The sequence below is a fragment of the Vitis vinifera genome, chromosome 10, assembly GCF_030704535.1.
Source record: "Vitis vinifera cultivar Pinot Noir 40024 chromosome 10, ASM3070453v1".
Lineage (NCBI taxonomy): Eukaryota > Viridiplantae > Streptophyta > Magnoliopsida > Vitales > Vitaceae > Vitis > Vitis vinifera.
In genome coordinates this window covers 2,290,864-2,424,787 of record NC_081814.1, presented here as the reverse complement: position 1 = coordinate 2,424,787, position 133,924 = coordinate 2,290,864, and the positions used below count along the sequence as shown (strand labels likewise).

The following is a 133,924-nucleotide window of genomic DNA, read 5'->3' as shown; positions in this document are numbered from 1 at the left end:
AAGAAAAAAGGAAGACCAGGCCACTCTTGTAAATCAGTCATATGTCCCACTGCATCAAGATTGGTAGCAATGAAAAGGCATCCTGGATTCTCACGAATGCAAAGTGTTCCATACCTGCAAGTTGAGATCTTGAATATTTTAAAACACACCTCAAAGCAATTAACGAACATAAAAATCTTAAATGCATTTATCCCAAGTGAAGCAATAGTGGTAAGGTTTGTAAAGGTTTTTTTTTTTTATAGATATAGGGAAACCTTTTATATGCAGGAAATTAAATTCTTTATCCCTATTCAGAAGTCCCATCCTCTATTCTCTAGAGCACCTAAGGTGCAGCAGATTTCCATTCATGATAATTCACCTAAGCAAATTCCACCTTTCAAAGGAAATAACCAATAAGAATAAAATAAGTATTGCAGCTAACTTTGTATATCAGGACTCCCAACTGACTGGCTCATCCAAGGTGTCCTCATATTGTTACGATGATTCTTGTGATTTTAAAGGAGAGAATCCAAGGGGATAATTTCAATTATGAGAATAACATCAGATTTTATGACAACGAACATTTGGGTGCTTAAGAAACAATATCTAGGTTCAGAGTGCTGAATCCTGTCCAAACCCCGCATTTCTAGTTGCATGAGACTAGCAAAACCCATGATCAGCTAGCAAGCAAATATTCCCACCTAGTGAGAAAGCTATGGTCATAAAAGTATTTTTTAAGCCAGATTATTAGAAATAGTTGAAATTTTTTTGGATAGTGGTGAAGACTTCTTTGAATGTTATAGGGTCGACAAAATCCACTGATGTTCAAGTGGAACTTGGAAGCCATTTATTGTGAAATCCCAGTCCTCCATTTTGCAGTCCATAGATACAAGATATAGCAAAGTAATGGGAAGAATAATCAAGATTTTCCTTAGCAAGGCGCCCTGTACTAGCCACCACGTTTTCAACTTGGTTCTCCTTGCTCACTAAACATTCAAGTTTATGACATGGAATACTGTATTCCTTAAGGTAACATGGAACAAAAGGGAGCAAGGGATCCAGGTTTCTTACTGAAGCTTGTAGTAGTTAATATATGGGTCTATTCCAACAACGACTGCTCCAACCTGGAGACAAATTGCAACATATTTTAATCAAATGCAAAAGACAAGGTAAAATGCTCAAGAGGAATTATGGGCAAGATGATATCTTACACTCTTATCATGTTCAAAGAAGCAATTTGATTTCAGCTCTACTGTTTTTTTCCCATCCTCCTGCGATAAATTGTTGTTATCAGTTTTTTTGTGGAAAATGCATAAGGAAATGCTTTTATCCCTTCAGAGCATACTAGCGTGTAATTAATAAAGCAACATAGCAAGTATTCTCCAAATTTCCAAGAGTTTAAATTCTATGAAGATTGTAATACCCCATCAGAAAAGTTCACTTCAGAAATACTGTTAAACATTTACGGTATGCCACAGAGAAAAGGAAGGCACAAAAATCTTAAATCTCTTTATAGTTGTCCCTTCCTGAAGCCAAAAATAAACAAACAAACAAACAAACAAAACAAAACAAACTTACTGGACCACCAAGGCCAGTAAAACCTGCAAGCTGCAGCTCTTCCAATATGCCTTCTCCACCTATCACATAAACCTGCAAACAGCACAAAACAGGAGCTCGCCTCAAAAACAGGTAGTGACCACATCCACAACTTTTAACAATGATATGGTTCTAAATTTCTGGATTGCTATTATCATAATTATCATTGCCCACAACAGAGTCCATGACATTGTCGGTTTAAAATTTGGTGTGTTGTGTGAAGTTACAAAATTCCAATTTCATGGGTGATGGGCTGATGCAATCAAACTGAGGTGAAATTCAGGGCTGCAAAATTTATTGGTGCTGCAAATCTCACTTTTTCTATGATGTCATCATTTTCATTATCCAATCAGAGGACAGAACCACTCAAATGTCAAATTTTACAATCATCAAGGGCTTCAGTCACACAGTTGCCTACTCAGAATTCTCTAACCAACTCAGCAACTCTCCATGGAAAATCTTAACAATACAATTTAGTCGAGAGAAACACCAACCTTTTTTTCTTGGGGAAAATCATTCACCTTCAAGAACATAGCAGCAGCAAAAGATGACGAGAATATCTCATCCTGGCAAAAGTTGCATTAGACTTAAAAGGAACTGAAATTGTTTTCTGTTTTCAAGAACATAAAAGATGAAACTAATTCTTTAATACTTGCTTCCAAAAACATTTCGTAAAACCAACTCGTATTTTAGAAGACACTAAATTCGAAAACAATGTTAAAAAGAACAAGCTCAATGTGTTCCTTTTCCAAATCATTTCCGTAAAACCATTTCCATTTCCAAAAAAAACACCATGCTCTAATCATATTTCTTCACTTCTGGTTCTATAATGGATCACACAAACCTCGCTCACTGCAATTCCTAATGAATTGAATTTTTCCGCATATTGCCGTCTAGACTTTGAGGAATTGTTGGTCACGAACACCAGCTTCTTCCCCTGTAACATCACAACAACTTCTTAAGTACAAACTGATTTTTTATTTTTTATTTTATAAAAAGAAGTCAGAAAAATAAAAACCTTGGATCGGAGCAGATCTAATGTCTCCGAAACGCCATCGATGAGCTTATCACCCTTCCAAATAACCCCTGACCACACACACAATCAAAATTAACCATCTAAAACAGCAAAAATAAATAAATAAACAAACAAGTAGAATAATTCGAATCGAATTGAATTGAATTGAAATAGAAATCATGAACAACCATCGCAATCGAAGAGAAAAGCCTCTGTGGAATCCAAAAGAAGCCTAGCGTTCTGAGGAGAGAGAAGCTCAGGGGCTGCTTTCGCTGCTTCGCCATTGGCATTCATCGTTGCAGACCGAGCTAGGGTTTCCAGGTTTCCCTGAGCAGAGAGAGCACGCGGGAATATGCTTTCTCCGGCGAACAAAAAAAAGCGCTCAAAGCAAACGTGGATTTAATTCTCCGTCACATGCTTTAATTTTTGATAAATTAATCAATACATAGCATCTCCAATTTGATTCCCCGATGACGTGGAATAATTTCAAACTCAACGTGGTATCAATCTAACGGCTATTCATAATTGGGATTGAGTGGAGTGGTGCACGGAGGCAATTTGAGGCGGCGGCCCTAACTCGGGTTCTGGACGTGCTCCCGGAGACGTAGCTGCCTTTGCCTCTCTCATGGCAGCGCTCCATTGACTCAAAGTGAACCACATGACGTCCCCGCAATTCGAAGTGCTTCTTTCAAAAATACTTTTTTTATTATATATATCTCAATCTCAAACAAGGGCTTACAACTTGCAAGATGGCTCTCTGTGAATTCTTATTTTAGTTTATATAAAAACTATTTTATATTTAACAAAGTTTTTTTATAATATCATTTAAATTAAAAATAGAAGAAAAGGTCGCTTTTGGGCAACAAGAATGGGCTTTAGGTGTTTTACATTGACCAAGCATTGCTTGAAAATATACCATTAGTTAGTCAACAGAGGAATTATTATCGTATATTCTGGATAGAATAATTATACTAACTTTGGCAGCACGTTTGATGTGTGTATCGAGAGAAAAGAGTAAAAGAAGCAAACTTCTAATTAGATAATTTAGAAAATACATTATAAGCTTTTGGTAAAAAAATAGTTTTTTAAGAATTTATTTATTTTATAATGTTTTGGGTAGTAATTGAAAAAAAGAAAAAGAAAATATTTAACAACTTTATATCATATATAAATGCATAGTATTTTTTTTTAAAAGTAAATAAATAAACTTATTTTATAATAAATTCTTAAATAGATTTGGTTTTTGAAAATAATTAATAATTAATTTTTAGAAAGTATTTTTAAAAATGTTTTCTTTAACTTTAGTTTATAAATTAAATAAAAAATAAAAATTTATCCCAATTTAATGTTAATATCCTTGGGTTTTTTTAAAATGTATTGAAATAAGATTTAAGAAGCCTTTGACACTAAATTAATAATAATTTATCATAACTTTTAATATTCAGGCATTGTTAATATCATCTTATCTACTTAATTAACGTCTTAAACATCTTAACTACCTTCTTAGTTGGTAAATAATTTAATTAAAAATATATAAATTGAATGAAATTAAAAAAAATGAAAATGAGGTGTGAATCCAATGATTTTTTTATTTATTTTCAACGTTCTAGATCGATAAAAATTCATGATCGCAAAGAAACTCTTAAAGATTTTCTGACGGGTGAGAAAGTCTTAAGTCCCAATCGAGAAAATATTTTATGAATTTTGGAGAGTTTGATAATCCAACCAAATCCGGGAAAAAAAGTCAAATGGTCCTAAACTATGTTACTGGCTGTTCCAACTTGTAATGTGGAAAGGGAGAGAGAAAAGTCTCTTTGCTTTCAAGCTCAAAACTCTCTATCCCTCTAGGGTAACGACTGTGTTCTCAAATCCAATTCCCATTTCCCAAATTTCGCTCTGATTACGCCTTTTTCCAATTTTGTCTCCCATTTTTCTGTTCCTTTCTCAGGGATTTTTCTGTTTTTGATACCGTTTTTTCTTTTTGGTTCTAAAATTGGTCGTTGAATCCCTTTTCTTGTCTCGTCAGACGAGGCCCATCTAGGTTTTTTAAGCTCCAATCGAAGGATGGAATTCTGGGTTTCTTAGTCTGGAAGCTGGGTGTTTTGAATTTTTGAAATTCGGCTTCGTTTTTGGCCTCACGTTTGAGTGTCTGCGAAATGTTGTATCATGTATGTTCTTCTTCGTGATTATAACGGATTATTGTCGTCTTTCATCCAATTCTGCAATGGCGTTGCTTTCTATCATAATTGGGAGGTTTTTGTAGCAAGAATATTCTACTTTTGAATGTTGGTTTTTTTATTGTTGAGGGAAACAACAAAACAAAGGGAGTTTTTGGATAACAGCTTCTAAAAATGAAGCTTGTGGTTAGGGTAATTGAAGCAAGAAATCTACCTGCAATGGATCTAAACGGGTTGAGTGATCCATACGTGAGGTTGCAGTTGGGAAGGAACAGGTTCAGGACTAAAGTGGTGAAGAAGAGCTTAAATCCATCATGGGGTGAAGAGTTCAGTTTCTGGGTTGAGGACTTGAGTGAAGATCTTGTTGTGTCTGTTTTGGATGAGGATAAGTACTTTAATGATGATTTCGTTGGCCAATTGAGAGTCCCAGTTTCCCGGGTTTTTGACGCTGAGGTTAAGTCTCTGGGCACTACCTGGTATAGCCTGCATCCCAAGAGTAAGAAGTCCAGGAGCAGGGATTGTGGTATGATATTGTAAATTTTTGAATAATTTAGTGTTACATGTAATTGGGCTGCTTGCATTTTCTGTTTCTCTTGCATTTAATAGATCATTTCTGTCTTATTCTTAAATTGGATTCTTGTGATATGATATTAATAAACATTAATTGTGGTATGCTTGCCTTTTTGATGCTAAGACTTCAGTTTCATGGATTAATGTCAATACCCAGTTGTGATTTTCCTGCCAAAATGAGATTTGCTTCCCTTTTTTGATCTTAGAACTCAAGTTGTATGATGTATTGTCAATCCCCATTTGTGATTGTTGCTCTAAAAATGCTTGAAGTGATTTATATTTTACTGATTGAAGCTTTAACTTTGTTTTTCATAGGTGAAATTCTTCTCAATATATTTTTTTCTCAAAACAGTGGATTCATGCCCTTGCATTCTGATGATGACCATGTACCACCCTTGAGGAAGCATCCAGATGTTACAATTGAATCTCCTTCAAGGTCTTTCAATGGAAGCTCAAGGTCATCTTCTCCAATGCCTTCTGGGATGAGAATGGAAGATATTATTGGCTCCAAGGAAGAGAAGTTAAATGCTCAAAAAACCATTGCAGGTCGAATTGCTCAAATTTTTGTTAAAAATGGGGATCTGGCATCCTGCACCTCTGCTGGAAGCATTGACTCATCAGAGCTATCTGAAACTTCCATACCTGAGGTTTATGAGAACAAGCTGGAGGAGCAATCCTCCTCTTCTTGCAGTTTTGAAGAGTCAATGAAAAGAATGGAATCGACAGATCAAGGAAATGAATGTCTGAGCAATTTACCAGGAGGAGTACTTCTAGACCAGTTGTATGTGGTTGCATCCTCAGAACTTAATTCCTTGCTCTTTGCACCTGATTCGAATTTTCCCAGAGCTTTAGCAGACCTGCAAGGAACAACAGAGCTGCAACAAGGACCTTGGGTATTTGAGAATGGTGGTGATAGCTTGAAAAGAGTGGTTACTTACATTAAGGCTGCAAGTAAATTAATAAAAGCTGTGAAAGCCACAGAGGATCAAACTTATCTAAAAGCTGATGGGAAGGTTTTTGCTGTTTTAGCTAGTGTAAGCACTCCAGATGTTATGTATGGAAGCACTTTTAAGGCGGAGGTGCTATACTGCATAACACCTGGGCCAGAGATGCCATCAGGAGAACAATCTTCGCGGTTGGTAATATCCTGGCGGATGAACTTTAGTCAGAACACTATGATGAAAAGTATGATAGAGGGTGGAGCTAGGCAGGGCCTGAAAGACAGTTATGCTCAGTATGGAAATTTATTAGCTCAGAATGTTAAGCCAGTTGATCCAAACGATGCGGGGTCCAACAAGGAACAGGTTTTGGCTTCATTGCAAGCAGAGCGCCAGTCAGACTGGAAGCTGGCAGTTCAGTATTTTGTGAACATTACTGTGGTTTCCACAATTTTTGCAGTATTATATGTGTCTACCCACATCTGGATTGCCACGCCTAGCCCAATTCAAGGACTTGAGTTTGTTGGGCTAGACTTGCCAGATTCAATTGGTGAAGTGATTGTGTGCATCCTCCTGGTTATTCAAGGTGAGCGAGTGCTGAAGATGATAGCACGGTTCATGCAGGCCAGAGCACAAAAAGGTAATATTCCTAGTTCAATAGTTGCTAGTCTATGACTAACAATGTGGGGAATGAACTGGCTGACTTTCTAAATTTAATTGGTGCTAATCGACACACAATGCCTGTTCTTTTCATGCATCCTGATTTCTGCTGGAAAGGTGCATGCTTTTTCCTTTTTCCTTGGGTGCTTCTGCATTTTATTTTTTTAATGATAGTCTTTTTCTTTAATAGAAGTCACCATGGTTTGAATTGGCTTGCTCTGGATCAACTTCCATAAAAAAAATATTGCCATATTATTTTCTCAAATCTGTTATTTTATTGGTTTTTTCTTCTTGTTGGTTTAAAATTTTGACTCTTTTAATTGTTTTCAATTTTAGGCAGTGATCATGGAGTCAAAGCACAAGGAGATGGGTGGCTGCTAACTGTTGCCTTGATTGAAGGCAGTAATTTAGCAGCTGTTGACTCAAGTGGATTCTCTGATCCATATGTGGTTTTTACTACTAACGGAAAAACTAGAACCAGCTCAATTAAGTTTCAGAAATCTGACCCTCTGTGGAATGGTGAATTTCATCACATTCTATGCTTACTTTATATATTCTCAGTATGTCATTTGGGGCTGCATTTTTATTGGTTTAGAACAGCTAGATAATAAACTTGATAAATTTTATCTTATACATATTGTGAGCATTTTGTTTGATTGATTTTGTTGTTGGAACCGTCTTGGGCTTGCAGAGATATTTGAATTTGATGCAATGGATGAGCCTCCATCTATGCTGGATGTGGAAGTTTTGGATTTTGATGGACCTTTTGATGAAGCTACATCACTGGGCCATGCTGAAATCAACTTTGTGAAAACCAACTTGTCAGATCTAGCTGATGTTTGGATTCCTCTTCAGGGAAAGTTGGCCCAGGCGTGTCAGTCTAAGCTACACTTAAGAATCTTCTTGAACAATACCAGAGGTAACAATGTTGTCAAGGAGTATCTAACTAAGATGGAGAAGGAGGTGGGGAAGAAGGTAAATGACTAGCTTTTATGGTCTTAAATTCACTTTGTGAGGGGACTATGTTTATGTGTTCTGACTTTCTTGTCTGATTTACTTGCTCATTATTTCCTGATGACATTGTATGCAGATAAACTTGAGGTCTCCTCAAACAAATTCGGCATTTCAGAAACTCTTTGGACTTCCACCAGAGGAATTTCTCATCAATGATTTTACTTGTCACTTGAAACGCAAAATGCCCATGCAGGTGTTGTTTCATTTAATGTTATGCTATCTTATATTGGAATGCTCAAAATGGGAGCTTTGCTCTTATTTAACAATTTAATTCTCAATATGATGAAACTTTTAGGATCATTTAATTCTCAAGAAAATGAGGGAAAATGTTAGGTTTATACTAATCCAACCTAAGGTAATCACCCAAAGGGGTGGGGTGGTTTGAATTGGTTGATGGTTACATTTTACAATTGAATTTAGTGATAGTCACTTTTTACAATTTTTACCAGTATGAATGCAAGTGACAATTCAAGCAATAATCCACTCCTCTCTTTAATCCCAAGCTCGAGGTTCCACTATACCAAGGCTTCTAAATCAAGCCTTCAAACTTTACATTTAGATTCTTGGTTGCAAGGGACCTCTAACAATCCTCAAGAGTTACCTCACCTTTTAACAATTCTTCAAGTGATATTCCACACTTGAGAATTCCTATATGATACATCACACTTAGATTCTTTTCTCACAAGAATACAACAAATAAATTTGTTGAATCAAATTCCTAGTTTATACTTTTAGCTTAAGGAATACAAATGAAACTAGGATTAATGGTGCACTAAATGATTATGCAAGATTTTGGCCCAAGTTACACTCAAAAGTACTTTTGCTCTAAATAGTATTTAGTATATGGTCATTCCAAGATCATAAATGAGCTTTAAGAAGCCTTTATATAGGAATTGGAGACAAACTAGCCATTAAAGGCAACTAGCCATTATTGGCAGGTGGAGTTACACAACCAGTCGAAAGCCTCCACAACTCACTACTATGGATCAACTTGGGAAGCACTTGCACCCCATGAGGGCATTATCGGTCGACTGTATGGTTGACTACTGCCCTTGGTCCTTGTTTCCTTTTGCTCTATTTTTCAAGTTTTAGCACAAAGTCTGTAAGATCCTTGATAAAGTTTGTGATTGAAAACCTTATTTAGTTCGGAGAGACTTCAAGAGTGTCCAATTTTCAAAACTTTTGAGATAAATACTTCAAAATGATATTTCTCATGAAAAGTTTGATTAAGTCCATCTAAAATAATATTAGGAGTGCTTAGGAAAAAATTAAATGCCTACATGTCCTCCTATTTAGTGTAACTATAATCTTACATAAAAATATTCTAAAGATAAACTTGGTGAACCTTCTTGAAGCACACCTTGATCCCCTTAATCTTGATTGGTCCTTGTAGCCTTTTTTTATTGTTTTGAGGAAATCTTCTTGCCTATCACATTTAATTTAAACCATTAAGTCCAAACCTTGTTTTGTTATCATCAAAACATGGGATTAACCAAACCTTTTTCTAATAATCTCCTCCTTTTTTATGATGATAAAACCTCCCCCTCGATATATGCTCTTTTTTATTTAAATGATTGTCAAGTCTAAGAACTTTTAGAAGTATATTAAGAGTGTTAAAAAATAATATAATTAGTAAAAACAACATAAAGGGCACTAAGCAATCGAGAAAATATGAAGATGCTTGCATGTGTATGATCATTTTAGTTCATGACATCAACATTGTTATGATTGCTAATATATCATGGTTAAAACACTTCTTTTCCAATATAGCAACCTAATACTCTTCCTTCCCCTTTGTATCATCAACAGAAAGACTCAAGTAAGCATAATGATAAAGGAGACATTACTAGATCCTAAAAAGATGCCATTTAGATAAATTTGAACAATAAATGTTTTATCAATATCACAAGAAAAATATGCAATTTGAAATCATTTTTACTACTTCTCCCTTTTTTTCATTTGAAATCCATTTCCAAGTAATAATTTGCTCAACCTTTTATACTAAGCTCTTGGAGCTTGCTTTAAACTTAGAAATAACATTTTTCAATTTGAGTACATGATCTGAAAAAAATAAAGGAATGGGAGGTTTTCCAACATATTTACTGTCATAAAAATACACTTTTGCATCCATGAGATAAGATATTAAAAAAGTCTTTATTTCATGCAAAAACATGAACCATTTCAATAGTTTCAAGACAATTTTAGAAGCAAGGTTTCCTTCATAGACTATATCTTCTTTTTGATTCAAACGTTGGTCTACTAATCTAGCCTCATTTCTAACATACTATTTCATCAAAATGATTTATCAATTTCTTTATATAGCCACACTTCAAAAATCCTTAATCTTTGCTTGATGAGAAAATAAAATAAATACCAGGATTTAAAAGTGTGCTTCAAGAAGGTTCCTCAAGTTTATCTCTAGGATATTTGTTTGTAAGATTGTGGGTACACTAAATTAGGATGACATGCATGCATTTAAATTTTTCTAAGTTCTCGTAATATTACTTTAGATGACCTAACCAAACTTTTAATGGAAAATATTATTTTAAAGTATCCATCTCAAAAATTTTGAAAACTGGATGGTCTTGACGTTTCTCTCAACTTAAAAAGGTTTTCAAACACAAATTTTATCAAGGGCCTTCAAGACTTGAAAAATAGAGCAAAATGAGTTAAAAACCAAGAGGGGTCAACCATGTGGTCAATCGGACGGTTGAATGGTAGTGCCCTCATGGAATGTTTCTCAAGTTAGTACATGGTAGTGAGTTGTAGAAATTTACCAATTCAATAGGGTGCCCGACCGGTTGTGTAGCTTTGTCTTCCAACGGTCACCTGCAAATGCATTAATTGTATAACGGCTAGCAAGGTGGTTGACTTGGTGGTTGACCGGACCAACAACTAGTTTGCCTCCAATTCCTATATAAAGGCTTCTTAACTCTCATTTATGAGCTTGGAATGACCTTGTGTTAAACATCATATTGTGAGTGTGTTTTAAGTGCACCTTGAGCCAAAATTTTGAAAGACCTTCTCAAATCGCACTTTGATCTCCTTGATCTTGATGATATATTTTTCTTGGTTTCCTCTTTAGCTCCATGTAACTTTTTCTTGATTGCTCCAAGGAAATCCTCTTGTTTATCACGCTTAACCAAAGCTTAGTCTAACAGAAAACATTGTTCTTTCACTTCTTTCTCCCTGAGAACCAAATGGAGGGTTAATGATCATGCAGTTTTTCTTTTACCCATTTTCTTCCTTTAAGCTGTCTTTGGAGAAATTAGATATGGATATTTTTGCCCTCTTACAGGTTTAAATATTGAATGCTCTTTACATTTGACCTCACTTGTTTTCATGCAGGGACGGTTGTTTATGTCTGCAAGAATAATTGGGTTCCATGCAAATTTATTTGGCCATAAAACAAAGTTCTTTTTCCTCTGGGAGGACATAGATGACATTCAATTTGAAACTGCTACGTTGTCATCGATGGGCAGTCCAATCATTGTCATGACACTCCGGAAAGGCAGAGGTATGGATGCAAGGCATGGCGCAAAATCACAGGATGCACAAGGGAGGCTGAAGTTCCATTTCCACTCTTTTGTCTCTTTCAATGTAGCACAAAGGTAATTGACAACATGATAGAATACCATCACCTTTTCCTATTGCATTGAGATTTTCCTGGTTTCTATTAATTCCTTTTATTTTATTTCTTAAAATTATTATTTGAATGGTTAGTCCAAAACAGAAAGCCTGGATAATTCAGTTTTCAAAAATTGCATTTTCAATGGAGAACTGAAACGCTTGAAGAAACAAGTTTGATTGCTTTGTTCAGGTTAACATCATCATTTAGACAAATCCATACTATGGCATCTCCCATTGTTGTCGACTACAGTTCTGGAAAATGAATCATTACTGACCTTCTGAGTATCCGCAATCACCCAAAACCTCACAAACATATTATAAGCAATGTCTATAAAGGATTGGGATATACCCATGTTAAAACATTTATTTTTAGGCCTCTTTCTCTCACATACACAATCACACATGCTGCAATGAATGCCTTAAAAATATTAACTGGTGTCAGAATCATCTTGAAATAATCAAAATAAGTTCAAGTACCAATTGATGCATGCTTAATTGGTAAGAGTAGTGAAATAATAATGGATTGTAATTTGAGGCCCCTATCAGTGAAGGATGCATTAAGTAGAAAGAAAAAGATAAAAATGGTAACAGTACTACTTTTGACCGAACTTGTTATGCATGCTGAACGTAGGACAATTATGGCTTTATGGAAGGCAAGATCCTTGAGTCCTGAGCAGAAGGTGCGGATAGTTGAAGAGTCCGAATCCAAAAGCCTTCAAACTGAAGAGACTGGATCCTTTTTGGGGCTTGAAGACGTCTACATGCCAGAGGTTTATAGTTCTGTTCTTTCTCTTCCTGTGAGTCTCTCTCTCTCTCTCTCTCTCTCTCTCTCTTCCCCCACATGTATATATGTGTGGATTGTATGGCAGACATACATGTGCTTCTGTGAGGATCCGTTGATTCATGGGTCCCATCTATCTAAACTCCTCAGTTGAAGAGATCCACCATTCTCCATCAAACCTTGCATATAGCACTTGTTGATGATGTAACACTTTGGGATGTTTTCCCTCTGTATAGTGGGGATGTTGGCATGCCACACATTCATGTACACAAATTTATATATGTTTGTTTCAGTTTGCATATTATGGAATGCATCTATCAACATCTGACAAAGAGAATTATATTATTGTCCACTTCACTTCAGGCAAATTTCTGCGTGGAGTTATTTGGTGGGGGTGAATTGGAATATAGGGTTATGCAGAAAGCAGGTTGTCTTAACTACTCTTTAACTCCATGGGAGTTGGATAAGGACGGTATATATGTGAGGCAAATTTGCTACAAATTTGATAAGTGTGTTTCCCGTTATAGAGGAGAAGCAGTGAGTACCCAGCAAAGATCTCTCCTTCCTGATAGAAATGGTTGGGTTATTGAAGAAGTCCTGACTCTCCATGGGGTTCCACTTGGTGACCATTTCAATGTATGAGCTCCAACTATAAATACCTGGTATATACTTTTGATTCGAATGCTTTTCTGCTCATAACTCACCAATAACTTTTTCATCATTTCAGCTTCATTTTAGATATCAAATTGAACATGCACCATCAAAAGGTAAGGCATGTCATATCTGCGTATATTTTGGAATTGCATGGCTGAAAAGCACAAGACATCAGAAAAGGATCTCAAAGAACATCCACTCAAATCTGCAAGACCGGCTGAAGTTGATGGTGGGTGAAGTTGAAAAGGAATTTTTAACTGGAAAGTAGATGGTTCTGCTGCATCAGTCTGTCAATTTCACAAACATAGTCGGAGAGAACTGATCTGAGGCTGCCTCACATTATGCAGATATGAGTTACTTCATGACATGATTTTGCCACACCTTCTAACCTCGGGTTTGTATAGTTGTTGTAGCATATAGTTTGTGTCAATCAATTCCAAGTTTCCAACTCAGTCTTCATCTCAGGCCGACGTATCCGCTGGCGGGTCCTCTACTAGGGGCTTTGGAGTCTGGATCCAAACCCATCTCCCATTGATTTGATTCTTTCTATACCACTAGTGAGATCAAAAACCCTTCTCTAGGTGGGTCTAACAATGGTTGCCATTCTACTACTTTGTGGTCAGTTGGTATGCCACTGCCAGAAATCTGTTCAAATGTTTGCTAAAATATATGTATCATGCAACTATTTTATATGTGCCTCGTTACTTCGGGTTCCATTTAGATCTTGATTTGTAGGAAAGAAAACAAAAGAAATAATGGAAGAAAGTAAAGGAGAAGGTAAGAAAAAGAAAAAAAAATGTGGCTATGTTTGGTTGTCTAAAAATTTGAGGAAAAATGCAACGGAAAGAAAATAAAAATAGAGATGAAAAATAGAAAAAATACAAAATAGATTTAAAATTAATAAATTATTTTGATATGTTAATATAAAATAATTTGAAAATGCATAAGTTTTTACTTAAGTTTTATTATATTTGATTTTCTTTTATAGTTTTCATAAGGTAATTAAATATGAGAAAATTATTTTTCTCAAATTATGTTTGATTCATTTAAAGTATTAAAGAAGTAAAAAAAATATGAGAAAATAATTTTTTCATATTTAGTTTTACTATGAAAAATAGCAAAAATAGTTAAATATAATTAAAATTAATAAAAAAATTATACATTTTTAAAGTATTTAACTTTATAAGGAAGAGTTAAAATAAGTGAAACGAGTATGAGGTAGAATATAAAAATAATTTATTAATTTTAAGTATATTTTTTATTTTCTTTTTATTTTTTTTCCCTTTCAAATTTTTCCTCAAACTCCTCGGGAACTAAGCACAACCTTAATGTTTTTTTTTTTTTTTTGGTACTTTTCTAGAACTAAACATAACCTTAAAATTCTCATTCTTTAAGAAGTGAAAGTATTGAAAATGTGTAGGTATTTTTAATTATCTTACTTACAATCATAGCTCAAGTAGGCAATGATCTTAAAAATGTGATTTATATTGAAATTTAAAGTTTATAAAAATTTTAAAACCAACAAAAATCATTATTTTTTATTTTTTTTTGAAGCATAGTTTGCAAACATTGTTAAAAATATAAGTTATTATTAGCACAAAAGTTCTCATAATTATGTTTTGATAGTAACAAAAACATGGTTAAGTGAACTAACATGGAACCTCGAGTTCACCTAAAAGAGGTTCAGAGGATGAGAAGAAATGGAACCTTAAAAAAATAAGTATTATTTCAAAAATTGTGTAAGATGAATCTTTTGAGTGTACTTATGATTAAATTGTTTTACATGCATTCATACATACGTTGTTTTTTTATTTTATAAAAATGACCTTAAATATTCACAATTGAATGAATACAACTCGCGCATCAAAACCCTAGGCTAAATTTTTTCAAAATTAATTTACAAAGGTTTTTAAATTGGTCGCCTAAGGGTTAGGAAGCTTTGGACCAAAAAAAGAGAGGAGTTTTTGGGCTAGTTTTGGCTCAATCGAAGAAGGTCCTCTTCAATGCCCAATGACCCTTCAATTAGTCAAACTAGAGCTTAATTGGTCAAGACATACTTTTGTAAAATAAAGTGTTCGAGATTGTTTTCTATAAAGTAAGAGCTCTTATGCATTTATTAACAAGAGAACATTTGTATCAACTTGCTTACCTATTCATCTCTTTCACTCAAATTTCTTAAATTCAAGTGCATTTACACTTTCACTTGCAAATCAATTGAGAGCATCCCATTGTGTTCATCCTAGCTTTCATTTTGTATTGAGCCATTATTGTGCTAGGTTGAATATTATTAAAAATCCTTTATTGGTGAAAGGTTGAGTGTTTCAAATTGGTATTGAACTTAAAGGGAAGTGTATTGTTCATTGGAACCATTGAATCCAAAGTGTATATGTTTAAGGTTTGGTTTGAAGTCTTGGTTGATGGAGCCTTCACTTGGAAAGGAGATTAAGAAGATTGAGTGTCGGTGGGCTTGCTGAATCACTATAAAAAAATTTGTATCGTTCTTTTCTCCTTACTATTTACTTTTTTATTTATAATTATTGTTTAATTTGAATTGTTTTCGAAAAAGTTTTAATCTTTCGATTCATCTCCCTCTTAGATGTTAATTAATTTAACCTTATTTCATAGTTATTAGTCATACACAATAAAAATATCCATACAAAGTAAAAATAAAAAGAAAAAAAAAATAGGTTTGAAGTTAAATCATTTTTCTTCTTTCTTAAAAGTAAACAATCCATTCATTTAATTTATTTTTCATCGGTAAATAATTAAAAAATATAAAAATTTATAATCAATTTTATTTTTTATTTTTTCATATTTTCCATGATAAATCAAATATGAAAAGATTTATTTTCTTATATTTGATTCTAGAAAAATATAAAACAAATGAAAAATTAAATAAAAGGGTTTTTTTTTCATATTTGATTTATTATATAATAGACAAAAGAAAATCAAATACCATTAAAATTTGTGACAAATATATATTTTCAAATTATTTAATATTTATATGGTAAATAAAAAATAAGTTAAATAAGTTCGAGACAACATATAAATAATTTTTTAACTTTAAATATAATTTTATTTTTTTTATTTTTTTCTTCATATTTTTTATTTGAATTTTTCAAAAACCAAACATAGGATTAACAATTTTTCTATGTTCTTAATAATTTTTTGGAACTAAACCGCCATATCCATATAATTTTTTAATGGTATCTTGAATAATATCTTATTAAAAAAATTAATTACAATTAATCTAATTTTTAAAATATTAAAACTTAATCAAAATTACACTTCACTCATTTCCTCAATCAATTCTAAATCATAAGAAATCTGCCTTTCTATCAATTTCTAATAATATCAAAATTAACAAAATTAATTTATCAGCTGAATTTGAATTTGATTTAAAATCTGATTAGTTGCCATGATTTTGTAAAGAGAAAAAAAAAAAAAAAAAAAAAAAAAACAAAACAAAAAAAGAGCGTATATGAATAAGCAGAGCCCAAATGCATTGGAGGCTTCTCTCTTCTCTGCACTCACCCAAACCCAGTTCGATTTCTATCTCAAACCCTCTTTTTGTCTCAAGGATTTCTTCTTTTGAAGCTAAACCCATATCATTTTCAACTTTCTCAAAGCCCTAATGTTCCATATCTTCACTGGTACGTTTATCCTTCCCCCGCGCCCCCCCCCCTAAATTTCTGGTTTAGGTATTTTTCGTTTTTTTCTCTCTGTTACTTTCTGCTATTAATTTCATCAATCTAATTCTTAAATTCATAGTTATTTTATGGGTTGCGTCAATAATCGCCAATGGTCCCATTATTTCTCTGTTTGGTTGCCAACAAAACGCTGGAAAAAATTGAATATGCCAATATTTTTATTTGACTATTGAGCTCAGTTTAGTTTACTAGGAATTCACTGGGTTCTCCCCGGGTGGGCGTATTGGGATTTCTGATAGAGAAATCAGGTTTCATTGGTTTGTTTTTTTTTTTTTTTTTTCCATTTTCTTTTTAAATTTTCTTATGTGCGATTTGCTAAAGAAGTATCTGGGATTTGGCTATTTTTCTTTTAGTATGTTTGGATTGTTTATGCAATTTTGTTAAGCTTCTATGGTTGAGGGTTCAAGCTACGTTGGTTGATATTTTGCATATTGAATTTAGGGTTTTGGATGGAAGATTTGTATGCAGCATTTACTTGAGGAGTATGGTGGATAGAACAGATGCAGAGATGATATCAGGCCTGGTTACTTATTTGGAGGGAATAAGGCATTGTGGTCCTGTTATCTGTGAACTCTGTTGAATTGCGGGTGTTAGTTTTTTTTGAAGATACAGGAAGGAAAATGTATGGGAGAGCGGGTCTTGATAGATTTAAGAAAGCTCAATCTTTGGAGCCATTTTCAGTTACTGTAAATTCCAAAACTAGCCAACCTGCTGCTCCAACAGCAGTTGCTCATCCCTCTGTTGGATATTCGCACTCGCAACATCAGAAATCCCAGTATCAGCCCCAGAACAATGTGGCTCTGAAACCCATAGGAGCTGATGTGGCACCATCAGCAGTGCCGGCTCAGCAAGTGACTCAGCTGGGAGGGGGCCAATCTACTTGGCTGCCTCCCGACTGGGCCATTGAGCCTCGACCAGGGGTGTATTATCTTGAGGTTTTGAAGGATGGTGAGGTCCTTGATCGGATTAATCTTGACAAGCGGAGGAATATATTTGGGAGGCAGTTTGCTAGTTGTGATTTTGTGCTTGATCATCAGTCTGTTTCACGACAGCATGCTGCTGTCATTCCTCACAAGAATGGAAGGTTAGATCCCTTTCTTGATTGTTATTTAAATATTCTACCATACTTTTGTGACGTGTTATATTGATTTAAATCCAATTATAGTTTTTTTCTTGGTTCAAATATGTTGTGATTGACTTGTTACAAGAAGAAATTATTTAGTATAATATACCGATAGACAAACCTAAAAATACTAAGAAGAAGAAGAATGGTAATAGCTTGCTTGGTTGAGTGATACTTTCTTATGTGCTATATTTAAATTTCTGGTTGTCAAGTTTGCATGTTTATTGCTGGTTGTTCAATGTAAAGTTCTTTACATCAGAGGTAAGAGATCTCAGAAAAAAGAAACAAAGAAAAGAAAAGGTCACAAGGTAAAAAGAGATTTTTTTTTTTCCTTAATAGGAAAATAATGATATGTTTTAATTAATCCCTCCTGAAATAGGCGCCCAACCGCAAGTACACAGGAAGAATAAAAAGGGCACCAAAGAAAAGGAAAACGATAGAAATAGCTAAAGCATTTAAGAAAGATACACCATCAAGCCTAATCCACAACTCAAGCATTAAGGAAACCTAAGAAATATACACAATCAAGCCCAATGGTTCTTGAGACTAAGCAAATAAAGATTTTAGGAAAATGTGTTTTACCTCCAAATGCAGAATGTTCCCCACCTTCAAAGAAATTCCTCTCTTTTCAGAAAACTGAAAACAAGCATTAACGGGCTAGTTTCCTGGCTCTCAAGCATGTCTGACCCCAAACTAAACCTTTCAATCAAGCAGTGTCTCATTTAACTCAATAGTGCAAAACCGAAATAATCCTGAATAAAGCAATTGCAGAGTAACACAACTGGAACTCCTTTCTCTAATGAATGAGGATGGGGTTTCTCCAACTCCCACTTTTGTGCAACCAACACCAATTTACAGGGGCCAACCGCACCTTTTAAGCTGTGAGCTGTCTGACACGAGTCATGAATGTCTTTTAGAATATGTAGCATGATGTTCAGAGTGTTACACATTTGAGGCTTAACCTAACAAGGATGAGTGGGTGTTTGATGCTTGGGAGGAGGGCGGGGAGGTGGGTAGGTGGAATCCTCTGTTTTCAAGACACTTTAATGATCGGGAAATGAAAGAGGTGGAGGGCTTGTTCTGGAAATTGCATCATTTGGTTTTGAATAGAGATGTGGAAGATGTCTTGAGCTGGAAGAATAGCAAGAATGGCTCCTTTTCTATTAGATCACTCTACGGCTCCTTCTCAAGAGCCTCCAGTGACCCTTTTCCTTGGAGTATGATTTGGAGGTCTTGGGCTCTAATGAGGGTAAGCTTTTTCACTTGGGAAGCATCTTGGAACAGAATCTTGACCATTGATCAGCTCAAAAGAAGGGGCTGGAATATGCCGAATAGGTGTTACTTGTGTAAAGTGGAAGAGGAAACCAGTGACCACTTGATCTTATTTTGTAAGAAGGCTACAATGCTATGGAGCTTGCTTTTCTCCTTATTTGATGTGCAGTGGGTCCTGCACTCCTCAATCAAAAGGAATTTGATTGGTTGGCATGGTGCTTTTGTGAGTAAGAGAAAGGACAAGGCTTGGAGGGCTGCCCCCTTTTGTTTAATGTGAACCTTATGGAAGGAAAGAAATGAGAGAGTGTTCAATGACATGGAACCACCCGACCAAGCTTTAAAACTTTTTTTTTTTTTTTTTTTTTTACATTTTTGTGAATTGGGGTAGGGTGTATTTAGAGGATCATTCTTTGTCCGTGATTGATTTTATAAAGTGGCTTTTGTCTAGCTGGGTGAAAGGTTTTTGTCTTTCTTTTTGCCTAGCTCTTGGGCGTTGTTTGTATACTTCGTGTGTACTTTTTTCGTCGCTTCTAGGCATTACTAATACAAACTCATATTTACCTATAAAAAAAGAAAAATATTTGAGGCTTAACCTGGTTCAGAATTATGGTCAATGATGGTGATCTACGTACAAATTGATCAGGATTTTGAGGGGCTTTAGGGGTGAACTAAGCTCACTGTTTTCTACAATGCATATTCCCATATGTTTTTTCTACTTGCAAAGGCATAAAGATGATTTCCATTCATTTTTGTTTTGCTTTCCAAAGTTAAAATGGTTCTTCTGCAAACCATCGTAGTATTTACAAAGTTTTCTCCCTTTTACAGCATATATGTAATTGATTTGGGTTCTGCACATGGAACATTTGTTGCCAATGAGCGGTTGACCAAAGAAACACCTGTTGAGCTTGAGGTGGGACAATCTCTGCGGTTTGCTGCGTCCACAAGGAGTTATATATTGAGAAAGAATAATGAAGCTCTTTTCCCTCCACCTCCATTACCCTCAGAAGTTAATCTACCGCCACCTCCTGATCCTTCTGATGAAGAAGCTGTTTTGGCTTATAACACAACTCTAAATCGTTATGGTTTGAGCAAATCAGATTTACTGCCAAAATCCATTGAGTCGAGTTGCTCATCAGGTGGAAAAGATGACATCTCTCTGTCAGAGAGAGCAGCTAAGCGAATTAAGAAAGCAAGAGTGGCCTTCAGGGATCAAGTTGGGGGAGAGCTGGTTGAAGTTGTTGGGGTTTCAGATGGTGTAGATGTAGAAACTGAACCTGGTCCAGTAGGTGTGAAAGAAGGAAGTCTTGTTGGGAAATACGAATCCCTTGTACAGATCACTGTGATACCCAAAGGGAAAGAACAGCCGTCTGTGAGGGAAGACAATGTTTCACAAAAAGGTGTGACTGATAAACTACAAGAAGTCTTGAACAAGGTGAAAACTGCTCCAAAGAGTGGCATCTATGATGATCTTTATGGAGAATCATTTTCTGGCAAGTTGGGTTCCTCATGGGCATATTCATCCTCCAGTTCAGATGGTAAACAAATTTCCAATGACTTTGAAGGCAAGGCTCTTAGTGCATCAAGTGGGAGATCTGGTGCTAATTCAAGCTCTGTTGATGATGATGATGATGATGATGTTGATGATGATTTATTTGGCGACTAGTTGAACTAAGCAGCAAAGTTCATCGGTTTCTTGTATTATTCCCCTTTTGTGAGTTTGACAATATGATTGAAAGTTGAAAAGCTTCATTCTATGGACTTCAACAGATATTGTTTCCGTTGCAAATGGGAAGATTTTTGCTGTAAATCATCATCAATTTTTCTGTCTTTGGGATTCACTGCATGAGGGTATGAACCTCCAATTCAGTTACAACTTGAGACCATGGTGTTAGACCTTTGCTGCCTTTGAGGATATGCAACTTAAGTGTATAATAGTAGTGGCAGTCATTTAGCTGGTTAGTTTATTTTTTTAATGTTGTGATCTCATCACCTGTTTCTGCTGCTCTTAATAACCAGGAAATTCAGGGTCACTAGCTCCATATGCATATGTTTTCTTGGGGTTGGATAACAGCTTTTAATTTCAAAATCTCTTCTACTATTTTTCTGTGGTTTCCTCCCCTCTCTTGTTGAATGGCTGGTGCAACTCAACGAGTAGAAAGGTTACAATTCTAGTTTGAGAAATGATTCTCCCTCTTCTCTTCTCATATGTTTTGGTTATGTGGATGTTTTGGTTGGCCCAGAACTATGTTAAGGAGTTTTCACCTACTTCAACATTTGCTTTCACCCCTCTGTGTGGCCCTGAACATTCATGTAATTTCATTTAATACTGGAGTTGCAGGTGGCTGGTTTTCTGATTGCAGTTGGTGTGACCTGATCTTTGGAATCCATGAAGTCACTCACTGGTAATATAATTGTTTTGCTACCTTCTTGCAATTCCAGCTGAATACTAGCTTGGCCTCACTGTTCTCCCTGTTACCAATCCTTGGAAAGCATATCAATCTGCTTGGGGATGGTTTTAAAAACTGTCATTACTTGGAATTATCACTAGACAAAAATCTTATTCATGTCTATACTTTTTCTTCTTGGGGATGTTTTTTTTTTTAGAACTGTCATTATTTGGAATTATCACTAGACAAAAATCTTATTCATGTCTACTTTTTCTTCTTTCATATTTAATTTTTGTCATTGAGTATTGCATGAGATCTATACAGGTCCAGAGATTGTCCTCTGCTGCCAGTTTCAGCCAAATTTACCTGTGGATTACTTTTCAAGAACCACAGAAAGTGAAACAAGTAAACAAATCAGTTCTTGGGTTTGAGGTTTTCTAAGGAAAATAATTATGAATAAAGGAAGGCTTACTAATCAAAGAGCCATTAGATAAGACTTTGAGTCTTTTCATTTGAAATAAAGGGTCACTTTGTCCCATAGGATTAGCCACAAAATCTCTTGCGGATTTGAGTGATCCACTTGTTTAGCAGCATTCCCCTTTTCTTTTTCTCATAAAGAGAAAAGGGTAATGATGTTTTGACCAGAAGGCAAAGGGAAAGGAAACATAATTAATTACCTGCAACAACTTCTGAAATTCATTCTCATTCTCTTGTGAAAGTCATGAACTTATGACTGCAGCTGGTGGGTATGAGCCTAATAAAAGATAAATTAACACAAGAAAGATTATTAGTATGATGATTAGAAATGATGTGTAATGTTCTGAGCTGACTCAACTCCTAAAAAAATATTGCTAGTTATGGGTGGATCTGTTACCAACTCAGGTCTGTGACGAGGATTCAACAGCTCCTAGAGAGTTGATTTCATCATTGGAGGATGTCTCTATGATATTTGGCACAGAGGTATCTGAGAGTATGGCTTTAAATTCTCTGAACTCTCATAAATTTCTGACTGCTGATAGTTGGATGTGTGTTTCTGGTGGAAGACTCAGCGCCCAAAGGACTATGGCCATGAAAGCCAAAAATTGCTTTGAATTGCAGAAAAGGATGGATGGTTTACCTGCTTGTTGGCAAAGGATTGGGCAGCAGAGACTCTGTTCTTTAGCTTCTGCTGTTCCCTTTTGAAAGCAGCATCTGCAGTTTCATTTAATACCTTAATCTGCTTCTTCTCCGGGGAGCCTCGTCCAAGAAATCCTCTCCCATTTACCACCTCCACCATACTTTATTTCCATCACAGTTTGAATATCATTACCATTGTTTCCTATGACCTACCGTCCTTCTGGCTGTGCCTTTCCCTTTATTATCATTTGGGTGTCTTGATTTCCTTCTTTAAAATCCCAATCCAGAGATCTTCCACATCCATGGAATCAATGGAGAATGGAGTAAAAAAATGTGCTTTCAAATTCATCAAAATCTTGTATAACTTCAGCAAAACAATGCTCTGTCAACAGTCGAAGTCCCATATTATCTTCTTTAAAACAGGATGAATCCATGGTTTTGAGCTCTAAATCCAAGTAAAACCTGGTTTTGGACGTGAGAACAAATCAGAAAAAAGAAAAAAAGAAAAAAAAAAGAGGATGCAAAGCAGAAAACTTTCATGCAGCTTAATTTTCAGTTGACCTTGTTCATCATCAAAGCAAAGCGGTAATAATAAATACTTGAGAACAATCATCACAACTTTTGAGAGTGATATTCATGAATGTTGACATCATTCTATCAAACTGATTGAAAAGAATAGTATTATAAAAAACGCAAAAAAGCTATGTACAAGTTGGGATACTAGAGTCTTCCAGCTTCCAACCATGGCTTTCCCTATAAAAAAATGTCTAAAGTATCATATCTGGAGTGAGTGTTCCAATCAATCCATTTTGGGAGCTGATTTTAGGAGGGTTAGAAGTGTTATTTAATGTTCAGAAGTGCTTTCTTACAAAAACAAAGTTTTAAGCTAAAAGCCTTTCTAGAATCACTCTTCATCAAAGGGTGATGAAGAATGAATGGTATACCATGAGAAACATAAAGAGAAGGATATATTCTGTAGGTGGGTGTAGACTAATTGGGAACCAACTGCAGAGGTGAGCCCCTCTCCATGAGATATGAGTCAACTGCCTCTCAACCCTTGAAGGCTATATGTGGAGGCACCAATTACTCGAGGACATTTTAGAATATAGGTCCACGTCACAATGGAGTAGGGCTTGACTATTTCCATTTCCAAATGCTTCTGTTTCTCAGCCACACCTAACCTGCATTGAATTATCGATCCATCTAGGTTTACTAGGACATTTTTCCATCATTGCCTCCATCAAAGGTTCGCCCATCAACAGGCATATATCCATGTTTCATGTAGGTGAAGATCGGTGCCCCCTTGGGGCCTTAAAGGGTATAGTGAGAGCCTTGTTCATGTCCCATGGAGTCAGAATTAGGACTTTGGACCGACCCGGGGACATGATATTCTTCATTTAGATTATCAGATATGAGTCATAGCTAGTGTTGGTAGTTGATGATCAACTGGTCTTGACTCTTGAGGGAGTCTACATTGATGACCTTTTTTTCTAGCACAAAGGCTCAAATGGAAAAGATTAATTTAGGCGATGGTCGTATCAGTAAGATCATCATCATCAGTGCCTTGTCATGAATGAATTGAATGTTATATATCTATATATATATATAGGAATTAATTGGAGGAGAAAAGGGGAGATGAAGAGTTGGAACACACATCTCCTTGAGGGAAGGAAAGGAGAGTGAAGAAATCATGTGGGACAAAGACATGAAAATGCACATAAAAGCTTGGAATGCACACGAGCTAGAAGGCACTGATGCATCCAAGAAACAACACACACGGTGACAAGAGAGAAATACTTGTCTGAGGGTGGCCTCCAAAACAACCAACAAATGCAAGGATGCCAATACAATCTGTGTCAAATGGAGCAGACTACTGACTTTTCAAGGAGGAGAGGAGGGACCCAGAAGACTGGTGAAGAGGACAAGACACGTGGCCGACATGAATATCAAGGAGAGCCTATAGAGAAGAAGAATATACCTAGATAGTGGGGTGAAGCATGATGAGAGGATGCAACAGGGGATCTTTCGAGCAGGGCCCTACCCACCACTCTCTCCACCCTATTAGCCCACTTGCATTGCATGCTTTATGTGAATTCAATCATAAAGCACCCAATTTCAAGCAGTGAGGTGTAGAGAAGAAGAGGAGAAAGATAAGAGAAAAGAAGAGAAAAGAAGAGAAGAGAAGGTCACTGCTCTGCTTTACTCCCCTTTTCTTTTCTATTCAAGCAGTTTATCATAATATGCTTTTGATACATTACTATGTTGACTAAACCCAACCTACTCATCAAGCACACACACACACACACCCTCTCTCTCTCTCTCTCTCTCCTTCTCTTTCTGCAATAGTCTTTGGTGAGACTTTGGGAGATTCACTTTACTTTAGCTCTACATCTCCCACCCGCAGTGCATAGCAGAAGCCTTAACACCCTTTGTCCATCTCTCTCTCTCTCTCTCTCTATGTGCATGAAACTGCTAAAAATTTCTGCCATCTTCTACTCATCTCGTGTTCACACAAACCTATGCATATATGCTTGTTTCTAATATAGGACCTCATCTCTTGGGCTTCACTTCATGTGCCAGAAAGCAGTGCCCACACACCAACTTTCTGAAATTTGTGCAGTCAACTTGGAGTTTGAAGGGCATATTTGCAGCCTTTTCCCCTCCCCTAAATGGTGATTGGAATCAAAAAACTCAATCAGATTTTCACGGTATGCTCCTCTCCTCTACTTCTTCACTAGTTTTCTTCCATTAGTTCAAACCCCTGATTCCGAATTCTGATACACATGGTATAGCAGCAAAAATATAGCTCCATAATGGATGTGCTTTGGTTAGGCAGAAGTCCACTTTAGTTGTTATTTTCCGTCTCAGACCAACCATAACACCAAGATGCCTTTCTTTCTTTTTTTCCTTACTGTTATGCAGAGAAAGGATTCTGCCATACTTTGCTAGAAGATAAAACATATAAAAGAAACTTTATTGTGGACTTTAACACAAAATTCCAACTGAATATGGACAAAGAGAAAACAATAAAACCCTTCTGAAAGAGAGGCCTATTGTGGAATTCTTTATATCAATTTCAAAAGAGAATGTTAACATAAATGGATAAGCTACCATACTAAATGGCATCAAAGAATATCCAAGTTTGAAGGCCCATTGGTTCTGTATTGGGGAAGAGGGAGGGTGACATTGAAGGATACATTTGTATCTGATTGTTCATATTCATGGTGCTGGGATCTAGTGAACCTACTTTAAAAAAGTTGCCTCTGTGGCCTCTGTTGTTGGCCCATTTTGAAGAAAAAACCTCTAGGGCTTTTCTTTTATCAGATGAAAAATACTTGATACTGGTGCCATATCAGCACTGTGGTTCTCCTTTACCACCATTTGCCCTTGGAGCCATGGACCACTGTGTTAGTATTCGGCCAACCTATGGCAATAAAGGAAACTGCAGCAAATACAATACATTATCTCTTTTTGCCGATAAAAAACATATACAAGAGGGGGCACGAGCTATAACTGTTAATACAGTTTTGGAAGCATACATGTAGATATGGATCCCCTCCGATCAAATGAGATATGCCTTTAAGAACGCGAATTCTCCACTCTTGGAATATAATCCTCTAGTATCCTAAAAAAATCATCAAGATTTTCTTTCATTTCTAAGTTCTTTTCTTTCAAAAATTTGCTATTTTCTATTTTTTTTTCTTCTTTTATGTCCTCTGATGGCAACATTGACTTGAAACATCATGCTTAGTTAAGCAAAAGCTGCTAGCAGTAAAGTAGATACATCGCTGTTGATCCATGCATTTCTATCACTTAGTTTAAGGACACTCCCAGACAAATCACAGGCACAAATTTGCATGGCATCTAGCAAAGGTCTAAAAGCAGAAGGAGCCAATGCTCCCATAGACACACCTCTATGATATTCTTCTAACATCTCTATCTTTCCCATCTTCCAAACAGTGCATGACAGCAAAAAGTTGAAATCTCCCACCTCTTTTTTTCTCTTTTGTAGGTGAAAATTCCTTCTCCTATGTGTTAAAGGGCTTGTAGGGCTCTGTACAGGAAACATGATGAGATCCTTGTTGGCCCAAAGATCAGGTAAGGCCCTTCTTCCCAATTCTCTTTCCTAGTGAATTGCATACTCCTCTTTTATTCATTCTGCATCACTAGGCTATGGTTGTAATCTGTCTCGACCTGTATTGCATGATATATTCTTCATCCAATTCTCGGGTTTCATCTTGATCTCTTATCCTCATCCTCCTCTCCCTTCTTCTGTCCTTCTCCCAATTCCATTTTCATGAATTTGGCTTCTCTTTTCCAAGATTTCTCTCTGCTCTTTCCCCATAAGGAAAAGAAATGGTTTTCCAACTATGTGATGGTTCATGGGGGAATGAACATTTATTTCAGAAAAACTGATCTGTTGATTTCACATTCCCTTTTTTCCCTATTTCATTTCAACATTAACCAATTGCTAATCACCATTTTTGTTAAATTAGCACGATATAAATGCTCGATCTATCGCTAAAAGCATATCTTCTAGTAACCATCTTTGCAATAATGCTTGAGCAAGTTCTCATTTCAGGTTGAAGTTTTTTCTTCAAATTAGATTTGATTACTAAGTTTCTATATCATAATTTCATTAATACCAATAATTAGTCAAACATAAACCATGAGCAAAAATATAATTAAAAAGAAAAGCCATGATTCTATGTGATCAAAAGACCATTAGTATCATTTCCAATTAAACCCTTTTCACTAGTTTACAAAATATTGCTAAATGCATGCCACTGAACACTTAAATCTACTTCCAACTAAACCGAAAAATAAACATTTGAATGGGGTTTCTTCTATTTGTTTGTTTGTTTCTTCTTGAACTTAATCCACAAAGTGTTAAATTTGGATTTGTTTCAGAGGATAATTGGAAAGGGAATGTCTCAGTTGTATGAAGTAGTAGGTGGAAGAAAAGAGAGTCACAAAGATGAAGTTCATGAAACTTGGCACAAGGCCTGACACTTTCTATACAGAAGAGGCTACCAGGTAGAGTGAATGCATGTTTCTGAGACTCTGCAAAGAAGCTAATATCTCAGTACTTGTTTTTGGGAATGCAGGACGGTGAGCTCAGATGTGCCTAGTGATCTTGTCATTCGAATCAACAACATCACTTATCTTCTCCATAAGGTATGATTTAGCATTTTCTCACCAACCAACCACAAAGGTAGAAAAAGAGCTGTTGCACATGAACTGAAATTAAGGAATTTTGAATTGATTTTGTTTATAGTATACAAACAGTAAGTGTTCTTATTGGGGTTCTTCTATCTCAACTATGGAAATTGTTACAAGGGAGTAAACCATCATCTGGTCACATTTTGTACAAACATTTGATCTGGGCTCAGTCAAGATCAGTTGGATTGTCGATAATTATGCTACTTTTAGCTGCAGTTTCCACTTCTTCCAAAGTGCGGTCTCTTGCAAAGGCTCTTGACCGATTCTGGTGATTCGGACAATGACTCTGTAGAGCTTCATGATATTCCTGGAGGTGAAGATGCTTTTGAGCTGTGTGCTAAGTTCTGCTATGGAATCACTATTAATCTCAGCGCCCATAACTTTGTGCGAGCATTCTGTGCTGCTAAGTTCCTTCGGATGACTGAATCGGTTGAGAAGGGGAACTTTGTTTTGAAACTGGAGGCTTTCTTCAATTCATGCATTCTTGAAGGGTGGAAGGACTCCGTTGTCGCACTGCAGAGCACTGGAAAGATGATTGAGTGGTCAGAAAATCTTGGGATCACAAGGAGGTGCATCGATTCAATTGTTGAGAAAATCCTAACCCCCCCAGCAAAGGTTAGAAAAATCCGCCACATCGCTTCACTGGAGAAGCAAGAAACTGTCTATCATCTTTCCAGCTAAATCGATCTTTTTGCTTAAAACTGATGATTGTATGCAGGTAAACTGGTCCTTCACTTACAGCAGACCTGGGTATAACAAAAAACGTCACCAATCTGTTCCAAGGGATTGGTGGACGGAGGACATATCAGACCTTGACATAGACCTCTTTCGGTTCATAGTTACTGCCCTCAGGTCAACAAATATGGTGCAACCACAGCTGATTGGTGAAGCATTGCACGTCTATGCCTCCCGTTGGCTACCAGACACTACAAAGATTAGGCCTCCAGAGAGTTCAGCGTCTCTAGCCAACGAACCAGTGGAGAAGAACAGGCGAGTCCTTGAGACCATTGTGAGCATGATTCCAGCAGACCGAGGATCAGTTTCAGTTAACTTCTTGCTAAGGCTCCTCAGCACAGCAAGTTATCTGGGGGCGTCTCCAGTGACAAAGACAGAACTCATACGGAGATGTGGTTTACAACTTGATGAGGTGACAGTAGACGACTTGCTGCTTCCTTCTCACTTGTCTTCTGATCAGTACTGTTACGATATTGACATGATTTCCGTAGTGCTTGAAAGTTTCTTGGTGCTATGGAGAATACAATACCCTGCACCTTCTCAAGACAGCCAGTTCATGAGATCGATTAGAAAGGTCGGGAAGGTTATTGATTGTTACCTTCAAGTGGCTGCAAAGGATGCCAACATGCCAGTGATGAAATTCATATCTCTTGCCGAAGCTCTGCCAGATACTGCACGGCCAAAGCATGATGACCTGTATAAGGCAATCAACATTTATCTCAAGGTAAAATACTGCCTACCAAGAGTGCCTGTCTTCAAGCATTCCTTTTGTTCCCTTGTCTTAAAGAATCATCGGTTATTGAGTTACTCTGCTCACTTTGATATGGCCATGTACATAACTAGGAGCATCCTGATCTGAACAAAGCAGAGAAGAAGCGTCTTTGCCGGATTCTGGACTGCCAGAAACTGTCCCCAGACGTATGCGCCCATGCTGTGAAGAATGAACGTCTACCATTAAGAACAGTGGTGCAAGTGCTCTTCTTCGACCAAGAGAGAGGTTTCAAGGCAACCAGCCAAAAACTGCCGCCCCGGGGGCTTCTCTCCAGGGCACAAGAGGCACCATTCAGTGAAACTGTCCAAAGTAAACCAAAGTTACCTCCAGATGATCGCGCCAATAGACAGGAGGGCACCAGAAGAGCCCCAAGTCCCGCCATCCCTGAAAGAGACCAGCACAAAAAGTTACACCTCAAATCAGAAAGAAACATTGTAATTAGCAGAGAACCGGGGGAAGTAGAGTCAGAGAAGGTAAGGGAAACCAGAGAAGAAGGAATATCAGGAAGCAAGATGAATCCAAGGAAGACAATGCAGGGAAAGAGTTCATCAGACCATGGCCATTACAAAGGTAGAGACAGGTAGTAAGCGAAGAAGAAACATCTCATGGTGCCCTCTGCACTCACTGTAATTCTATTTTTTTCTGTAACCATCTAGCATAAAGTGTTTGATTCCAAAACCATTTTCTCATTACCTGTGGGGACTGTCCAATAAAGGATAGAGATGGATTGTGATTTATGCACTGTGATTTCAGTGGGGAACATTGTCATGCCCAAAAATTCAATTGATTATTTGACCTTTACCCACTGTGGAAGTACTGGATACATCCACAAAGGGTTGTGTTCTTTCTTTTCTGGATAACACTTTCCCAATAACAAATCCACAAAACTTCCCATCATTGCTATATCACCTGAAATGTTGATGCACCTATTCACTAGGAGATGCCCTCCTTGAAATACACTTGAGGGTCTATCATCTTGAAAAATGCAGCATTATATAATGGGAGTTCAACAATAGAAAGAATTTACAGAAGACGTACCCGCGTCATTGAGTCCCAACTGGGTTTTCTACAAATATCTACAAACAAATTTGCAGTAGATGAGAAGACACTGCAGCTAGAAATACATTTATTTTTACAACCTTCTTTTTGAATTTTGTTGTCCTTACATAAGCAAATAAACCTGGTGTGTTGAATTACCAGAAACTCGTTCCTCTCGGTTACATACAGATAAAGAACCTGTGCTACATGTTCCAACAAAAGAAATATATTACAAACATGGTGAGAGAGTTCAATTCTCGACTGAGTACTGGGTGGGCACTGGATGAAACCATTCCTTATGTTGCGGTCTGCATCTTCCCGACTTTGAGAGCAAGTGAGAAGGGTGCCATATGAAATCTATACAAGCTTCCCAAAGAGGGCAAAAATGGAACTTTCATTTCTCCTTGCAGAAAAGGGCAAAAATGAGATCCCACCCTCAAAAAACCAGCACGGGAAAAAAGAAGTGGCAAGGAGGTAGTCCATGTCACAGCTTTGTCACAGTTGATGGAAGGCCAGACCTCCAACTCAGAACTTCATTATTTATGCATCTTAACCCAGTATCTTTAAATTCAAGGTTTGATAACAGAACAGCATTCTTTCTAGTTGAGACTTAAACTGTACACTCAGAAGCTTCTTGTCTGGTTCAATGGGTCGTAATCATAAGCATCGCCAGCCTTAACAAATCGCCCCTTCACACGCTTCCTGACATCTGCCCTTGCTTTGCGAGAGGCATATCTTATTTTCTTCTCAAATCTGTTCATAAGTCATTGATGAAAAAGAAAAAAAATTATTTTTTAGTTATGAAAATTTTCATTCTAATCAAATTCCATAAAAATCCTACCCTTATTTTAGTGCATTCATGTTGCGAATATATAGAATTATTTTATTTTATTTTTTGATAGACATATGGAATAAAAATTCAAAGGTTTACCTATACAATGTCTGATATAAATAGATAATTTTGAAATTAAGAAAAAAAATTGTTTACTTTTCAAGACAACATGTTCAAAACCATAGATAATACTATTTCATAAACATGATTTTCTACATGCATAAACAAAGCCTTTGGTGTGTACTTACTTTCGTGCCTTTTTCTTTTCCTTGTAACGCAAGACAGCACTATCCCTGTTAGCTGAAGGCAATGAATTTTCAGGACAAGGAGAGCACCATGGAGGTTCTCCCATTAGAAGCATTGAAGAGACCCCACAATCTTGATAATCTCCAGTACTGCTCTCACCAGTGAGGCCGGAAAAAGAAAGTGAGAGGCTTGAGTGTGCTTGCCTTGGTGGAAAACAAAGATTTGGATCGGTTTTGGAGCTTATTATAGAATCAGCAGATATAGGATTGCTGCACGCTGGCTGCATGGCTTTAATGTGTACAACAGAGGACCCCTGAGAAACACATCCATCAGTGCTATAAGTACATCTTTAGCATCAAAACTGAAGTATAGAATACTTTGACAGCAATTTTATAATATTAGAAGTGTGAGTGCAGCATCATACATAACTACAGCCCTACTAGTTGACTCTTATTGCATCAAGTGTCAGTATTTCTACAAGCAGAAATCTTGGCATAGCATGCAACAAAGTTTAATTCCAAGGGTGCAATACATTAGCCAGAATTCAATGAAGTGCTAATATATAAGAAAAAGTTTGCATCCAGAGGGAACCAAAACTTCCCTTCAGTGTTAAGGACCTTCAGTGCACATGCAAGTGAATAAAGACATCAATTCTTAGTCTGGGTGATCACGACATATTGCCATACATATATACACATCCTTATAATTCAATTGGTAAGCTAATTTGAAAAGTGCAACAAATGATACAGCCATTTAAGCTATGTTAGTCTCACAAACTTGTCAAAAAATTGGAACCAAGTCTATAGCTGTAGATTGACTGATTGCCTAATGGTTCGGGTGGTGCTCTCATTCCGAACTTGTTTTACTGTTATAGGACCCAACCAAAGAACAACAAGAATCACTTACATATTTTGAGAATATGTTGAGATGTATTAAGATATAATGATAATTGAGGTGCATCAAGGTGTGGGATAAGTGTATCACATTCCTGCATGATCAGTATGGTGAAATCAAAGATTCAATGTCAAGTTCAAAAGAATGAAGATACCAAAGAATTCACCAAATGAAACACCTCCTCCAACTCCATAAGAGTGCGTCTAAGCAGGTTGTTAATTATTTCAAATATTTTTTTACATAAAAATTGCACTTGTTTTTGCGCAACATTTCTTGTTGGCCATAAATAGATGTCTTCTGAGTTGTTCATGCTATGGAAGGTCTATACAGAATAAGAAGTTATCCTGCTTGGAGAAAACAGCATTATAATTTATCTCAAACTTTATTTGATTGAGATAAAAGCTGCATTCATATTTTTGAGTAATATTAGTTTTTCTTCAAAAGTATTATATTTGTTATCATGCTAAGAAAACATACCTTCCTAAGTTGTTCCAATTGATGGAATATAGAGGATAAAATGTTAACCTGTTTGTGGTAACTGCATTACCTTGTGCAGTAAAGGTCTGTTTATCAGCTGTGGTCAAGGTTTAGAATTTTAGTTGGTTGTATTGATTCAGGTTTAAAAATAATATATTAAATCTTGATTTATCCAGAAAACTTTTATGGTAAAGCTCGAATGTGTTTATTAGCTCTACTTACAATGGTTTGAAAGAGTATGACTCAATTTTGGTACTTGGTGAGCTCCACCGGAATGCTTATCTTTATTCTTTATCTCTGTCAGCTTGCAAGCTATCAACTCTGCAACCAACAAAGCCTAGTCTGTCACCTATAAGGATAAGTTTAGTTCTTCAAAGAAAGGTCCCCAGCTTCTTTCTTTCATGACTGAACATGTTGTGTTTGCATACATACAACATATAGGACAAAAACAGCCAAGATAAAAAGCATGCTTGAGATTTCTCATATTGTAAAAAGATATTAAAAAATGCCCCCTCAGATTTGCATGCTACCTTGAGATTTAGTAACACACTGCTTTTAAGGCCTTCATTGAATGGAGCATCACAGAACAGTCATTATCTGCTGATTAGTAAATACGTCATAAAGGTTCCCATGCAGTCAGGATAGGATCAGTGGAGCTGAAACTTACAACCTGCCATTGGCAGGCTCCTGGTTGCAGAATACCATTTTTTCCTTATTGGTGTGGTTGATAATAGTAACAAAAGCAGAGGCTTGGCAAGAAGAAGGTGCAAAATGTACTAGAAATAAAAGAGACTTAACATGTTTGACAAAATATTAAAATCTCAGACATTATGAAAATCTGACACTGAAAACCCAAAAGTTGATATATGCATGAACTCTTGCTCAATTAGTCATACAAGAATGCTGCCTGGAGAGGCACATTGTTACTTACCATCAAATGCACCAGACCCCATTAGAATTCCACTGTCATGTACTTGGTCTAGATTAATCCAAGACAATCCCTCATGGCTTTACTATGGCTTTTGGAAGTTTTTTTGGCCTATAGTGGGAAGGAAGGTGATGCATGTCTTCAATGAATTCCACTCAAGGGAATTTGTTAAATGCAGTTTAAATGCTACATTTATGGTTTAATTCCTAAGAAAGGTGGGGCGGATGATATCAAGGATTTTAGACCAATCAATCTAGCAAGCAAGCTATATAAACTTCTAGCAAAAATTTGGGCAAGTAAATTGGAAAAGGTGATGTCTGAGTATCAGAATGCTTTTGTGAGGGGAGACATATCCTTGATGAGGGTTTCATTATGGGACCATTGACTCAAGGAAATAAAAAGCTCTAGAGTAGATTTAGTTTGCAAGTTGGTCATGGAAAAAAACGTATGTTTATGCAAATTGGAAGTTTCTCTTCTCTACTATGGAAAAGATGAGTTTTGGACATAGATAGAGAAAATGGATACATTTCTGCATATCTGCCGTGAGAATGTCAATTCTAGTTAATGGCAACCCATACATATCTTTTTTAGACATTTAGAGGGCTGCTAAATTATGGAAATTTTCAGTTGCCTTATTACCAGAGCAAAGAAATGTCTCATTAGAGGTTTTAATGTAGAAGGTAGAGAGGGAATGCGTTGAATATATCTCATTTATTGTTTGCAGATGACACTTTTGTTTTCTATGAGAATGATGCGAATCAAATGAGATACTAGAGATGGATTGTTGGTTGCTTCAAGCTAGAGGCTGAATTGAAAATAAACTTGTAGAAAAGTGAGCTGATTCCTGTTGGGGAGGTGTTGAGGGTGGACAGATTGACTTCTTGATTCAGATGCAATGTTGGGAGTCTTCCCGCCTCATATCTTGCTTTGCCTTTGGGAGCAGTTCATAATTCCTGCACTGTGTGGGATTCAATAGAGGAGAGATTCAAAAAAAGATTGGCCTCCTAGAAGAAGCAATTCTTGTCAAAGGAGTAAAGATCAAGTCTTTTAAAGAGTACCCCTTCGAGCAATCCAATTTACACTTCATGTCTTTGTTTTTTTCAATCCCTAGGAGAGTAAGAATCAAATTGGAAAAAATTCAAAGAGATTTTATGTGGGATAGCCACTTTACAAGGAAGTATAATGCACCTAGTGAACTGGAGGATCATTTGCAAGGATAAGAAGTATGGCGGATTGAGAACTAGGAGGTTGAAGGTTTTAAACTAGGCATTGCTAGGCCAATGGTTGTGGGGATTTGCCCATGATCATGATAATATGTGGAGGAAGATCATCCAAGCCATATAAAGTTAAATGGACAGGGGGTGGTGCACCGTAGAGATGAGAGGGTTTGGTGAAGTTTATAGAAAACCATTAGAAGAGGAAAGGAGGATTTCAGTATCAGGAAATGGTATGAAAACTAACTTCTAGGGGGACAGATGAGTGGGTGAGAGTCCTTTGAAATTGGATTTCCCCATGCTTTTCAGTTTAGCCTCTGCTAAGGATGCTACCATAGCAGACTTGTGGGAAAAGGGAGGGAATGGATATCATTGCAGTTTAGAAGGAACTTTCAAGATTGGGAAATGGAAGTGATGATGGAGCTCATACATTCAGTGAGAGTGAACGAGGTAGGCGTGGACAGCTTATGCTAGAGAGGAGATAAGAGGGGAAACTTTTATATTACCATAGTACCTTATGTGATGAGACTAATGAGGTGTTCACTGCCAAAGAAATCTGGACGTCTGATGCTCCTGTGAGAACCTATTGTTTTGCATGGGAAGCAGTATGGGGGAAGATTTTTACCATCGCTATTCTCATGAGAAGCAGTGGATAATGGTAAATAGATGTAACCTCTGTAAAGATAATGAAGAATCAGAAAATCATACTCTCATTCATTGTGATAGGACACAAAAATTTTGAAATCTTTTATTAGCAATGTTCGGTTTGAAGTGGGTGTTTTAAGACTTAATGAAAAACCTTCTTTTGAGATGGAAGGTCAATGGAATGGATAAAAGACACCCTTATCCCCTTGACATGCACAAGAATAAGCATAAGAGTGTCATGCATCAAATCACCTTCTTCTGAGAAGGAAGGTCAAGGGGATGGATAAAAGACAAAGGAAGATTTGATGCATGACACCCTTATGCTTATTCTTGTGCATGTCGAGCAAGCATAATTGAAGAGTCTTCCATGAGGAACTGCAAGAGCAGAGATTCAAGGAGCCCATCCTGAATTCCTTGTTAAGAAAGTGATACTGGGTTTCACTAGGAATGGAGAATTTTGCAATGTTGGATTTTTTAGATTCCCTTGGGGCTGTACAGTGAAGTCTATTCTCCTCAAATATATATTCACATCATTAAAATTGCCTCAAATCTAGAGTTTTCTCTTTCCTAATGGAACATAGAACATCAAAGAGAAACTAGAATGGAATGTCTTTTGGATCTTAAAGCATTCAAATACTAGCTTCCCAGGACATGGCAGATATCTTCGAGCTGACCATTGGTACCCAACTGAAGCAGGAAAACAGGACCAAAAGGATGTAAAGAAGACAAAATCTATCTGGAGGCTTTGATGAGATCCACCTATTAGGAATAGAGATAACGAAGTTTAACCCATCCCCATGAACTATCTGTTCTAAAAGGCTTATACTTGGCTAAGATCAGCTATAGTTCAATACAACTGAGACCAACCTATATCCAATGCATTGCAGGCTCAAGTTAGGGAAGACCAAATTCCTAGAGGTCAACTATAAGGATCTTGTCCAAGGCCATTGTCCAAAGAAAGCAACATCAGAATCTGGGATTTCCAAACAATTTTGAAGGGAAGATCAAATTTCCATTAAAATATATAAATGGAAACCAGAAAGGAAAATTCCTAATGCTATGTAATTGCTACTGAAATCCTCTTCAATCATGGAAATCATACAACTAGATAACACTGCAAAAAAACCTCTAGAAAGAATCAACTTTTTTGTTTTTCAAGTTCTTAGCAAAGGCAAATGACCAGACCAAGCCAAGCCCCAAAGAGGATAAGTGCCATGCAGTTCTACTTAACATTTCATGCCCAAGTATTCTGGATGGATGGAAAAATGTGCAAGGTAATGAAAATCTCCCATCAATGTCTTTCCAAAACTGCACTTTGTGTCCATTGTTCAAAAAATAACATGTCCTCTATCAAAGGGAGCGGCCACCTTAGAAGTACTCTTCAAATCAAATACTCACATGACCTACCAAAAACTCTGGAATAGCATACAAAAAGAAATATTCTCCATACGTAATTGTAACTTGTAGTCAATGTTCTTCATATGCTGTAAACCATTGATGCCCAAAAGAGTTCAATCCATAACTAAAATTGTAGAGTCTTCAAACCACATGCATTCATGCATTATTATTATTATTATTTTCATCCCAACAAATTAAATTTCAACTTCCCACCTTTCTATCTCTATAGAAAAACCCCATTGAAGATTTTCTGTGAGGAAGGTTAGCTAAGGGGCTCCTGACAGGAGCCAGCTTTCTTCCCACAGATTAGTATCCTGAATTTCAAAAAACCAACTCACAATCACACCTTCAACTGCTTGGTAGAAGAAGCCAGCTGTCTTCTATCTCTTTTTGAAAAGTATATCAATAGAAAGTAAACTTTACCTAGCAAGCTCTTAATGATATTAGCCAGCTTGCTAAATGTTTGAAGCCAAATGATGAATCTTGTTATTCTTGCATTGACCATCCAGAGAAAGAATTTGGTATGACATTTTCCTCTTAAACCAGACAGCTTGTGGCTTTGCTTTTAACCTAACTTTGGATAAAAAAAAGCACTTGAACTTTCTCCTTCCCATTGTTGCTAGCATCCATCTCAAGATCTAAGTATATAAATCACTCTCTAGTTTCTATATAACTCTAAAATCTGTTGAAGTTACAATTTCTTCATTCCATCCGTGCTTCCAGAAAACAGAGAAGAAAAGATTAAAAAAAAAAAGGCCTGCCCCTGCATTAAGCATAGTTTAACTTTGTCCAAGAAAACCACCACTTTCAAGAAACATGCTCCCAAATCTTAAAGATCTTGATTCTTCAAACACACAACACAAAAACAAAATTAGGCAGATGGTCTGACAAATGCCAAAATCAACATCTATCACTCCACTTCTCAACCAACCTTGAGATTAAAGAACTGAATTTTCTAAAATTCCTCAAAGGGAACTTTGAACCAACCAAGCCCCTCAAAGTTTTAAGACAGGAATGTACACCCACCAGAATTGAAAAACAATAACAACAACAAAAAAGGGATTGTTACCAGCAATGCCAATAATGCTGCCTCAAGAAAAATTCCACCCAGCCATCCATAATAGTTTAGAGTATGTATAATAGTTTTCTCCCCTCTAAGTATATAAATCACTCTCTAGTTTCTATATCACTCTAAAATCTGTTGAAGTTACAATTTCTTCATTCCATCCGTGCTTCCAGAAAACAGAGAAGAAAAGATTAAAAAAAAGGCCTGCCCCTGCATTAAGCATAGTTTAACTTTGTCCAAGAAAACCACCACTCTCAAGAAACATGCTCCCAAATCTTAAAGATCTTGATTCTTCAAACACACAACACAAAAACAAAATTAGGCAGATGGTCTGACAAAGGCCAAAATCAACATCTATCACTCCACTTCTCAACCAACCTGAGATTAAAGAACTGAATTTTCTAAAATTCCTCAAAGGAAACTTTGAACCAACCAAGCCCCTCAAAGTTTTAAGACAGGAATGTACACCCACCAGAATTGAAAAACAATAACAACAACAAAAAAGGGAATGTTACCAGCAATGCCAATAATGCTGCCTCAAGAAAAATTCCACCCAGCCATCCATAATAGTTTAGAGTATGTATAATAGTTTTCTCCCCTCCATGTACAGCCATTATCAATCTATTCTACCCAAAACACTCAAACTGCAAGAAGCTCCAGCATCATAAAATTGAAAGGAGAGTGCTTCCTGAAGAAGAATACATCTTCAACTCCCCTGCAAACCATAGAATACCACCCAAAGGATATCCTAATCTATTATTCCTCGGCCTAACTTCCATACACCCACCAGATTTCATGCATTCACTAGACCTGAAGTTTCATATAATTAACGGAGAGAAAAGACTAGAAACAGCAGAAGTGAAACAAGATTTACAAAGCCAACCCCAAATAGTTGGGACAGAGACACTGTCAAGAGTTGAGTTGAGTTGAGTTAAGTTAAGCTGAACTTTCAAAAACTATGGGAACAGTTCTATTTTTCACACAAACTCTTGAAAACTGACAAAACAGACAGCATAAATAAAATGGCATAAGTCAGCTGAGAATGATGAGAAGAAAATAGAAGCAACTCAATGTAAGAATAGAGTTATGAAGAAACCTCAGCAACATATGCACCCCGTGCACTGGCATCAGTACCAGGCAAATTCCCAATTCCAAACAAACTATCAATTCCACCATTCTCAAGGAGCTGTTCTGAGTGATTTTGGGATACACCAAAGAGTTCTTCATAGTTCTCTATGCTCAAGTCAACATCAGCCATACTGAAGTCTTCATATAGAAGATCATCATCATCACAAATCCCGGAACAGCATAACTGCACATTGTTTAACAAGAGAAAAGAAAATTCAAGTAATGATTGTGATAGTGAAAGGACTTCTAGTATACCACGCAACCAATGCACACACATACACACACATCCCAGAGAACACTGCTGGTATACTATCCTTGAAGCCTACAGAATGGATACCTGAGACTTGGAGTAAATTAAATTTCTGTAAACTAATATATCAAATTATAAATCACCTTGGTAGTTGGTGAATTCACAAGATCTGTTGGCTGGTCTACACTGGATGATATGGGGTTCAGAGCAGGCACTGGAGAGGATGCCATCCAAAGATCAGACTTATCAACATTTTCTTGAGCATTTGTCCTACCAGCAACAGTGGAATCATTAATGTTATTATTTACCGGAGGCAGTGAACAGCTACCAACACTATTTTCAGTCAGGCTCATTAGGACCATTCCTTGCTCGCAATTAGAATCATCCACAGAAAGGAATTCTAAGACAAAAGACCAGATCCTAGAAAGTTCAGCTGCTGAAGGGCAACCAGAGTAACAGTTAATTGTCTGCCTCTTATGGTCTGAAGCTGAGGTAGTGCTACCATGCCCAATCCAATTGCAATTTTGACAAAGTGAGATCTTCTCTTCAACACACCTAACTGTAGCAGGTTGAGAATTGCACCTTTCACACAAAAGGGTCCTCGAGTGGCGCCTAGAAAGGGCATTTGCAGAATGAACATTTCGATCACAGGACAAACATAAGCAAGCGGCATCAGACCTGCAGTAGACCATAGATCTTTGGTCTCCACAGAAATCACACAATTGACCCATGTTTATTCTAACACTGCAATTTTAGGCAGTGTCCCAAACACAAACAGTCTATGTCACCCCTCCAGCTTCCGTGTCTCTTAGTAAAAGACAACTGAACCACCAGAAATCAATTTTCTACAGGAAGCAGCTTACCCACTTGAGATTACAACCTAAAAACAACAAGAAATAGCAGATTACCCAAAAATACATAGTAAAAATAAATAAATAAATAAATCAGGGAACCAATCACCTCCAATGTAAGCTCATAACTAGTTTCACTACAAATTAATTACCAGTGTTTCAAAACCAAATTATGCCAAAGTTAAGAAAAAAAACACTCCTAACTCCTGCCAATCATGACCCAAACATCAATCATCTAACGAGCTGTTCAGACAACAAATTTACAATCTGATGATGAAATGCGTACCAACTGGAGAAATATCAATTCCCCTTCCAATCAAATTTCCAAAACAAAGTGCCAAAAGATCAATTAAAAATAATAAATAAATAAATCTCACGCAAGATCGGTTCCCTTACTTTAAAGGGAAAAAATCAAAGCAATTTCCACTATCCAAAGCGAGAAAGTTCTCCAAAATCGCTTTTAAACCCCAAAAAGAAAAGTCATGAAATAATCTTGCAGTTAAGAGCTTCCTTGCTTTGGGTACAAAAAAGCAGAGCAATTCTGACTCGCAAAATCGTTTCTTGAAACCACCAAAAAAATAAATGATTACAATATTCTCACCGCTAACAGCTGTCCCGCTTACAGCTGTCCCGCTTTAAAGTGCGAAAAAATCACTTCCCCGAAATCGTTTCTAAAACCCCCCAATTAAAAAAAAAAAAAAAAAAAAAATCAATCCTACATAATTTCACAATTAAGGGCTGCTTTGCTTTAAAGTACAAAAAATTCACTTCCGCAAAATCGTTTCTAAAACCCCAATGGAAAAAAAAAAAAAAAAAAAAAAAACCAAAAACCAATCCTTCATAATCTGAGCCGCCTTGCTTTAAAGTGCCAAAAACGACCGCAATCCGAATCTCAAAATCGCTTTAAGAAAAATAAATAAATAAATAAAATAAAATAACCTCCCACTTAAAGAACTGCTGTTCTTTCAAATGGAAAAGAAAAAAAAAATCAAATCAATTTATCAAAATAATCCCGCAAATGAGAGCTGAATTTTGACCCTGAAACGAAGAAAAATCATCCAAAAATATCACAAGACAATTGACAGCTGAAATCCCAAATACTAGATCCAGCCCCCAAAAATATTACCGCCAAAAAAACACGAAAACAAAAAAATAAATAAAAAGAGATAAAAGAATCAGCTACTCACCAGCCAAGGAGAGAAGATGCAGAGAGCTATGACGAAGCAGAGAAAGCGGAGGAATCACGGCGAAGAATTGGCCGAAATTTGCGAGGCAAACGCTAGGCCGAGAGTTTTTCTCTATCCCTGCAGATTTTCCACGCACAAAACCTCAACCCTAATCCCAATTCCTAAACACCACCTCGTCCTCCACCACCACCATCATCGTCATCCAATTGATGGGATATAGAGAATTTGGGATAAAGTGCATGCCCTGGCCCCACTTCCCCTTCGAAAAAGTCAGGACCTTTTCACTTTCCTCTTTTTTTAATTTTTTAGTTCATTCCAGATCATTTCTTTACTTTCGTTGGATTCCCATAGTGGTGATTTTTATGCGGATCGGGCGGTCCATGGCTGCCAGCGACACCTCACATGCCTGCCCCACTGGTTATTTTCCGATTAAAGTATTATCAATGGGAGTGACACGTGGCGAGGAAGTGATTGCATCAGCCTTTGCTCATTCCAAAAGGTAATCCTCGTGGGTTCCGATCTCGTTAAAAAGTTCACGAGGTCGATGTGCTTATCCGACGTGGCATCCATATCTGCTTACCCTCCGGCCCAGTCCCAAGCTTTTTGCCAGCCCAGCCCAAGTTTTGTCCTTCTACTTTCAGATATTTTTTCAGATATTTTCTACGTACTTGACTTATTTTGAGAGCGCGTGTCAAACACAGTTTTCACGTGTGTTGAAAAAAAAATCTTAATCATGTCTTAAATATTGATTACGTATTTGAAAGCTGTCACCAAACACCCCAACTTTAGAATTCGCAAATCATGGATTAAAAGCCGTTATTTAAAAGTTTGTTCTATGCATATAATATTTGTTAGAATAAATTCAAAATTTCTTCAAGTTATTATTTTTAGAGTATAATAAAAATTAAATAGAAATACAAAAAGTAAATCAAGAATTTTTGTATTATACATAAGGTTATAGTACTTTCACCCAAACCATATCTACAAAATTACTTTTTATATTGAATTCTTAAATAAAATTTATTTTCTTTAAGAATTATTTTAAAAAACCAAATCCAAAAAATAACGATTGAGGGTTAAAATAGGAAAAATTGGTTTCAGGGTAATTTAATGTAAAGAAGTAAATTTGGTTTGATTGTTAAGTTGTTTGATTTCTTTAATTAAGTGAAAATTTAGATTTTCAGGAGAGTACTTGCCCTATTTAGGCATACGTCAGACTCTGTCAATATCGATACGAGTATATGAAGAAAAAGTTTATACACCTACTTAAATTTTAATATTATCATTAAAATATTTAACATTTAATTATATAATTTATTTATTTTATAATTTTGTTTTTAAGGCTATACAAATATGAAAAGCGACTTAAAATAAAATATATATTTTTTTAGAAATATTTGAAAATAAAGAAAAGGCCAACCCCTGTTTTTTTATTGTGGAGCTTCTGGTATTGTTCCTCCCATATATATATTACTTTTTCTTCGTGTTTTCTGAAGGAGGGTAGAGAAAACGACCCATGCATCATGGGAGGCAAGTCTTAGTAATTAAGAAAGTGAGAAGGCAAGCAACAGACACGGCTCTCAGTCTCAGGCCCCATAAATGCAGTGGAACGACTCCTAAAGTTAGAGCCAAGAGGGTCGCCAGGTTTAGATTATAGGACCGTCCTTGAATGGAAAACAACCTGAGCCAAGCAAACATTTTAGAAGTAGCAGTGTCAGAAAGACACATTATACTAATATCAGAATTTTATTTAGCACTCAAATATTAAAAACAATTTTCTTAACTTATTTTTTAGAAATTATTTTATTCTTATTTATAATAAAAAAGTTTTTAAAATACCCTTCATCCTTTCTATTATAAAAAATAAAATTTATTGTAAAAAAACAACTTACTTTTAGAATAAGTTTTGAAAAAAATTGTTTTTTCATGGAAGTCTTTGACAATTGACATTGCTTTATAGGATAATTACCAAACAGGGATCAACCACAATGGATGGCATTCGGCTCCGCTGATCTCACCAAACATGTTGCTTCATCCATCAATTGATGCCAGAAAATTTTAGTTAAAGTAGTAAATCCACAGTCGAAGGTTTGGTTCAGAGTTCTCCGAGCATCCATTTGTTTGAAAAAAAGTAAATACAACTCAGAGTGAGTTAAGCATTTAATCATTGATGGGACCTATTAATTGCAGTTGCTATCAAGCCAGACATCATGTTTCACTAGTGATGCTGCCCTTAAGAAGGACAGGTCATGTTCTGATTGGGAAACCAAAGTGAACCTTTTAATCTGAACCAAGCGACCATTGTTGGAGTTTTGGTACGCCACCATTAATTGGGAGGCAAAATTGGGCAAGAAAATTGCTCCATCGTTCAACAAAATAAACCATCCTCCCTATGGAACTCAGATTGAACCAAGCTTACCTACCAGAACAATAAATCGAGTTCAACCAAGAATTGATTAGAGCCTGCTTGAGAATTGAACAGACCTAAAAAAACACCAATGCAAATCCTACAGGTACCTACAGAACAAAACCTACCATTGCAGCTGTAATAAGCAATTTCCGATTATCAACTCTTTGACAAATCTTTCAAAAATAATTCTTATTTATTTTCAACAACAAAATTCCATTTGAAAATTTAAATATAAAAAACAGTTTTTTTTTTTTTAATTATTCTCCATGAAGTTGTTATACATTTAAATATAATATATATGCAAAAACTTTCAAAATATTCTTCTCCTTTCAATTATTGCTCAAAAAACTCTACAAAATCCAAATAAAAACACTTTTGAAATTTATTTTAAAATGCAAGTTTTATTTTTAGAATAAATCATGAAAAAACTGTTTTTATCAAAAGCCTTTCAAATGTGTTTTTTAGATCCGAAAGAAGCTTATTTTAGAATTGTTTTTCATACTTGAAAACACATTTAGTAATTTTTGGTAGAAAGTAGTTTTCTAACTTGTTTGAAAAATATGGTGTTTTTTGATAACATAATTTATTTGTTTTCATTGATTTTAAATACTAAGATGAAGAATAATTTAAAATAATTATATAAATATAAAAACAGATTAAAAATAAAACTCTACATTTAAAAATTATTTGGTACATTAAACTATGCTATTTAAGTTTATGTTGCATTTACTTTGGCTTAGGACTTTTCTAGATTTAGTGTTTTACTTTCCACTAAAGATTCAAAGTTATTGCATAATTAATTGGAATGATACTATTAATTAGGGAGAATTATGTTTTAGGGGTAGATGGACCCCCAAATTAACAAAAGGTTCATATAACTCTTCGAATTAAGTTGAAGGATATGAAATAGTAACGGACAAATATACCCTTTAAGAACACATATAAAATATTTTATATAATTAAGTTAAATAATTTTTTTTTCAAAAATACTAAATTAAATAAAAGTGGTTTTCAAAAATATTAAATTAAATATTTTTTTTCAAAAATATTAAATTAAATAAAACTATTTAAAAAAAATATTAAATTAAATAATTTTTAAAAATATTAAATTAAATAAAAGTATTTTTAAAAAATATTAAATTACATAAAAGTATTTTTTAAAAATATTAAATTAAATAAAAAATATTTTTAAAAAATATTAAATTAAATAAAAGTATTTTTCAAAAATATTAATTTTTTCTCAAAATCAACAAATGGCATTTTTGAAAATACTGTTCCATACTTTCATTGAGTCTTGAGCTCAATTTGAAGAGTTACACGGACCTTTTGTTAATTTGGGGGTCATTTACCCCTAAAACATAATTCTCCCTATTAAATATAAAAATGTTTGTAAAAGATTAATTAAAATTCATGGAATGGACTATAAGTTTTAAATTGTACGAAAATATTTTAAAAATTGTTTTAAAAAAACTCTTATAACGCTAAAGTGCTCCTAAAGGCACTCAAACAATCGTGGTAGAAATTCAAATCTCCATAATTCTACTTTTCCAAATTTTAATCGATTTTATTTTGAAATTTTGAGATTCAATCCACTAAGTATTTTTATCTTATAAATATCATACCAAAAATAGTTCTTAATTTTTTATGAAAACATTGGAAAAACTATATTAGCCTTTCCCACATCCTAAATCTCTCAAGAATTTAATATTTACATTCTTTGGATTGAAAATGAGATCTACATCCTTATAGCGTTGAGGTAGAATCCACTAGGAGCATGCATGGTGCAACATCGCGGACGTGGAGTTCAATATAGGTATTAAAGAGTAAGACTTAAGGATAACATTTGTCGGGTAAAACCATATATTGTTTTTTCAATAGTGATTTTGTGATCAAATGTATTTAACTCCATGAATTTTACATCCACATGGTCTTTGGGAGAATAGGGGTGGCTTTTCATGTAGAAATTTGTGTCTCGTACATTGATTCTATTTTCCTCATCTCTACATCAAATGAGAAAGTTAAAGATAACAAATTTTGATCTAAAAAGAGTCAAATACATACCCCCTTCTAAATGTTTCCTAATCTGGATCTATCAACTTTCAGACACTTCTAAGAAATATTTAGAAACACAAAATATGAAAACAGTTAAGGACATTCCAAGTTCCTAAACAAGATTTTGTTCCAAAAAAATATCAAAAAACTATGTTTCAAAACTATTCTCAAAATATATTTTTAAAAATATTTTCAAACAAAACTCCTATTTTCTGTTTTCAAGGGTAAAAAATTATTTTCAATTTTTGTTAGCGAACATACCTTTCCTCCCACCGTGATGTTATTAAAGAAGAAGCTAAATTAGTTCAAATGACCAGCACCATACGCACAATAATTTGCTAAAGGAGTAAAGCCAAGAAGGATTAAACAGGGGAAGTTGAACTGACATCAATGACAAGACCATTTGATGAGATAGTGAACCAGCAAACCAAGATAGCCATAACATGTCCAAGAACATAAATGAGGTGCTGGTGAGAACTGAGAAGAGATACAGGAGATGGAAGGAAGAGATGAAGGACAATAAGGCATGGGCACATTTGGTAAGAGATTCCATACCATGCTTTGAGTGAATACACAGCATAGACAACTTAGTGACATGGAAAAAGCACTATAAATTTTTTAATTATTTAGACTGTTACTGGACAGTGGTGTTAAGAAAAAGCATGCTCTACAAAGGATATACTACCATGTGTTGCAGAATTAAGGTCAACCCTATGATACGTTAAAACCTGCGGGAAAGTATGCAGAAAACGATGAAGGGAAAAAGGGAATAAAAAAGGTAAAAAAAATAAAAAATAAGTTTGGCCATAATATAAGTTTTCTTCAACTTTATTTCCCTTTTGCACACAATGTAGCATCTGAAAAGGCATAAAAGTTTTGCGTGATTTTCATTGTCTTTCCCTTTCATTGTGTTTTTAAATCAGACTTAAAACTGAAGAATTCTCCTGATTTGTGAATTTTTTTTCTTTTTTGTCTTTTCTAGAAAACTTCTATAGATTGTGAGAGGTACTGAATAGCTCAGATAGATAATCCAAGAAAGGACCAATACCCAAACCCTTATTCCCTGTATGTACAACATATGCACAACTATTGATGAGTAATCCTGCCTACTTCACCTTGGAGTCCCTAGAACTGTATTGTAGAAAGTATCAGCATTAATAACACTAGGTAGAGCAAATGAAAATGAGAAACAATAGACATCTTACATCCTACAGGTCTTAAAAATATTTAAACAAGTAAAACTGCAAATAAATCTAAAGAACAAAAAGAGAGACCAGGATCTCGGACTAATTTCATGTGGAGGTGCACCACATCCCAAAGCCAAGCTTTAATATGGGGACCATAAAGCAAAGGAAGAAATTTTGATTTTGATTTTGATTTTTTTTTTTTCAAAAAGGGTTAAATGATGCTAAGTAATGATCGAAATTGTCTATTAAAACCTTATCAACTTTTAGGGCTTCTGTTTACCATTGTTGCAAATGTGTCAAGTAGATTCATGTTGAAAGCAAACAATAGGGGAATCTTATAGGGCTTTTTGGTAGGTAGAAATAGGACAAGGATGACACATTTATAATCTAGTGACAATTAATTAATCTTGTTGGTTTTTGGAAACATTTATGAGCTCAAGGTAAATTTGGATAAGAGTACTTTATCGGGTATCAATATTAGTTAGCCTCAAGTCTTTAATTTGACTACTTTTTTAAACTACGAGATGTCAGATTGGCCCCTCTCTTAGGTTTTCCTTCAAGAGGGAATCCTAGAGCAATATCTTTTTGGGACCCAGTTGTGGAGAGGGTTACACAAAAGTTAGATGGCAACTTTTCTAGCTCATCTAATGCTTGCTTTAGCTCATGTCTCTTTGTCTTCCACTTTTCCCTACATCAGAGTTTGGTCCTTGATATCATCAAGATTGTTCTTAGTTAGTACTTCAACCAATTCCGTTCCTTTTTGTCCTACAAATTTCATTTGGAAATCCAAAAACTTCACCAAAAGTGAAGGCCTTTGCATCACTTATGGCGTATAAGAAGGTCAATACTAGTGACTTGCTTTAAAGGAGATGACCATACAATGCGCTTACCTCAAAATATTGTGTTATGCATAGGGGAAGTGAGGAATCTATAGACCACATCTTTTAAAATTACCTTGCAGAGATAACATTATGGTGTAAATTGTTCAACTTACTAGGTTCCGACCAGAAATGTGGAGAAGATATTGATTATGTCATTTAGAGGTTTTGGGGGACTTCCTCAAGGTAGGACCCTTTTGCGCATAGTCAACCTCACTTTCATATGGACAATTTAGTCGTAAAGGAACATAAAGATTTTTTAGAATAAGGGGAGGACTCTAAAAGCAGTTCAGAAATTTTTTTATCTCTCTTCTTCACCATGAGCTTCAACCAATGAAGCTTTTGCAGGTATTCCTTTGAGCCTCACTCTACTAGATTAGAATCTAGTTTGGAGAACCACAAAAATTACTAAAGAGATACCTAGTGAATAGAAATCACTTCTAGAGGGTTTTGTGACAAAGTTTGATGGATGTGCTTTAGGCAACCTAGGACCATTATGGATTGTAAGGTTGATTAAAGATCATTGTGATAGTGTTAAGAGCATTCTCTAAACTTGTAGGTTGGGATTTGGCCATTAAGGTAGAAATTCTAGCCCTTTTGGATGGTTGGTATAGGCCAAAGCTTTAGGTTTCTCCAATTTTCTAGTAGAACATGATTCTTCTATTGTTATATTATAATCAACTAAGAAAGAAGAGGACCATGGAAGTTTGATGGGTGGTTGCATCAATTATTGACATTTTCTTAGACTTAGGATGTTCCTTCTCTTAGGCACCTCGCTTAAACATATGATTTCTCTTCTAGGATATTTTATACTTTGTGAATTATAGTTAGATTTGAACTTTTGAACTAGTATACACACCCATACAGAGGATTGTGTACTTCTTGAAAGAATTTTTCATCCTTCTTTGCACTTAATCTTTCAATGCAATGAAATTGTTGTGTCTCGGTTTACTTCTAATAATAATAATAAAAAGGTCAACTACCAAGTCCTTGCAACAAAATTTGATACAATCTAGAGTGTTATCTAAGGAACCTATATAAAATAATAATAATAATAATAATAATAAAAAAATGTAGAGTGCTATCTAAGGAATTTTCTCGCATAAGAATAGCTCCATAAATAACTCAAAATAAAGCTCTTACATGCATTGATTCATGCGGTGATTACCTAAAACAATGGATTAGTGACTTATTTCTCCCTTTTTTTCCATACCTCTATGTGCAACTAATTTTCAAGGCCACTTAAGAATCAATCCTTAGCATATGATCCTTTCACTAATGTGCAAGTCTTGTTTCAATCAAGCTCAACACCTTAAATTTTCTTTTATGGAGATCCTAAGGTTCTATTTGAGAAGTGTTTTATAAAACAATTCTGAAAAATAGTTTTTAAAAACTATTGTTTGATGTTTTGTGGAACAAAAGTCTATTAGAAAACCTAAAATGTTCTTAACTTGTTTTCCATAGTTTTAAATATGTTTTAAAAATAACTTTTATATATAGTGCTTTATTTTTAATCATTTTTCATATTTGTATAATTATTTTTTAAAGCAACCCTTGGAAAACAAGTGAAAACAATTGAAAATAATTAAAAGAGGTTCTTTGAAGATAACCTGTTTCCTGTTTTTAAGAATAGTGAATAATACTTTTTTGTTTTTTTGTTGTCAAATGTGTTTTCCTGTTCTTTTGTTCTAGAAAATAGAAAATTGGTCCAAAAAATAGTTACCAAATAGAGCCTAAGTCTCCCCTTTCATTCATAGCCTCGAATATTACATCATCTTATTGAAGGTAATAATCCATTAGAAGAAATTGGAAGTGCAAATAGGAGGATAAGCACAAATCCCTAACATCGTATGCAGATTAACAATGAGCTCCTAACCTCTTGGATGCTTGGCCTTATGGCAAAAGAGGTTTTGGGAATGATCACCAGAGTGGAGACATCATATCAAATTTGGAGTTCTCTAGAAGAAAAATTACTTCCTATGACAAAAGATAAGAAAGTGCATTTGACTGATAGCCTTCTAACACTAATAAAGGGCTCTATGTCCATAGATGAGTATCTCAAAAAGTTCAAAGGCATATATATGCGACAATTTGGCAGCAATCAAGAAGCCAGTGGAGGATGTGGGCAAAATGTTCCAACTTGCTTGAAGGCTTGGACTGAAATATAGATGTTTTTAGGTTGCCATGCTTTCAAAACCACCATGTCCATCTTACTACTAGCTTGTCCTAGCATATCAAGGGCATGAATAAATTCAAGAAGGGCATGAATAAATGCCCTTGAATGAAATTGAAGAGAAAAAGAACCACATGAACCATGAACAAGCCTTCATAAGTCAACAAGGTGAGGGAAGGCATCATGGAGGTTGTTTTAATTTCAAAGGTGGTTGGTTTGCTCCTACTAGAAGATTTAGCACAAATCATAATGTTGGTTAGAACCCAAAACCAAATAATAGTAGAGGAAATGAAAAATGGAAATATTATCAAAGTGGATAGTAATGGCAGCAGCAAAAATTACGATGTTCAAAATTAGGAGGTACTATTATTTGTCAAATTTGCAATAAAGCTAATCATTCTAGTAAGGATTCTTGGAATAGGTTTGAATACTTATATCAATTCGAAGATGTTCTTCAAGCATTGGCCACAAAGAATCTAAATGGAGGAGAGAATGATACCACTTTCTATTCCAATTTAGGAGCCACTATGCACATGACCAATGATCCAAGTAAGATGTCCAAAGTAATGCCATATAAAGGTAATGATGCTATTTATATTAGGAATGGAGAATGCTTAAAGATTTCATGTGTTGGAGAAACAAAACTAAAAAGTGATTATGGCAATTTAGAACTGAAGAATGTTTTAGTTGTTCCTAACATAAAGAAAAACTTATTATTAGTCGAGCAACTTAACTCAGATAACTCATGTTTGATTGAATTCTCACCAAATCACATAACATTATTGTCAAGGATTAGTGCCAACAAATTCTAGCAAGAGAGCATAAAAGAGAAGGCCTTAATGTCTTGAGGAGGGGGCGCACCAAACTTTGGTAGGCGTACAAACTAGCAAAGCACCACTCAACATTTAACACTAATGCATGAGACATCCTCACTCGACAAGTCCTTAAAATTTTTACATGACAAAATGTAAAAACCCACAACAATAAGATTGATCTTGACAATTGTAGTGGCATCTCACTAGACCATGAGACAACTAGATGTAAAAAGACCTTTCCTCATGTTTTGCTTAGGGAAAATCATGGTTTAAAATGTCAAAAAATATCACGGAAAAATCATTGAAATATCACCCTTCAACATGATATCGACCATGGAAATCTCAGTTGAGAGATTTTTTGTTATTTTTCTTCTTTTATAAGTTATAACCGATTTATCAATGAAATTCCAATATTACACCGATATACCAGATATATCGGCAATTATTTCAACCACAAACAACAAGTCAACACCGATTTTCTTTAACACAAAATTCTTGTTTGGGTACTAGGCCGGAGCTCAAAATCAACCCATGAAACCACCATCCATGGGCCTAATTTCTCTCCACCATACCTATACTTAGTATCAACTGTGAAGGCTATTAAATACAACATTATCTTTTCTCCCAATTCCGATGTGAGATTACTTTTTAAAGGCTAAATAGAAAACCACATAAATATTGAAGTATAGGGTTTGAACCAATAACCTTGAGATTGAAAGGAACCATCTCTACCACTAGACCAATTGTGCTTTGTTGATACGAATTCAGAGAAAAGAAAAATCTATGCATATACTAATCTTTTATGTATTATAGATTATAAATTAATTAAAATAAAATTATTACAAATAAACTAATTTTAATTATTTTTTTGATCAGAATAATTTTAATTATTCTATTATGTATTTTATATAATAATTTAATACAGAATAGATGCAAATTTATAAATTAAATTGCCAATATTTTTAAATAAAAAATACTTATATATCATCGTTTCTTTTATATCCTTCAATATATATATCAATTTTCTTGTTAAAACAATTCAATATATGAATTATTATTTTTCTATCATTTTTTGAGTTTTTTCAAATACTACTATAAGTTTTTTTATTAATTTTTGTTCTACCAATATTTTGTGTCCAAATATCCAACGATATTTTCTGATATATCTGTAAAATCAAGTTATCGATATATTCCACAAAACTGATATTTTCATCCTGGGGAAAATGTATATATGTAGCAACCATCGGACTTCTCAAATCAAAAGGTCCTTGATCATGTTTATCTCTTAAATTGATTTCTCTATGGCTTGAAGCAAGCATCTGGAGTTGGTTTGATAGATTATCCCAATTCTTATTACATGTTGGGTTTGTGTGTAGCAAGGTTGATTCCTCATTATTTGTGCTTCATAAAAATGGTGGAATTCTGCAAATGCTTGTTTATGTGGATGATGTGATAGTTACATACAACTACACTCAAGTCATCCAAAAAGTCTTATTGACTTATTAAACAATGAATGTACAATAAAGGATTTGGGGAAAGTTCATTACTTCCTTCGTTTGAAACTTAGAATTCTTCTGATGGTATTTTTTTGTTCCAAACAAAATATTGAAAAGATTTACTTTGTCATGCTCAAATCCTAGATGTTTGCATCTCGCCACACCCATGGCTATTAAACCTCAAAACATTTCAAAATAACAGCAAGCTTGTTGATCCTACTCAGTACCAAAAATTAGTTTTTGCACTTCAGAATTTAAGTGGTGCACTTCAGTATTTAACTTTTACAAGATCAGATATTCTCCATGAGGAAAACAGAGTGTGTTAGTATTTTCAGGCACCTATAGAAGCCGATTTTCATGCACTCAAGAGGATCATTTGATATCTCAAGGGGACAATGGATCAAAGTATAAGATTCCTTGCACAAAATTCATTTAATTTGACAGGGTTTTACGATGTTGATCGGATAGGAACGCACTCATACAAGACATAATACTGACATAATACTACTGCATTATTGTATTTTTCTTGAGTATGTCATGGTCATCTAAGAAGCAACCTACAGTAGCATGGTCTAGTGCAGGGGCTAACTGGCTAAGTATCGCTCTCTTGTCTTTACCACTGCTAAGGTCACATGGCTTATGCGGTATTGCAACAGCTTTAATGGTATCATTTCTTCATTAGTTTTGTAGATCGTGGAATTTACATCATTCAATTTACGTGAAGCAGCAATTCAACCATTTAATCAACACCTTGGACACCAATGAGACCCGATTTTTCTTATGCTTACTGTGAAACTTTCTTTACTCCAGACTTATAATGGATTGATCCAAAACTTGCATCAATTGTTATCATTATGTGAACTTTTTTATAATAGCATCAATTCAAGGCCACATTTCATATCACTTTAGGTCGAAATTTTCGGCCGCAATCTCAAATTTAGGCGCAATAAAACATGAGTATCACAGATTCCGGACGAAAAAGAAAAGGCAAACAATAATAGAAAACACATGAATCGACACGACTCACAGTAATCACTCTTCAATGGCTTCTCCGGAGATTGTAATCATAGCGCGTCCGTGCTCCTCCTTGTCCCAACTATCATCACCAAGTTTTCTCCGGCCGAACAATCCCGACCGTCTGAACTCGCCCGAAGAGAATGATCTCATCTTCACGCCGCCGAGTTCCGCGGCTGCTGTATTCTCCGGACAGCCATTAGAGGCGGCACAAATCGATGAACCTCCCTCGGACGACCGGCGTCGGGTTTTCCGTCCCTAATCGTCGATCGCTGGCCGACTCACCGTTTCGGCGTGTAATTTTTATGCTTTTGTTTTGCATTTGGGATTATAATTTCAAAATAATTCGATCTCCCCCCGATTTGTTTATAAATTTCTCCAAAAGGCCCTCCTAAAAGAATGATATATCATGTTAGCCCCAACATATCAACTTTCTTCATATCTTCAGCCTCCCACCTTTCTAACATCATTGGAAGTCTTGTTTTTCCTTTCAATTGAAAACAAAATATTTCTGTTCTTCTAATTTAAAATTTTATCATGACAATTCATGTGTTTTGAATATATTTAGATATCTCCATTTTTCAAACGCTTTAATGACAGGAAGATTTTATTTTTGACTTTAAGCAAAAGTTTTCAAACGCTTTGATTAAAGCAATATTTCATTTTTGATTTTAAGTGGAAGTTCACGATATTTATGTTTTTAATTTCAAATGAAAATTTAATGTAAAAGCTAAAACCAAAATCACGACTCTTTTTAAATAATATTTATATAATAAAAGTTTCATTCAATATGGAATAACTTATTTTATAAGTTACAATAAAACTTTTGCATGAAGTATTATCTTTCTAATTTTTTAAATAAAATTCGTATGCATTTGATTTACGTCATTCCAAATAAAGTTGACTCGATAGAAAATATATTTTACTTTATTTTATATAATATAATTATTAAAAATATTTTAGTTTTTATTTTTAAAAAATAATTATTTAATATTTATGAAAATTAAATTTAATAATGACAAAAAAAAACTCACTTTTCCATTTTTTTAATGCCTTATGGTTATGTTTGGTTCTAAAAAATTTTGAAAGAAAATACAAATAAAATAAAATAGAAAAAAATAAAAATAAATAAAAATAAATTCAAAGTTAATAAATTATTTTCATGTCCATCATTACACTCACTTAATCTATTTTCTTTTGTTATATAATGATTAAATAATTTTAAAATATATAAAATTTTAATTGATTTTAATTTTATTGGATTTTCTTTTGTATTTCCTATTATATAATCAAATATGAGAAAATTATTTTTCTTAACATTTCTTTTTATTTCCTTTGTACTTTTCGGAAACTAAACATAATGCATATGTCTAAAATTACATTTTATTTGAAATTTTACATTGGAAACAATTTCTAACACTCATAAGCCAATAGTTGGTAAACTTGGTTTTGTTTGTCCTGAGACCGAGATGACCTACACACATGCTACTTTCTCATTTGAAAATTGTTTTAAAAAAATTAAGTGTATGTTGATAATTGTTTTAAAAAATAATTATAAAAAATAGTTTTTGAAAACAATTTTTAAAAATTGAACAAAAATTTGTTTAGAAACCTAAAATATTTTTAGCCTATTTTTAATATTTTTAAATATGTTTTAAAAATATATTTATATGTAATATTTTATTTTTAATTATTTTTCATATTTATATAATTATTTTCTAAAATAACTATCATAAAATAAGTTAAAATAATAAAAAATAGCTAAAAGATATTATCCAATATATCTTGTTTTATATTTTGAATAACATAAAATAAAAAATAAATTTTTATTGTCACAATATTTTTTTATTTTTTTAATCTTAAAAAATAAAATATTATTTTAAAAAACAGTTGTGAAACAAGGTTTAAGATATTTTTGGCTGCATTTTGTTTTTATTAACAATTGAAATGTTTTTTTTTTTAATTTATCATAAAAATATATTGTTTTTAAAAAATGAATTTGAAATGTTTTTAATCTTTTAAAGTATTTAAAGCAATAATTGATAATATGAAAATTATTTTTCTATATAAAATTTATCCAAACTGTTCTCAAAAGAGAGATGATTTTTAAAAACGTTGTTTTCTTATCATCTAATCAGCCTATCTCGAGATTGAATCCAATGCGCTCATCCGTCCACCTCATTTTGAAATTTCTAACTGGGAGCAGATCAAACGGTCTTAATCTACGGGCCCACAAAGGACCCAAATCCAAATGGCGATACCACCAATGCTAGGGTGGCCTCCACAGCACACTAATAGCAAGGCTAACAACTCAGCACCACGTGTAAAAGCCACTGTCAGAATGGGGTTCGCAAACTTCTAATTATGTCTGCTCGTGAAACCGCCCTCTTCTTCCTCCCTATAAAGCCATCTCTTCTCTCTCATCCCCTCCACCGCCGTAGTAGTCCTTTTATTCGTTTTCTTTATCTTATTTTCAGTCCTTTTTTAAAAAAATTTAATTTAATCAATTTCAATCATTTGGTTGCTTAGAGAAATAAATCTTACTTTTGATAATAATAATAAGAAAAATTCTGAGAGAAAAAGAGAGATAGTGAGAGACATGTTGGAAAATCTTCAGTCCACCACCACCGCTACCTACTCCGCCTCCGGCATCCGCTCGCCACAGCCGCGGTTCTTCTAAAGGTATCTCCGTTTTTTGGCTCTCCTGCTGGCTATCTCTACTATCTTTTTTTTTTTTAAATTGTTGTGTTGATTTTTAAATTTTGTTTATCTGAAAACCCTAATTTCTGGCGGTTGTGAGATCCGGTGGTGGAATCGGTGTGAGTGGATGTTTATTTTGTATGGCGCCATTGGAGATGTCGGATCAGGAACTCAGGTTTTGGATCGGAATCTGCAATGCGCGATTAGTCCATGCTACGATGTCTGTAATTTTGCAGCGTTTTCAAATTTTCTTTTATTATCTGTTCGTTTTGTTGCATGTATGGATTCAGTGGTTGTTTGTGGCATTTGTGTGAGGAATTCCTTTTCTTTTATATCTTTTTTTCTTGTTTCCTGATTTTGTCATTCAATAGAATTGGTGGTGTTTGATCATGATTTTATTAGATATCTGGCTGTAGGATCGGTTTTATTGTTGAAGCTTTGAAATTCTGGCGAAGTTCTTAGTTTTGTTGATGCTGTTTGGATTATTTTCTGTCAAATTGTTTCTAAGAATTTTGGTGAGAAAAGGAGAAAGAGAAAAGAGAAATTGGATAATTGAAGTGCTTAACAAGGTTACTGAACTTTTGAATTTTGTGTAAACTGCATAACAAGATTAACGAACTTTTGAATTATGAGAGCGCGTATAAAAAGAGCGCGTGGGATAGCACACATATTGGCATACTTCTATAAATAAAGCGCGTGGAGTTGCATGATTGGTAGTAGCTCCCATTTAAGGTTGCAAGTTCTTTAATATGGTTCTCTAGGCATTGAGATTTTGTTCATGATGAGGTTAACACGCTTTTGGATTATAAAAAAGCACTTATAAAAAATGTGCATGGGGTTGCACAAATATTCATAGACATTCATTAATAACGCACGTGCAAGTTCTATAATATGGTTCTAGGCATTGAGATTTTGTTCATAATGGGATTAACACACTTTTGGATTATAAAAAAGCACGTGTGAAAAAAGGCGCGTGGAGTTGTGCAAATATTCATAGGCCTTCATTAATAACGCACGTGCAAGTTCTATAATATGATTCTAGGCGATTTTGTTCATAACAGGATTAACACACTTTTGGATTATAAAAAAGCACATGTACAAAAGTTGCATGGAGTTGCACAAATATTCATAGACATTCATTAATAATGCGAGTGGAGTTGCATGATTGGTAGTAGCTGCCATTTAAGGTTACAAGTTCTAAGACATGGTTTAAGGTGCTGAGATTTTGTTTATAAGGAGATTAATGAAGCTTTTTTTTGGATTATAAAAAAGCACATATAAGAAAAGTGTGTGGAGTTGCATGATTGTTAAAAGCTATCATTTAAGGTTACAAGTTCTATAATATAGTTCAAGGCATTGAGATTTTCCATGTCTGTTACCATTTAACCTTCACAAGGGGGTATTAATGTTAGACAACTGTAAAAACAATATGAATTAACAATATCTTGACCTTGAGTTGTGGCTTGGAAGGCAGCCCCTTTATGTACCGTTTGAAAGGAAAGGAACAACTTGCCTTTGATAACGAAGAGCTGTCGGTACAAAGATTGAAAAACTCCTTTGTTTGTGCTTTTTAGTCTTGGACTAAGTCGTGTATAGATGAAGGGCCTCTTCCTTTAATCAATTTTTTTTATTGGTTGGGCTATAGATGAGGGCAGGTGGTGTTTTTTTGTAACCCCTCTTTTTGTAGATTCTACTTTTAGGCGTTTTTTCCGTATACTTCCTATGCTTTTTGGGGGCCCTTTCTTCTAATTCAATTCAATCTTGGTTTTACCTATAAAAAAATAAATGAATTAAATCTCGACCATGAGTTGTATTAGTACTGAATATACTATATGAGCACCATATGTAAAAATTGTAGTCTCTTTTAGGTTTATAGACCTTAAGTGGTAGGTTGTTAATCGCATATGAAAAAAGTGAGAATGATTTAATTTATTAGAAAAATTAAATTGATTTAATTATAAGATCACTTTTCTTCTAGACCAGTGGAATTATATGTTTTTTCCTTTTCTTTTAGCCTTTGTCTGCCTTAGATACTTCTATGTCCTGAATACCTCTAATATGTACTCTTAATTTGCATGCTCCAAAAAACAAATATATATATATCATTTACTAATAAATCCACCCCGCCTATTCCACAGGTCTTATCTTTTAAGTCCTATCTTCATTTTTTATAGGCAAATCAAAGATACATTAGTCATAGGTGCCTAACAAAAACAAATTTAGTACACAAGGTATACAAAGTGTTCCAAATGGAAAAAGCCATAGAAAACACTCTATCCTCAATCAAAACAACATTTTTTTGTCTAATGTTATTTCACAATGCATGATGTCTTTGTTTTATGATTTACAAATGGCATGAGTGTTTGCTCTTCCTTTTTTATGCTTTTCTTGGTTGAAAAGAAGAGGAAAAAAGCAAACAAAAATTGGAATCTTACAACTAGTCAGTACTTGAATGCAGTTGTAAGGTTCTCAATGTCATTATTGCATTCATCCTTCTACTTGGGAATGGAAGGACTAGAGCGGAATTTTGTGTAGCATGTCAGATTTTGACATTTCACATACTGTTGACATTATTATGATGGCATTACCTATGCATTACTTTGAAGGATGTTAGAAATGTCCTAAAAGGTAATGCCTAATATGAGGCTATGCTCATATACAATTTGTTTTGCACAATCATTATAACCATCCACATGTTGTTGATTTGTGTGCTAGACTAAGTTGTAGAATGGTTTATCATTATTTCATTATATAAGTTAAACATGTGACACTCTAAGTTACTATCACTTCTCATTTTTGGTGTATGGTAATGCACTTCTGTGAGTTTATATGTTAACCTGGTTAATGGTTTACTGGCTATCATGGCAGTTGTAGAGGAAAATTTTGCAAAACATCATTTGTACTACTCATTTCATCCCTGCCCCCTACATGCCGAAATCATGCATGCAGAAAACTGCATTTGCTTGCTCTCATATACTGTGTATAAAATGATTGGAAATACAGTTTATGGAACTAGCAGGAGATGACCACAGGGCTATATTTAGTGCATGCAATAAATACATGAGGCTATTAATTACTTCTATGGCAGTTAAGATACAATAGATGTTCGCGTTCTCTTGGCTTGACCCACATGGACCTCTATGTTATGACTTGTGTTGACAGAGTCATGAATTTCTGATGGTTCTAAGAATGCATCTATAGTATACTTTGAATTGCAAGTTCAGGCAATGAAAAATTACTTTCTCTAAACATAAGTTTCAACATCTGAATGAACTCCTTTCTTTTATGACCACTTGTATTTTTAGACTTCGGCCAGCAGAAGTAGAAAGTTGAGAGTTCTTTCCAATCATTCAGCAGTATGTTGTGCTTTCCTTAATGAGTGTAATAATTTAAGCTTTATCATTTCCCTTTGCACAGGTATGGAGTGTTTTGACTTCTGGAAAAGATCATGTTGCAGTGCCTAGAGGGAGTGAAGCATCTGTGTGCTGTTGTAGTAAATTGTTGTGATGCTGATCTATATAAACAACCTAAGGGACTTGAAGATCCCGAAGCTCTTGCAAGGGAGACAGTATGTATGTTACCTATCTTTGTTAATCATTCTAGTTTGGTGTTGAGAAGCGTTTACTTTAGTGATAGAACAGGCTTTGGTTTGGCTGTACATCTTTATGTTGTCCTTCTGATAGTGCTTCGTTAGTTGTGTTCAGCAGTCCATTTCATTGATGTTAAGCTTTCCAGGTCTAGATGTTGAGAAGCATTAAGCATATGCTTCCTTTTGCCATTTGTTTTTAACTAAGACTAGTTTTCTTGTGTGCAATTATCAATCATAGTACTAATAAATAATCATTATTATTATATATTTTGGTTTCTTAGGACACAGACTAGTTTTCTTCTGGAACGCACTAGACAATAGTGATTTGCAACAATTATAAAGCTGTTGCATTAACATACTGCTGTCTTTATTGTTTCTACTGTTTTTGTTACAAATACATGCATATATATATATATATATATAGTGCTTTGCATGATTAATCTAATTATTACTAAAACATCATGAGTGGTCATGAACATTAATATAGTTATTGTTATGAGTTTATGAGCGCTGGATCGGTTTTGCACTCTTTCAGCTGAAGAGAAAAAATCTTCAGCTATAAACTAATTGTTGAGATGAAAAAATGGAAAATGTTACCAGTTCATTTACCTTCTATTTCAACCACTATTCATGTTTGGACTTAGCTATGTGTGTATGTATGGATAAAAATTACTGCCATCTAGTGAGTCTTTTGCTCCACTTCATTGAGTTTTCCAATATCCTGATGCCTCCTCAATTGTCAAAATTACATATTTCCATTCTCTAAAAGCAGCATCTAAATGATGCTGGGTGGGATGCTTACATTTTCTTACTTCATGCAGTTAGTGTAAGTGAAATAGAAGCACTTTATGAACTGTTTAAGAAGATCAGCAGTGCTGTAATTGATGATGGCCTCATCAACAAGGTGACATACTGTTTTCCTACTTATACTGAAAGTCTGTAGGCTATCATATTGTTTTGCAGTTTCAGGATGACATTGCTCCTCTGTTATATCTTAGCACAAATTTAGCAATCTTCTTGTGAAAATTCCATTATTAATTTGAAGTACTGATACTTTCTTACTATTGTGTTTTGTTGGTGGATTCTTTAAATCCCATATTGCAGGAAGAATTTCAACTGGCGTTATTTAAGACAAACAAAAAGGAGAGTTTGTTTGCAGACCGGGTACACTCTTTTTCACATGTGAAAACTTCAAGTTGGTCGGTTTCATTGAGGGTTTGCCACCGCACCCTTTTTTCCCAATTCATAGTCTTTATTTTTCCCACTCAGTAGATAATGCACAATTTAATTGTCACATCTTTTGCCCATTTATATAGGTCAACTGCATGACATCAAATAATTAGGATATTTTGTCATATGTTAGGTGCATGTCATGATCTTACGGATTATAGCTTTATACATAAAAGTGTATCTCAATCTCAACTGAGAAATTCATCTCCTAAAGCTATAATGCAAACATGCACATGTATGCCTTTTTTTTTTGTTTTTGGACTAGCCCGGTGGATTGATTTTGGTTGATGTTCCTTCATTAGTTGGCTTGTAGTCTTCTTTCAGTTTTTTCAAAATGAGTCCAAATAAATTATTCCTACAATTTATGCCTCTATTCAAATCTTGTAGGTATTTGACTTGTTTGACACAAAGCACAATGGAATACTAGATTTTGAAGAGTTTGCGCGTGCCCTCTCTGTCTTTCATCCCAATGCACCCATTGAAGACAAAATTGACTGTAAGTTGTAGTTAGTAAGAGGACAAAATAAGTTCTTGTGTGTGTGTGTGTGTGAGTGAGTGAGTGAGAGAGAGAGAGAGGACAGACAATTTGGTTTATGACTTTAGTTTACTACTCTTATCTTCTACTTCCTGATGATTTCATGCTGATGCTTATTGATGTATGTTTGGGATGCCAAATCATTTCTTTTGCAGTTTCATTTCAACTGTATGATCTAAAGCAACAAGGGTTCATTGAAAGACAGGAGGTGCCCATTTTTTTTCCTCTTGTAAAGCAAATCCATTGAAGTTGTCAATATACAATTATTTATGAATTATGTATTTACTATTGTCTATAATATTGCCAGTATATTTAAGTTGACTGTCAATACCATCAAAGTCAATTCTTGAAATATAGGATGGTATAGTCAACCCCTGTCTAGTCAACCTGACCACATTTTTTGGATGGGGTGGGCACACTTGTAAGGGACTCAGATTGGGTTAGCTTGGGTCGGACTGCAGTATGATGGTTGAACAACTTGATTGATGCCTTCAATTTTCTGTTTTCAATTTCTAAAAATTGCATCTCTCTCTTTATCTTTTTTTGATGGGTACATCTGTCTCTAATATCTTAAAAAATAGTGCATGTCACCTTTGGTTCCTTGCAGCATTAACTTGTTTATATTTTCTTCTGGAATGTTTCAGAAGGTACTTCACCATTAACTTTCTCATGAATAGGTCAAGCAGATGGTAGTGGCTACGCTTGCTGAATCTGGCATGAATCTTTCAGATGATGTAATAGAAAGTATCATTGATAAGGTGCTCTCAATTTGATCAATCATTTTACTATTTGCTTCTTATGACATATTGGTAGATGTACAACATCTTGAGCACATTCCCTCAGAATTTCATACCACCAATGGATTTTAGTTAATTATAATGCAAGTGAAGGATGAAGGCAAATAGTTGTCCTCTTCATGAGGAGCTGTTGTTCACCCCAAACGGCTGCTACCTTCACTGAGAAACTGCGGTTGGCTGAATAAGTGTCCTCAATATCCATCCTTCTCTATATCATACTTTTCTATAAAATTTTAGCATATGTATAATTGCAGTCTATCTTACAAGTTACAGCTTATCTCATGATTATGATTAAGGAACTCTATATTGACTGAATGAGTGTCATTGATATCATCCTTCTCTATATCATGCTTTTCTGTACAAGTTTAGCATGTATATTACATTTGCAGTCCATCTTACAAGTTACAGCTTATCTCATGATGATGGTTAAGGAACCCTATATTGCACATTCAGCTCATATTAGAAACATAAATATGTCAGTTATATCTATACTTATTTTGCTGACTTAGTAAATTGATTGATATTGATTGGATTGGAATGAATATTTTTAGCATTCCAAACATATTTATCTTGCAATAAGCTTCCTATTATATTTTTAATATTCTTATTTTTATTTCAGACCTTTGAGGAAGCTGATACTAAACATGATGGGAAGATAGACAAGGAAGAATGGCGAAGCCTTGTTTTGCGACATCCATCTCTTTTGAAGAATATGACCCTTCAATACCTAAAGTAAGTTCTCCTCCTCCTCCACCCTTTTTATTTCCAAATGATGGATGGAACTGGCATCCGTTTGGCTATTTGCTGCTGGAGATCCTTTACCCTTTAGTGAACTCTACAACTGATCATTATAGCAACTCCTGTTCTTAATATATCTTAACTTACCATGTGGAGTATTCAGTAGCCAAGCTGGGTACTGAAGACTTTCTCATGGACATCTCTAAATCTAGATGTATTTTAGTGAAGGTAACATGTTTTCTATGTTTAGCAGTATCTCTTCTGGGAAGTACTCAATCTTTCTTGGGATTATATGTTAACAGTAGATGCCAGATGATTTAGACAACCTTTCAGTTTGTGAGGGTTTATGTCATCAACCACCCTCAATAGCCCATCTGGATTTGCTGAACTTATTGATTTGAAATAGCCTAGGGAAATAGCGGAGGTTTTTCCAACCTAGAAATTTCAATAGGTTTTTCAGAGCCTACCTTTTATAATTTTTTTTGGGGAGGGGGGGGGCAGGTTTAAAATCATATACATACCTTCATAATGGCAAAAGTCTGTGTCACTGGGCTTAGTTACTAACATCTGTTTCATCCGTTTCTTGAACACAGAGACATCACCACTACATTCCCAAGTTTTGTGTTTCACTCACAAGTGGATGACACTTGAGTTGCAGAGCTACATCAAGTTCTATCATCTTGAGCAGGGATGGTTTGTTTCTCCTAGACAATATGGCCCTTCTGTGTGCAGTGGTGTTCAGAAGAAACTTCCTGAGAGTTAAATTACACACAGTTACTTGGATGTTGGCTTTGTGTTCATATTTCCAGTAACTAGACCTTTGTGTTCCTTTTTGGATAAATGAGGCTTTTTTTAGTTTTTAACAGAAGGGGGATGTGCTTGCTGTTTAATTATTTAATGTGCTTTTTTTTTTGGGGGGTAAAAAAAAAGTAATATTCTTGTTAGGACTTGTCATACTTCTTTCTTGCTTGCCATGGATCTGACGGTAGACCAAGCATTCAATCAGCTTGCGCTTTGTTTGCTAGCCTCCGCAGGTTCAAATCACAGTCACTGCCTCTTTTTCTCCAGTGTAGCGGGATGAACGGGATCAGGACTTTGCTGGACCATGCTGCTATGTTTCACTGGTTTCCAGTGCTACGATGGCTTTTCCTTTCCAGGAACATGACCCGCTTTCTCTGAAGTAGTTATCTGGTTTGCTTCGAACTTACCAGCATGCCCATGTAATTTCATGCAATTTATGTGAAATCAAAAGCTTTCTGTTCACACCCATGTTGCAGGTTGTAACTTATTATTTGAACTGATCGTTGGCCCTTTCTTGGATGGAGAAGTGGTTCGTTCTTCGCAATAAATGCTATTTTCCTGTGATTCATGGGATCATCTTCAAACTAGTAGCTAATTGTGATATAGCCTTGTTAAGGAATGCTCCCCAGTGTGAAAGGCTCAGAGTCGACTAATAGTGGCATTAACTTAATTTAGTATGGGTAAGGTACCTGCTACAGCCTGAGGAGAAGCACCAAAATAACACAAGGAAACTATTGTTTGTAAATAACGGGAAATGCAGGCTACTGATACAACCACACGCTTGCCAAAGTTCCAAGGAAGTCACTCTCGTTCCATCCGTAAAACCTATTAATCTTTAAGATCAAGGTTATACTAAACATAAGCCATCACTTCCCTTGAGATGAAGATTATACCACGCCAAATTTGTTATCAATCACTCACGAGCATACTTTTTAACTGGTCAAACGTTCGATAAAAGATAGTCTCACGGAAGGATATGCCTATTGCTATTAGAACAGAAGAACAAGTACATTATACCATCAACTTGCAATTACTCGGATCTTATCGCCTAGCAAAACAAAACAGCATGGAGTGTGCTTACCAACAGGACAATAATAGTATCTCATCTCTAACACCACTGGTAAATTTAAATTTAAAAAAAAAAAGAAAAAAAAAAAGGGGAAAAAGCAAAACGGGAATTGGGAATTGCAGATACAGCAACTGATAGATGTTTACTTAAAAGGATCAGATTTAGTCAACTTCCTCCATCTTGCTACCCTCGGCATCAGCGTCGGCCTCCTCCAAGGGAGGCATGTCGGTGTCAGCCTCAGGGCCATCTTCATCGATACTCAGTCCCAACTTCATCATCCTATGGATCCTATTGCCAAAGGTGTTGGGCTCATCCAAGCTGAAGCCGGATGTAAGGAGGGCTGTCTCAAACAGCAACAGAACCAGGTCTTTCACAGATTTGTCATTCTTGTCTGCATCAGCTCTCTTTCTCAGCTCCTCCATTATGGGATTCTCGGGATTGATCTCCATTGTCTTCTTGCTGGACATGTACCCAGCCATGCTAGAATCCCTCAATGCTTGCGCCTTCATGATTCTCTCCATGTTAGCCGTCCAACCATACTCTCCTGTGACTAGGCAGCATGGAGAATCCACTACACGGTCAGAAACTACAACTTTCTCAACCCTGTCACCGAGCACATCCTTTATCACCTTGCAGAGACCCTCGAACTTCTCCTTCAAAGCTTCCTGCTTCTTTTTCTCATCCTCACTCTCATCAAGTTTCAGACCCTCCTTGGTTGCAGAGACAAGCTTCTTCCCCTCAAACTCCTTCAGTTGCCCCACTGCATACTCATCAATGGCGTCAACCATGAACAGAACCTCAATACCCTTCTTCTTCAGCTTTTCAAGGAATGGAGAATTCTCAACAGCCTTCTTGCTCTCTCCTGTGATATAATAGATATCATTCTGCCCTTCCTTCATCCTTGTGACATAATCCTTAAGACTGGTCAGCTCATCTCCACTCTTGGTGGAGTGGTAGCGAAGCAATTCAGCAAGCTTACCTTTGTTCTGGGAGTCCTCATGAATCCCAAGCTTTAGGTTCTTTGAGAATGCCTCATAGAATTTATTGTAATCATCCTTGTTCTCAGCAATTTCAAAGAAGAGTTCAAGGCATTTCTTAACCAAATTTTTGCGGATAACCTTGAGGATCTTGTTCTGCTGGAGCATCTCTCTAGAGATGTTGAGGGGGAGATCCTCAGAATCCACAATACCCTTCACAAATCCCAGGTACTCGGGGATCAACTCCTCACAGTTGTCCATGATGAAAACACGACGAACATAGAGCTTGATATTGTTGGGTTTTTTCCTTGTGTCAAATAGGTCAAAGGGTGCCCTCTTGGGAACAAATAGGATGGCCTTGAACTCAAGCTGTCCCTCAACAGAAAAGTGTTTCACAGCCAGATGCTCCTCCCAGTCATTGGTGAGACTCTTGTAAAATGCGGCATACTCTTCTTTAGTAATCTCCTCAGGTTTCCTCATCCAGATGGGTTTTTGCTTGTTGACTAAGGACCACTCATGTGACACTTCCTTGATCTTCTTCTTTTTCTTCTCTTCTTTTTCTTTCTCCTCATCAACTTCCTCTACCTTACCCTCCTCATCCTTCTTGTCTTCTTCATCTTCATCATCAGAAATCTCCTTCTCAGTGGTCTTCTCAATCCAAAGAGAAATAGGGTAGCTGATAAATTCAGAATGCTTCTTAATGAGATCCTTGAGTCGGCGCTCCTCAAGGTATTCCAACTGGTCTTCTTTAAGATAGAGGGTGATCTTAGTACCCCTACCAAGGCTCTCACCAGAGGTATCCCTAGTGACAGTGAAGGAGCCACCAGCCTGTGACTCCCAGACATACTGTTCATCATCATTGTGCTTGGTAGTAACAATCACCTTCTCAGCCACCAAGTAAGCCGAGTAGAATCCAACACCAAACTGTCCAATCATGCTCACATCAGCACCAGCAGCTAAAGCTTCCATGAACTCCTTGGTTCCAGACCTTGCAATGGTCCCAAGGTTGTTCACCAGGTCTGCAGAACACATCAGAAATAGATTTTGTCAACAAACAAAAGGCCATTCAAAGGCAAGCATCACATTACAAAATGAAAATTACTTCAAATCACTACTCACCAGCCTTGGTCATTCCAATTCCACTGTCAATGATAGTGAGACTGTTGTTGGTCTTGTCTGGGACTATATGGATGAAAAGCTCAGGTTGTGCATCAAGCTTGCTCTTGTCAGTCAAGCTCTCAAATCTTATCTTGTCCAGAGCCTATATCCAGAAGAAAGGAATTCAAAACAGGCATTTATTATTAGTACTTGGTCTAATTTTCCCCACTATGAATCATGAGTCAATTACACAATCACCATCAAATTTGAGAATAAGAATCAGTACAACTAACAAAATGGAAAAGTCCTAACAAAACACAAATTAAAATTAGGATAGAACTTTAAAAATAAATATAATTATGAACAAGTTAAAGTGAAAAGTCGGCAAATATTATAAAACAGAAACATTCCGAGAATTTGATTTGATTCCCCATCATACAAACTCCAAGACATATATTAATCCTCACCTTCATATTTGTGATTGTACGCATCCAATACATTTAAAAGACAATAAAATTCCTATTCAGTATACAAACAGCAAAATTTCTGAGTATATCAACAATAAAATTCATTTTATGTCAACGTGAATTGAATGCATTATTAAATACACCACAGCAATGAGATTTCAAGATTTGATATCCAGTACATTTAAACAAACAATAAAATTCCAATGAAAATATCACAGTGAATATTGATGATATATTATAAAGAAATCGGATACGTTTATCCAATATCAAAACTCAAGAGGATTTAATTCTTTACACAAAATTGCTTATCAGAAGAGAAATGAGAAAATAACTCCAATAGATACATTAAATATGACATTAAAAACACTAGATACTGAGAATTTTATCTCTTTAGCATCAACAATGCTATCGGAACCTTCAAATATGTGATTGAGAGCAACCAAAAACATCATAAAGGGAAGAGCAACGAACTTGCTTCAGAACACAAATCAAATCGGCATAAAACTTATACGATAACCATAACCAGAACTCATTGCATAATTGTGAATGAATAATATGTATAGAACAGGCTCGACTTCAACCTTGTGATTGTGTGCAAAGAATAAATATATAAGAAACAACAAACTTGCAGAAAATAAATTGAAAGAGCAAAAAACTTCCAAAAGAAGACTCAAATCAGAAGTCAACGCATAACAATGAGACAGAGATATAATCGGAAAAATATATCTTCTGAGAATAGATCAAAACAGCAAAAAGACTCCAACTGGAAAACGAAACGAATATAATCCAAGATAACTCTGAGATATTGAGGATTTGATTTCATTAACAACAGCTATACGATCAGAACTTTCACATATCCGATTATGCGCAACCAAAAACATAAAGATACTAAAAACAATCCTCCTTTAGAACACAGATCAAAACATCAAGGAACTTGATAACGAAAGCAAAAAATCAAATCGCATTGCATCATTACGAACATGAAATACGCGCAACACACGCAGTCGATCAGATCCTTAAAAGGAGAAGTGAAGGAGAAACTGTTCTGAAAACTCACATCGGAGGAATTGCTGATGATCTCACGAAGGAAAATCTCCTTGTTGCTATAGAAAGTGTTGATGATGAGACTGAGCAGCTGGTTGATCTCCGCCTGGAATGCAAACGTCTCCGTCTCCGCCATTTCCGAACACAGAGGAGGCTCACAAGACTTCGGAGAGATTTAGGGTTTCGATGTGGGGCGGGGATCTGAAGAGCCGTCTCTCTATATAGACATTCTAGGGTTTCTAGATCCTTCCAATCCTAGAATCTTCATTTTAATGACGCGGCAGAGGTCCGATATTTTTTGCCATTCGCAACTTCCACCTCATGAGTTCCTAAAATTGCAGTTTCATTGGTTGAAAGTTTCCTTTTTCTGTATTTTACCCCTAAATTTGAATATTATTGGAAATTATTATATATTAGGGTTGGATTGATCTAATTTTCAGGTGGGGTTGAATACCCTTTTATGTAACTCATCAGTTTGGGCTTGAATTCGTTTTTCTCAACCCAATTTAAATACTGGCTAGGATTAATCTACTTTTTTGTAAACGAATTTAACTCAAACCCAAATATATATATATATATATATATATAAATTCAAATTTAAGAGCACCTTATGTAAATTTGGCATATCTTAAGGGTCTTTTTTTAGTGATTTTGATTAAACTGTATTTAGAGTCCGTTTGATAATGACCCGGAAAGCTTTTAGCCAAAAACACCTTTATAGAAAAAAAAAACACCTTTATAAAAAAAAAAAACTAAAATACCATGGTAATTCTTCTAAAAATATTTTATGAGCAAACACTTTTGCTAAAAATATTATCAAATACACTCTTAAAGTCTGTTTGACATGATTTTAATATTTCTAACACTTAAACTGTCAAATAGACTCTTAGAGTGCATTTGATAGTAATTTTATAAAATGTTTCTAATTTTTCTAATACTTAAATAATTTTAAGAAGCGTTTTTAACCTAAAAATTTTTTTGAAAAAAAAAATGTATTTGGTAAAATTTAGGAAACACTTTTAAAAATATAAAAAATTACTAGTGTTAAAAAATCACTTATAGTAATTTTTTGGATAAATACTTTGAGTAAAAATACAGTCACACACATTTTAAAAGTTTTTAAAAAATATCACTTGATGTATGATATAAATAAATAAAAAGTATGTTTTATTAATATAGTAAAAAAAAAAAAAAATCATTTATCAATTGATTATTAAAAAAATCATTTCAAATGATTTTTAAAATTTTTAAATGTTTGTCCAATGCACAGTTTTTTTTTAAATCACTCTAAAAAAATGTTTAAGAGACCATATAGTATAACAACTTAATAACATCATGACTACCTAATGATTATTGTCATAACTCATCATAGGTTTTATATAATATGTAACCATATACAATAACAAATTCATAATATTTTATTTAGTTGACAACAATTTTGTTTCTTTTTTACTAATTGGATGCAGTTTACTTTTTTGGGTCACATTAGTTTCAAGACAACTTTGGACTTCAAATATGGATTTGGGTTATCCAGAGTTATAAAATTTAAGATAAGTATATATTTATGGTTAGTAAAGCTTTTGGAATGACTAATACAAGAAATTAGGAAGAGAATATTTTATATTTTCTTTCTACTATATTTTAAATTCCAAAAAATTGTTTTTAATAAGTTTAAAATTTTGTTTATCTCTAAATTTGTATTTGATTGTCAAGAGAATTTTTGCAATATTTTAAAATCGTGATTATCTCTAAATTAGTATTTGATTGTAAAAAAATTTTTAAAGTATTTTAGAATTAAGAAACTCTCCATGATTTTATTTATTTTTAAATGTTTTATAAATATAAATAGAGATATTCCACATGAAATTGTGTGATGGATTTTTATGAACTCGTATAAAGTATAATCATTTACCAAAAACTTGACCTTCAACTCTCAAACTTTCAAGACCTTTCTTAGAGAGTAACTTTCTGTTACACAAAAGTTAGAGATCTTATCATGAAATTTCGATAAAGGGACATAGGGGAGTGTTGCCTCTAGGATTTGAAAAAAAGTGTAAGTGTTAATGGTATAAGACCTTGGGAAATAGGTGCATCCGATTAGATAAAACTGTGTACCATTTTCTTATATTTAGTGGATTATTTAGTAGTCAATAGACTACTTGTAGTTTTTTACACCTAGTAGGTTGCTAAGTGGGTTTTCCATGTTACATCCTATGTTCACTTGAATGATTGATTTTATTTATATTTACATGAGATTTTTGCTTTCTCTAAAAAAATTGATATAAAATGACAAACTTAAAATAAGTAGTAAAATATTAATTTGGGGATTAATTCAAATACTACACTTTCCACGTAGTTCCATTATATCAAGACTAGACATAAAATTTCTTTAGGAATCTCACCCTGATAACCAAACTTAGTCATTCATCTCATTAAGTAGTGCATTATAACCTAAAATTGATTGCTTAAGTAAATGAACCAACTATGAACTAATTATCCACTTGTAAGGAACTCATATATTGGATTTTTCATGCAACTCTTAATGCATCCAAGTTATATACAAAGTAAAAGATGTCATATTAGAATGCTTAAAAAGTATAATACGATAAACAAATAGATAAATTGAGAAATAGAAAATTTATAAAAAAAATATATATTATTATTACATTATATCATGCTTTTAAAAACTCTATCATAACAAGATGAAGTGGTAACAAAACCAACTCTTCAAACATTATAATCCATAATTCAACAAGGAGAGGTGATTGAACCCGGACAAGTGCTTGCAAGGTTTATTTTGTTCAAGGAACATATTTATCTTACTCTAGAAACCAAACTTGCACATACTATTATCAAAGAGTTTCATGGTAGTACTCATGAAGGATATGTAAAGCTTTTTAATGCATCAAGGCTAATTTTTATTTGAAAGGAGACATGAAAGCAATTCAATGAGTTCGATCATGGGTGTGATACATGTCAATGATATAAGATTAAGAATTTAGCTCCTATAAAGTTAATGTATCCCCATCCGATTCCTTCTCAAATATGGAAAGATATTTCAATTGACTTCATTAAAGGGTTGTCACTTTGAAGTGATAAGACAACTATCATTGTAGTTGTTGATAAACTATCAAAATATGCTTATTTTCTTCATTTTTCTCATCCTTACATGACAATAGGAGTTACTAGATTATTTTTTAATAATATCTTCAAGTTGCATAGACGGCCTAAGTTCATTGTATGTGACCAAGTCTTAACTTTCACATGTCCCTTTTGAAAGGAGTTGTTCCATTTGAATGGAACAACATTCAATTTTAGTTCAAGTTATCATCTTCAAACAAATAGACAAAGCAAGGTTGTTAATAGAACTTTAGAGATGTATTTTTGATGTTTTATGAGTTCTCGACTAAAAGAGTGGTTTAAGTGGGTGTCTTGGGTTGAGTATTGCTACAATACTAGTTGGCAATCTATGGTGCAAAAGACTCTTTTTGAAGTTATGTATCGTAGAAGCCCTCTACGACTAATTAATTATATTCCAAAGACTACAAGGCTTGAAGTAGTTGAACATGAACTGATTTCCTAGTATTGAGTCTTCAAAGAAACCCGATAATGGATTGCCCAAGCTTAAGCTTAAATGAAAAGGTTGTATGATTCCAAGTACATCAAGAGAGTTTTATGTTAGAGATTATGTTTATCTTAAGCTACAACATATCATTAAACATCCATTGCCTTGAGAAAAACTTTTAAGCTTTTGACTCATTGTTATGGACCATTTGAGGTAAATAAAATCACTTATCCTTTAAAACTACCTCTCAAGGCTCCATCATGTTTTTTCGTGTCTCATAATTAAAGAAAAAGATTGGAAAATGTTATTATGTATCGCCAAATCTTCCAAACATCAACTTAGAGCACCTTTCCTCAAGCAAAGAAGTTTTAGTTTATTGGCAAGGGTTATTTCTAATAAAAATTATGTGGGAAGCACATGATATTCTTAGAGAAAGGTTCCCAAAACTTTATGTCGTGTAAACAATGGCTGCTTAAAGGGGAAGGAGCTATTACATGCACACACCAGTCTTTTAATTTGTTTTTTTTTTCAATTTTCATTGTTTTTTTCAAGTGGATAAGGATTAATTTCAAGTTGTTTGGGTTGATAAAGAAGAGAACAAAGACTCTCACCTTGCTAGTTTGTTTAAGTTTGTGTTTCAATGGAATAGAACAGTCAATTAAAATCTTTGTAACTTGAGAGTTGTGTTGGGAGGAGTTAACCCCTTGAATTGTAAACAAATTTATTTTCATTTTTTAATTCTTTATCTTTCCCTTGAGCTTCTCATGAACGTATCAACAGTTTAAAAAAAATAATTATATAATACAAAGAATGACTGAAATACAATACTATCAATAAAAATTAATTTAAAGAAATATTTAAAAGTATAAAAAATAAAAATAAAATATTCCAAGCTACCAAACATAGGTTTACGAACTTTGTTAGAGAAGACGAAATTCTCATTTTCTATTGATTAAGGAATGGTGGGCCTAGCCTTTCCTCCCCGTCGTGATTAAAGGCCTTCAATTTGTTGGGCCTCTCTAATTAATAGGTCATTTCTCAAAAAAGTACTCCATGCCACCTCACCCTTTCATAATCCACTCGGCTTTTCAAGCTTTCCAATTTCGATATCTTACTATTCCCATTGCTTTCCTTTTTATGCCATTAGAAAGTTTTCAGTTTCCACAAACATACTCCATCTATATTTACATATGTTTTGCAAATTTCCAATGCACAAGTATTATTTTCATCATGTTAAAATTTATATTAATGTATCCTTGAATTTATAAAATAAATTTTAAAATATTTCTAAAAATTTGGTTAAACCGTTAAGTTATATTTGATTACTAAAAAATTTGAAGGAATATATAAGACAAAGAAAAAAAAAAAAATGAAAGATAAAAAAAAAAAAAAAAATAGATATAAAATTAATAAATTATTTTTATATATTATTTTATTTTTATTACTTACTTAAGTTTTTTATATTTATTTAAGTTTTTTATATGAAGATTAAATGATTTAAAAATATATAAATCTTTTAATAATTTTAATTATATTTTACTTTTATTTCGATGTAAAATCAAACATTAAAAATTTATTTTTTTTAATATTTTTTTATTTCTTTAATATTTTTCGAGAATTAATCATATCCTTAGCGTATTTGATAGGGAAGTAGTAAGATAATGAGATAATAATTTATATTGGTGAATTATGTTAAAACTCGACTAAATAAATATGATTAATTTTTAATTTTATATATTTATCATTCAATTAATCAATTTAATCTATTTATTTAAAATCAGATTTTAAAGAAATTAAATATGAGTTAAATATATTATAATTATAATGAAATTAATTAGTATATTTATTAAATAGATTAATTTAAGTAAAATTCGTATTATGTATATTTATTAAGTTTTTTTTTAATTTAATTTTAATTTTTGGGTGGGCCCTCATATTCATTGCCATGTATATAACTGGGTCTGGCAGACACAGAAAAAGAGAAGCAGTGGGGGGAAGGCCAAGAGTCCAAAACCCAGAGAGTGAGAGGGTTTTGACTGAAACCCCACAACTCACTTCCCTGTTTCGCTCTCTTCACTCTCCCATAAATCAATTTCAGTGTTTTTTACGGTAACTCATCGGTCTTTGGCTCTTCGTTCGGCATTGGCATACAGTTTCCCGCATATTTTTCCTATGGAATTTCTTTTTATTTTCTTGGCATTTTTATGGGTTTTTGTTGATCTGCAACCCGGATTATTGAAGGGGATTTGGGTTTGATGGCGCATTGATTGTGTTGCAGAATCAGCAGAAGCTGTAGGTAATGGGGGAAAAGGGAGGAAAAGGGTTTTCGCTGAACAGCAACTTGGGGAAATCTTCAACAAAATCTCCTCTGGAAGGTTTATTTGTTTTGTTTGTTTATTTGTTTTTGTTTTGTTTTTTTTTGATGATTTCCGATGGTTTTCTTTATTGGATCATAGAAATGTGTTATGATCGTATAATGTATCTAGAACGTTTAGGCTCTGTTTGGGTCATGGAAAATTTGAGGGTGAGGATGTTTGGATCGACCAAATGCTTTGAGGGAGAGGATGGAGGAAAGAAAATGAGGAAAGTGAAAGGGAAGAAAAAGAGAAGAAAATAATAAATAGTTTGCAGCTTAATAAATTCTTCCTCCTCTTTATACCAATTTTAAAAGTTTGGAAATAATTTTCATTATATTTTATTTTCTTTGGTCTATTTATTTTGTATTTTTTCTTGGCGAAACTTCCTAATTCCCCCCATTTCCTACTGCTTTTCGACATCCAAATTAAGGGTTAGGGCATGTTTGGTAGTGGAAAAACTAAAATTGTTAAGCAGTTGAAGATGTTCGTTTTTGCTCTTTTTAGTGCTTACATTTTTTAAAATGTGGAAAAATAATATTTTCATCAATCAAACATGCCCTTATCTGGGGAATGTTTTCTAAAAATGACCACTTTTAGGAAATTTTAACTAAAAATGACAATTTTATAAAAGTTTCTTGAAAACATGTTTGGTTTATGTCATTTCCATTTTTTTTTTCTGTTTTTGGAAGAGAAAATGGTTCTTGTTCCCTTGACCAAACAGCTCCTCATATATATATATATATATATTTTTTTTTTTTTTTCAACTTGCTGTGACATATGTGTTCTTTGTTTGATTTTCTTGGGAAAAATGGGGAGTCAGAGATTTTTTTTGTTGTCACCCTTCTCTATTCAATTGGAAGCTGAAGTAACAGACATGGTTTGTGATCATTTATGGTGGGTCTTTGGCCCTAAAGCTTTATGCAAAATAGGCTTTTGTTTGGTTGTGAGGAATTTTCATTACAGGTATTATATTGTTGAGAAATTATAATAGAAAAACTTGATGGATGATAATGAAGTAAGATGGAGTGTGAAATTAATTGACATGCATGGGTCATTTGGAAATGCCATTCATTTGATGGTTTAATTTACATTTAGGGGTACCATAATGGTTTCTTCCTCATCAAAGGACAAGACTTAGGCCAATTTGTTGCAGTTGTAGCTTGTAATGGAGGACTTCTCCAAAAGAACTGTGCAAAGAAGGGTTTCTACAAGATATATGAAGTTTTAAGTGAAACCACTTTCTGGAAGAAAATCATCTTACCCTTTAATGAAAAAAGCTTTTAGGCCTCAAACATCCTCACTTTATAGTGCTCTCGTTGCAATGAAACATGCTATAGAAATCATTTGACAGTAACAAAGGGGGTTTTTTGGCAATCAAAAAGATGCACTTAATGGGGCCTTAATCCTTTCCCAAATGAGCATAAATGTGAAGTGTACTGGGTTGATACTGGCCGGTATCTATGCAGGCACTTTTTAAATTCTCTTAACTCTGTAAATATGCTTCTTTTTCCCCATATGTTATGGAATGGTGAAAACAGTTTGCTGTTTCTGAAACACCCTTTTTTTTGTTTGTTTTTCTGTTTGAATTCCTTTGTGAAGCTTCCCTGACAGGAAAGGATGATAGCGCAGCAAAGTCAAAGAGGGGAAGGAAAGTTCAGTTCAATAACGGAGGTTAACACTTTCAAATTTTATTATCACCTTGTTTTTTTGGATATCTAAGTGATGCATATGCCTGTCCAGTTACCTTCCACTGTCCATTTGGCTTAAGGAGAATTATTACTTTTTGTCTTAGTAATCTTCCTCCTGCCTGTCCCCACTACCTCCTCCTGGTTTTTCTCTAAAATGGTTATATTCTTGTATTAATGCTAGGATTACCTGAAGCTAGACTTACTAGTTCACTGATGTCTGGTGGGAAGACTGACATCCCAATTGCTAAAGGTTCAACTCTCTTTTAAGATTTTCCTATATTCCATTTTCTGCCTTTTATCTTGTCACCAGTTGTAGCTTTTGTATATTCTTTTGTTTGGGCGATACATGTCTGAGTTGAAATTTTCCCTTTGCATTAATTTTTTTGATCTTCAAGGTGATTTGAGCAAGGGGGGGAAAGGAGGCAGGGTTCTAAATGGTGAAAAAAGTGCTGTACCAAAACCTCCTGCCCCATTGGAGCTCAGGATTGAGCAAGGTAGGTACTTGGCTAACTATTTGTGCTTTCCCTTTTTATGTGGGTTTTTATAACACATTTTTTGTCTCTTCAACTATCTGTTAGTATGTTTATTACTTTCATTATCTAATTGATTATCTTATTTTTCATTGCTTTGTTGAAATGGCAAATCATATCATATTGTAGAGCTACCATTTCCAAGTGGATCAATCAGGAAGCAGTGGCTGGTTGCACTGGAACATTTCAAGCATGGCTGAAATTAAATTTTGACATCTAGGACAATGGCTTAACTGAAGTGTGTTACTGTTAGACTAAAACTTTAAGGCATGGGGATAATTGGGCATAGGGATATCATTCATATCGTTTGCTGCATTATTCCTCACACTTGTTGCTCTCTGCATCAACTATGTTTTTCTTGTTCTGGCTTTACAATTTTCTTCACTTTTTAAGTTCTGTTTTCCATTTTAGCCCCTGAGGCCTGAGCCATGTAGCAAGGGGTTTGAACAGGGATAGGGAAGATTCCAGGTTCAATTTCATGTACAAAAGGGAAAATACCTATGAAAAGAGTTTAGTGTTTTCTTTTGTGTTTCAATTTTATGTTGACAATGTAATCCAACTAGTTTTTGTTATAGGTTTTTTAGAAATGAAATACATCCAAATGGCATTGTAACATCAGAGATTAGCCATGAGTAGTAGCGGCTTTTTGTTCATGCATGCCTTTACCCTTTATTCTGAGAATAATAGAAGGGATATGTTGTTGAGGAAAATTATATTATCACACCTAAATGAAATATACTTTAGTCGGACAGTTATTTATTATTGTCACTCTTGGTATATTTGCAGAACTTCCGAAGAATGCTAAATGTATGATGGATTGTGAAGCTGCACTTATCTTAAAAGGAATTCAGGAGCAGATGGTAGTACTGTCTGAAGATCCAACAATTAAAATCCCTCTGTAAGGAACATTTTAAAGCTTCATGTCCTTGTTTTGAAAGATGACCAGGTTATTACATGCATAAGAATCCAATATGCATCTGAAGATCTCTGTTAAATTGTTTGTTTTTCAGGTCATTTAACAAGGGACTCCAGTATGCCCAATCCAGTAACTGTTATGCAAGCCCCCAGTCAGTTAGACTAGTTCTTGAGTATCCTTTATTTTATTTCCATGGACATTTGTGTTTGAAGGATGATTAACCTTTTATTGCTTTTGCTATATACATGATACATCTGTTGAACCTTAACTCAAATATTAGGCCTCTCTCTAAATATGGTGTTTCAGATGGAGAGGTTTCAATCTCAACTTTAGTTACCTAATTCTTTAATGTTATGCAGTGTTCCTGATTTCACATTTTTGAACTGCAGATATGTGTGATTGCAAACACTTGTCCAGAAACTATCGATGAAGTTTTTGCCCTTGTCCCGTCCTTGAAGGTAGCACATCTCCAAGTTTATAGTTTTATATAATAATATCTTTGATTGCTTACAATATCTAATCCTTTTTTCGGAAAAATGACCCAACTGAGTCAGACTTGGTATTTTATTGGTAGATCATTCTTAGTAAAAAGTGGTGCTGACTCTTTATGCCTACTAAAGAAGTAAAACTGTTATCTGTGAAGCCTGTGGAGTAAAACTTAAACCAAAATTTCACCTAACCAAATCAGTTCCCTCTCCTTTTCTTCTGGCCTATTCGTAGTGTCAAACATGTTCATTTTAATGCAAAGTGGGGAGAGACCAGGGAAAAAATGGGGGAAACAGAGAAACATTGAAGTCTGTTGATTATTCTTCATTTCTCCAAGATTTATGACTTGATCATTCTATCTTCTAGCCCAAGTGGAGCACGCTCAGGGAACCCCTCAAAGATGTATTGCGGGGACTAGCTGAGCTTAAACACTCGAACCAAAGCTCCAACCCAGAGAGATCCCCTGGTAAGATTCTTCATTTTGCTTTCTGAGATGGGTTAGGCATATATAGCTGCAAGCACAAAAGTCATAATGTAACATTTTGTTCCTCTACCTGCAAATGGGTGCAGGTTTTTCATAGGTTATGGGCCCTGGAAGATGTGATGTGGGGACTAGTCTTCTAATGAGAACTTGTGCATTCTCTGCTCTTGGTAGACATCCTCTCTTTACAGGCTAGAGATGTTCTTTTGTATCTATGCAAACCTTACTTTTTTTCTTAGAAAATGTGGGCTTCCAAACTGAGAATTGTGTAATTACTGCAGTTCTGCAATCTATGATCTCTCTCTCTCTCTCTCTGGAAATCTAAGCAGCCACTTTTTGCATGGGTAGTGTGACTTTTTAAACCAAAAATAATTCTTAAACTACTATCACAAAAAGTGAATTCATTTTTTTAAAAGGTGAGTTCAATTTAAAAATAAGATAAATGGTTAAAATTGTCTTATTTTTTTATTTATTTTTTAAATAATTCATTCTTGATGATATTTTTTAAAAGTAATATTTAAAAGAGGTTTAAATAATTTCAACATCCTAAAAGCAAAAGTAATCAATCCATTTCTTAACGCTTTTGAGTTAATTTTTAAAGGGAATAAAAACATTTCTTGATGCTTGGAAAGGTATATATATGTATATAGATATATTATTTTTTAATAAAAATTGAATATTTATTAAAAATTTAAGAATATAAAGAACCATTTAAAGTGATTATTCATTTGATTTAAAATGATTGTTCACTTCTCAGTGGCCTTTACAAAATTTATTTTTTGTAATGCATATTATATTATAAGAAACATTTTTAGAACATTTATTTATTTTATCCAAATATTAGCTAATTTTTAATAAAAATGTTTATGAATCACTCCCAAATCGGGTCTTATGTCATGTTCTTTTTTTTTTTTCTTAAATTTCCTTATTTAGCTTAAGTCTTTTTAAATTTTAATTCAAAAATTTTCAGAAGAAAAAACAAAAAACTAATGATTCTTTGTATGGCCTAGGTCAGCCAGGCTGGATCACTGGAAATGGTGAAATGACAATCTGAGCTTGACCCAAATATAATTGCGGTTTATATGATAAGATTAGGTCAACAAGTCCACCCAATAGGAGGTGGGGTTTTTGGGTGTTGGGGCAAATTGCACTTTTATATATATATATATATAAAATATATAAGGTTTTTTTTTTTTTAAATTTATATTCAAATTAGACGTTTTATTACCACGTTGAGTCATCTTATAATTTTTTTTTCTAAAAATTTAAATTAAAGTTTCAATTATCAACTAAGGTTTTAATTTTAAATATTGAGACTTTATTTTTGAATTAAAGTCTTAATTATTAATTTATATTTTATTTTTGAATTGAAAAAAGGGACAAGACGAAAAAGAAGGAGGGAAAGTAAAATAAATTTAAAAAATAAAAAAATTTCTCTAGTTAACATGGGTAAAAGGGTTAGTTTGTATATAAGTTTCAAAAACAGTCCAATCTTGATATTATGTATGCACGGAAGGTTAGTTTGACCCAAAATGTGAGTTTTTTTTTTTTTTTTTTTTAATGAAAAATTTAAAATTATAGAATAAATAACAAAATAGTTTAATAATGAAAAATAATAAATGGTAAACAGAAAAATGCTTTATTGGTCAAGTGATTTGATAATCATAAAACATAGAAAGGCACATTATTGACTAAAGTGAACATCACTCAACTTTACTCTCCTTTTGGAAATTGAATAATGAGGAGCTCTCATTCACTAAAGGCTTTAAGAATTATCTGGAAGCCGAAGAATCCTCCACTCCAATGGAAAAAAATGAAGAAGAAGAAGACCAAGAGATAGAATCATTTTCATCTGATGATGAAGAGGACAAGGGAGGAGCAGAAAAATGTATAAAGCATTACTCGTCCTCTCAACGAATCTTGTTGGTGGGTGAAGGAGATTTCTCCTTCTCCCTCTCCTTGGCCAAAGCCTTTGGATCTGGCCACAACATGGTTGCCACCTCTCTTGATACCCAAGGTATTACTATCAAATTTTGTTGAAGAAAATCTATGCGATTATTGATGGGGGTTTTGGTTTTTTCTTCTGTTGGATGTTGTGAACATGATCAGAGAGTTTAGCAAGGAAGTACAGTAATGGGATTGAAAATGTGAGGCAGCTGGAAGCCAGATCATGCTTGGTGTTGCATGGAGTGGATGCAACCCAGATGAGCCAACACTTCTTTCTCAGGACCCAGAGGTTTGATAGAATCATCTACAACTTCCCCCATGTGGGTTTTCTCTATAAAGAGGATAGCTATTGCCAGATCCAGTTAAGTCCTTCCCCTTTCTTTTCCAAGTTCACCATCATTTCTTTATTTATATGATTGATTCTGTCTCCTGAATACCAAACTGTAAAGACTATTTGGTTGATGTTGCTATTGTTTTGGAGAATTTGTTGTTAAACAACCATTTTTGGAGACGGGGACCTAACTTTTGGATTATAGAGTTTGGTTTAAGTTTGACACTGAAGCATCTGAACTACTACTTCCACTTTAGCATATCAATTTACCCTAGAGTATAAAAGAAGAAAATTTGGAGACTTGAACAATTTTAGCATAGGGGTTAGACAGATTCAACACTGAGACAGACACACAATCAACACATATTCCAGTTGAGTGACATAGCTGTAGAACATGTATGGCAACATGCTACACTAAAGGCTGTAGAATCATTGACAGGGCTGATATGGCTTATCCTAAAAGCTTCCTCACTTGTGACCTCATACCTGCATAGCATAACCCTCATGTGGGAGACAGATAGGCCCGTCACGAATAGCTTCCTTTGCTCATGACCTCTCGTTCTCCTAGAAGCTTAAATTTTGTAGATTTGAGCCCATAATGTATACAATACTCTCCAACAATAACCTTGGAATGGGGGCTGTGCATGAACATGATGTTCATTGCAACTTCCTTGGCTTCTTTGCTTTGTTATCACTTGCACATCAAGCATGGGCAGAAATAGGGGAAGCCCATGTTACATAACAAAGAAAGAAGTCTCCCTCAAACACAGGAAAAGAAGCATACCTTCTAACAAATTTATAATACCTTACAGTAATTAATCATACAAAAGCTTCAGCTAGAACTATTTGCCATAGATAACCCCACCAATGACAGAGTGACTCCTAATCGGTTTAATACATCAAGAATGGAGAAGGCAAACTTGATCTATGATTTAACAGATCAGGTCCTCTAATTCTCATCTAGACTACCCTTTGTATGAATGAATGAGATATCACTTTGTTGTGGTTGATGGGAAGTTGGAAGCCATCTGATTTCAATTCATTGGTGCCAACTAATGAAGGTTGAACAAGAGATTGGTGAAGGGGTTTCTGAAGAATGCTAAAACATTGTTGAAAGAGGAAACAGGGGAGATTCATATAAGCCACAAAAGTGGGGACCCTTACAACAAATGGGACTTGGTGAGAAAGGCAGAGAAGAACGGTTTGGTTTTACTAGACAGTGTGCCATTCTGCAAGGATGACTATCCGGGTTATGTCAACAAGAGAGCCCATGGCAGCTGCTCTGATGATACCTTCCATTTAGGGGATTGTACTACCTTCAAGTTCAGGCTTAAGAGTTTGAACTCATAGGAATATATGTACATGTTGGAATAAGGGTTCATAATAAAAATCTGGACTCTAATGCCATGTTATCTCCTTGTAATTGCCTTATATGTAACCTCGTATCTGCTATGAATCTATGATCCTCAAGGTTTATTTGTGACTAGTGCAGTACAACCTTCTATATGTGCATTGTCTACATTGTAATTTCATAATGCCTCTTTGCCATGAAAATGCAGGTTGAAAACTTGATGCCTGATGGTTGATGACTAAAGCAAAAATCTTAGGGTCTGTTTGGGATTTTTTTTTTAAACAGTTCACAAAAAAATCAGTTTTTGAAGATAGTTTTTAAGATCAGTTCTCAAAAGTTCATGTATGAAAAATAAAAACATTGTGAATTTATATTTATATTGTAAAAGTTCCTCAGTTATTCTTTATGTATTCAATTTTTTCTGTGGGTATTCAAAAAAAAAAAAAACAAAAAAAACTCAAAAACATCTTAAATTTATTTTAATTTCTAAAGAATCATCACATTTTCAAAATATATCATCAAAAAATTGTTTTTAGTTCAAAACTTATCAAAAGTGTTTTAAGGTTGGAAAATTGTTTCAATTTTTTGTTCACTCTGTATTTAAAAACGGTTTAGACTTATTCAGATTTTCATTAGAGATTAACACAAAAATTTTACTGTTTAACAATATCTTTTAAAACATTTCTTAAGAATTAGAGTCTATTTGCCGTGTAATTTAAAACTAATTTTCTATTTTTAAAGATAAAAAGCTATTTTTAAAAATTTTTAATATTGCTTGGTCGTTATTATTTGAAAGCCGTTTTTAAAAATAAAATAAAATAAAGAATAATTTTTAGAAAATGATTTATTACTTTTTTAAAACAAATTCTCAAAAATTATCTTTTGTTTAAAATTTATCCAACATAAATTATTTCAATTTTTTTTTTGTTCAAACTTTATTAGGAATAGTTTGTAAGAAACAATATAAAAGCTCTCCACCTAGTATTTGTGTTTTAAATTGTTTCTACTATGCAAACAATACCACAAATTTATTCTTTAAAAAAATTCAAAAAAATTCAAAAAACAATCTTTATAGAAAATTGATCAAACATTTTTTTTGAGGTGAAGACTATTTTTGTTTTTACAAAAAAAAAAAAAAACTATTTTTAATAGCAATTTCTAACAAGTAATTTCATGACTCTGTGTGTGTTTTCTATGAACATGCAAATTGAATTCTTCTTCGTCAATGGCTTGAGGGAAAAATCTTCTTATCCATAGGGTAATTTCATGTTGCCTTCTTCGCTATGAATGCAAGTTGACTATTTTTTACTTTTTCCTTGATGACTCATGGATGAATCTTATTAAGCACCAAGTAATTTCATGATGCTTTCCTTGCCATGAAAATGTTGGTGAGTTCCTTATCAATGGCTTCAAGGAAAATCTTATCGACTACTTTTAGCCAAATTCAACCCATTATCTTGACCGTGGCATGAAATATTTATTCTTACCACATGTAATGAATAATAATTTTATGGGTTATTTAATTAAAAGGAACCATGAAAACCCAAATTTGAAAATTTAAGGGTTTGGTTGACAACTGTTTTTTAAAATAGTTTTCAGTTTTCAAAATAATTTTTTGTTTTTTAGAACAAAAAAACTAAAAAACACATTTGATAATCAAATACTATTTTCTGTTTTTTGTTTTCTGAAATAGAAAATATGGTATTTTCAGAAAATATTTTTTAGTTGTTTTTACTTATTTTTTGAGAGTTATTTAAAAAAATATAATTGTATAAATATCTATAATGATTAAAAATAAAGCCCTAGACATAAAAATTATTTTTGTAACATAATTAAAAATATTAAAAACATGTTAGAAACATTTTATGTTCCAAACATATTTTTGTTCTACAAAACATCAAAAAATAATTTTCAAAAACTGTTATTAAAATCTATTTTTAAAAAAAGTTACCAAACTCTTCATTTTTTATATCATAGTTTGACTAAAATACCCTAATTATTTTCTTGTGAAATAATAATTTATTTTAAAACCTATATGTATATACTTGAAATGGTTCTAGACATTTATATAAAAAATGAATCACCTTTAAAAAAAAAACATGGAAGAGATTAATATCACAAATACCAAATTATTTCATTATTTTTAACTAATTAATTCTAATTTCAGGATGCTCTAGAAGGCCAAAACTAAAGCTTATTTTTGATATTTTTTTCTAGTATAATTTAAAATATTTTTCAAAATTTTTTAATAGATATTAATTTATAAAACCTTTTTAAATGACAAGCCATTAGAATACAAATGAATATCGACATAATCTCAAATTTCTTTCACTAACCAAACATTTAATATAAGAATTTTGTATAATTAATAGCATGGAGAGATCTACTTTTGGTTTACACTGTCAAGATGCCCATGAATCAAATACGTCATTCAAATACATTATTTATTTTTATTATAAACTATTCTAAAATATCATTACCAATCCTAAATAATCATAAAGTCAACAATACGATGAAAACAATGATGAGAAGGAAGAAACAAAATAATTCTAACATATATGTATACATAAAAGTCATCACTTTCACATTCATAAATTCATAATAAGATTTTTTTTTCCTACAATAATATATATCATATAATTTATATGCAATATCGAGATAAAAATGATCACATCAAAATTTTTTGGAATCCCATTTTTTGATTTTTTTTTTCTAAAAGAAAATATTAAAAAGTAAAGATTTACTAAAGTTTGGACAATCCACCTCCCTCGTGACACTTAGAACACAAGAATTGTGAAAAAATGAAAAAAAAAAAAAAAAAAAAAACCAATTCCCGGATTTCAGTGATTTTTCTGATGGGGAGAAGAAGACAATCATGAAAATAAAAATTAAAAATGGACGTAGGGTATATCTACATATATTATTTTCCTGAGAATCTACGAAACGAATCTCTTTTTTAGAGTCATGTATAAAAGTTCATAGAAACTGATAAGGGCAAGTCCTTTTGTTTGATGAATTGGTCGACTTCACATCAACTTGTGTTAATTTCCCACTGGTTTTGAGGAATCCATGGGAGCCATTCAATCAAAAATTCCCTTTTCTCATTCTTTTTCTTACAGAAGACTTCCTCAATCCCCCGATTCACAGAGCCAACCTCTTCTTCTCCAAGATCATGAGGTATAGTATGAGTTATATCAATACTTCTTGTTTTTGGGGTGCGTATATGTACCACAGTAATCGATGGTTCCTTTTTTGTCGTTTATAACATATGGTGCAGATCACGAAAGAAGAAAGATTTCAAACTGATAATAATGAAGCTAAGAATAAAGCTATGTTGAAAGAGATAAGGGAGACAAATTCCAACTTCTCCAGGCTAGAGACCAGGATTTCTAAGGAAATGGTTAGTTTTTTCTCCTGGGGGAAAGTATGGTGATATGTAAACATTACTCATGGTTTGTCTCAATGGATGACAGGATAAAAGAGAAGGAGCCCTCACTGCCCTCAGGAAAGATGTTAGTGAGCTGAAGATTAGGGTTGGGAAACTAGAAAACACCCCTGGATTGGATGCTGTGAGTTCGTGAACTTTTGTTGATTTGAAGTTCCATCAAGCTATAAGAAAATTAACCATTCTATAACACAATTGAATTGCACTTTATTTTATTAAAGAAGGTGAAGAAACAAGAAGATGAAATTGAAAAACTTAGGCAAAGAAATGCTGCTTTGGAGCACGAAACCAAGGAGATGAGAACCGCAGTAGATGATCTAAAGTACATAGTTTTCAACTCCATGGTACGTTTAGAACTCTTTCTTGATATAATTCTCATGTATAGTTGGAGTAATTGATTTCGGGTGTAGGAGTTTTGTGACTGACTTTAATAGTCTTGTTCAGCAGGCACCTAGCCCCACTGCAGCTGTTGCACCGCAGGTCACAGGCCCTGAAATGAATGACCTAGTTGGCTGCCTTGTTGTGCTGATATTTTTAATTTCTATACTCATAGGCATCAATCTATGAGAAGTTCTTCTATATGATATGAAAGTTTTCTGTGGTTGGTATAGATCTGTGAGAAGTTCTAATATGTAATGTCTCGAATTCTCAGCTGAATTGGTTTTTTTTTTTTTTAGTTCCCATATTCCTTTTGGTTCAATTTATAAGAGTTTCTTTCAGTGTCTCAAAGTGAAATACCAATTTTCTTGAGTTAATACCATGACAGAAGGGGATTTCATAGAGAATTATATTTTGCTCATGGTTCTGACTTCTGAGGTAACTCTATGCGGTTTACTTGGAGATCAATGTGACAGTACTAAAAGAACTGAAAAATGGACAGCTACCCTTGTTTTGTTAGTGGTCAATGATCATAGATTCATAGTTAGTAAATTTCATCTCAAATTAACAAAACCCAGACTAAAAATCGACTCAAGAATCAAGCTTCCTATGATGGAAGCAACCAAAAGCAATTCCATCAGGATCCCCTTTCCTGAATTGAGCTCCAAATCCTCTCCTCCCCTCTCCTTATTTTCTCTTGTTATGCAACATGATATAATGATCTACTTCCAATCATGTAAATATTGTTTGTTTTATTCCAATGGGTATATATGTTGTGCTAAGAAAATTTTCCCCCTATACGTAATCATTGTGTCCTACGTGATTGTAGAGTCAAACAGATAAACACCACTTGCAAGGCCAAACAAACTCCCACGCTCGATTCCAATCACATAGATGACTTCAAAACATGTCTATAAGATTAAGAGGACCTCATACGTATAGCTCATAAACTTTTTTCTTTTATCTGAGATGAGATATCAGACCTAAATCATACCACAAGTTATAGGATGATACCACATCAGAGAAAACTTGCACTATTAGTTCACTCTACCACATCATTTCTTCAAAAACTTGGGCCAACCATCGTGCATGTATTCACAACTTGGTGAAACTTTTTTCTGTAAGCAATTCTTCAAGAGAAGCGACAAAGACACATGACCTTGATTTTTGCTCCATGGCTAGAAGTTCTTGATGTGAGCATTATGGCAAAAAATGGTATCCTTATGGATGAATACTGCAGATAGCTGCCAAAGGATTTGTAACTTGGAGCTCCTAGATATTAAGTGCTATGCACATCCAGCGATTTGAATTACTAAAGAAAGGGAATGGAATCTGGAATGAGTTTAAGCATCAATACCATATTCAAAAGAAGTTTTGCTTTGTTTCAATGCTTAAGATGGGATGTTGGGTTTGAATTTCAGATTTGTAGGTGGAACCTACTTGGATTTACATTTATTTATTTATGGTTTATAATGAAACTTGTATAAAAAAAACTGATATTTTCATTATTCTTTTAGTCAAACATTTCCAAATGATTATGACTCACATGAGATGTGATATTTGCCCTAGTTTAGAATTTTCATTTCTTATATTTAAAGGATATTAATTAATATTAATAATGACTTCATTTTTTTTTGTTCCCAAAGACTAATTCTATTAAAATTAAAAAATCAAATGAAATCGAACGTCATCTTTATTGATATGATCATGAGACTTCATGATAAATAAAGACTAAGAAAAAATGTAAAGTCTTTAAATTAATCTATACCATAACAATGATGAAACTTATAAGGGTCATTGTCTTGCTCACAGTGGAAGATGGTGGGAAGACTGCCTACTGCTAACAAATGATTCTGCAACAGGCCAATTATCTTGTGACACCTAAGTGAAAAAATCCAATTTATGAGTGATCTTATACATTGATGTAATCACTGTCCATTAAAATATAGATCCTTATTTGACTAGAGAAAATGTCACATGGTATAAATAATAGTAGCCTTAATGAAGAAGAAACTTCATACTTCCTGTGAATTTTACATTTAAAATGTACAAAATTCAACAAGAGAAACGCTTGGATTCATCCCCACACACCCCCCAAAACAAACGGCCTTTTCCCTTGTCCTCAATAATGATAATAATGATGATGGTGATGTTTGATGTTCTTCTAGAAAATGTCGTAATGAATTTCAGTTCCATTTCATTTCCTAAGACTTTTATGATTTAATCCTTATTGAATTTAATGGGTGGTCCGGCCTTGTTATATAGTATTAACGTGTATGGTAAAAGTGGGGTTGAATTGCTCAAAAGTCTTGTGTTTACACCTTTGTATTTGTAATAGCACTTTCAGTGAAGTTTCTGAGAAGTAGTGGGTGAAAACAGACGTGGACTCGAAGATGACTGAAAACTTCCTTTTGGGTTCTTGGTAAGTTGTAAGAAGTCTGGTGTTTCGGTGTGCAGCTGATGTTTAAAAATGATTTAAGATTAGTCTTGTAGTGATAACTAATAAGTATAGCCAGTGTGTTGGCTGGACCTGTGTTGACCCTAATACGATGGAGCTTGTCCTGCCTTTTATAGTCCTCTGAAAGTATCCGTTGCATATGTCTGAATCTGATCATCATATCTCAACGGTTTCTGGCAGATATATGTGAAACTCATACAGGTGTTCATTTTTTTTTTTTTTAATTTGATTTGATGCTTATGTTTTAAGGTGTCTAATCTCAGTTCTGTTATCTGATATATGATGGATTGACTTTGGTTTCGGGGTCGAAGTCGTTTAGCCAATAGCAGTGAAAGTCTTGTTCATGAAAAAGTACTTTGTGTTTTCATGTATGTTTCTGCTAGGCTATTTAAAGCAATATTCTTCCATGCCAAATTTTCAACTCAGACTCTGAACTCCAATGTGTTCTGCAGTGGATTCTAGTATATATGGAATCTGTTTATGACATAGACCTTTTCTGAAGATTTTCAGGTTTTGAAGGTTTCTGTCAGAGAATAGAACTCTGCTTGACAGAAGAAAGCTATCAAATTTGTTAGCATACAGAGCAGGAGAAGCAAATATGGGGATCAAACAGTCAAGGGCTCAGAGCTATCACCATAATACCCCATATCAATATCCCCCTCCCCCTCCATCAATTCCTAGTTCTTCACCCTACCATTCATATTCTGCAAGATACGTTGACCCTGAGAGAAGTGGCCTGCAGGCAAGGTACTCAAGAATTGGAGATGATTACAGCTCTGTAGAGCAGGTACCCAACTTCTTCATTTCTCTTCCCACTTTTTAATTCCTGGTTTGGAATGTAAACAACTGTAAGCACTTCCTAACGGGGGTTTTGAGAAATTAAAAGCACTGAGATATTTACGAATTTGTTGAGTTTTGCTACCATGGGAGTTCAGCTTAGCTGTGGATCATTGTTTTTTTTAGGTGACAGAAGCTCTGTACGAAGCTGGTTTGGAATCTTCCAACCTTATTGTGGGGATTGATTTTACCAAAAGCAATGAGTGGACAGGTGCTCGTTCCTTCAATCGAAAAAGCCTGCATCATGTGGGTGATTCTTTGAACCCATATCAGCAGGCTATATCAATTATTGGAAGGACTCTTTCAGCTTTTGATGAGGATAATCTCATTCCTTGTTATGGCTTTGGTGATGGTTGGTACTGTACTTTTACTTGTTTTGATGAGGCTCCTGAAGGATCTGAAAACTCAAGATTGTTTCATCTTCATTTCTATCTTGCAGCAACCACACATGATCAAGAGGTTTTCAGCTTTTTCCCAGATGATAGGCCTTGCAATGGCTTTGAGGAAGTGCTTTCTCGTTACAAAGAACTAGTCCCACAAATTCGATTAGCCGGTTGGTTTAAATAGTTCTCCTAACTTGGTTTTCCATCATTTTTTGGGGGGGAAAGTTAATCAGAAATGAGAAAAGGATTGTTTTCTTATATGACAGGACCAACTTCTTTTGCTCCCATAATAGAAACTGCTATTGAAATTGTGGACACCAGTGGTGGTCAGTACCATGTTCTTGTGATTATTGCTGATGGGCAGGTCAGTTGTTAAATATGCATTTATCAACTGTTTTTAATTTGGCGTTTTTCGGTTTTCCTCTGACTAGGGTTTTTACCCATTATTTCCATGGCTTTCTGAGTCTGATATGCTTGATTCCAACACAATATGCAAGGTGACAAGAAGTGTAGACACACACTATGGCCAGTTAAGCCGTCAGGAACAAAATACAATTAACGCCATTGTCAAAGCAAGGTTCTTGTATTATAAAGTATTCCTATTCTGTAAGGTAATTTATACAGAATGTTTCTTGAAACCAATCCATCTCTCTGCAGCGAATACCCCCTGTCAATAGTTCTGGTTGGCGTTGGGGATGGGCCATGGGATGTGATGCAGCAGTTTGATGACAACATTCCTTCCAGGGCTTTTGACAATTTCCAGGTTAGGAAGCAAAACTGATAAGACTCTTGAAACCAACTTGTGTCAACTTCAAGTTTTAGGTCTCTAATGGTTGTTTATTTGTCCACTGTAGTTTGTGAATTTTACAGATATTACGAGGAGAAACACTTCTATATCCAAGAAAGAAGCTGATTTTGCTCTGGCAGCATTAATGGAGATACCATCACAGTACAAAGCAACATTAGACCTCCATCTCTTGGGGTATTTTCACTACTTACTAGCATGCATTTTATGATAAGGAGTGAAATTTTTCTGGGGTATTGAGACTGTTTGTTATCCTGTTATTTTCTGCAGATGTAGAAGAGGAACTCCTGGGAGGACTCCTCTTCCTCCTCCTGTTAAAATCCACCCAATAGTAAACTCCTATACTCCATACCAGGGTTCAAGCAACTTTGAACAGAGCATTGCATATCGTTTTGCTCCTTCTCCTGCTCCCACAGACAATTCTTCGCATAACAGGGTAGGATTCTATTTGTATTTGCAGCTACTTACACATACATCTGCTTGCATGCAAGATACAGCGTAAAGCAAACTTAGATTTCCTGCTTTTAGTATAAGATCTTATCCAACCTTTTGTGTTATTTTCTTGATGGTTGTTCAATGATTTGCAGAACTGTCCTGTATGTTTCTTTAGTACAAAAGATCTTGCATTTGGATGTGGGCATCAGGTAACTAAACCAATTCAGAGTTTCCATGCTATTTTCTCCTTTACTTTTGTTTTAACTTTTATACATCTTCTGCAGGCTTGTTATGAATGTGGAAAGGAGTTGGTGAATTGCCCTATTTGTCGTACTCACATTACTACTAGAATAAGACTCTATGACTGATGCATCAAGCTGAGCATCCAGATTTGGGGACTTGACAGAATGAAGAATGTTTGGGATGATGGGGGTTCCTGCACTGCCCTTAAGCTATTTCAGAACCTTTTATTATGCCTCTGTAAATACTAGTATTCCCAAAATCTTCACAAACAATGTGATTCTGTATGCCTTTGATTCCTACTTTCAAAGTTTGAATTGGGCACTTGGTGATTGCTTGTAATTTTTTTTTTTTTTTTGTTTGAAGGAGATGGTTTGGCTCTTTTCTTATGGTGACTTTATTTTCCTTCCTTGAAGGAGTTCATCTGCACTATGAATGGTTTAAACTCCATGGAAATGTGACATATTACGCTTTCTCATCGATGCATTCTGGGGAACTATGGGATTTACAGTTTTGGGTTGGATAGAATCTAAGGATCTTCATTTGGGAAAAGTAACTCTTTACATTTGTGATGACCTACAGTCAGGCTTTAGCATAGGTGAGAAGCATACTGGTAAACCCTGTTAAGGAAAAAAGGAGGTTGTTGTCACCCTGCCAAACACATTGCAATTTTGCAACAAGTAATGATACATGATCATTTTCAAGAAATTCAGTCATGTTTTCATCGTAGTCCAAGAAGTGTAACAATTTTTCCATTCCATCAGTAATGCCTGTACAGAGAGACTCCCATTCCATGAAACTCCTCATCAGGCAGAAATCTAAAACATCCCTCTACACAGACTGCATTTGCTGACCTTCTTTCTTTGTTTGAAACTCTAATCTATCTATCTTGTTAGTATTTTAATCATTCGGGTTTGGGTTTAACGCTCTAATCTTTGCGCAGGGAAAGCTTACCAAGGTCTTAACTAAACAGAAATTTCCTTGTGGATGATTACAGTAGATGAGCTCTCATTTCTTTGGAGGTCAACTTTACCACTAAGCGGTATGCGTTTGCGATCAAGATCATTTGAAAAGAAATCTACTTACACCATTTTTTGTTATTAAGGCCTTTCATACCTCAACTCATCCACTACATCATTTTCAAAGCACTTTACAACTATTTTGGTTTGGACTGAAAACTATGAAGATAACTGGTTAATGGGATAAAGGGAATCAACTAAAGTGGATTCAATGCATGTAGTTCAAGTTGAACGCTACGGACAAACATGTTTGGCTTACACGAAAAAGAAAACTGCCTCCTCTCTCTCAGTAGCTTCCAACTTGTTGCTTCCACCATCTTTCACAGGTTAATATCCAATAAGGTGCTTTGAATGGCTGTAGAAGTAATGGAAAAGACAACTTCATAAAGCTAAGATAGTGTGAAACTTAGAAAAACTGAGCGAAAATTGGGTCTTCTGGTCAAAAAATGCGGACATTGGAGACGCTCATGGTAGTTGAAGATAGACATCAAATGAGTGGACGACCAAGAAATTGCAAGACCCATCACTCTTTGATTGAATATTGTTGAAGGAGATGATAAGGCACATACTGGTATATATAGGATACAAGAGAGCACATAGCTTGACATTCTTCATTTTGAGACTCAGGAAACAGTTATGAGGAAAGAAATCTTGGTGACTGCTCTGGCATGGCTCCTAGTGGTGGCATTCGTTGTCACCTATGCAACTGCAACTGATCATTTCCAGGCTGTTGAGGATATGGTTCATCCCCAAGGTAAAGTAATATGCTTGCTCATGATATGCATCTAATCCTGATTGTGTCACTTAGAAAGTCTATGTATATATTATGTTCAAACCTGGGTTCATTTGTATGTGCTGGTGACTTGTGTTGAAATCTGCAGCTGGATGTCGATGCTGCTGGTTCATTTGGAAGCCTCGCATCAGTTGTGGGAAAGCCTGCTGTGGGGATGGATGTTGCAGTCTGAAGTGATGCATCAGGAACTCCAACAATAACTATGATAATAGGAAGCTGCAATGTCTTCCCCAGAAGCAAAATAAACCGAGTTATATCCTAAAAATGACCTGGAAATAAGGAGCTTCTGTATGAATTTTTCCTAAACGGGATGTCTTTTGATATTCAGATTACATAAACTCTAGCATATACATCAGTTTACTGCTTGTCAACAATCAGCCATTTGCACACTAGAGACAGGATTGGATTAGCATTTATGTCATAAAAATTGAAATTAAAAACAAAAAAAAAACAAAGGAGAATGTAATACATATAAACAGCAACTACTTTCATAATACAACTAATCAAGCAAGCAAGTCATCTTGCAGTAATATGAAGACAAAGATAAGTGGAATATAGATTGCAAATGGGCAATTCAGTACATAAGGTTCTACTCTGTTTCTGATATAATCATATAGCTTCCTACTACAGCCTAAAATAAATTTGAATATCTGATTTCTAATATTTCTAAATAACTATAGTATTCCTTCATCTATGTAACCTGTGAGTTTCAGAAGAGGGGACCGTGAAAAACCCGCTAAAGAAACTGCCTTTCACAGTATATAAATCCAGAAGCCCCATAAAATCAAAATCCAAAAATTGACCTGTCCACCAGATGCTTCAACATTTGAAGAACTACTGTCTGTGATCCCAACGAGAAACCTACAATCCCCAACTGAAGGGTCCAGGAAAGTGACAATCCCAAGCCCATCAAAGTCACAGCTCTGTGAATTCTGCTTTTTTACTTGATAGTAGCTGTTGAATGCATACGAGATATTTCCCTTTGCCCCAATTTCATTGCATGATCCTCCGTAATTGAGTGTTGTACAGTCTGCATTGCTGCAAGCAATTTTCATATGGTTTGCCACTCCAGACAGATCCCTGGATGGGTTTGCCACACACCACCTAGATGGGAGATACTCAACATCCCTTGCATTCTTCAATAACCCATTGCCTAAACCAAGGTTTAATGGATACTTAGCCTGGCCGTCGAAGGAGAAAATCCCCCAGTGCCTCTCAAAGGTCCCTGGAAGTATGCTCTTTGCCTCTTCATCAAGTAGACTGAAAAGGTAAATATCCATGGGGGGAACACCTGGTCTGAGGGGGGTTCCTTTGTTACTTAGGACATGGTTTATGAGGCCTTGGTTGAAAGCCTTTGCAGCAGTGAGGTTTGCACTGATGGCTCCATCAGTAGGCCAACCCACCTCCCCGATTACTATGGGCATCTGACCATACCCAAGTTTATTGAGGGCAGCAACTAAGGTGTCAAAATTTCCATCAAATGCATTGTAGTAAACATTTGCCCCATCTGTAACAGCGTGGTTTGTCCCCCCAAAGAATGCATAATCTTGTGGGAAATCTGAGTTCCCATAGAGGCTCAGAAACGGGTAGATATTGACGACAAATGGGGAACCGTTCGTGTTGAGGAAAGAAACGATTTGAGTCATAATTTGAGTCAGTTCAGATCGGAAGGCTCCTTGAGAAGGAAGAGAAGACTCATAGGCATCAGCGTTACAAGGGACCACTAGTTTTACAAAGTTTGCAACATTTGCTTTGGCCAAGGACTGTTGTAGATTGAGCAGAGCAGGGACGACATAGGACTGGAATTGCCCTGAGTAACTAGTGAGGAAGGGCTCGTTTCCAACTGCAACATACCTGCCATCAAATTGTAAGAATCAAATCTATTGTTGAAAATCTGGAAGTTGTGATATCATTGAAAATTACTACCTCATCTAAGATCCTACACATGCTGCACAAACAGATATTAATAAGATCACTAAGAATATTTGAATTTGTTTTCAAACAATATACAATAATTCTAACAATTTCTACAGCCAAAAGAGTTCCTATTGCTGGCTGTTCGAAAGTCCCAAATATAGGGGGATCAACTATGGATTCTCAAGGTCGGAGATGTTTCTCAGTTTTGTCCAGACTCAATGATTAGAACAGGCAATAGGGTAACCTACACCGGCATTCATTCATATCACTAATCTCCCATGCAGTTTTGATATAGTATCATTTAACTTCTGTGAACATTTCCTGCAGTTACACGGTTTACCTCAACTAATTGTAAACCAGCATCTCAATCAGAGAAAAACAATCTTTCAAGGAAGTCCAACACAGCCCAATGGACTATATTAGTTGTTTCAAGCTGAGGGCAGTGAACAGGAGTTCTTTACTACAGACATAAAAGAAATACTAAAAATAAGTTGAAACGTGTGGTTCTTTAAATCAATTTCAATAACAGTAGCTCTACAGAGAAATTATTTCAATCACAAAGGATCAATAATTCAAATCTTTTGTGTGGCCAAAGAGCATTGCCTGATATTGAAAATGGTAAAAGAATTAAGCTTTTCTAGATGTGCCATCAGGTGTTCTAGTGCTAACAGAATACACAAGGATTGGGAACTGAAAGGAATTTTCTGGTGGTCTAAGATTTTGAAAAAGTTATGAAATAATCTGAGAAGCTCTGAAGCATATTTCCTCAAGGTTACTACATGGAAGTTTGCCAAGGAATAAAGGTTTCTTCCCCCTTTTACTAATATAAAGGGCTCTGCAAAGCATTCTTATTCGGTCAATTGTGGCCTCTCTTGTGGTTTTGGGACAGTCTTTCTTTAATTTTCTCATGAGGTCCCAAAGATTGTAAACAGCTGCCAAATTATTCAAAAAATTTACAGGGTTAGTTGAAATAATTATATTATTATGAAATTCCCTACTTCCAGAGAAAGAAATTTCTTCTTCTAACATGAATTACTTTCTCTCAAATTCATCTTTTGATTTTCTTCCAAATTATTTCATGTTCTTCTTCCTAGCTAACTTCCATGTTCCCATATTCTACTGGAAGCTAAATCGAAATCACCAAGGCATCACTTTGTTTTCCTTTATAAAACTGTTACCTCCCCAACAGATGCAGTCCAATGGCATCAAGATTATTAATACCAATCAAATTAGAAACTCTGTGAATTCACATCTATAGATCCAATTAACTAAACAACATGAACAATTACAACATACTCCACTTGGAAGACAAAACCAATCATCAAAAGATTCAACAGAACCAACTTTAATAGCTAAACTCAACCCAGTTCATTCTCTTCACTTATTTTCACAAATCAAATCCTATATGGTCCATCAAACTTCTACATCTTAGCAAGCAACAGCCATAAAATTGGAATCCACATTAAAAATTGACCTTAAATTGAAAACCCAGCAAAAATCAAAGGAAAGAACACAAATTGAATCTCAACAAAATAAAGCACAACAAGCTACATACCTGATATCCACACCACCTTTACCCATATATCTGGATAGATTCTGACTAACCCACAAATCACAAGCATCAGTAGAAGAACTAAAAACAGACAACATCTCATTTGGGATCCCAACCATGACCTGAATTCCACTCCCCCTCAAAGCATTTAGGCAATATGGGTCTGCATCAAACAGCTTCACCTTCTCTATCTTGTTCTGTTTGAAGAGATCCACCACCGTGGAGGGTGACAGCTTGTGCAATGACAATGTTCCCCAGTTCACTCCTATCCCTGACTCTGCCATTAGAACTGAGCTTGAAATGAGTACCAGAACCAGAAAAGCAGCAGCTGTGAAATGGGTTTGTGCCATTTTTGCCTGAAAGACCAGATCAAGAATCATTCTACCATTACCATCTCATCTGACAGATAGCTCTGCCTGTAGGCATAGGCGGTGTGAGAGTCACAGAGCCTTATAAACAGCTGATTACAACAGCCTAACCGCTCTAAACCCAAAGGTAAAGTGAAAAAACCTTGCAGCCACTGTGACGTAGATGCCCCACACTGATGTGCTTGGGCTCCTGATAGCCTTTGAAACTTGGGTTATGGTACCGAAGGAGGTATTGTAGAATTTTCCTTGAAACTTTTGTCCCCTTTCCAAACAATTAGCTTTTTCTTAAGAGAAAATCAGAAAAATCATAAAGATTTTTTTTTTCTTTTTTTAGTATTTGGTATAATTTATTGGTTATAAAATTTAGGAGAGAAAAATTGAAACGTTTCACTTGCTTGATCACACTGAAAATAACTCACATTTAACTCAACCATTGAAACTCATATTTAAAACTGTCAATTGTTCAACACATGGTTGATTAGAGGTTGAAATTCTCCTGCATATATTACTTTCTGATACTTACTCTTTTGTTCAATCATTATCTATACAACCCACTTGAAAATGGGATATGGGGATTTAAAATATATATTTTTTTCACATTTTTTACACTTTAGTTAGCTTAAATCAATCATTAACTTCAAGTTTTTCTTATAAAAAGAAGTGAACCAGGCCAAATTTCAAAACACCCACCCACATGCTCTCTCACATGGGCTCAAATGGAGTTATGGACTAGGCATATTGGTAATAGGATATGATGTTGACACACCACCAAAGGTTTAATGCCTCACATCTACCATATTTAAGGTCTTTCCAGTCATCAATCACGCCCATTCGAGGGTTTCGGTACTAATTTTGGTTGGATCATGCCTAGAGAACTTGCCTCCCGAAATCCCGGGATTTTGAATAAAACACAACTATTTTAAAAAATATTAATTAAAATGTGATATTTTTAAAATTATTTTATTTTAGTTATTTTTTTGAAAAACCTGTCGTAAAAAAACATCTTAAATTCAAAAATAATTTTTAAAATATCATATTTTAATAACTATTTTTAAAAAAAATAATCATAAGGCGGTTTCATTAAAAAATTGAACTTGATGAGTCATGTTTTTGACACAAGTCCTCAGGCAAGACAGCATCCTTATCGTTATCACCATCATTTTTGCACTAAGTCTTCATGAGACTGCCTGATGGAACAAATGAATCAAATGTCACTGTGTCTTTACTACCATATAAAGCAATGTATTCTCGAGTGCAACCGACTTCCACATCGAAGTGGCACTTTCTGGGCTGTGGACCACCCAGAGAGGGCCAGAGGGGGCCAGGTTTTTTGTAATCCTTTTCCTCCCACAGCATCATCGCGTACGTGGCTCTCCATATAACGGTTCAAGAAAAAATGGTAGGCCCCGAGAATTCGTCCCACCACCGACACGTTTATTTCAACTGTGAGTAAAGCAAATTAGAGAGGCCACTGCTGCAATACTAAAAATGGTGAATATTCCAACTGTGAGCAAAGCAAATTCTAGAGGTGACTGCCTCAATACTAAAAATGGTGAAACTTGAAAGCTCTAGAGGTCACTATTAGGGGTGATGATTGGTGATAGTTGCGTTCTTATGGCATCAAAAGTCCGACATTTTCGACTAAAGAGATTAGATACCTTTTAAAAATATAAATTCAAATAAAACCTAATTATTAAACATATAATATGTTGTGTAACTTATTTAATAATCAAATTTTATTTGAATTAATATGATTAATCTCTCGTATTAATATGTTTGTAATTTAGTTAATTTATTTATTAAAAAAATAAATGAAATAAATATAGATTAAAAAAGTTATAATTATAAATAATGTTAATTATTTATTAATTAAAAAATAATTGATTTATAAATTAATTAGTTCATCAAAGTCAATACAAATATGACTAAAACAACTACTTGTTAAATGAGTTATAGAAGTCAGATATAAATTTGATCTAAATACTATCATTTATCACCCTAAGTAATTGGGGTTGAGGTACTTATGAGGATAAAAGATCGAAGATTTTGGGTTTATCGGAGAGAACAAACATCGGATTCTACATGGGGTTTTGATCATTCTCCATGGAATATATAAAGAGAGGCTGTCCCATTGTGGAAGTTGATGAGTACAGCTTTGGTGAATTAATTGAATCCTTTAGTTCTTGTGAAAAGTAGCAGCAGTGAGATCATGGATTCCATGGTCACATTCACAAAGCATTTTCCTTTGATTTTCCCTCTTGTAGACCCTTTATGAAAAGAGGGTGTCAAAGCAAAGATTGGCTAACCTCATCCAAAGAAACCTTTCCTTTCTTTCCAAATTCCACTACTTTTTCTGCCATGGATATGGACTGTACAGGCTTTGGACATGATAATAGAAGCTTATTTTCCACTCCAAGTGTGCACACAATCAGAGGAGGGTCTAAAGAAGATGATATGCATGGCCTCAAAATCAAACACCAAACTTTAATACTTGATGCTCCTAAAGAAGAATCATCAATTCCCAAACTTTAATACTTAATGCTCCTAAAGGAGAATCATCAATCTCTTTTGATGATATCATTGTCACTACCAGCCAAATCTTTATTGCTTATTTTTTAAGCTTAATTATACTTGTCTATCAATCACTAAAGATTCATCTTAATAGATAAATATGATATTAGGAATAACAAAGTTTGATACCCTAACCCAATATGCTTTTTAAGATTTTGAGTTCATATAATCTTTATTGCTTATTTTTTAAGCTTAATTATACTTGTCTATCAATAACTAAAGATTCATCTTAATAGATAAATATGATATTAAGAATAATAAAATTTGATACAATATATCAACATGATTTGAACCCAATATGCCTTTTAAGAATTTGGGTTCATATATTCGGATTTGAATCAAATTTATGTCAATCTGTATAATTCATTTAACAAATTTATGTCAATCTGTATAATTCATTTAATAAATTAATGATTTTTAGATGAATTTACGTACCTCAGATTTAATCCAAATTAACCTATTTAATAATAATACCGATGAATCTAAATATAACTTTAAACTATTTAATCTATATTTGACTCATTTTAAATTTATTTTTAAATAAATAAATCATTAATTAAATCAAGATATTAATTATATAGACCCATACAATACTTCATTCAACCTGATAATTAAATAAGAGAACATAATTATTAAATAATTTAAATAAATTACATGATATATTACATGTTTAATAATTAAGTAATATTTGAATTTATATTTTTAATACGATTATTATTCTTGCCAGGTTTGAATTGATATATGTAATAGAATACTTAGGATTTAATATAACACAAAACACAAGCCACTTACACAATTTGCCCCCTCTACATGATATCACAATAACACCATTCATTCTATCATACTTCCATGTTCTCATTATTTTCTGGGTTTTTCGACCTGTCACAACATTTCAGCCTAATCGTGAGGCAACAAATAACAGGAAGCACATTACCAGAGATGATTAGGAAACAAAATCCGAAAGCTTTTTGAGGGGTCATCTTCACTTCAGCAAGAGAACTCAAGATAACTCTCTCAAGGAAAAATGTAACAAAATTTGAGCATCTACCTCTTTATAAAATCTGGCTGATTGTTGACAGATCTGACCCAAGCCCATTTGTGGTCCATTGTGTTTACAGGGTTCTTGGCATTGGCCACTTCTGCTATCGGAATATATGCATAGTTTCCATTGATTGGGCCAGAAACAAACCCTGTGTACCCTGCCATGACTCCATGAATGGCCGAGTGTGCCAGAAGTGTACAATACAAGTTGTCTGTAGCATTTGCAGGGACTGCTCTAACCATGTACATGGGATCTATGTATTTTATGGTAACCAGCTCGCCAGGGTGGTCCCTGTCCCACCAGCTCTTGAGCTCTGATTTCAACCACCGGCCAATGTCTAAGAAAACCGGGTTCCCAGACTCATCAGTCTCTTTTTTCTGAGCATCACTTCTTGGTATCATATCCTGTCCAGCACCCTCAGCAACTACCAACACTGCATGCCCGTTCTGTTTAAGTCGTTGTTCCAGAAATTCAAACAGCCCTCCTTTCCCTTCCAAGTAGAATTCGTTTTCAGGAATTAGGCAGCAGTCCACGTCTCGGCTGCTTAAGGTTGCATGGAGGGCAATGTGCCCAGTGCTGCGGCCCATGAGTTTCACCAGACCTATTCCGTTGACTGCACTCTCAGCCTCCACATGAGCTGCACTGATTGCTTGTTGGGCCATTTCAACTGCCGTCTGAAATCCAAACGACCGGTCTATTATGCTAATGTCGTTGTCCACAGTCTTGGGAATTCCTGCTATTGAAACATTCAGTTTTTGACGACAAATCTCATCAAATATTGTCACTGCTCCGCGCATTGTTCCATCTCCACCTATGACATACACCTGTTCATTTATTCAGGGATGAGGAAAATAGAAACTGAATTAGTACCGTTCATGCAAGAGATGGAATTATGGTGAAATAAGCTGCTGGAGTGGCTCATATGGTGGAATCAGCCTCAAGTAAAAGGCGATCCCCCCATAAATTCTATGACCATTAATTGCAAAAAATTTCCAAACTCGTGCATGAGCACGAAACGTAGGCCTGGACAAAGCAGATCACTATTATTCATCCATCCAACCCCAACCAATGCCATAAAGTCTCTATTATTTTTTTCCCCTTTGGCAAGTTCTCAACTCTTGTATTGATAGAAACCCTTATGAATTCCTACTGAAGCCATGGATGTTAATGTCCATTTATTGATCAGACTCTACTCTATGACAATCATAATCGTTTTCCCTTTTAAAGCTCTCTTCCTTTTCTGGGAGAATTACATGACCCTTCATTGGTGTTGTAGAAGAATATCATCTTCCTCTGAAATGTTCAAAATCTATATTCAAAACTCATCCATGTTCTGTACAGACTAAGGTGCACTTCCCTTGCATTTACTTTCATGTGATATAATCATTTCGGATTTTTATTACTATTTTCCCATGATCATAGAAAATGATCTTTGTAATGGTTATTCTACCTTCTTTTGTTATATCTTCACATGCATGATAAAACTGACTTTTAAACCCAGAGACCAGGGTTATTGAACACATTGTACATAAATAGCTGTATGAGACCGATCTCTAAATGGAGACAAGAAGATCACAGTGCCAAACACAATAATGATCAGATACAATTCAAAGACCCTCATGGACACCTTTCTTCCCCGCAAAATTTCACCATTAAAGCAAACAAACAAAAGCAATATGAACTATGATAATTTGGTTCTCCTAATTATCCCTTTGGTATGAACAGGGGAGAGTTTGGTTCTCCTAACTGTTCCACAGGTATGAACAGGGGACAGGGTGGTTGTAGGCTTATAGAAAATAAAGTTTTCATATACTAAAGGACATTAGAGTTATTATGTGAAAGAAATTTCTAAATTTTTTGAAAATCCAAGGAAAAGAAGCAGGTGGGCCATATAAGCTGCAGCCATTCTTTCACAAACAAAAGAGAAGAGGTCACCATGGGGTTAAAAGGAAAAAGCCCTCAAATCCCCTTTGGTGGCTGATTGCAGCATCACCCAGGTATGGTATGTGTACAATCCAACGCGGTTAACAAGAAGAGTCCAAACACAAGCCATACAGCAAACAAATCCACATATACAATCATAACAATTCAAGGCACATCTGTCAATAAGCACAAAATTTTATCATTAGTCCTTTACCTCCATTGACAACAGGGGATGTAATATCCGATGCACATCTCACTGGCTCAACAGGGTTGGACTGAAAATCACACTAAGCATCCTTAGGGAGACCTCATGGTCATGGAAAATACTCTTAACTACTCTATGGATACAGTGAACAAGGCATTTGGTTTGACATTTGACATCAATTAAGCCTCATTCGTGTATGCAATGTAAACACAACAATTCATGCTGAACCAATGCTTGATTCGGCCTCGTACCATTAAAAAGATAAGCCAAAAGGCACCATCGTTTTTTAACCATTACTGTTCTCACAGATCATCTTCATGAATAACCATTTTCAAAAATGATTCAAGGTGGGATTCAAACTAAAGTTGTTCAATAATCCTTCTCGAATCTGAAAGACACCGGCCAAGCTAGAGAACTAGCCCATCATTCAATACCCTCAAAATGTTCAGCAAAACCTTTGATGTCAACAACCACAAAACAAAAACCTAGACACATAGAGGCATTTATGTATATATAATCGATCTTCTCTTCATAAAACAACAATAACCAAAGGGGAGATCATAATCAATGCAATGGTTCAGCTCTTGAGCAGCCAAAGAAAAAAAAAGAAAAAGGAGTGATAGCAATTTACCTGATCGAATTCATGATCTTTGATGGAATTGACAATCTTTTCAAGATCAAACCCACCTCTGGAAGTTTCAAGCACAGAGCCACCCCTCTTGTGCCAGTCCTCCACCAGCTTCGGATTCAGAGCCATCGGTTCAAAAGAGTAAAACCCTCGATATCCGGCGATGATGCCGTAGATCTGACGCACGCCGTACAGTTCCCAAAGCCCAACCACCAACTCCCTTATCACGGTGTTGAGTCCGGGGCAGAGTCCACCGCAGGTGACGATGGCGACGCGAATCATGGAAGGGTCGAAGAAGATCTGCTTCCGCGGCCCTGCGCGGTGGTAGGCGAGGTGGGACGGCGGCAAGGGGAAGATGCCGGAGAGGTCGTAGGTAATCTGGCGGAGGATGACATCGCAGGGGGAGATGTAGAAGCCGTCGGAGGGGCGGTAGAACTGGTTCCGGTCCAAGGGATTTGGGAAGGTTTTGAGGTTGGGGAGGTAGTGGGTGAGGTGGGGGAGCCTCTGGACTTTAACCGGGGAGATGGTGATTTCGCCTACGGAGGCGGTGCACTCGTCGTCGCCGGCTGCCATGGCTGGTGTTGGACCACCGGAGTGGAGGTGGAGGAGCACATGATATTGCGTACGAGAGAGGTCGTTGCATGGGCACACGTGGCAGTGTGTGGGGCCATGTTCGCTGCTTTCTTGACACGTTCTAGGACTGGTCCATGGCCCATGATGTGGAAATTTAGCTGCGCTTCATTGGGTTCTGTCCCGTCGGATCGGGCAATCTTGGTGGCGGGGCAAGGATATTGGGTATGACCACCCGACCCATCATGAAAATATTTAGGAAGAATATGATAAATATTGATTTATTTTTCTAACATGCAATCATACTTTATTTCCATTGTGCTGTTAATTTTGACTTACCAAATACCTGTAAAATTTAGTGATGCTTTTTCAATTAGAAATGTTAGTTCCGTAGTTATTTAACCACTATTTTTATATGTGCTTGCATAGGATGACAATGTCATGTGTGAACTCATAAAGAAACTGAACTTGTCGTGCAAGGTTATGGAAACTTCTCGAGCAAGGCAAAAAGTCACAAAGCTTTTTGGTACATGGGTTGCTTAACAACCCTTGGACAAAGGTCAAGCTATTTTAATGTATAGCTCGGGAGGGTTCCACATGGTCGACAGGACGCACGCCGGTCTTTCCTAGAAATTGTGGTTGCTGACTTCCACTCAAACCCATCTTATATTAACTTATCAAACCTCCCCTGTTTTTTCCCTGCAACATCGGTTTGATCTAGAGGTAGACTTAGTCAATATGAAGGTATTGTTCTTGATGTTTACATACCTCTTGCATGTCTTTTTCTGTATTATAATTTGATCACACAAGACAAATCTATGGTGGCTGATCTTCTTTTGCGGTTGTGCAGCAAAAGATAGTGATGAAGACACACATGAACTGCCAGAAATGCAGGAGCAAGGCACTCCAGATTGTTGCAGAAGGAGAAGGTCAGTGTTCTAACTCACATTTAAGTCTTGTTATCTGCTAGCTCCGGAAATTTCATCGATTTCTTGGGCTGTTGAACTCTGAGAAAATGTGGTGGACAGATTATTCTTGGATATGCCTTTTGGCCATTTCGTATGAAAATCAATTAATATTCAATTAGGATAGGCCAAATCTTTTATGACATTCGATATCATATTCTTCGAGCATGTTTTAAGAGTTATCATTTGAGTAATCCATTTTTAGACTTAAGAGCTGTATTGTTGTACCCCAACAACCCCTTCGATGCTCCGATGACCCTTGAGTCTTGTACCAATTATTAGATTAGGTTTTTGATCATTTCATCTGAAAATTAATTAATATTTGATAAGGATAAATCAAATATTTTATAACATTCAACATCACAATCCATGAATCTGTTCTAAAAGTTATAATTTAGGCAATCCATCTTCAAGCTTAAAAGTAGTATTATTGCACCCCAACATTTAGGATATATATATATATATATATATATATATACTCTTAACCTTTCTCTCCCTATAATTCATTTGAAATCAAACCCAGAAAGAAAAAGGAGGAAGAAGGGTAATATCCTTGCATGCAGCCAATGCTATACCACAAAATGAGGATTTCTGTGGCTGGTTCCACTATCTTTGTCATTCAATTAGAGGAATCATTTCAAAGGTTTAATTTCTTGTGGAAAATTTAAAAAATGAAAATGACTAGAGACAGGTTTGGCACACACACTTCAATTTTTTTTTTTTTTTTTTTTAAAAAAAACCCTTGTTCTTATCTCCATGGCCCATCATTTTCATGGGAGAAATCAAGAGTATTTATTTGTCTTCATCCTCGATTTTCCATGTATTCATATATTGAAACAATCTTTGAATTTTGTTACATCAAAATTTAGTCTTGCTTTCTAATTTTCTCCCACGTTGGTTTGAACACAAAAAATTCGGAACTTCCACTAAATGCAGGTGTGGACTTTGTGGCGATAGAAGGAGACCAGAAGGACAAGGTGGTGGTGATCGGAATTGGAGTCGATCCCATCAAATTGACCTGTAATTTGAGGAAGAAGGTTGGTCCTACGGATATTATCAGTGTCTCAGAGGTGAAATCTAAGTAAAGAGCCCATTCTCATGGAACCATTTCTTCCCTGATAGTTTAATTTTGAAGGTTGTTGGGATGTCAAACATTCTGTAATTATTATCCATATGTAGACCAACATGATCAGAAGATATTTTCTTAAGAGGCCTACATGTTGGTATTTAAATGGCTTTTGTGCAGTCAAACGAAATCTTTTCCACCTTTAACAAGCTTGTAAGCTTTTTCCTTTTCATCTATGGAAGGGTTTTAATATTTTATAATGAATAAAAGTAGACTCATGTAAGGATAACAATAAGGCGGATGGGTCGATACGCTAATTTTTTATATCCATCACATTTAATTTTTCTTTGAAATTTTTTTAAAATTTAAAATTTTAATTATATTAAAATAAATATATTTTATAAATAATTAAAATATTATAATGTTTTATAATTTATTTTATTAAAAAATATTTTTATTATATATATATTATAAAAAAAAAATTTAATTAAAATTTATTTCGAGATAAGAAAAAACAAATACTGAATCCACCCAAATCCATCTTAGATTTTAAAAAATAAAATTCAAATTCATAATTAATTTGTTTATTTAAAATTTAAATTCTTTAGAGGATTGGAATCTGAAAAAAATCCGTCCTACATAAAAGTAAGTGCAAAATCCGATAAAAAAGTTATGAAAAAAATTCGATGTGAACAAGAGACCGGAAGAAGCGACGCTTCGAAATTGTAAATTAAGGCCCTCTTCTTTAAAGGAAAATTGAGTGGTGCTTCTTGGTAACTAACACCACGCGCTTCTTTCTCGGGGGTATAAAGTTTGGTCAACGCTGAATGGAGGGAATGAAATTTGATTAATTAATGTTTTAGAATAAAAATGAAAATAAAAATAAAAATTTATTATTATGAAGATCAATCACTCTCGCCAAAATTCCGATTCTCTTTTCCAATTTTCATAATCGCGGAAAACAGAGTAAGGATGGAAATAGAATGTTTGATTGATCGGAATGAGAAATGAGAATAAATATTTTATTTTTATTATTAATAATTTTTTAATAAGAATTTAAGCATATTAAAAACGTGACTTTAAACAATAAAAATAAAAAGGTAAATAGAATATTTGATACGTAGGAATGCAAAATGAGAATGAATATTTTGTTTTCATTCATATTTATTTTTTAATAGGAATGAATTTAAAATTTTCAATTCTTAGATTTAGATGCATATGAGAATATAAAATTGAAATAATAATTTGTTTTGATTTTACTTTGAAGTAAAAATAAGAATGAAAATAAAAAAATAAATTATCACTAATATTCATACCTATGATTTAAAATAATTTTATTTTTATTTATTTGATCGTATGATTTAAAAATAGTTTTTTAATTTTAAAAAAATTATAACAGTTTGATTGTTATTTTGGAGAAACAATTTTTAAAAACAAAATAAAATAAATAATAATTTTTAAATAATAAGTGAATTATTTTCACTAATTTTCTAAAATAAAATAAAAACATGGACCCATTTGGTTATATTTTGTAAAACTTGTTTTTAAATTAAAAAATAGTTTTTAAAAACAAATTAAAAAAAAAAAAGACCAAACTAAGCCTTGTTCTTTCAATTTTATTTTTTATTAGAGAAAATAAATTTCAAATGAAGTGAGACTTTGTATTAAATTTATTAATAAGTTTAATAATTTTAAAAAAATAATTTAAAACTCAAAAAAATATATATAAAGACTAAAAAATAGACATTATTAATTTTTTAAATTATTCAATAAATTTTATAATTTTTAAGAATAATTTGAAATTCAAAAATTAATTAATTAATTATAAATTAAATAAAATAATTTGGAATATCATCTTTGTAATGGAGTAATAAATATATACATAATAAAAATTTTGACTCATTTATATCTTAAAAAATTAGATTTTAGTTGTTGTTGTATTCATTTAAAATAGAATAGTATTAGTAATTAATAATTAATAATTAATAATTATTCTTTATTTTTTAAAAAATAAATTAATTATGTTTTTTTAATATTTATAAAATAAAAAATCATATTAATAGTATTAATTTTGAATTATTATTTTTTATTTTTTACAAAATAAAACAATTAATGTTAATATCTATATTTTTATAATATTTTATAAAAAAAATAATTTATGATTTTATTATATTATAAATATACATATATTTATTAAAAATTATTTATTTTTTAAATTTATTTATAATTAAAAAATTATTTTTATTTTTAATAAGAAGTGAATTAAATTTAATTTATTTACAAATTTACTTTACACTATAGAATTGAATTTAAAATTTGTGTTTTTTTTATAAAATAAAAAAATTATTTTTAAAAACATTTTATTTAGAAAGTCTTTAATTTTTTAATTTTTAAAAGTATTTTTAAAAATAACTTGTAGGAATCAAAATATCTTGGATGAATTGAAGTCCCATTGAGAATTATCGCTAGTCTTTGTTTATAATAAAACAACAGAAATATTGTTGGAAAAGAAAGAAAAAGAAACTGATAAAACTGGTGATTCCCATCCATTGCGTTGAAGACAGGGAAGGTTCTTAAGTCTTGGTCTTCTTTCAAATTGATACAGCTGGAGTCAAAGAAGTAACTCCAAAAACTTTTAAGTCTTTGTATTAAAAATATCCTTATATTTATCAAATGTATCATACAAGGAACTATAACTATTTTATGAAGTGTGGAGTGGGGAAAACTTTCACACCCTGTAGTCAAGGTGTCAATTCATCCCATCAATTGTAGGCCAACTTAAAAAGACTCAGCTTTTAATTCATTGGTTGGAATGGTAGTTGAAGATTAACGTTCATTTTGGGGTGACTAGTCTGGATACTTTATTGATAACACACACACACACATATATATATATATATAGGTATTAATTCATCCCATCAATTGTAGGCCAACTTAAAATGACTCAGCTTTTAATTCATTGGTTGAATGGTGACTCAGCTTTTAATTCATTGGTTGAATGGTGGTTGAAGGTCAATGTTCATTTTGAGTACTTTATTGATAATGACACAGTAGATCAGCTAATCCAATATTTTCATCAAGTCATACACTACACATATATATATATCCCATATGTGTACTAATTTCAGTTGTTTCACAGAAACCATCTTAGGAATAAAGGTCTATAATTCAGATCACTAGCCCTGAGCCTGTAGGACACGATTTCAATGAAGGTACGATGTTTTGTGGTTGGAATGGTGGTTAAAGGTTAACGTTCATTTTGGGGTGACTAGTCTAGGTTCTTTATTGATAATGACACAGTAGACCAGCTAATCCAATATTTTCATCAAGTCATAAGGTCTATAAATTCAGATCACTAGCCCTAAGCCTGCAGGACACGATTTCAATTTGGGGAGATGAAGGTACGATGTTTTGCAAACAAATGAATACTATTTATTTTATTTTACAAGAAAAATCGGGTTTTTTTTTTCTTTTTCGTTTCATTGTTTTGAGTTGTTGCAGCAAAAGGTGGTACTCGGTGTCTCCCTTAGTTACAAGAAGTCGTGGCCTTGTTTTCTTTTCGGCGAGCTCACTTGCCCTTCCAAAGCTATGAAGATTGTATCCGGTTTCCATGGTGTGTGTGCCCTTTCCTTCCTTATTTGTTTGCTGGGTTTTTGCCTAATGGATTACATAATATAAGGCTAGCCCGCATGGGTTCTTCCAATAATTTAATGGAAAACCTGAAAATTTCATATAATGGATGTTTTTGGTGTCACAGGTGTTGAATCTGTAACATGGAAAGATGACAAGAGTAAACTTGAGGTTACTGGTGAGATTGATCCGGTTTGCCTGACAAGGAAGCTGAGGAAGAAAATTGGACCTATAACAATAATAAGCGTGGAAGAAAAGAAAGAAGAAAAGAAGGAAGAAAAGAAAGAAGAAAAGAAGGAAGAAAAGAAGATTGAATACATTGGCACTCAATGGGTTCCATGTCCGCTGGTCTATGACAATTACAACCCTGACCCCTGCACCATCTTATAAAAATCCCATTGAAATGAACTAGTCTACATAGCTGGAGCAAAGGAATGCTTGAGAATGGAGATTTTCTCTACCAAAGAGAAAACCAAAGCATGTAAGAAACCGTTGCTTAGTCCTGTGCTTTATTGGCTGGTGTATTTACTTAATAAGGATGTAGTAAACAAAAATTTTGAACTACAAATGATATTAAGGAGCATAATATGCATATTGAGTTTAAATCCTAAGAAGTGTAAGCTTTTAAGAAAATTTGTTGTTTAATACGGTAGCAGAACTTGGTTTGACGTGATGCGTAACCAAATATCATACATGGTCTATAAGTTCAACAATTAACATGTTTATTTCCTCATTTGATATTTCTCTTACGTGTAAGGAAGGGTGTTAAGGAGTATGATATGTATATTGAGTCTAAACCCTATACGCTTAAACATTTAGAAAAATTGACGGTTCAACCGATAACATAAAAAGGATATGTTACATAATTACAAAGCTCGTCATAATTCATTATAGTCGCAAAGTAAAATCAATGACTATTGGTAATTGATCATTGAAAATGTGTAGCTTGAAAATACATACTCCCTTTCATGTTCAACATATACCATTTAATTTTTTACCTTCCGGATAATGATAATTTTTAATGAAGAAATTTGATGGGGTTTTAGCCATAGAAAAATTTAAGTTGACTAGCAAGTCCATGGAGCATATACTTGACTCTTAAGTCAATGAGGGATTTTGATAAACATCATTGAAAATATGTAGCTTAAAAATACATACTCCCATTCATGTTTAACATATACCGTTCAATTTTTTGCCTTTCAGGTAATGATAATTTCTAATGAAGAAATTTGGTGGGGTTTTAGCTATGGAAAAATTTAAGATGACTAGTAAGTCCTGACTCTTAAGTCAATGAGGGATTTTGATAAAGATATATACAACAATTTTAAAGAATACTTTTTAGAAAAATATATATAATAATTCAAAATATGATACTAAGATGCGGAGGTATAAAATGCCACATGCTTTGTATGGTGGGGAATTGCACCTTCAATTAACAAAATAAGTGGAGGACCAATGGCTTACGTAGCCATTTTCATAAATGATATGGTGAATATCTTATCTAAATTTTTATTATATAAAACATTTAAATAAATATAAATATTTATATCCACAATTATTTTTATAATAATTATTAATGACAAATATGAAAATAACACAAATTAATTAATATAATAATTTAAAAAAATTTAAAATAACAAAATACATAAATATGTAATTAAATTAAATACTATAATTTTCTTTTTATCTTAAATATATTCTCATATTTAAATATTATACATATTCTATTTAACAAAATTTAATGTATTAATACATTTATATTTATCTTTATAATTTAATTTGACATATTAATATAAAAAATAAAATATTAATTATATATATATATATATTTTAATTTCTTATAATTAATTTTAATTTTAATAAAATATAAATTATATATTTATGATATCATCAATTCGACCCAGTTCAACCACCAGATTTGTGAATCAATAACTTTTTCAGTTTAATGTTTCGATCATAAAAACATTGTTATTTCTTCATAAGACAAGTATTATAATTTTAAAAATGTCATATTAAAAAAATAATATTTTTATCAAACTCCCGTAATGGTCTATGAAAACAATGGTAGGCAAGCATGACCAGGTCAAATGAATTTGATTCAACATGCCCATGGAAGCAATGGTGTGCAGGCATGACCATGACCATGTCAATGAATTTGATTCAACAAGACTGTTCAGCAAGAGCTAACACGACGCACAATCTGGTTCACAATCTTGATGATTAACATGGACTTAATTCATTGAAGATTTGATTATAAGAATTTTAGGAATCAAATCTAGATTTGCATACGAATGTTCTTCCACTTGGTTTCTATGGAAAAAGATGAAGGTCCACATCTACTCCTTCAGGACCATCTTCTTTTGTAAACTTCTTGACTCACAAAGACTAGTCATTCCAATTAAATCTTAGGCCAAAATTTATGAGATTCATTTTCCGAACTGATATTCCCTTTGATGGATTCCAGTCCTTACTGTCATAGTGCTAATAAAATGTTCTTAGCCACCAATAATTTTGTAGGTTCTTTAACAATGATCTAATTAAAATCAAAAGATTGGGTATTTGTTTTGATACATTTTCTATTTTATATTTTTAAATAAAAAATAATAGTAATTTCTATATAAAATATAAAACCCATATATAAAAAACATTAATTAATTAACCTATATTTTAAAAAAAAAAAATTTAATTTTTTTTATGTACGCTTCAAAAAAAATTTAAATTCATTAATTTTTTTTTTTAAAAAAAAACCAAGATGTGTACTCAAATTATCCATCTTATTCAACTTATTTTTTTATGCTCTTTAATTTTCACTATTTTTTTCAAACAAGAGCAAGCATATGGTTCCAATTTTTGTCAACATTTGAGAATTTTCCCAGTAATTGATATTGACTTCAGTTGCTGTCATATTAAAATATGCCAAGTCTTTCACATTTCGGGTCATGGGTTTTGCCCATGTGTATGTGGAAATCATCATACTAATCAAAGTGTTCCCATGAACCTAATTTATAAGGTCAAACTAAGCTGCTATGACTTTCTTAATTTCCATCACTTGTAGGCCCTGGCACTTGGACTAGGGGTCTCTAATTTCACTAACATATTAGAAGAGTAGTTGCCATTTATTAATTAATTCATCAACTTGGATTTTTCCATATGCCCATATTCGCTGGAATTGCAAGGAAGCAGGTAATTGAGAAGGCCTATAAATTAATTTGTGATGGTACCACAACTCCTTGTCAAAATCTCAAAACTTCTCTAGTCCTCAAGCCAGGAACCCATTTGAATTCAAGGCTGAGCACAGGTCACTAGGCCAAGACCATGAAGGTATGATGAGTACACCACTGAATATTAGCTGTAACTTCAATTTTAATGCATGGAGCATGTTTGATAGTGTTTTTCTTCGAAGTATTTTAATGGAAGCGTTTACTCTATTATTATTAGTAGGAAAATCATCTATGAATTGTTTCTCCGTAAGGCGTTACAGTGATTTTTCAATTTTTAAAAACGATTTTTAGGTTGAACTGTCTCTTAATTTATTGTGTTTGCTGTTGCAGCAAAAGGTGGTACTGAGCGTCTCCCTTAATTACAAGAAGAAGTGCCCATGCTTTATTTTTGGCAAGCTCACCAGCCATTCCAAAGCCTTGCAGATTGCAGCTGGTTCATCTGGTATTAATCTGCTTTTTCCTCCATTTCTTTCGGCTTTTTTCGTCTATAAACACCAAAATTTTCGAAGATATTCATGTTCCTACTGGCTGTTTTTGGTTTCGTAGGAGTTGAATCTGCAGCATGGAAAGGCGAGGACAAGAGTAAACTCGAAGTTAGTGGTGACAGCATCGATCTGATTGCACTGACAAAGAAGCTGAAGAAGAAAATTGGATACACGAGTATAGTAACCGTTGAGGAAAAGAAAGAAGAGAAGAAGGAAGAAAAGAAGGAAGAAGTTCCAGCTCTAGTATACCATCCAATGGGGTTCCCACAGTATCAGTATTATGAGCTCCCGCCCAGCAACCATGGCTTCTGCACTATCTTCTAAAACCCCATAGAGACGAAGAATTGTAGTGAATGTTTGAGAGTTGAGATTTGGAGAGAAGAAATATTATGCATGGCAGAAAAGTATTTGTAATGAAGTTATATAGTCTCAACTACAAATCATAAGTACTCTTACGGCCGATATATATAGCTCAGATTTTCTCCTTCTCATCATCTTCTAAGCTTCATGCTGATGATTTCATTTAAGAAATATGGTGGGGTTTTGGCTAAACCCTAAAAAAAATTTAAGAGCATAGATTCTAACGTCCAGTTTAGGTTATGTTTGGTTCCGAAAAAGTATTATAGAAAAAAAAAATTATAAAAAAAAATAATTTTCTCATCTATGATTTTATTATAAAAAATATAAAAAGAAAGTTAAATATAAAAAAAATAAAAAAGACATTTTTAAATTATTTAATATTTATATATAAAAGTTAAATATATGAAAATGAGTTTGAAATATGATAGAAAATTAATTTATTGATTTTAAATCTTTTTTTTTTCTTCTATTTTATTTCTATTGCAATTTATCTTAAACTTTCCGAACATCAAACATAACTTTAAAGTTATAAACTATTATGAAAACAATGGTACGTCAATATATCTATATTTTTATGTCAACAATACATCATGATAGTATCAATCAAAATTTGTAAATAAGTTGAACTTTTTCTTATCTTAAAAAATTGAACTTAATTGTAAAATAGAACTTAATTTAATAAAAATAATATATGATTACTATAAACTAATTCTCCCGTTATGAATATTTTCAATGTAACTAAAAAAAAATGTACAGAAAATGAGAGGTCCACACGTATCCTTTGAAACTTCTTGATTGAGACACAGAAGTCCTTCCAAAACTTTATTTACAAGTGGAACCAAAGTCCATATACTCGTGAAAGAAATGGAGTATTTTGTTTTACTCAATATTCTTCATTGAATCTTTCTTGCTTTCCGGGTCCAATTAGGCACCTTTACTTCATTGCAAGAATTTTCAACCTGTACTGATAACCCCATTGACGGGTTCCAAGTCTTCCAGACTTCCAGTTATTGATCAATTTACTAATGCTAATCACATATTTTTTAGCCATTTAATCATTCAATTTGTAAGTTATTTAAACTATATATTTAAACAACATTGGTTTGTTCAAACTATACATATTATATTGTATCAGTATCTAAATTGGCCAATATTAATTTGTTGTTCTGCTTGATCATGTATAAATTATCACCTAGCGCACCACCAAATCATATATATATATATATATATATATATAACTTAGACGGATTTATCGGATTAATGGCTAACCTAAACTCAATTCGAATTAAGAAATAATTGATTCAAGTTTAACTCAACCCGATCTTTAACCTAAGATACTCAATCTAAACTCAACCCAAACTCACTTTTTTAAATTCGGGTTAAAAGCAGGTTGATTAGATGAGATTTGGTTTGGTTGAATTGATTAGGTTGTATGATTCAAAATCTATCAATAGTGTTTTTTTTTTAAAAAAAAAAAAAAGTTTATATATTTTTACCAAAATTTAAATAATGATAATAAAAAAAAAATAAAAATAAACTTGTATCTTTCTAAAAAAAATTAATATATATATAAAATATAATTATAATTTGATATTTTTCTTTAAAATCTAAAAAAAAAAAATATTATTTTATAATATATAAATATTATAAAAATATTAAATTAGATTCAAGTTAAATTGGAGTTGTTCAAACCTTAATTCAAGTCTCACCTAAATTGAATTCTGATTCAGAAAATTTAACCAACCTCAATCTAAGTATTGAAAACATTTATCCAGATACATCCAAACATTGAGTTGGAATCCAATAATAACAACTTGTTGAAGGCCCACCCCTAATATAAATAGCTTAAAATACTTTAAGTTCATTGTCATTCCACACCAAGTGGTCGGGGTCTAGTGTATGAAAATCATGGATGGTCTGAGCGTTCCCACTAATGAAAGACCAACCATTGACTACTGTGGACTAGGGGTCTTTTTAAATTCATTACATAGCTCTCAAGAAGAGTGGTGCATGCATGGAAATTTGTTAATCAACTTGATTTATTTTAATTTAGATTTTATATACACACATATTAGATGGAGTTGTTTGGAAGCAGTACCCTGTAAAAGCACAAAAATTTGGAGTGGTGCCATAGCCTGCAACTTCTTCAAATGAAATAATCTGAATTTATTCAACTGAAATCTATTAAATTTATTTGCTCAAGTCTAACTCGATATGGTTCAATCCAAGCTTCCTTTTTAAAATTCAGATTCAAATCGGGTTAAACTTGGGTTAGTAAACATGCATATATTCGGGTTTGTCATGTTAATTATAAACATTACATAAGCTTAATATCTATTTCCCTAAACATTTTACCAATCAATTTATATCTAATAAATTAAAAATCATTAGCAATATTTAATTGATTGGAATTTTATAATTTTTGCAAATAAGTGGCAATATATAAATTTATAACGTCAAGTACTTAATTAATTCAATAATTATAATCAATATAATGAAATTAAAGCTCAAAAAAAAAAAAAAAAAAAACTATCACATAAGATTAGGTGACATTTTCAAGTCTGACAATGAAATTAAGATTAAAAATTAATCATTTAAATAATCTATCATAATCAAACAAAAGGGTGATTTCTCTATAATATTATTTTAATCTCTAATATTTAAAATAATAAATGTATCTTAATATAAATAAAATATGTATTATTAAATAATCTCTCACTCTATCTCTCTCTATATATATACATATGTATATATTCAACTTAAAGTTGACTGACTCCTTAACTTAAGCGCAATTCAATTTTAATTTAGGTTAACTTTTATATTCGACTTAAAGTTGATTGACTCTTTAACTTAAACTCGATTCAATTTTAATTTGGGTTGACCTTTCTCTCTCTCTCTATATATATATATATATATTCAACTTAAAGTTCACTGACTCTTTAACTTAAACCCAATTCAAATTTAATTTGGGTTGACATTTTTTTTCATAAACCCAATCCAAACTATAAATGAATTAAGTAGGATTGGGTTAAACCCTCCTAAATTGTAGCCCTAGCCTATAGCATGTTCCACCGAGCCAGCCATGTGACATCTCCCATGTCGTCTAGTCCTATCCGTTAACTTAGTAAGCCCCTGTGACCCTTTGTGCCTAGGAATTGCCTTCCATGGGATCCAATCACGTAGGGATGGAAAAAAAAAAATTGGCAAACCGGTAACCTTAAAAAATTCAAACCAAATTAAGTTAGTTTTTTATTTTTCAAAATATTAAGATATATTGGTAATTTTATGAAGATATCGAAAATTTTGGTTAGGGTTACAAATATTTTAAATATATAAAAATCAAATTGAATATATACAATTTTGTCTTGGAATGCCATTTGTATTAATAATTGGTCACCCCTGTAACCAAGTTCCTTTGAGGGGTGGTCCCTCTACCGACTAGAGTTCACTAATAGCACACGTCATGCTTCCAAGGAATTCATCATCATCACTAAGCGTAAAATGTTAGATATGAAAGTAGGAATGGCAACGGGCGGGTTTGGGACGGGTCACCCCTATCCCATTCCCGTCCCAAAATATTTAGTTATTTCCCAAACCCGTCCCAAACCCGGGGCGGGGCGGGGCGGGGCATTCCCATCCCCGTTATAGAGTTAGAATTAAATCCCATCCCCGGCCCGTCCCGACCCGGGTATGTGTTGTCGGGGCGGGACGGGGCGGGGCGGGACGGGGCTGGGCTGGGCTGTTCTGGGCTGGGCTGTGCTGTGCTGGGCTATGCTGTGCTGGGCTGGGCTGGGCTGGGCTGGGGTTTTCATCTTTTGTTGATTTGAAGATGTACGTCAGATCAATTTGGATAGTCATAGGAGATGAATTTGCATATTCCCAGGATTGCTAGCATTAACTTTGATTCATATTTCATCTATAATGGCCCATGAAGGAGGAACTTTCATGCCCATTTAATGTCTACATATCAATGTGTGAAAGAGAGAACAAAAATGAATAGACGATGATAGAAACGAATAATTGACTTTTTTTCTCTTTCACCTGCCACCCGGATACCTAATTCACTTCTAGCAGCATGGAAGATCAAAGCACTCTCATCAGTAACCTCTGGGATACTAAAAAATGATCGTTATTATTAAATAAAATAAAATAAAATAAACCCTAAGAACAGTGGTAATTATGATTGTATACAGGTCAGCTTCTGTGAGGGTCAGCTGTGGAATTGGTAGGATTAATTCCCATCTCCTTGTAATATGCTTTTTTGGCATTGGTCATGCGAACTCGAAACATGGTCCACTCTTTTTTACACTTCTCCCTCACCTGGAACCAATAAAGACAGAAATATCCCGTAAACAATTATTGGAATCACCAATTAATGCAATACAATAACAACTATAAACCCAATAAAAAATAAATTTTAAAATAAAGAAATCATGTCCAGCATTTTTGTAAGATGCAGTATAAGGTTCTTGCATTTGAAAATTTGATAGCACTAAAGAAAATTGAAGGTACATGAGCACATGAAAGGAAAGCAGGAGACAAGAGTCTGTAAGCATAATGTTAGCTCTGCTATAAACTAGAAACCAAGTATGTTGTGAAGAAAAAAGTGTAACTAACCCCTTGCCATGGTGCCTTCCCATTCTCCGCTTGCCCCTATAAAAACATAACGGTTACTCCAGTATTCTATTTCATAGATCTTTTCATTACAAAACGTTTATATAAATAAAAATGTAGTAGAAAATTTTTCTGAAGATGATTTACCTGGTTCCCAAGCGAGGGAAAAGTTTGATGAATGATCCATTGAGAATCTACAACTCCAATTTTCTCATGGGCAGGCTGTTTCAAAGACGAGGAAGTTCCAATATGATCATGCATGCTAACAAACAAATGATATAAGAGAATTAGAAGTAGGCAGACATAGGTCAGTACCTCTACACATCTTCTAAGAGCAAAGTCAAGACCCCAACCATGTGCCAGGTCATTCTGCAATTCCCACAGAAAGACACTTAAACTTGATAGTAACAGGTCAATTGGAGCAACTGAGAACTTACTAATTCTAAATTTGAGGATAGATATACCTGAAGCATATGCCACACACACCGCCATGCATCTCTAGAAAATACAGGAGCCATGATCTCAACAAACCTGCATTTGGAAAAGGAAAACTAATAATTTTGTTTCTAATCCATTGTCAGACCATGCAGGAGTGGGAATGAACAGAAAAAATAACAACAGTACTGCTCAAAGCTTTTCATATGCTGCACAGGGAGGCAAATGTGGGTTAGGGCACCAGACCGGTTTCTCCTCTATTTCTCTGGTAGAAAAATGGGGGAAAAACAAGGAGAAAAGGTCATTCCATTAATCTATAATAAGTAACAAATGAAAGGGAACTTTGGTGTTAATGTTTATTCTTACTTGTGGACTTCTCGATCACCTCTTCTTTTTGTCATCTGCCATGTTAACCCTTTATTAGGTTCTAAACCAGGTTGTGAAATCTCCAAGCCATATTTCCTCACTAGTCTTATATATCTGGAATTGGAAAATGACATAAGTTGGGTAGACTGAAACACAAATGCCATAAAAAAGATATTTATGTCCAACACTCACTCTTCTGCATTAAAATGCTCAACTCCTAGATCTTCATCCCAGATAAATATATAGTCATATGGCGCCACAATGTCAGGATGCAGAAATCTTTTGGCATACCACCTAGGACAAAATTGCAAAGAATGAAGTTAAAAGAATAAAACAGACCATAGCTTATTGAAACCTACCAGAAAAAGTGAAACTTCTGTTCAAAAATAATCCTTTGCAGAAGCTCCTTACCATTTTGTTTGTCTCCGAACGCTCACATGAATGGCCCTCTTTGACCACTCAAATTCATCCCATTCAGTTGTTTGACCATCATAATGAAATAGAAGGATGGTAAAGTCCTCAGAGAACTGCACAATAGATATTTAGTAGCAAAAGAGAGACAAATTTAGTAGCAGAGAGGAGAGGGGGAGAAATCAACCTTTTTAACTGCTGCATCAACATTTTTTTTCTGATCACAACCAACAGTAAATGTTACAAGATACTTTGGTTTGATAGTCAGGTCCTTGGGCAGTTTGACAACCTACTATATATCTTTGTGAGAGGGAGAGGGTGCTTACTTCGCATGAAGCAGGAGACTATCCTACTATATATCCATCCACAAAGAAAGAGATCTCCACCCAAATGCCCCAAAAGATCAACCATAGCTCAGCTGCACCCCAGCCAAGATGGGTGATTATCAGGGTTGAGCTGCAATCATCCAAATGATTCAGTACACATTTCTCCATCAGCATCTGGGCTTTTTTTTAGGCATATGAAATGAAGCATTGATTCCCAAAGAGAAAATGCATAACTCAAAATGAATGTTCCTTAGGGTTGCACATCTCTTATATATTCTGCTTGCAACCCATCATAGAGTTCAATCTTATCACAAGATTTTTTAAAGTTTGCATCTACTCAAGGCATTTCTATGAATTTCATCCCATGGTAAGCATGCACATTAGACACATACCCAAAAGTATTTTCATGTTTCCTTTGTATTCTATTAACCCTTGGTTTAACATTTTGAGTCATAGTCCTTGAGATTGATCTTGGTGCTCATGAAAACTAAACAAATCATTCCTTTTCCTTTTTTAAACACCAGGAATGATGTTCTGCCTCCCTAAATGGCTGAAACCAAAAGGAAACCTAAAAATGAAAAACAAAAAATTGGATCTGTATCAACAAAATAATACTCTTCTTTAGATGGACAATTAGGATACCTACTTAGTGGAAATTCAGAAACCCATTTCAAGTAATGGATATGCCTATGAAGTTTTCATTACAAAATGAAAATATTGGCTTATTTATTAACAATTTAATCTGTTCAAGTTCCTCCCACAAAGAGTCTTGATCAATAAAGGTAAGCAGGGTTGCCTAGTGCCATCAAATTAACACAGATATTTTAGAAAGATCTATAAATGTTCTGGAATGTGTATTCCCACCATGTTTGTCAGTTTGGACAAATTTTAGGCAATTAAGAGGCTTACATTTTCAAATATTTTTGTCACAAATGCTTTTTGTAACCTTTGGTCTTTAATTGATTTATGTCTTTCAGGATATATTTTTAGGAGAAAAGACTTTGGTGACTGATCTGCGCTAAGGCGATTTATGGAAGGACTTAGTTGGAAGTTGTATACCATTTAGCATATATGTTAGGAAGCTCTAATGAGTATAAAAGAATGTAGAGGGCACAGCCAAATCATAATATCATGCAACAGGGATAGAACACTGACCAATATGGTAATCTAAGAACATTCATCTTATCCAAGTTCATCTCTTTTAACTTTCCCTTATGGTATCAGATGTCAATCTTCAGATTTCAAACTACTCTGCATTAAAAGATCCATGTCATTGATTCTGGTTTGTGTATAATTTTTTTTCTAGACCTGGTTACTTAAGTATTTCACTTTTTAATGGATTGTGATCAATTTATTTTTCACATTATAAAGGTGAAAATGTTTAGTTAACTATAAATCATGTGTGCTCATAGAATAAGATGAAAGGACTACCGGAATACAAAAGACTGACCTGAATCACGCATCAAGCTTGTGTTCTCCAGGAGACAATATTGGCTGAACTAGTCAGGGTTGTATGTCATGATATACTATTCAAGATCTTTTTTCTTCAAAATCGACTGCCTGCTTCAAATTCAAATGGTTGTCAAATTCAGGGTGACTAGCTCCAAAAGATACAGATGTCTCTGCTGTGTATCTGAAACAGAAGATTAGATGTGAGTCCAAGCATGGGATCGTACTCTTTGTTTAATCATAGGCTATCATGTCTTTTCTCCAAGACTCGATCTAGTACCTTGTGTAATTCCATTTGTCCCGACGATATCTTCAACAGAAATAATTTGTATTGACATCAGAATTCATTTTTAGAGAGCTTTCTCTCATTTTGCTTCAAGTAACAATTATCAATAACATTCCAAAAAACAAATAATAATGATAATCTCATCTGTTCTATGCCATTCACTAAATTTGTTGCATCTTAGCAAAAAAAAATGATTTGAGAGGAATTATCATATCATTCTGAATCTGACAGTCCCAATTTTATTAAATTTAGATAATACTAGAAGGATGCTCATGCTACATTTGTAGTAGACGTGAGTCCACACACATTATTATGCAACAGATGTATGTTAAGCATGTGTTATTCATAAAAATATAAACACCTGAGCCTGAGATAAAAAATGGTATCCAACCAAAAGAGCCGCCAAAAAATAATGCAAACACTAAAGCAAAATCTATGCTGCTCAGTAGTTCCCCCACATCCAAAGACGAGAATCCACTCGAGCAAAAGATCAGAAGCATTAACCCAGTAAGGGAAGCACCTATTACAGAAACCTATTTGGTGGTGTGGTCCATATTCTTTTCTGCTCAGCGAAGCTTCCAATGCTAGCAGATTGACTTTGGTTATTCAACACATCTGCAAAATGGTCATAATATTCTGTAGTATTCACACTTCTTAGTACTTTCACTAATCTTCCTTGTTTTTCATCAATGACAATCTGTCCATCGTTCTTAGAACTTCAATGAATAACTACATATTTGGTATTTAGGGATACTTACATACTTCGTTATTCTGCTGTTAATATGAAACCCTAGAAAAATTTGACGATAAGATCTGTTTCTCAATATGAAGGGAGTGGAAGCATTTGACGATAAGATCTGCTTAGCCCCTATTAAGATTCGCAAGAAACGGATTCAAAACCCTAAATAGCAACCCGAAAACTAATAGAAAAAAAAAATCCTTCAATAATCTGAAACTGGAAATGGAAAAATCCTAAATCTCGTATCTCAGTCCCAAATTAGAAACGGAATACAACACCAAATCAAGGCATCATTCAACAAAAAAATCAACAAAAAATCTTACCGGTTTGTAGATACGTGAAGATAATAGTTGTGATTCTTGATTTCTTGTGAATATGGGATAAACAAGGATGAATCGAGAGGAAATGGATTTTCGAATGGATTATCGGATGGATTTCTCCATTGAGTGGGAGGAAAAACCCTAGCGTCGATAGGAACGAGAACTGAAAGAAGAAGACCTAAAATGAGGAGAGGAAGCTAATATTTATAGGTGGGGGGTAAAGTAGTAATTTCATATTCGGGGCGGGGCGGGGCGGGTAAAATTATAACTACACCCGACCCCGCCCCGAACCCGATTCGGGTTTTTAAAAAAAATCCTGAACCCGGCCCATCCCCGATTGTCATGTTCCTATACCCGTCCCAATAGGGGCGGGGCGGGGCGGGTGACCCGGGAAACCCGCGAAATTGCCATTCCTATCCATGGGATAGTATCCAAAAAACCTGTCCCGAGCAAGATTCCATCATCATCCCTGATCTTATCAACGCTTGATATGATAATTAAATGAATTATTTATAGATCATGATAATATTTCTCAAACCACAGCAGTTATTGCTCTTATTATTGATTTTCTCTTAAAAGACAAAATGCCTATGTAGACCATTACAACACTCATCTGCCACTCCCACATCAAACATCTACACGCGCGTAAAGGAAGTGAGGTTTCTGAAACCCATCCAAGGTTTCTCCCAAACAACTGCTTCATACTTGTTCGAAACGCCGCCGTCCTCCGCCACGACCACAAGCCGGTAATTGGTGCCTGACACCACCTGAGTCTCGCCGGAGACCACGCTCTGGAACTTCAGACTCTCCGTCGCCTGCTTGTTGTGCTCCGTCACGGCGAATTCTCCGATCTCTTGCACGCGTGGGTCGCTAATGTTCTTGATCGGACGCCAGCCACCGGCGAGAGCCTCTGTCCGGGCGGCGAAGCCTCCATTGAGGAGAAGGAGAGCGGCGGTCAGGAATAGGAAAAGAGGGTTTTGCCCCCACGCCATCGTCGTCGATTTTTCACAGTTTTCTCGAATAGAAATATCTGGAAGAGCGGTAAAGAGTAAGGAGAGCCTGGTGGTGGGTTGCATTTATAGGTGTGGAGCGTTTGGATCTGCCCATGAAGTTTCTTGAAATTACAAAAAAAACCACAACAGTAAAAGTAAAAGTACATAAGAAAATTTAAAAATTAATTTTTATTATTTTGTAGTATTAATAAGTTTTATTATATTAATATAAATAAAATAATAAATAAATAAATGATAAGATCATGAATGAGGATTGGGTGAGAGAGATATTTTTCTAGTTGTGGAATCTCATTAAACTTTTGCTCCAATTGAATAAAATTTTTGGGATCATAAGAAGTTTTACTAAAAATAAAAAATTAAAGAAAATTAAATGAAGATGTTTTGACAAAATTACCCTAGGGAAGAGACAAAAGGAAATTAATGTTGATTTTTTCACATGATCTAATAAGATCATAGGCTTGGATTTGCATCTATCTCATAATTGGATCAACTAGTATTAACCTTCTTAATAAAAGAAATCATGTTCAAGTTTGATGGACTAAACCAATGTAACTATTTTATTTAATCTTATCAAAATGATTAAGAGTATGTTTTGCAACTATTTTTTAAAACCATTTTTTATTCTTCAAAACAAGAAAATATGTTTGATAATTGTTTTTTAGAATAACTTTTTGTTCTCTAAAATAAAAAAACAAAAAATTATGTTTGACAATTTAAAAATTATTTTCTATTTTTTGTTCTTAGACAAAAAAAATTATGTTTTCAAATAACATCTTTTACTTATTTTCAATTCTTTTCATTTATTTTTTTTAGGATTATTTTAGAAAATAATTATACAAGTGTATAGAATAATTAAAAATAAAGTATTTGATATAAAAATTATTTTTAAAATATATTTAAAAAATATAAAAAACATGTTAAAAATATTTCAATCCACAAACAAATTTTTGTTTTACAAAATATCATAAAACAGTTTTGAAAAACTATTTTTTAGAACTATTTTAAAAGATAGTTACCAAACATGGCGTGAATCATAATCAAACCTAATGTATATTTAGAACTATAAACTAATTAATTTTCAATATCATAAAGTTTTAAAATTGAATAACTAAATTAATTAAAATAGAATGTTTTATTCTTAAAAATTTAAAGTTAAAAAATTAAATATAATTTTTAAAATTAAAAGTTTACTAAAAACAATAAAAAAATATTTTTTTAAAATATTCTTTAAATTAAAATTCTTAAAAAAAAGTTTAATAACTTGTAATTAAGTTAATGGGTTTAACGTGTGATGAAGGTTGTATTATGCTATTAATAAAGGAATTATTTTCATAACGAGTCATTTTAATATTGTTATTAAACAAGTCATGTTTGGAATGAGTAAATTTCTAATATTTTTATTAAATAATTTTTCAATAGTTTTTTTTTTTACTTCAAATGATTGGGGAGTGAACCAACTTATTTTTCAATGAGTCAAAGATCCCTGTAATCCTACTTCTCACACGAAGAATTTGTTATAGAATTTTGGAGCCCTTTTCACTTCATTTTAAATAGAATTTAAAAATAAATAACGTTTAATCTATTAAGTATTTTTAATATTTTATTTTTTAAAAACAAAAAATATAAAAAAAAAATCTCAATTTTTATAAATAAGTTTTATCTTTGTATATTTAAAAATATTTTAAAATACGTGTACTTTTTCAACAATCAAATAACTATTTTCTAAAATGACCATTTACTTGTTAGGTTAATAATGTCACTTAACCATGAAAACTGATTTAAGATTAATAAAATAATAAATTTTAAAAATTAAAATATATAAAAATAAAATATTAACTTTCATTTCCTTAAATCACACTTGTAGAAAATATAGATTCGAGAAATAGTTGAAAATACTATGAGAGGCAATATTTTATTTTTAAAATTTTAAGTTTTTTTGGTTTTAATTGTATTTAATTTTCAAGTATTTTAGTTTTAATTGTATTTTTAACTTTTAACATTTCTTATTTTATTGTTAATGTCAACCAATAAATTTTTTATTCAATTATAATATATATATATATATATATATATATATATAAAGATGAGAATATGAGTGGATTTATATAATATATAATATAAAATCATTATTAATTAAGGAGTTAAAAAGATTTTGTTTATCACTTGAGGATCCAAGATAATTTTTTTCAAAATGATTTGTATGTCATATTAATAATAAAAATTTATAATATATTTATTTGTAAGATACTTCTATAAAATTAAAATGATAAATTACTTTTTTAACAATTTTATTTAATATTATCAAGTAAAGAGGTATTTTAAAAAAATAATTATTTGACTTATAAAAAAATGTATGTAAATAGATGAAGATAAAATTGATTCATAAAAGTTGAGATTTATTTTTCTATATTTTTTTTTAAAAAAAATTGAGTCAAAAACTCACTTATTTATTTATTTATTAAGTATTAAAAAATAAAGAAAAACTAATACTATTAGGAATAGTGGTTAATGACTGTTGTCCATGTGTGTACATTTGTTAGAATAAAACAAGATTAGTTAGTGTTTTGTTAGAATAAAAATAGAGTCATTTGCTAAGAAGGGTATTTATATACCTTGTTGTAATTATTCCTTTTAGCTAATGAGAAATTCTTTTCTCTGTTAAGTTTCTCACATGGTATCAGAGCGGTCTAGGGCTACAAAATTTCTAGGGTTTTTGAAAGTCAGAAAATAATCGAATAGAAAGTTAGGTTTTCTTTCTTTGGTTTTTCTTGCAGTTTGCTGAAAATTTTAGAGACTAAAAATGCATCATTTACTCTGAAATTTGGAGTCTTGATCCGTAAATGCCTTCGATTGAGGCTCCGATTCAAACCATTGCTTAAGATTCATCAATGGCACCTTAAGAACAGTCAAGATTTTTACCTGTGAGTTTCACACATTCTTTTTCTCTGAAACTTGATAACAACAATTTTCTCATCTGGAAACGACAAGTGGTCTCTGTGATCAAAGGTTATGGATTACAAAGATTTGTTTTTTTTGAGTTTGCAATTCCTCCACGGTTTCTATTGAAAGAAGATGCACAAGTCGGAAATATGAACAAAGCCTTTGTTGAGTGGGAACAACAAAACCAATTGCTTCTTTCGTGGTTGCTCTCATCAATCTCTGAGAAAGTTCTTTCGAGTTTAGTTGGATGTGAAACCTCTTTTCAAGTTTGGGTGAAATTAGAGCAATATTTTTGCATCTCAAACCAGGGTTAAAATCGGACAGTTTAAGGATCAGCTTAGGACTACAAAAAAAGGATCTTTGAATGTTGTTGAATATCTGTCCAAAATCAAGAGCTATGTTGATTCTTTAGCTTCGGTCGGTCACATTCTCACAGATAAGGACCATATTGATGATATTCTAGATGACCTCACTGATGAGTATGATGCTTTCATCACCTCCATCCTTACTAGATCTCAATCTGATACAGTAGAAGAAGTTGAATTTTTTATTATGACACAAGAAGCTAGAATTGAAAAGAACGCAAAATCTCTTGATTCTGCACCAAGTGCCAATTTTGCCTTGTCTTCTACTAATAATGGTTTTGGAGATCGTGCTAGAAGCAATTTCTCCACCAATTTTGGTCAAGGAAGAGGTCAAGGTATTAGTCAAGGTAATGGAGGTCATTTCAATGCTGGAAACTTTGGTAGAGACATAAATTTTAATAGAGGCAAAGGAAATGGTGGCAGATCTAGTTGGAATAATAATTGGAATAATACTGGCAAACCTCAGTGTTAGTGTTGTCGAAGGTTTAGACATGAAGTTGAAAGGTGTTACTACAGGTTTGATCCAAGTTTTGTTAGTCCAACCTCCTCTTCTCAAAATAGTGGTGGTCATCGTGCTTATTTCAGCTAAGCCTCTCCTCATTCCTCAACTTTGTTTACAACACCTGAGGTGTTCAATGATAACTCTTGGTACCCTAATTCTGGTGCTTCAAATCATGTCACTCCAAATGCTTTTTATCTCTGGCATGTCGGATTAGGTCATCATTCTGTTCAAGTTGTAAAAACAATTCTTTCACAGTATAATGTCCCTAATATCAATAAAATGACACCTTCATTTTGTTCATCATGTTGTTTAAGCAAAATTCATAAATTTCCATTTTCTAGGTCTGAAACAGTTTATACTGCTCCTCTACAACTGATTCATTCTGATTTATGGGGTCCAGCTCCTATCCCTTCAAGTGGTGGTTATAGATACTATGTTCATTTTGTGGATGCCTATTCTAAATTCACCTGGTTATATCTTCTTAAAAATAAATCCAATGTCATCCAAACCTTTATCAATTTCAAAACTCAAGTTGAGCTTCAGCTTGATTCCAAAATAAAAGCCTTTCAATCTGATTGGGGTGGTGAATTTAGATCTTTTCAATCATTCCTTACTCAACATGGTATCATTCATGGAGCGTCTTACCCTCATACTCAAGAACAAAACGGAGTGATTGAAAAAAAACATCGCCACATTATTGAAAATGGTTTAGCCTTGTTGGCTAAATCTTCAATTCCTCTCAAATATTGAGATGAAGCTTTCAGAACTGTTGTGTTTCTTCATAACAGACTTCCAACTCCTATCCTGAAACAAAAATGTCCTTTATAACTTTTCTACCAAACCCAACTATTCCTTTCTAAAAGTATTTGGTTGTGCATGCTATCCTAACATTCATTCCTTTAACAAGCATAAATTACAATTTAGGAGCACCGTTTGCACTTTTATGGGATATAGCTTAAGCCACAAGGGGTATAAGTGCTTGGATTCAAATGGCAAGCTGTATATTTCTAGAGATGTTATATTTGATGAAACAACATTTCCATTTGCTCAAACCGATCAATCTTCCTACTCTATCCATAATTCCTCTTCATTGTCCAATTCTACCACATTTGCTAGTCCACCTATTCTAACAATTCCCTCTCAAACTCATTCTCATCCTATTTCACACGCATGTCTTGTTGTTACTTCCATTGGTAGGCCAATCAATGAGGTTGATTTACCTTCTGTTCCTAATGTACATTCTATTTTTCCAGTAACTGATGTTGTTGTGTAGGATATTGTTTCTTCTGGTAATACTAATTTGAAAAAAAGGAAAAGTCAACCAAGAGGTCAAGGGAGTACTCATGTCATGACAACAAAAAGCAAAAATGACATTAACAAACCTAAAGTGTATATTGTAGTAGTAAAGGAACCAGAGACAGTTGAGTTGGATTTACAAAAGGATGAGTGGAAATAAGCCATGATATTTGAGTTTGAAGCTTTGCAAAGAAACCATACTTGGTCTTTAGTACCCTTGCCTGAAAGAAGAATACCTATTGGTTGTAGATGGGTCTATAGGGTTAAAGAAAATCCTAATGGTGGTGTTGAAAAATACAAAGCCAGGTTGGTAGCCAAGGGCTTTCATCAACAAGCTGGATTTGATTTTAATGAGACTTTTAGCCCAATTGTGAAACCAACAACTATCAGGATTGTACTCACCATTGCCTTATCTAGAGGTTGGAGTGTTAGGCAATTAGATATAAATGATGCCTTTTTGAATGGTATTTTACAAGAGGAAGTGTTTATGTCACAACCTCAAGGCTTTGTTGATGAGAAACACCCTAAATATGTTTGTAGATTGCATAAAGCTCTCTATGGACTCAAGCAGGCACCACGAGCTTGGTTTGAGAGACTTCACAAAGCACTTCTACAGTTTGGATTTGTCTCTTCCAAGGCAGATCAATCTCTTTTTTTCAGGATTACATCAACCCATACCACCTACATTCTTGTCTTTGTAGATGATATTTTGATAACTGGAAGTAATGCAGATGTAGTAACTACTCTTATTAAACTGTTAGATGTTAAGTTCTCTTTGAAAGATCTAGGAGAAATAACCTATTTTTTGGGCATTCAAGTTACTCATACAGTGAATGGATTTCATCTCTCTCAACATAAGTATATAAGGGATTTTTTGGTGAAAACTAAAATGTTGCAGGCCAAGGGTCTTTCCACTCCCATGACTAGTGGCTTAAATATTAGTTCCTAAGATGGAGTTCCAATTGAAAATGCCCAACTACACAGAAGTACAATAGGAGCTTTACAATATGTTACCGTAACTAGACCTGAATTGGCATATAGTGTCAATAAAGCTTGTCAATTTATGCAAAGGCCTACCAATGAGCATTGGAAGGCTGTAAAACGCATTCTAAGGTACTTAAGAGCAACCATGGATTATGAAATTCATTTAAAGAAAGCTGCTAAGTTGAGTTCAGTTGGATTTTCTGATGCTGATTGGGGTTCAGACCCTGATGATAGACAATCGGTTTCAGGTCACTGTATCTTATTTGGCATAATATTGTGTCTTGGCATTCTAGAAAACAACAAGCAGTTTCCCGTTCCAGCATAGAGGCAGAATATAGAAGTTTGGCTGAACTAGTTGTTAAAGTAACCTGGATTCAATCCTTACTATCTGAATTGCAGTGCAAAACTCCTAGAATACCAATTCTGTGCTGTGATAATCTCAGCACAGTGTTGTTATCTGCCAATCCCATTCTTCATGCTCGAACAAAGCTCATAGAATTGGATCTTTATTTTGTAAGGGAAAAAGTTTTGAAAAAGGACATAGATGTAAGACATGTACCAACAAATGAATAAGTGGCAAATGTTCTAACTAAAGCAATCTCTAATGGACAGGTTAATCAAATGAGGAACAACTCAAAGTGGAAGACCTTACAACTTTGAGTTTGAAGGGAGATGTTAGGAATAGTGGTTAATGGTTGTTGTCCATGTGTATAGCTTTGTTAGAATAAAATAGAATTAGTTAGTGTTTTGTTAGAATAAAAACAGAGTCAATTAGCTGCTAAGAAGGGTATTTATATACCTTGTTGTAATAATTCCTTTTAGCTAATGAGAAATTCTTTTCTCTGTTAAGTTTTCTCATAAATACAATACTTTAGCATTGAGAAAAACTCAAATGTTTTGGTTTTTTTTTCATTCAATTAAAAAATTTAAGAAATAAGTAACAAGAAAGATAAGTAACAACTTATCTTTGAAACATTAAGAAAACATCCTTTAGGATTGTAATACATGGAGATGATGAAACCTTTTCCCCTCAAAGGGAAATTTATGTCTTCTCAATCATTTCAACTATGATTGTGTTGTTCAAATAAAACTTATACATGCTCTATGTTTACTCTCCACCTTTTTGGTCATGAGTAATTGCTTATATCCTTAAAGAGCTACTATAAATTTATATTGAATTGAAATTGACTTTTGATTCCAACAAGATTGTCATATATATTTTTTAAGTCTCTTAAATATTTTTCAAGAGATCGTGACTTTTTCTTTTTAGTTATCAATATAATTTTCAGATTTTTTTTTTCCTTTTTTTTTTTTTAACTGCAATGGGGAGCAATTGCTACCTTGGATACTGTTTTAACACCAAAGACTAAACATGTCTTCTTATGTGGTTCTAAAAACTCATAAAGTGACAAATTTATTATCATTGATTCATAATGGGAATTGCATGAAAAAAAAACTTTCATTTCCTTCGGCATCCTAAATTTCTTCAACAATTTTTTCTCCACTCAAAAAATGATAGAGAGAATATCGATGCTATGAACTAAGGGAATGATTTGATTCCACCATAGTAGGAAATGTTTGGTTCTCAAAGAATATTAAAGAAAAAAAATGATTTCCTCATATTGATTTTACTATGAAAAATACAAAACAAAAATATATTTTTAAATTCCTATATAAAAAAGTTAAATGAATGAAATGAGTTTAAAGTGAAATAATAAAATAATTTATTTAACTTTAAATCTTTTTTTTCTTTCACTTTTTTTCCTTCTAGTTTTCATATATATTTTATTTCCGTCGCATTTTCCCCATGTAACTTCATATGGGCTTTTAACCCTTTTAAAAAATATCAACATAGAGGGAACCTATAGATACCATAATATATTTATTTATTTAGGAAGTTGACAAGTCCTCGTACACGTGTTTTATTATTTTATTTAGCTATAATACATGCAGATCTTTCCAAGAGGACTTTAAATATTTATTACAAGTTGGACGTGCCAAACAAGGTCTAAGCTCGGCCACCATCATTCCCTGGCAACTGTAGGAAGGATATGAGCCCCTTATCAGACTGCGTCTCCCAAACAAATGCTTGGTACTGGTTGTCATTTGTGGCTTCAATAATGAGGTTGTACAGTGTGATACCCCACTGATTGATCTTCGATCCCTTAATCACGCACTTGAATTTCAAGTGCCCTCCTTTCCTTCTATTTTCCTCCGCCACGGCGTACTTTGCGACTCGATCGTAATCTTTGTTCTCGACCATAACCCATTCTTGGGATTGCAGTTGAACCCCTTGAGCCACTTGAGCCATCGTCCGGTGGTCGGAGACTTGTCAAAGTTGTGGGTTGTGGGTTTTGGTGGAGGTCTGGTGGTGGTGGTGTTGGCTGCTCGAATTTATAGACTTGGAAGATAGAAGGATGGGAATTGCCCTTCTAGGTTCCTGAAATTACGGGAATACTAATAGTGGGTTTGGACAGGGACAGCTGATGTTGATAGTTGATACCATCCTCCAATTTTATTTTATTTTATTTTTTAAAATGAAAATAATTTTATTGTAATTTTTAATTTTAATTTTATTATTTTTAAAAATTGAAAATAATTTTATTGTTTGATGATCTGCTTTTATTTTTTATTTTTGCAATTTGAATGAAAAATTTTGAAATTTTTTATATTCTTAAATTATTTTAAGATAATCTATTTTTTTTTTCCATTGTCATGTGATTATTAAAGATATGTTTTTTAAATACAAAAATACAATTAAAAAAACAAAACATATTTAATAACCAAAAAAAATATTTTTTATTTTTAAAAATAGAAAAAAAAATTAATATAACTTTTTTTTTAGGGAGATGAGGTAACCAATATTGGGACCCAAAATATTCTTATGACATGAATAATTGATAGAAGAATTGTCTATTCCTATTCCTACTGTCATAACATTTTCATCTTCCTTGAATTGATTATATGCCCTAACTCTCCTTCAAGATTAAGTTTACAAATCTTACTCCATATGATTATTCTATTTAGGAATGATATTGGAATAGGATTCAAAAGGAAGGGTCACTCTCATCCTAACCCTATCACGATTATTTATTTAGATATATTCTCATCCTTGTCAATGGAAAAAAAAAGGTAAACAGGGTATGATTGGTGGGTATGAGAATTCTTGGTACCCACCTTGCACCCAATTTAATTTTTTTATTCAAAATGTTTTTAGTTTTTAAAATTTAGATTATATAAAAAATAAATATAATTAAAATTAGAAAATTTTATAATTTATTTCAATAATATATATATTATATGTATTAAACAAGAAAAAATAAAAAAATATTTTTATTAATTAATTATATATAAACTTATCAAATAAAGCAATACTCAAACATATGGCTAGTTTAAAAAAAAGTCACGCATTTGTTCTAAACTTGCTTATTATTTTTTAAAATCCTTCTCACTAGAAATGGTACCCACAAAGACTAGTTTCATTATCATCCCTAAGCTATCATAGGTTTTGGTTTTTTTTTTTTTTCATATCAAACTTGAAACGAATGAAGAATTTCGAGAACCATATTAAGAGCTTTGGCCAGGTAGAAGACCAAGATTTTTGCTTATTATTTTATATGAAAATGTTAAATAAGCTAAAAGTTTAAAAATGATTTGCAGATTTGAACTTTTAAGTGTCTTTTAAATGAAACACCACCTAATTAAGCTTCGAGATACTTTGGAGGGTTTCTTAAACACTAGCATTTGAAAGTCAAATAAAAGATTCAAAGGTACAACTCCAATACTTTCAAACGGCAATGTGACAAGCAAGGTTTTACTTAATTGATTTTGAAAGTATTGAACTTTGGAATTAATAATTACATATAAATTAATGCATTTTCTAGCATGTGACTTCATTCAAAAGGATTTAATGGCATACTTGAAAGATAGCCCAATGAGTCAAAGGCATGCTTTGATAATTGGTTTATATGGATCTTTATTAATTGAAATTAAAATTATGTATTTTTTTTTATATCCAAACTCAAAAAAATACAAAATTCCATGAATCTTCTTTAACTAATATATATACTGATAATGGTTTCAATTTTAAGGGAATCTCATATGCATTTTCTCACATTTTTGAATAAGCAATAAGACATGGGAGCATTGGAACATCCCACTTTGAAAGCTTAACCTTGGGAGAATGATAAGCTTCACCAATTGAATGTTTGACATACAAAGATGAGTAGTTGATTTAGAACTTAAGATAATATGAGTTATTATTTATTATATATATATATAAAAGAAAAATGTTTCTTACCATTTTTCCTAAGGATCATTTAGTAATGTTTTATGATGTATCATTGAGAAAAGC

The 133,924-nt window shown here is 34.0% G+C and overlaps 17 protein-coding genes and 1 non-coding gene across 38 annotated transcripts in view; 11 read left to right on the top strand and 7 right to left on the bottom strand.

The window, feature by feature from the left end:
* Positions 1 to 3,350, bottom strand: part of LOC100243036 (phosphoglycolate phosphatase 2) — a 4,479-nt gene extending 1,129 nt beyond the window's left edge. Inside the window, exons 1-8 of the mRNA XM_002270220.5 lie at positions 2,779 to 3,350; positions 2,594 to 2,661; positions 2,420 to 2,512; positions 2,070 to 2,141; positions 1,558 to 1,629; positions 1,191 to 1,250; positions 1,051 to 1,103; positions 17 to 114 (exon numbers count right to left, since the gene is read on the bottom strand). Coding sequence (XP_002270256.3) covers positions 17 to 114; positions 1,051 to 1,103; positions 1,191 to 1,250; positions 1,558 to 1,629; positions 2,070 to 2,141; positions 2,420 to 2,512; positions 2,594 to 2,661; positions 2,779 to 2,884 — 622 coding nt within the window. The 5' untranslated portion in view covers positions 2,885 to 3,350. The remainder of the gene's footprint in view (positions 1 to 16; positions 115 to 1,050; positions 1,104 to 1,190; positions 1,251 to 1,557; positions 1,630 to 2,069; positions 2,142 to 2,419; positions 2,513 to 2,593; positions 2,662 to 2,778) is intronic.
* Positions 3,351 to 4,318: 968 nt separating this feature from the next.
* LOC100265676 (C2 and GRAM domain-containing protein At1g03370) lies at positions 4,319 to 13,706 on the top strand. 2 transcript variants are annotated; one of them, XM_002264746.5, is made up of 9 exons: positions 4,319 to 5,290; positions 5,653 to 6,915; positions 7,272 to 7,454; positions 7,627 to 7,910; positions 8,026 to 8,142; positions 11,298 to 11,560; positions 12,211 to 12,376; positions 12,724 to 12,996; positions 13,088 to 13,706. In XM_002264746.5, the coding sequence occupies exons 1-9, from the start codon at positions 4,942 to 4,944 to the stop codon at positions 13,280 to 13,282; spliced, it is 3,093 nt and encodes a 1,030-aa protein (XP_002264782.3). In that variant the 5' UTR covers positions 4,319 to 4,941; the 3' UTR covers positions 13,283 to 13,706. The 2 variants fall into 2 exon arrangements, with proteins under 2 accessions (XP_002264782.3, XP_010646248.2); XM_010647946.3 differs by having other exon boundaries at positions 5,182 to 5,290; positions 5,690 to 6,915.
* Positions 13,707 to 16,370: 2,664 nt separating this feature from the next.
* LOC100243354 (protein phosphatase 1 regulatory inhibitor subunit PPP1R8 homolog) lies at positions 16,371 to 21,217 on the top strand. The gene is made up of 3 exons (XM_002265233.5): positions 16,371 to 16,667; positions 17,166 to 17,808; positions 19,945 to 21,217. Exons 2-3 carry the CDS (start codon positions 17,345 to 17,347, stop codon positions 20,780 to 20,782), a joined length of 1,302 nt encoding a protein of 433 aa, XP_002265269.2. The 5' UTR covers positions 16,371 to 16,667; positions 17,166 to 17,344; the 3' UTR covers positions 20,783 to 21,217.
* A 3,491-nt stretch (positions 21,218 to 24,708) lies between these two features.
* Positions 24,709 to 30,089, top strand: LOC100855145 (BTB/POZ domain-containing protein At5g47800). 6 transcript variants are annotated; one of them, XM_010647938.3, is made up of 8 exons: positions 24,709 to 24,807; positions 25,169 to 25,330; positions 26,635 to 26,720; positions 27,534 to 27,659; positions 27,731 to 27,800; positions 28,056 to 28,460; positions 28,564 to 29,304; positions 29,424 to 30,089. In XM_010647938.3, the coding sequence occupies exons 4-8, from the start codon at positions 27,601 to 27,603 to the stop codon at positions 29,934 to 29,936; spliced, it is 1,788 nt and encodes a 595-aa protein (XP_010646240.1). In that variant the 5' UTR covers positions 24,709 to 24,807; positions 25,169 to 25,330; positions 26,635 to 26,720; positions 27,534 to 27,600; the 3' UTR covers positions 29,937 to 30,089. The 6 variants fall into 6 exon arrangements, with proteins under 6 accessions (XP_010646240.1, XP_010646247.1, XP_010646241.1 ...); XM_010647945.3 differs by having other exon boundaries at positions 24,710 to 24,807; positions 28,062 to 28,460; XM_010647939.3 differs by having other exon boundaries at positions 24,718 to 24,807; positions 25,203 to 25,330.
* A 372-nt stretch (positions 30,090 to 30,461) lies between these two features.
* On the bottom strand, positions 30,462 to 41,765 carry LOC100255380 (zinc finger protein CONSTANS-LIKE 9). 3 transcript variants are annotated; one of them, XM_059740085.1, is made up of 6 exons: positions 41,507 to 41,765; positions 40,606 to 41,357; positions 39,612 to 40,348; positions 39,187 to 39,402; positions 31,471 to 31,781; positions 30,462 to 31,143 (listed from the first exon to the last, which is right to left on the bottom strand). In XM_059740085.1, exons 3-6 carry the CDS (start codon positions 40,197 to 40,199, stop codon positions 31,014 to 31,016), a joined length of 1,245 nt encoding a protein of 414 aa, XP_059596068.1. In that variant the 5' UTR covers positions 40,200 to 40,348; positions 40,606 to 41,357; positions 41,507 to 41,765; the 3' UTR covers positions 30,462 to 31,013. The 3 variants fall into 3 exon arrangements, with proteins under 3 accessions (XP_059596068.1, XP_002265377.2, XP_010646236.1); XM_002265341.5 differs by lacking the exon at positions 40,606 to 41,357; XM_010647934.3 differs by lacking the exon at positions 41,507 to 41,765 and having other exon boundaries at positions 40,716 to 41,132.
* A 14,091-nt stretch (positions 41,766 to 55,856) lies between these two features.
* Positions 55,857 to 64,485, top strand: CBL03 (calcineurin B-like protein 03). Of its 7 annotated transcripts, none has more exons than XR_009466680.1 (10): positions 55,874 to 56,213; positions 59,649 to 59,803; positions 60,642 to 60,724; positions 60,925 to 61,035; positions 61,438 to 61,546; positions 61,741 to 61,793; positions 62,263 to 62,343; positions 63,002 to 63,114; positions 63,714 to 64,311; positions 64,398 to 64,485. XR_009466680.1 is itself a non-coding variant. In XM_059739866.1 (9 exons), the coding sequence occupies exons 2-9, from the start codon at positions 59,680 to 59,682 to the stop codon at positions 63,769 to 63,771; spliced, it is 681 nt and encodes a 226-aa protein (XP_059595849.1). In that variant the 5' UTR covers positions 55,857 to 56,213; positions 59,649 to 59,679; the 3' UTR covers positions 63,772 to 64,485. The 7 variants fall into 7 exon arrangements, 5 of the variants coding, with proteins under 5 accessions (XP_059595849.1, XP_059595846.1, XP_059595848.1 ...); XR_009466681.1 differs by having other exon boundaries at positions 55,875 to 56,213; positions 60,925 to 60,984; XM_059739866.1 differs by having other exon boundaries at positions 55,857 to 56,213; positions 60,925 to 60,984; positions 63,714 to 64,485.
* Positions 64,486 to 64,885: 400 nt separating this feature from the next.
* On the bottom strand, positions 64,886 to 69,093 carry LOC100246843 (heat shock cognate protein 80). The gene is made up of 3 exons (XM_003634988.4): positions 68,590 to 69,093; positions 67,087 to 67,228; positions 64,886 to 66,986 (listed from the first exon to the last, which is right to left on the bottom strand). The coding sequence occupies exons 1-3, from the start codon at positions 68,710 to 68,712 to the stop codon at positions 65,152 to 65,154; spliced, it is 2,100 nt and encodes a 699-aa protein (XP_003635036.1). The 5' UTR covers positions 68,713 to 69,093; the 3' UTR covers positions 64,886 to 65,151.
* A 5,012-nt stretch (positions 69,094 to 74,105) lies between these two features.
* Positions 74,106 to 78,941, top strand: LOC100246461 (DNA-directed RNA polymerases IV and V subunit 4). 2 transcript variants are annotated; one of them, XM_002274819.5, is made up of 11 exons: positions 74,106 to 74,250; positions 74,420 to 74,516; positions 76,098 to 76,169; positions 76,368 to 76,436; positions 76,582 to 76,680; positions 77,503 to 77,614; positions 77,727 to 77,804; positions 77,913 to 77,946; positions 78,022 to 78,090; positions 78,485 to 78,584; positions 78,689 to 78,941. In XM_002274819.5, the coding sequence occupies exons 2-11, from the start codon at positions 74,441 to 74,443 to the stop codon at positions 78,697 to 78,699; spliced, it is 720 nt and encodes a 239-aa protein (XP_002274855.1). In that variant the 5' UTR covers positions 74,106 to 74,250; positions 74,420 to 74,440; the 3' UTR covers positions 78,700 to 78,941. The 2 variants fall into 2 exon arrangements, with proteins under 2 accessions (XP_002274855.1, XP_010646233.1); XM_010647931.3 differs by having other exon boundaries at positions 74,373 to 74,516.
* A 1,361-nt stretch (positions 78,942 to 80,302) lies between these two features.
* Positions 80,303 to 82,358, top strand: LOC100244779 (uncharacterized protein At4g26485). The gene is made up of 3 exons (XM_059740253.1): positions 80,303 to 80,616; positions 80,709 to 80,907; positions 81,939 to 82,358. The coding sequence occupies exons 1-3, from the start codon at positions 80,403 to 80,405 to the stop codon at positions 82,225 to 82,227; spliced, it is 702 nt and encodes a 233-aa protein (XP_059596236.1). The 5' UTR covers positions 80,303 to 80,402; the 3' UTR covers positions 82,228 to 82,358.
* A 2,790-nt stretch (positions 82,359 to 85,148) lies between these two features.
* Positions 85,149 to 86,393, top strand: LOC104878530 (uncharacterized). Of its 2 annotated transcripts, none has more exons than XM_010649076.3 (5): positions 85,149 to 85,405; positions 85,506 to 85,628; positions 85,702 to 85,797; positions 85,895 to 86,017; positions 86,118 to 86,393. In XM_010649076.3, exons 1-5 carry the CDS (start codon positions 85,298 to 85,300, stop codon positions 86,238 to 86,240), a joined length of 573 nt encoding a protein of 190 aa, XP_010647378.2. In that variant the 5' UTR covers positions 85,149 to 85,297; the 3' UTR covers positions 86,241 to 86,393. The 2 variants fall into 2 exon arrangements, with proteins under 2 accessions (XP_010647378.2, XP_010647379.2); XM_010649077.3 differs by having other exon boundaries at positions 86,121 to 86,387.
* A 1,989-nt stretch (positions 86,394 to 88,382) lies between these two features.
* Positions 88,383 to 93,393, top strand: LOC100255057 (E3 ubiquitin-protein ligase RGLG2). Of its 4 annotated transcripts, none has more exons than XM_010649036.3 (12): positions 88,383 to 88,473; positions 89,012 to 89,296; positions 89,473 to 89,698; positions 89,786 to 89,899; positions 89,996 to 90,093; positions 90,227 to 90,306; positions 90,387 to 90,492; positions 90,584 to 90,711; positions 90,805 to 90,970; positions 91,122 to 91,178; positions 91,254 to 92,982; positions 93,110 to 93,393. In XM_010649036.3, exons 2-11 carry the CDS (start codon positions 89,108 to 89,110, stop codon positions 91,335 to 91,337), a joined length of 1,248 nt encoding a protein of 415 aa, XP_010647338.1. In that variant the 5' UTR covers positions 88,383 to 88,473; positions 89,012 to 89,107; the 3' UTR covers positions 91,338 to 92,982; positions 93,110 to 93,393. The 4 variants fall into 4 exon arrangements, with proteins under 4 accessions (XP_010647338.1, XP_010647340.1, XP_010647339.1 ...); XM_010649038.3 differs by lacking the exon at positions 88,383 to 88,473 and adding an exon at positions 88,540 to 88,678; XM_010649037.3 differs by lacking the exon at positions 88,383 to 88,473 and adding an exon at positions 88,540 to 88,710 and having other exon boundaries at positions 89,020 to 89,296.
* A 160-nt stretch (positions 93,394 to 93,553) lies between these two features.
* On the bottom strand, positions 93,554 to 97,101 carry LOC100265360 (glucan endo-1,3-beta-glucosidase 5). Of its 2 annotated transcripts, none has more exons than XM_010649033.3 (2): positions 96,494 to 97,101; positions 93,554 to 94,875 (listed from the first exon to the last, which is right to left on the bottom strand). In XM_010649033.3, exons 1-2 carry the CDS (start codon positions 96,868 to 96,870, stop codon positions 93,774 to 93,776), a joined length of 1,479 nt encoding a protein of 492 aa, XP_010647335.1. In that variant the 5' UTR covers positions 96,871 to 97,101; the 3' UTR covers positions 93,554 to 93,773. The 2 variants fall into 2 exon arrangements, with proteins under 2 accessions (XP_010647335.1, XP_019074185.1); XM_019218640.2 differs by having other exon boundaries at positions 93,554 to 94,864; positions 96,494 to 97,070.
* A 3,139-nt stretch (positions 97,102 to 100,240) lies between these two features.
* Positions 100,241 to 103,918, bottom strand: LOC100251605 (ATP-dependent 6-phosphofructokinase 2). The gene is made up of 2 exons (XM_003635431.4): positions 103,231 to 103,918; positions 100,241 to 101,295 (listed from the first exon to the last, which is right to left on the bottom strand). Exons 1-2 carry the CDS (start codon positions 103,798 to 103,800, stop codon positions 100,474 to 100,476), a joined length of 1,392 nt encoding a protein of 463 aa, XP_003635479.2. The 5' UTR covers positions 103,801 to 103,918; the 3' UTR covers positions 100,241 to 100,473.
* Positions 103,919 to 104,249: 331 nt separating this feature from the next.
* LOC109122015 (disease resistance protein RGA5) lies at positions 104,250 to 106,123 on the top strand. The gene is made up of 3 exons (XM_059740083.1): positions 104,250 to 104,541; positions 104,648 to 104,726; positions 105,699 to 106,123. The coding sequence occupies exons 1-3, from the start codon at positions 104,536 to 104,538 to the stop codon at positions 105,845 to 105,847; spliced, it is 234 nt and encodes a 77-aa protein (XP_059596066.1). The 5' UTR covers positions 104,250 to 104,535; the 3' UTR covers positions 105,848 to 106,123.
* A 2,834-nt stretch (positions 106,124 to 108,957) lies between these two features.
* Positions 108,958 to 110,063, top strand: LOC100853035 (heavy metal-associated isoprenylated plant protein 3). Its single transcript, XM_059740301.1, has 3 exons — positions 108,958 to 109,229; positions 109,330 to 109,441; positions 109,586 to 110,063. The coding sequence occupies exons 1-3, from the start codon at positions 109,224 to 109,226 to the stop codon at positions 109,846 to 109,848; spliced, it is 381 nt and encodes a 126-aa protein (XP_059596284.1). The 5' UTR covers positions 108,958 to 109,223; the 3' UTR covers positions 109,849 to 110,063.
* A 2,589-nt stretch (positions 110,064 to 112,652) lies between these two features.
* LOC100853073 (uncharacterized) lies at positions 112,653 to 113,653 on the top strand. Its single transcript, XM_003634967.4, has 3 exons — positions 112,653 to 112,779; positions 113,010 to 113,121; positions 113,226 to 113,653. Exons 1-3 carry the CDS (start codon positions 112,774 to 112,776, stop codon positions 113,486 to 113,488), a joined length of 381 nt encoding a protein of 126 aa, XP_003635015.1. The 5' UTR covers positions 112,653 to 112,773; the 3' UTR covers positions 113,489 to 113,653.
* Positions 113,654 to 117,409: 3,756 nt separating this feature from the next.
* LOC100853772 (uncharacterized) lies at positions 117,410 to 119,850 on the bottom strand. Its single transcript, XR_009466752.1, has 11 exons — positions 119,737 to 119,850; positions 119,538 to 119,639; positions 119,351 to 119,466; positions 119,132 to 119,233; positions 118,940 to 119,053; positions 118,758 to 118,838; positions 118,603 to 118,669; positions 118,454 to 118,507; positions 118,286 to 118,360; positions 118,142 to 118,177; positions 117,410 to 117,844 (listed from the first exon to the last, which is right to left on the bottom strand). It is a non-coding gene; the product is annotated as an uncharacterized LOC100853772 (transcript).
* Positions 119,851 to 122,998: 3,148 nt separating this feature from the next.
* Positions 122,999 to 123,538, bottom strand: LOC100853114 (cysteine proteinase inhibitor 1). The gene has a single exon (XM_003634968.4). The coding sequence runs from the start codon at positions 123,460 to 123,462 to the stop codon at positions 123,106 to 123,108; it is 357 nt and encodes a 118-aa protein (XP_003635016.1). The 5' UTR covers positions 123,463 to 123,538; the 3' UTR covers positions 122,999 to 123,105.
* Between the last annotated feature and the right edge of the window lie 10,386 nt (positions 123,539 to 133,924).

Coding starts and splice junctions, on each gene's coding strand:
- LOC100265676 (XM_002264746.5), top strand. CDS start 4,942: ATGAAGCTTGTGGTTAGGGTAATTGAAGCAAGAAATCTACCTGCAATG. Junction 11,561..12,210: donor TCTTTCAATGTAGCACAAAG/GTAATTGACAAC, acceptor TGCTGAACGTAG/GACAATTATGGCTTTATGGA. Junction 12,377..12,723: donor GTTCTGTTCTTTCTCTTCCT/GTGAGTCTCTCT, acceptor ACTTCACTTCAG/GCAAATTTCTGCGTGGAGTT.
- LOC100243354 (XM_002265233.5), top strand. CDS start 17,345: ATGTATGGGAGAGCGGGTCTTGATAGATTTAAGAAAGCTCAATCTTTG. Junction 17,809..19,944: donor ATTCCTCACAAGAATGGAAG/GTTAGATCCCTT, acceptor TCCCTTTTACAG/CATATATGTAATTGATTTGG.
- LOC100855145 (XM_010647938.3), top strand. CDS start 27,601: ATGAAGTTCATGAAACTTGGCACAAGGCCTGACACTTTCTATACAGAA. Junction 27,660..27,730: donor TATACAGAAGAGGCTACCAG/GTAGAGTGAATG, acceptor TTGGGAATGCAG/GACGGTGAGCTCAGATGTGC. Junction 29,305..29,423: donor CAATCAACATTTATCTCAAG/GTAAAATACTGC, acceptor GTACATAACTAG/GAGCATCCTGATCTGAACAA.
- LOC100255380 (XM_059740085.1), bottom strand. CDS start 40,199: ATGGGTCAATTGTGTGATTTCTGTGGAGACCAAAGATCTATGGTCTAC. Junction 31,782..39,186: donor GGGGTGCATATGTTGCTGAG/GTTTCTTCATAA, acceptor TGTGTTTCTCAG/GGGTCCTCTGTTGTACACAT. Junction 31,144..31,470: donor GAAAAGAAAAAGGCACGAAA/GTAAGTACACAC, acceptor ACTTATGAACAG/ATTTGAGAAGAAAATAAGAT.
- CBL03 (XM_059739863.1), top strand. CDS start 59,680: ATGTTGCAGTGCCTAGAGGGAGTGAAGCATCTGTGTGCTGTTGTAGTA. Junction 59,804..60,641: donor TCTTGCAAGGGAGACAGTAT/GTATGTTACCTA, acceptor TACTTCATGCAG/TTAGTGTAAGTGAAATAGAA. Junction 61,547..61,740: donor CATTGAAGACAAAATTGACT/GTAAGTTGTAGT, acceptor TTTCTTTTGCAG/TTTCATTTCAACTGTATGAT.
- LOC100246843 (XM_003634988.4), bottom strand. CDS start 68,712: ATGGCGGAGACGGAGACGTTTGCATTCCAGGCGGAGATCAACCAGCTG. Junction 67,229..68,589: donor TCATCAGCAATTCCTCCGAT/GTGAGTTTTCAG, acceptor TTCTGGATATAG/GCTCTGGACAAGATAAGATT. Junction 66,987..67,086: donor AATTGGAATGACCAAGGCTG/GTGAGTAGTGAT, acceptor TGTGTTCTGCAG/ACCTGGTGAACAACCTTGGG.
- LOC100246461 (XM_002274819.5), top strand. CDS start 74,441: ATGGGGGAAAAGGGAGGAAAAGGGTTTTCGCTGAACAGCAACTTGGGG. Junction 77,805..77,912: donor TCAGTTAGACTAGTTCTTGA/GTATCCTTTATT, acceptor CTCAAATATTAG/GCCTCTCTCTAAATATGGTG. Junction 78,091..78,484: donor CCCTTGTCCCGTCCTTGAAG/GTAGCACATCTC, acceptor TCTATCTTCTAG/CCCAAGTGGAGCACGCTCAG.
- LOC100244779 (XM_059740253.1), top strand. CDS start 80,403: ATGGAAAAAAATGAAGAAGAAGAAGACCAAGAGATAGAATCATTTTCA. Junction 80,617..80,708: donor CACCTCTCTTGATACCCAAG/GTATTACTATCA, acceptor GAACATGATCAG/AGAGTTTAGCAAGGAAGTAC. Junction 80,908..81,938: donor GATAGCTATTGCCAGATCCA/GTTAAGTCCTTC, acceptor CAACTAATGAAG/GTTGAACAAGAGATTGGTGA.
- LOC104878530 (XM_010649076.3), top strand. CDS start 85,298: ATGGGAGCCATTCAATCAAAAATTCCCTTTTCTCATTCTTTTTCTTAC. Junction 85,629..85,701: donor CCAGGATTTCTAAGGAAATG/GTTAGTTTTTTC, acceptor AATGGATGACAG/GATAAAAGAGAAGGAGCCCT. Junction 85,798..85,894: donor ACACCCCTGGATTGGATGCT/GTGAGTTCGTGA, acceptor ATTTTATTAAAG/AAGGTGAAGAAACAAGAAGA.
- LOC100255057 (XM_010649036.3), top strand. CDS start 89,108: ATGGGGATCAAACAGTCAAGGGCTCAGAGCTATCACCATAATACCCCA. Junction 89,297..89,472: donor ATTACAGCTCTGTAGAGCAG/GTACCCAACTTC, acceptor TGTTTTTTTTAG/GTGACAGAAGCTCTGTACGA. Junction 90,493..90,583: donor GGGCTTTTGACAATTTCCAG/GTTAGGAAGCAA, acceptor TGTCCACTGTAG/TTTGTGAATTTTACAGATAT.
- LOC100265360 (XM_010649033.3), bottom strand. CDS start 96,870: ATGATTCTTGATCTGGTCTTTCAGGCAAAAATGGCACAAACCCATTTC. Junction 94,876..96,493: donor AAAGGTGGTGTGGATATCAG/GTATGTAGCTTG, acceptor ATTTGATGGCAG/GTATGTTGCAGTTGGAAACG.
- LOC100251605 (XM_003635431.4), bottom strand. CDS start 103,800: ATGGCAGCCGGCGACGACGAGTGCACCGCCTCCGTAGGCGAAATCACC. Junction 101,296..103,230: donor AAGATCATGAATTCGATCAG/GTAAATTGCTAT, acceptor ATAAATGAACAG/GTGTATGTCATAGGTGGAGA.
- LOC109122015 (XM_059740083.1), top strand. Junction 104,727..105,698: donor GATTGTTGCAGAAGGAGAAG/GTCAGTGTTCTA, acceptor CACTAAATGCAG/GTGTGGACTTTGTGGCGATA.
- LOC100853035 (XM_059740301.1), top strand. Junction 109,442..109,585: donor GATTGTATCCGGTTTCCATG/GTGTGTGTGCCC, acceptor TTGGTGTCACAG/GTGTTGAATCTGTAACATGG.
- LOC100853073 (XM_003634967.4), top strand. Junction 113,122..113,225: donor GATTGCAGCTGGTTCATCTG/GTATTAATCTGC, acceptor TTGGTTTCGTAG/GAGTTGAATCTGCAGCATGG.
- LOC100853114 (XM_003634968.4), bottom strand. CDS start 123,462: ATGGCGTGGGGGCAAAACCCTCTTTTCCTATTCCTGACCGCCGCTCTC.